Source organism: Podarcis pityusensis (assembly GCF_964106645.2).
Source record: "Podarcis pityusensis genome assembly, chromosome: 2".
NCBI lineage: Eukaryota > Metazoa > Chordata > Lepidosauria > Squamata > Lacertidae > Podarcis > Podarcis pityusensis.
The window spans coordinates 3453959-3596754 of record NC_138029.1 but is presented as its reverse complement, the minus strand read 5'-3'; the positions used below and the strand labels follow the sequence as shown (position 1 = coordinate 3596754).

The 142796-nt window shown below is 45.9% G+C and overlaps 4 protein-coding genes across 8 annotated transcripts; 1 reads left to right on the top strand and 3 right to left on the bottom strand.

Moving 5' to 3' along the window:
* Window positions 1-33435: 33435 nt before the first annotated feature.
* ENDOU (endonuclease, poly(U) specific) lies at window positions 33436-64279 on the bottom strand. The gene is made up of 9 exons (XM_080990421.1): window positions 64120-64279; window positions 53249-53383; window positions 52727-52765; window positions 50087-50252; window positions 40634-40836; window positions 38756-38869; window positions 37987-38093; window positions 35993-36135; window positions 33436-34623 (listed from the first exon to the last, which is right to left on the bottom strand). The coding sequence occupies exons 1-9, from the start codon at window positions 64175-64177 to the stop codon at window positions 34509-34511; spliced, it is 1080 nt and encodes a 359-aa protein (XP_080846547.1). The 5' UTR covers window positions 64178-64279; the 3' UTR covers window positions 33436-34508.
* LOC308468534 (ankyrin repeat and SOCS box protein 6-like) lies at window positions 44471-45660 on the top strand. The gene is made up of 2 exons (XM_080990849.1): window positions 44471-44699; window positions 45290-45660. Exons 1-2 carry the CDS (start codon window positions 44569-44571, stop codon window positions 45423-45425), a joined length of 267 nt encoding a protein of 88 aa, XP_080846975.1. The 5' UTR covers window positions 44471-44568; the 3' UTR covers window positions 45426-45660.
* A 5900-nt stretch (window positions 64280-70179) lies between the features above and the next one.
* On the bottom strand, window positions 70180-82304 carry LOC308468129 (E3 ubiquitin-protein ligase TRIM58-like). Of its 2 annotated transcripts, XM_080990119.1 has the most exons (6): window positions 81368-82302; window positions 79429-79524; window positions 75498-75728; window positions 75334-75356; window positions 73543-73643; window positions 70180-71438 (listed from the first exon to the last, which is right to left on the bottom strand). In XM_080990119.1, exons 1-6 carry the CDS (start codon window positions 81884-81886, stop codon window positions 70867-70869), a joined length of 1542 nt encoding a protein of 513 aa, XP_080846245.1. In that variant the 5' UTR covers window positions 81887-82302; the 3' UTR covers window positions 70180-70866. The 2 variants fall into 2 exon arrangements, with proteins under 2 accessions (XP_080846245.1, XP_080846246.1); XM_080990120.1 differs by lacking the exon at window positions 75498-75728 and having other exon boundaries at window positions 81368-82304.
* Window positions 82305-84388: 2084 nt separating this feature from the next.
* Window positions 84389-142358, bottom strand: RAPGEF3 (Rap guanine nucleotide exchange factor 3). Of its 4 annotated transcripts, none has more exons than XM_080989985.1 (29): window positions 141953-142358; window positions 141041-141259; window positions 123257-123337; window positions 121919-121972; window positions 118333-118439; window positions 117258-117379; window positions 116389-116551; window positions 115537-115621; window positions 114205-114265; window positions 112393-112469; window positions 111033-111179; window positions 109413-109528; window positions 108628-108716; window positions 108235-108313; window positions 107506-107656; window positions 107223-107305; window positions 104097-104136; window positions 103109-103190; window positions 102574-102720; window positions 100715-100812; window positions 97793-97918; window positions 91852-92033; window positions 90686-90776; window positions 89970-90020; window positions 88955-89042; window positions 88075-88139; window positions 87751-87805; window positions 86271-86342; window positions 84389-84879 (listed from the first exon to the last, which is right to left on the bottom strand). In XM_080989985.1, the coding sequence occupies exons 1-29, from the start codon at window positions 141956-141958 to the stop codon at window positions 84761-84763; spliced, it is 2856 nt and encodes a 951-aa protein (XP_080846111.1). In that variant the 5' UTR covers window positions 141959-142358; the 3' UTR covers window positions 84389-84760. The 4 variants fall into 4 exon arrangements, with proteins under 4 accessions (XP_080846111.1, XP_080846113.1, XP_080846112.1 ...); XM_080989987.1 differs by lacking the exon at window positions 141953-142358 and adding an exon at window positions 136159-136313 and having other exon boundaries at window positions 123301-123337; window positions 141041-141165; XM_080989986.1 differs by lacking the exon at window positions 123257-123337 and having other exon boundaries at window positions 141953-142355.
* Window positions 142359-142796: the final 438 nt, after the last annotated feature.

Below are 142796 nucleotides of genomic sequence, written 5' to 3'. Positions count from 1 at the left end.
GTGTGTGCAATGTGGCATTGCTAATTCATGACTTCAGTATAGCAGCAATAAATGGAAGGCTAGCCTTCTCCAGTCCAGACCAGCTGCATCACTTCCGTTGCAAGATACAATGTAGTCATTCATTCTTTCACAATATTGAACTAAACCTCAATGGGTGGATCTTCAATCTTTCCAGTCAAGCAAGAGACTCACACCCCACCACCATTTTTAAAAAAAACGCTCATTTGCTTGTGCCCAGAAAGGGCTCAGTTCTTGGATCTTCTACCACCCTTTCTTCTTACAATAACCAAGGCATAAACATGCATAAGAATGTGGGGATATAAAAAACTGCTGGACTTCACAAAAGCAAATGAAGCCCATTACCACTGACTGCCATCTTTAACCTGAACACTCAAAAGTCTAAAAACTGGTTGTGAGGATTTGATATACATGCTTCTAGGACCTCTTCTCTCCAGCTAGCCAACAAACAATGGTGTATTTTGTTATGTATCCCAGCTATTGCATGATACATGGACAATTCAGGTTCCAGGGCCCAATCCAATTTGCAGGGCTGCCTCTCTGTATTATTCAGAATGCTGATGCCACATTGCTGTTGACATTATTAATATTCATTTTAGTCCAGCCATTTAAATGCAACGTTTCTCCAATGAAATTGCATGTGCCGTGATCAGTGACTGCAGAACCTACGTTTAATTTAATGTAATTTAAACTCCTGGGTGCCAGCCAGGCAAAGGTCACAAATGAGGTGGAGCCTGTCTTGGGACTCAGGTGGAATCTTGCTTGAGCATGTGTGTGATCCACACTTCCCTTTCTTCCACTCTTTCTAGCATGGTCTATGCTTTAAAACTCTGTGTCTGAGCACCCGGTTTTTTTGCTCCTGAGCTTTCCCCGTGAAAACCTACTCTTTGAAGCACAATTGGCGCAAACAGCAATCTGTGGAAAACCCAAACTGACCTTTGCTCTGGTCAAGTGCTAAAGAGCAGGTTTTTGCAAGGAAAGCTCTGGGACTTTAAAGCGCAGTCCTGTACCCGAAAAGAGTGGAGGAAATGTGTTTGGATAAGTCCAAAGTTAGAAGAAAAACAGGTGTCTGACTTCTTGTCAGAAGACAGAGCTCAAGAAAGACTAGTCAGGAGAGTGGATGGGGAACCCTGACTACCCAATCAAAGCACTCTGCTTTGGCCAACCTTCCCCGCCTGGGTGCTTTCCAGATGTTGTTGGACTCCCATTCCCATCAATGCCAGATGGCATGGTGGCCATTATCGTCCAACAACATATGGAGTGTGGCATGGCCAAGGTATTTTTTTTCAATTTTATTAGCATCACCCTGATTCCCCCCCCCCCCGTTACTAGTGGTTATTAAGCAATATGAATACTGGTATTCATTTTTATTTGTGTGTTACCAAAGTTATATATAACTCAACTGCGGTAAGTACTGCTGTCTGTGAGCATCCTATGTGAACACTGTTCTAGGTAGTTACCTTGGAACTCCAGGGTATCCAACACTAAAAGTTGTCACTGAAATTTGCCTCCTACAAAATGTGAAGATAATATTAGCATCTCTGCTTGGAGCAGTGTGATCAGCTGAAGAAGATTAAAAGGAACCCACAGCCTCATCAAAAGGGACAGGATACCACTGTGCTCCTTTGTGACCCCCTGCTCTAGAAGGCAGCCCGCCAAGTAAAAGCCATGTCTAAAGTGTCCCTATTATTTATTATTAACCCGGATTCTTCTAAGTTATTTCCTTTTTCATTTCACATGAAATGTGAAACATGCTAAATGACCTATGGTTTGTTTGTTTGCTTGTTTGCTTGCTTCATTGAATTGACTTTAAAGTATTTTTAGTTGGAGGTGTAGAATTGTGGGGATAAATGTGTATGTTGGGAGACATCTTTCGATCACTCTTCATTTCATGGTGCCTTTGCTCCATGGATATTTATTAGCTCTTATTTATTTAACTTATTCCTCTCCCCACTTTTTTTTCAGGGGAGGGGGGCCTCCAGCCCACAGTTTCACCAAGTAATTATATACTGTATATGCTGTTTGTGTTCCCTTTGAGAGGTGACTTCTGTGGGGATTGTCACTATTGGCTGCAGGTGCAGCCAAAGATAAGCAATAACAATTGCCAAGGCTATGCAATTCAGTTTAGTTTTCCTTTCAAGTTAAGCCAGAGTTAGAGTTGCCATACATCCAGGAAATCCTGGACATGTCCTCTTTTGGGGGGACTACATACCCATCCGGGGGGATTTTTATATTTTAAAGCAAGTTTCTGGGTTTGAGGGGGTGTATTTTTGGGGGGTGCAGGTGGCTCCTGTTGGCTGACCACACCCTATTCCATCATTGTCTAGCCTCTAGCTAGAGAACTTACGACCAAGTAGGAGCCCTCCATTTCTGTAGAGGAGTTATCTGCAGAGATTAGAATTTCAAGAAAACCATTGTATTCTGAAGGAACTTGTTAATAAACAGCTTCTAGGACAAGAAGGGTGATGATGGTTGGGTTTATTTCATGGGGGTCTTTTTGTACTAAAGTATATATATTTTATCCTTTTGTAAAGAAAACAGAATTGGCTCTTCTGTCCAAATAAAAGTGGTGAATTTTGTTTCAACTAAAAGGCTCATTTGATTTAAGAAGGCTTCTTTCTAGGCCACAGGGGTGGGGCAGTCTGTGATGCCAGGGATTCAGCCTGGACCTTCTGCTGGTAAAATGCATGTTCTACAGCTGTGCCTGTTCCTAAAAGATCTCTCAACATCTGCAATTGCACACCTGCAAAATGGGGCCGGGGGAGGGGGGAGATGGCCATCCATTTCCAGAAGCATCCATCATCTGGGATGCTCAGTGTTCACACGTGAAAGTTAACATTTCCCAATTCTTGGACATTGGCAACATCAATAGAATCAGATATAGACAGAAGGAAAGATTATCCCTCTTTCTTTGACCCATAGAAGAATCCCCTAAAGCCCCCTCTGCCTACAGCTTTCCCTGTTGGGTTATGGCTCCAGCTGGAGTGTTATTAACAGCATTTTTCTCCTCCACTAGTGCCAGCTCCTCCCTTGGCCTCTTCCCTGTTGCCTAATCCCTTGTAAAGTGCAGCTTGACATCCCCCAGGCAGTGGCAACAGCAGCAAGTCCCCCCAGCACTCTCCAGCACATCCAGTCTCTCTGGCGGCACATGTATCCAGCACAGCTGAGTGCCTTCTGCCAGTGCCGTGTGTATGGAGGGAGAGAGGGAGGGGGGGAGAGGGGGGGGCTGTGGCTGCCACTTCCAGTGTGCTGAGCCCAAGGGGAGTCAGGAGAAGCATCTACCTGATCCCCATAAGGGGTGTGTGTGTGTGTGTGTGTGTGAACTCAGGCAGCTTGCTTACCCCAGTGCACATACAAGGGACTCAGGCAGCTAGAAGGGGAGGCAGACCAAGAGCAATGGGGCAGAGAAACAGCAGCCAGGGGCTGACCCTGAGAAAGATCTCAGTTGCATCTCATATGTTCCCACCATTCCAGGCCAGCCTTTTCCCTCTGCACTATTGCAAAGTCAAAAGCATTTACATTTCATATTGTTGCATGCCACCTCAATGTCAGGGCAGTGTGAGATTCAGGTACTTATCCAGAGTTCTGATTCCTTTGGAATGACTGTGGTATCTTTATAATATATGCTTTAAATACACATATATACAACCCTTGCTTCTCCCTCTTCACAGGTGCTGAACCTGGTTACTAGACATTTATTGGCCTGAACCAGATCCAAACTGCAACGACTTCACTTGCAGTTAAACCGGAACCAGGAAAGAAACAAAAATCACAATGCCTTGACTGCCAGACCAGGATAGGGCTATTACGGCAGGTTTCAATGTGCCAAGCAAGGAGATTTCAGTGGGAAGTATCAGGACGCTTGAGAAAGAGGCAGCCCAAAGTTTGTTCTTGGATAGGCCAAGGCCAGGGTGAGCAGATCACCTCGGGCAGCAAGATCCACAGGGGCAGCAGATCCAGCCTCCAAGGAATGCATCGCCCACTGCTGCTGCCACTGCCGCGATGGCAGCAATGGTTGTGGTGTGCTCCTTGAAGGCCAGATCTGCTGCCCCCTCGGTAGCCCCTGCCCCTGCCACCTCTACAACAGCATCTCAGCAAATAGGTGGCGCTGCTGGTCTCCTCTCACCCATAGAGAGGGCATGGCAGGGGCTGCCCTCTGGGATCTCCTGAGCTCTGCACCTGCCCAGCATGATTCCGAGCAAGCCCCTTCCAATACCACCCACTCTATTTTGGAAAGGTGGAGGACTCAGAGGAGGAGGAGTAATTATGGTGTTGATTGTAAATTTGGGCAGGTTTGTGTGGGAGAAAGTGATCCTGAAAGTATCCGGATCCCAAGCCATTAAAGCATATTTACTTATGCCCAGAAATGGATATGCAACCAGTGCAGTAATTTAAGAACTGGCCTAACAAGGTTTCCTGTGACTCATAAAATACACACTGCACTCATTTAATACTTTGAAGTTACCAGGGAATAGACAACTGTGACTCACCATTTTCTGCTCTGACTGGCAGTGACTTTCTGGGACCCCAGACTGAGGTTGTTCCCAGCTCTGCTGGCTGACATCCTTTTCAAGTGAAAGTTATGGAAATTGAACCCTGGATTGTCAGCAATGAAGGCATCAGATCTAGCACAAAGTCAGCCCTTTCTTGGTGTCTGGTGCCCTCTGAAAGTTGTTTGACTCCAATTTCCAGCAGCCCCAGCCAGCATAGCTAGCAGTCAGGGATGATGGGCGTTGTAGTACAACAGCATCAGGGGTGCAGCAGGTTAGAGAAGGCTTCACTAAGCTAGGATCCTCTCAAATGCCCCTTTCTCTAATGAGAAATCAAAAGCACTTATCAATTTTTGTGTGTGGGAGGGTTGCCTGATACGTACTTGATTAACTTGTCCTTTCCCCCAACCTTTAATTTCAGGCAGGGCCAGCAAGATGAGGTGATGGCCTCAAGGTGGCAAGATCCACAAGGGCAGCAGATCCTGGTGTGGCTCTTAATTCCCCCACTCCTTGTTCCTGATGTAGCTCTTCCTTCACCCCTTCTTCCCTGGCAGGAGGGGATACCACTTGGGGGTACACCTCGGGTGTCAAAATGTCTTAGGTCAGCCCTGTTTCCAGGGATGCTAAAGGCCTCTGGTGTGTTGGACACATTCCCTCTCCTTCCTTGACTGAAATGAGCAAAAATCTCTTGCATTCTTTCAGTGGGAATTAATTTCTAACCCTCTTCTTTGCTTGTCTTCTCCATACACTCTGGGGCTGCAAGATTTCTAAGTAGCGACCATCAGCAAAGGTGTGCATTGCTTACGGGTGTGTCTGCTACAGTGGAGTGGGAAGAACAATCTCAAAGCACCAGTGGCATTGACTCCCTCAGCAAGCTGAGCCATAGCACAGCTGGACTCTGGGTTAGGTTGGCTCCCTTCATCCAATATGAAGCAGTGACTGACAATGTGCCAAGTTCCCAGCTTTCCTCACTGTTATGAGACTGTGCCAGCCCCATCATGGTTGAACTCTGATGCTCTAGAAGCTTGGAGCAGCTGCTGGCCCAGCCGGGACTCAGCTTGCAGCTGTGTGAGGCTTTCTGTCTCCCAGAAGAGGAAATGTTTATTAGCCGCCGCCTCCTCCTCCATGTGTGTGTGTGTGTGTGTGTGTGCACTTGTACTCATGCACTTTTAAAAAAATAAGAAATGGAATAATTAAATTACACAGGGCTGTCCTTTATCACTGTTACTTTTTATATTGGTTTTAGAGGTCTTGACAAGAAGAATAAGTAGTAATTTAGATATAAAAGGGCTAACACTGGGACAACAATGCTACAAACTGAACACATCTGCTAATGATGTGGACTAGAGAGGATGGGGCTCATGTAGCGACTCTCCCCCCCCCCCATTCTGGGAACTGTAGTTTCTTAAGGGTGCTAGAAATGGTAGCTCTGTGAGGGATAAACTGCAGTTCCCAGGATTCTTTGTGGGAAGCCATGTGCTTTAAGTGTATGGTGTGTACACAGCCCCATTGTGTGTTTACCAGTGTTTCCCCTGCTTTCGCTGGTGGAATTGTTGGTGACGTTTGAGCTTTTACATGAGGCAAATGCAGAATAATGGTTCTCCACCCCAAATCAGCTGCCCCACTCTTTTTCCCAACTCCAACCTGCTGGTTGGGGAGCATAGAGCCACATAATTACTAAGCCCCTTTAAACCCTGGTTTATAGGCTATAATTCTGATAGTTTGTAATCTGATAACTCCATGAGCCAGTGAGCCTCTAATGTGCCTGTCTGAATGAAGTCTGAGGATTTCATCTATGCTAAGCCCACCTATTGAATTGTCAATTCTTGGATAAATCATCTTTCATTATTCTTCTTTTTAACGGCCCTCCCCATCTCTTCAGTTTCAGATTTTGGCTATCAGCTTCCAAGAAATGAACAATTTAAGAACAGAGGGATAATGAAAGACGCTGGGTTCTTAGAAGGGTATGAATGCCAGGACATCACTTTTCACCTTCAGCTGCCACTCACCCAAATTCAGCCAAAGCCCAATGTTGCAAGAGGAAGCAAAGTAATAAAAGTCCAGGGAAGACTGTGCCACATAATATTTCTTCTTTATGTTTGCATTCAAGTCAAAAAGAGTGTCCCTACAAAGTCTGAAGGTGCGGCAAGCCATGCTGGTTGGGACTGCTTGAGCATGTGGCATTGATACTAGCTGCTGTAAATTCCAGGTGGGGAGAGTGCTGTTGCGCTCAGGTCCTGCTTATGGTCTTACCATAGGCTTCTGGTTGTTCCACTGTGAGAACAGTATATTGGACTAGTTGGACCTTCAGCCTTAGTTGGCAGATTCTTCTTATGTTCCTATGACTAGTTCTAATGGGGTTTAAGTTGACTTTATAAGAAATGTCTGGGTGGTAAGAAGTAGTTTGGCAATGGAACCAATTACCTAGAGCAGGGATGGGGAACCTTTATGGTCTTGTGGGCCATATCTTTCTCTCCCCCATCTGGGTGGGACAACTTTGACAGGTGGACAGGACCACCCACCTGTAAATCATCTGATGTCATATTGACATCAGGTGATTGACAGGTGGGTGGTCCCTCCCATCAGTGAAAGTTGTGTTGGAGTAACTGGACATGAGAAGGGGTTAATTTCCCTAATTAGCTCACCCATGGATGAGCAAATCGAAGGTGCAAGGTCATCCAAGTCAGTTGCTATGCTAATGGTCCAGTGCCACTACTATATCTGTGATTAATGCATGTCAGTTCAGTAGTGTGTCAGTCTGTGAGCCTGCAGTTTGTCTGTCTGCTAGTCAGTTATCTAGTCAGTGTTACTTGCCAGTGTTAAGTCTTTAATTGCTGAACTTATTCAGAGCAACAAAGATACTTTGTACTTGTATGCAGTGCTTTTTCTGGGGGGATGCAGGGGTACGCATACCCCTAAACATTTTGTGAATCTAAGTTTGGCCTCATTAAGGGGCAGTATTTGAATATGAGTAGGAAAATGAGAGTACCCCTAAACATTTTTTTAAGAAAAAAAACACCGCTTGTATGTATCTGTATATATCTGTATCTGCAAAAGCCTACAAGCTGTATACAGTGGTACCTCGGGTTACATACACTTCAGGTTACATATGCTTCAGGTTACAGACTCCACTAACCTAGAAATAGTTTAAGGTTAAGAACCTTAGGTTAAGAACTTTGCTTCAGGATGAGAACAGAAATCGTGCTCCGGTGGCGCGGCAGCAGCAGGAGGCCCCATTAGCTAAAGTGGTGCTTCAGGTTAAGAGCAGTTTCAGGTTAAGTACGGACCTCCGGAACGAATTAAGTACTTAACCCGAGGTACCACTGTATATCTGCATCCAGAACTGTTTTACTGAGCCTTATCTTCTGCAACAGTAAACTATCTGAACCATCTGCTTCTGTGTGGCGACTAATGGGGAGAAACTTCTACTATGTGGTTATCTCATCTGATGGCCTTTGGGATCAGGGGCAGAACAGAACTCCCTATGCATCCTTGTCAAAATCCAGGTTCTAGGTACCAAAATGTCTCTGATATTGTCCTCTTCACATTCCTGGGAATATAATTCATTACAAAGGAACAGAGCAAGGAGCAAAGCCCAGATTGCTTGCACCACAGTTCCAACTGCACCCCTTTGTTCTCAAAACATCAAAAAAACCACATCCAAATACACTCACACCTCAAATGTATCCTTTCTGCTATACGGTCATTGCTAAGACTCCTCAGGGGTGGAGGAAGGCTACCCAGCACCCAGTGCAGGGTGTCAGGGGCAGGGCAAACCGCCCGGCGGGACATGTGCATGCAATGGCACATGTGTGGCACTGCTGCATGTGTGCAGTACATAGCGGTGCCACACATGCGCAGTATGTAGTGCCGGTGTGCATGCGCCATGGGCGGTTTGGCGACGGCGCTGCTTGAGCACCGTACGGATGGTGGTGGGATCCCTCCTCCGCCACTGCAGCCGCGAGCGGAGGATCTTCCATACGCGTTGACGCGATGGCGTCAGCATTTAACTTTGAGATGAAAGGATAGGACAGAATTAAGAGATCTGATGATATTTTAAAACCATTAATAATTATAAGTATAAATGCTTCAAACAGGCATCAACTTACCAGTTGCCAAATACACATGTTGGTGCTGGTGCTTCTTCTTTGTTGTGGTTGTCAGCTTACTAAAACCATGCTTTTAAATACAATATGCATTTTAATTGGGACATTGGAAACTGAAATTTGGTGGCATATATTTTAACTTGCCCTGATTGCTCAAAACACCCTCTCAGCACACCGTGATCAAGCCTCTTCTCTCTCTCTCTCTCTCTCTCTCTCTCTCTCTCTCTCTGTCTCTCTGTCTCTCTCTCTTTCTCTGTTTTCTGCATCTGCCTTATAGGAAGAACAGTTGACAATAAAGAAATTTAGGTAGCAATGGGAGTGAACGATTGGTGGTGCAAGTATTTCCTTTGCAAATTTGAGGCAGCTGCATATTAGAGGGGGATAGTAATTTGCATGAAAGTGGGTCAAGTGATGCTGTCGTGGGACTTCCTGATTCCTGATGCTGTCGTGGACTGCTGTAGCATGTATCATTCACACAATACTGAATCTGGCCATTGGTCTACTCTCATTGCTCTGTTATCTACTCTCATCAGAGGAAACCTACTAAGATTAAATACTGTCCTTTTCATACAGAGATATGAAGAGCTGAACTTGAGACCTTCTGTATCAGGGTTGGGACACTCTGACTCCCATCAGCCCTAGTCAGAATGGCCAATGGTCAGGAATGATGGGAGGTGTAGTTCAAGAACATCTGCAGGCCCATGGGTTCCCCCATCCCTGCTGTCCCTGCAATAGCCTAGGCTTCACTGCCACGTGATGGTCCTTCCACCACCCACCTCCCAGCCAGGCCTTCCCATTTCTTTTAACTGTGTTAACACCAAGCCATGTTCAGATGCAGTATGGAACTGCACAAGCAGAGCTATGCCAAAGCTTTGGCTTTGAAAAAGAACACATTACATTGCAAACAAGCATGATTGCTACACAGTCAAGCTGCTAGGCTATATTTCATTTGAGCTGTTTGTGAAAGTGCAAAACTGGAAATCCCCCAAACTATGCCCCCTGGCTTGGCCTTCACTGTACCAAGTCATAGAAGTTTGTTTCTGATGAAACATGGTCTAGATTTACTGTAAATTCTCTCTCTCTCTCTCTCTTAGCTCCAGAGCAGTGACTCCCACTTCTCCCTCAATGAACAGGAGAAGCAAGCTGGTAATTCGGGTAAATCTGCGATATGCTCAGCAAACCCCCTGTAAGCTCCGGATCAGCCAGCATTTTCAATCTGTTTTCAGAGAGGTACAGAATGTTTGCTTAGCAGTGGCCAAAGGCCAGGAGATTAATCAGTGGGTTTCCTCCCTCTCCCCGCTCCCTTGCATCTGCTCAGACAAGCCACAAACAAGACAGCTAGCAAATCTAACAGCAGGCAGACAGGAGCTCCCATCAATGATCAGGGGCACTGCCTGCCCCTCTATTCTGGGGTGGTTGCTTTTACAAAATATCCTGTTTCCTTCCTCCCTACCCAGGACCCTGTTGCATGCAGAACAGGGTTTGCACACCTGTAAGACCATGTTAGAAGGTGCACATTCCTGAGATTGCGCTTCTGAGATGACAATGAAGAGGACATGCTTGGCTTCCACTGTCTCATATTCCTTGTAATGATGCACAATAAAAATGGAATAAAGGCAGCTGCCTCCTTTTGCTATTTACTATTTGTCCAACTGAGCCAGGTATCATGCTCTAGCCCTCCCCAATCTGGTGCTCTCCAGATGCTGCTGGACTACAACTCCCATCATCCCCAACCAAAACGACCTTGACAGATTAGAGAACTGGGCAAAAACAAACAAGATGAATTTTAACAGGGAGAAATGTAAAGTATTGCACTTGGGCAAAAAAAATGAGAGGCACAAATACAAGATGGGTGACACCTGGCTTGAGAGCAGTACATGTGAAAAGGATCTAGGAGTCTTGGTTGACCACAAACTTGACATGAGCCAACAGTGTGACGCGGCAGCTAAAAAAGCCAATGCAATTCTGGGCTGCATCAATAGGAGTATAGCATCTAGATCAAGAGAAGTAATAGTGCCACTGTATTCTGCTCTGGTCAGACCTCACCTGGAGTACTGTGTCCAGTTCTGGGCACCACAGTTCAAGAAGGACACTGACAAACTGGAACGTGTCCAGAGGAGGGCAACCAAAATGGCCAAAGGCCTGGAAATGATGCCTTATGAGGAACGGCTAAGGGAGCTGGGCATGTTTAGCCTGGAGAAGAGGAGCTTAAGGGGTGATATGATAGCCATGTTCAAATATATAAAAGGATGTCACATAGAGGAGGGAGAAAGGTTGTTTTCTGCTGCTCCAGAGAAGTGGACACGGAGCAATGGATCCAAACTACAAGAAAGAAGATTCCACCTAAACATTAGGAAGAACTTCCTGACAGTAAGAGCTGTTCGACAGTGGAATTTGCTGCCAAGGAGTGTGGTGGAGTCTCCTTCTTTGGAGGTCTTTAAGCAGAGGCTTGACAACCATATGTCAGGAGTGCTCTGATGGTGTTTCCTGCTTGGCAGGGGGTTGGACTCGATGGCCCTTGTGGTCTCTTCCAACTCTATGATTCTATGAACCACCGGCTATGCTGGCTGGAGCTGAGCGGAGTCAGAGTGCAAAACATGTGAAGGGCACCAGATTGTGGAAAGGTAGTCTATTCTGACTGGCACCTCAGAGGTGGTATTGAGGATCCAAAGGTTGATTGACATGGGACATTTCATCATCCCTCTGACTCCTCTGAGTCACTAAGTCTGGAGCAGTTCAGGATTTCAGGATCTCTGTGATGACCATGGGGTGGACCTGTCTCCTGACTACTTTCAGTCCAGCACTTTTGACAGGGCATTCACTGTTTAGAGGGAGGTGAAAGGAACAACATGGGAAGCTACCATGGTCCAGCCAGCCAGTGGCAGAGCCTAGGTTCAGTTCATCTGAGCAATGTTGGAGTGTATGATGTTCTTACGTCATTTTTCTGAAAATATGTATGAAGGATGGTCTTGTTTTTCACACTAATCCCCCCCCCCACACACCTCTCCCAGTTCTCCCAGGTCTCCTCCTCCACTTCCCTTCTTCATCTTTCTTGTTTCCAGGAAGAAGCCAATTTAATTCTTCCTCTCCAGGTCTAGGGAAGAGAAGGTCCTTCGGGGAACAGGGTGACCTGTCTACATCCTAATCTCCACTCACTGTGGGGGTGGCAGCAGCGCTCTCTGCCTCTTTGTCAGCTGGTGTCAGTTTTCACGGCAGATGGTGCTTCCCTCACAGAGGGGCAGAGGCCCCACTCGGGCTATTGTGCTGCCTCAAAAGGCTGGGGTTGGCTGAACTGCCAGTACCGAGGTCAGCAGAAATCCACAGCTCAGGCCTCATGGTGAAACCCACACGCATCCTCAGCCCCCTAGGGAACCAGAAGGAGATCCCTATGTCAGGGGGCGGGGAGATCTGCTTCAGCAAACACTCCAAGTTCAGGGATTCTTAAAAGTGCCACAGATTTAGTGATGGGATAAGTAATTTGAGAGTTATGGAGACTGAAGTCTGCCAGGAAATCATATATTCTGACCTGGATGCCACTGTCCTCCTCATATGAACTGCTAGTAGTTACTCCACATTTCTTTATTTCACTTTTTATTGTCACCATTCCTCTAAGAATCTCAGGATAGCATATGTCTGTATCTCCAACCTTTTCAGACCCAGGACCCTCTTTGAACCCAAACATGCATCCCATCTCTGAATCTTTTACCACATGGTGGTAGTCCTCATGTTGCAACCCACCTTGGATCAGGTCACAACCCACTAGTGGGCATACATAATCTTCTCCCTGCTTTATCCACACAACAACCCTGTGAGTCGGGTTAGGCTGAAAGAGGGAGAGAGAGACTGGTCCATGGTCACCCAGTGAGCTTCATGGGTGATGGGGGCAATGAGCTCACAGATTCCCACATTGCAGGGGGTTGGACTAGATGACCCTCATGGTCTCTTCCACCTCTACAATTCTATGACCTACGACCTGACCTTGTCAAACCATGTTCTGGCAGGTAACCAGCACTGCAAGTTACTGATAACCAGTAAAATACAAAGCTGGCCTGACACCAACTTCTTTGCATTCCCCCCCGCATGCCTGGATGAGGCAATTTGTCCCTGATGTCTCACCAAATTAAATCCTTCTGGTTCTGCTAGAGTCCACAGAGGAAAAGGAGGTGAGGACCCCTTCAGTTTTGTTGATAGAGGAGGACACTTTGGTAAGCAGAATTTCTCACTCCCCTACAGTATCTGCCAAAATTCCTTCCTTTCCTATATCTTGGTGGTAAGAACATGTGCTGTGCAAGCTGCAGGTTCAATCCTCAGCATCTCCAGGGGTGGGGGTGGGGTGGGGTTGGAAAAACCCTGCCTGAAACTCTGAAGAGCCAATACAATACAATACAAAAACACCACATAACACTAACACATTAAACTAACAAAACAAAACAAAAACAATTTAAAACACATCAAACAATTTCAATATCTTATCTTTCATTCACTTATTTCAATGACCTCCTCACACCTCCCTTTTTGTATTCCACTTCTATTAATTGTTTCAGCAGTTCCTTTCCATCTTCCTCTACTTTCTATCCTATAATTATCTTAACACATTCTAACCTTATTTTTCCCTTTAATACTCTATTAATCTATTTATACTTAATTCCTTATAACATTTCTACTAAAGCCATATAACTTCATTCCAACATTTTTCTAACATTCATTAATTTTACAGTATTTCTGTAAATAGTCTTTAAACTTTTTCCAATCTTCTTCCACCGACTCTTCTCCCTGGTCTCGGATTCTGCCAGTCATTTCCGCCAATTCCATATAGTCCATCAACTTCATCTGCCATTCTTCCCGGGTGGGTAAATCTTGTGTCTTCCAATACTTCGCGATGAGTATTCTTGCTGCTGTTGTTGCATACATAAAAAAAGTTCTATCCCTCTTTGACACCAATTGGCCAACCATGCCCAGGAGAAAGGCCTCTGGTTTCTTCAGTATGGTATATTTAAATACCTTTTTCATTTCGTTATAAATCATCTCCCAGAATGTCTTAATCCTTGGGCATGTCCACCAAAAGTGAAAGAATGTACCTTCAGTCTCATTACATTTCCAACATTTATTGTCGGGCAAATGGTAATTTTTTGCAAGCTTGACTGGTGTCATGTACCATCTATAAATCATTTTCATTAAATTTTCTCTAGGGCATTACATGCCATAAATTTCATACCTGTGGTCCATAACTGTTCCCAGTCAGCCATCATTATGTTATGTCCAACATCTTGTGCCCATTTAATCATAGCTGATTTCACCATTTCATCCTGAGTGTTCCATTTCAACAGCAAGTTATACATTCTTGACAAATTCTTGATTTTTGGATCTAACAATTCTGTTTCCAATTTTGATTTTTCCACCTGGAAACCAACTTTTTTGTCCAGATTGTATGCCTCCATTATTTGATAATAATGGAGCCAATCTCGCACTTTGTTTTTCAATTTTTCAAAGCTCTGCAATTTTATTCTGTCCCCATTTTGTTCCAGAATTTCCCAATATTTCGGCCATTTGGCTTCCATATTGAGTTTTTTCTGTGCCTTCGCTTCCATTGGTGACAACCATCTTGGGGTTTTCTTTTCTAACAAATCCTTATATCTTATCCAAACATTAAGCAATGCTTTGCTAACAATATGATTTTTAAACGCTTTGTGTGCTTTTACCTTATTGTACCACAAATATGCATGCCAGCCAAATGCATTATTGAAGCCTTCTAAATCCAACATGTCAGTGCTTTCAAGAAGCAGCCATTCTCTCAGCCAGCAAAAAGCAGCTGATTCATAATAAAGTTTAAGGTCTGGCAGGGCAAATCCACCTCTTTCTTTGGCATCAGTTAATATCTTAAATTTTATTCGAGGCTTCTTGCCCTGCCAAACAAATCTGGAAATATCTTTCTGCCACTTCTAGAAACAGTCCATCTTATCCAAAATTTGCAATGTTTGAAACAGAAACAACATCCTTGGCAACACATTCATTTTTATCACAGCAATTCGGCCTAACAATGATAACTTCAAATTTGTCCATATTTCTAAATCCTTTTTCACTTCAATCCAACATTTTTCATAATTATCCTTAAATAAATTCACAGTTTCCTATGGCTCTCTTGTTGAAAGTACAGATTAAACTGTGTCTGCCATTACACCAGAACACTCTACAGCTCCGAATACTAGATTGTGATGATGGGTCTTGCCTAATTGGCCTTCATACTTAGTAGCAGACCCCATTGCTCCCTATGAGGGTCTCCTCCAGGAAGATTTTAGCTAATTCTGTTTTGGAAGGGGGGGATAGGGCTGTTGCTGAATCTGTAATACAATCTGAGCTTCACTCTAAATTGTTTGAAATGGCACCAAGATATTCACTTAGAGATTCACCTTCAGAACAGTTTCCAGGTTTGGCAGCCCCTCAGGAAATCTGCTCTCAGTCTGTCTGTCCCCTGCAACTTCCCCACCATGCACCAACCTCTCCTTCTGGGCCTAATCACCACACCACTTCCATTCCTTCCAACATGTTGAGTCCTCAAACCAGGGTCTTCCTGTCCGTGCTCCTATGCAAGTCATATGACCCATGTGAGATCACATGCTTTTTAGAACCATGCTCTCACACATGTTTTGGGGTGCCATGTGAGATCATGGGCCCGAAGAAAGCACTCTTTCTTGATGTGAAATCATACAAGAACACAGTGGTTGCCGTTCTCTCACGGGAAAAAGCAGGATGTCCTGGATTTTCCAGGACACTTGTGGGGTATGCACTTCCCAGGAGGAGAGGACAAATAGGCTGCTGTATCTTCTCCTGTCTCATCTCTCACAGCTCACTCATTCGAAGAGGGCAGCTCAACAGGCAGCAAGAGGGAGGGAAGGAGGGGCAGGAGCAGGAGGCGCCAGGCTCTGGCAATGGGCTCCTTGCTAGGACATGGGAATCAGGCAGTTCCTGCTGGTGCCGACCCCTGATGACAACCCTCCTTCAGGGTATCTCTCTGCCTCGCCATAAGACTCTTCCTTCGTGGAAGACACAAGATCTACCCACTCTGGAAGAATGGCAGATGAAGGTGATTGACTACATGGAATTGGCGGAAATGACTGGCAGAATCCGAGACCAGGGAGAAGAGTCGGTGAAAGAAGACTGGAAGAATTTTAAAGACTATGTACAGAAATACTGTAAAATTAATGAATGTTAGAAGGATGTTGGATAGAAACTAAGAGGTTTTTAGCTGTAATGCTTAGCTTAATGGTAAGGATTTGCTGAACTAACAAACTGAATTGGAATACAAAAAAGGGAGGTACGAGGAGGTCCGGGGAAATAAGTGTAGGGAAGATAGGTTATGGAAAATTAATGTGTTTTTTTTAACTGTTTTATTTCATATGTTTCTTTTTATTTTTTACTTTTTTGTTATATTTCAAAAACTTTATTCCTTTTTCTGTATTCTGTATTTCTTGTATTTTGTTGAAACTTTAATAAATATCATTTAAAAAAAAAAAAAAGACTCTTCCTTCGGCTACCGCTTCCCCCAGCCATCCACTTGCATCTGTGCCTTAAGAACATCTTGCCCGATTACAACTTTTCCGGGAGGATTGTTGCGCAGGACGAGTTTAAAGACAGGATTATTCCTGCTCAAACTCTCATTAAACCATCCCCCAAACCCTCATTGTACAAGATTAAAACAGAGCCCTAATCTCGCCGGAGCAGCAAGATTTTGCAAATCATTCCAAATCTCTCCTCTGTTAGTTTTATCTGGTTTTTTTTGGGGGGGGGGGATTAAGCTGGGAGGTCTCCTGAACTGTGCATTATAATAAAGCAGGGCATGTCTGCACATGACAGCTGTCATATCAGGAACGCTGGATGGGAAGGAGCACAATCCCACCTCCTGCCTCCACCAAGAGCTTCATTTCTTCCCTTCAGAACCCCCACCATGCTAGGACTGGCCCCCATGCTTAGTCAAGATTGAGGCTGTAATTCTAAACATTTACAGTGACATTAGCATAGTTTTCCACCCACTTTCTGTAGGGCAGAATTTACATGACATCACTCCCATGTTGGTTTGTGTTCAATGAAGTCCTACTCAGTGTAAACCCATTGAAAGTCGTGAACCTACGTAAATCAGCCAGGTCCATTAATTTAAATGGACCTGTGCTGAGTAGAACTAGTGGAGAATACCACACTCATGGTTATTCTCTAGTGTTTCCATGTGCTCCCTCCATTTTACAAGAATGTGTGCAGTGAGTGTACATGTACACAAGAAAGTGTGCATGATGTGACCACTTTGTGAATTTTTAATAGTACTTTGGAATGTCCTGTGGTTTTGGTTAGAGAACAACAGCATCATTGCATGTGTGAGAGAAAGAAAAGTCCATATTTTGTGATCTCCACAATCAGAGCCAGCAGGACATAGCTAGGTAAGGTAAGCATGAGGTGCTGTGGGGCAGCAGGGGCAGGGACATAGCAATGACAACACTCTCTAATTTTGTGTTACATCATCAGAGGCAGTTTTAAGGTAGTGTGACTGATTCAGCTGCACTGAGCGCCGGCATTGCAGGAGGTGCCACAACAATTATGTAGAATGGAGAGGCAGGGCGCCCAAATTTTAGTGTTCCATTGGGTGGGGATGGAACCTATGAGCTTCTGTACGCAAGGCAGACCCTCTACTATTGAGCTCTGACCCAGAGAAGGCAGGTGTCAATATTTAGATTGTTCACACTATGCATTTTTCTAAAAAAAGCACTCAATAAAGCAACAGGAGCAAGAAATGTCAATTGCCCAAAGTCTTACTGATATCCACTGGAACACATTGCATGCCGTCCATTGTGCAGTGAGGAATTTTTTCACCCGTTAGATTCAATAGTCAGTGTGCACTGTATTGCTTAACACCAGGTTCCATCCATGCCTATGAGAAGTTCTACAAGGTCGTTGAATAGGTCAGCAAGGACAAGCAAAAAGAAAAAAGAGGTCAAGGCTCCCAGACTGGAGGGTCTGAAGGACATGCACTTCTCCTTTCCTGCAGATCCAAAAGTTAAAGTGGCTGGCGGGGAGATGTGTTGGGGTGGGGTAGGGTGGGGAGAGGCGCCTACATGCGTCGCCGTCACCTTTGTCAAGTGCAGTTGCCCTTTCAGGACAACACAAAAGCCACAACGTGGTGGCACAGATGGCCCCTTTCAAAACAGAGCAGGCTTCTGTCCCTGTCTGCCCACAGGCTCCATCCTACATCAAAATCCCTTTTAATTGAATCCACACTTTTATACTTCATTACCTCCCTGATAGATTGGATTAGGATGGAGGCCGCCACCACTGTGGGGAACAGTTGGTTGCTTTCAGTTCAATAAGGAGGCCACGCATGAGGGGGCAAAGAGCACTGTGGAAAGAGCCAGTCACTCATAAAGAGAAGCTCCAGCAAGGAGGAGTGGTATGATGGCAAGATTCCCCTTCCCTGGGCTTCCTCCACCCCCCTGCCTGGAACTAGGGATGGGACAAGGTGTCAATTTCAGTTTCTCCCAGTTTCTCACTTCTCTGGTCTTAAGTTCCATTCTCTGTACTTCCACATCAGTTTGCCCAGGTAAGCATAAAAGTACTCATGAAAATTCACCAGCATTTTTGTATGACTCTTTCTCCTAATATATAGAATTTTGGCTAATCTGCACATTTTTTTGCAAAGCAGTTTTCGCTAATATACTATATAACATATGCTTTCACATGCACAGTTTAAACTAGTATGTGCATTTGTTTACATGTAACTTGGCTGGAGAAGTGCCTTGCAAAAAATGGGCAAGGGAAGATTTTGAAGGATGGCTGCGTTTTGCAAAGTGCAATTTAGGGAAGCTCACCTTTCAATGTGAACTGAAGTGAATTTCTTCCCCACCCCTACCTGGAACCATCACTTGTATTCACCCATGATTGGCAGAGCCCAGCCTTCCACCCACGCTCCTTCGTAATGCAACTTATTCAGGTCTTTAATGTGTATTGACCAGGCTGCAGAAAAATCCTCCTGTTTAAGCCCAACACTGTTTCTTCAAACTAGGATTAGGTTTACTCAATTCACTTTAAAAATTCCCAAAGTGATTTACAACCAAATAAAAGGACAATAATGAAAGGCACATAAAATTATTAAAGTAAAGATTCAGCAATACAGTTATATAAATGGTGTGGACCAAATGCCCTGGAAAACATAAGCGCCTTTGCCTGGCACCCAAAACAATGACAAGAGACTCATTCACCAGTTATACTTACAGAGGTACAAGCATTTGTATGAATAACTGCATACTCACTGATTTCCACAGCTCAACTATTGTGTGCAGAGGTGTACAGACAATACTACGGTCCCTGTTACGTGTTTGTGTGCACAGGTATATAAACTCATTGATTGTAATGTGAGGACACCACTGAGGTTGGTGTCACATGGGCCTTCCAGGGAACAGCATTCCATAAGCATTTGTTCCATAGACCAGCTTGCAACAGCTCTCTATAACTCATGAGGAGAGGCACAGTGGTACCTCGGGTTACATATGCTTCAGGTTACATATGCTTCAGGTTACAGACTCCACTAACCCAGAAATAGTACCTCGGATTAAGAACTTTGCTTCAGTCCGGCAGCAGGAGGTCCCATTAGCTAAAGTGGTGCTTCAGGTTAAGAACAGTTTCAGGTTAAGAACGGACCTCCGGAACGAATTAGGTACTTAACCCGAGGTACCACTGCATTGCCAAACTGTTTGCTCCTCAAAAATCAGACATAACACAAACAGCAGACAAAATGCACACAAAGCATTGTCCTTACCAGAGCAATGTGTGCAGAATCATGCTTTTTGCTCTAGAATAGTTGATCTAGAATAACTAGATTATAGACCATAACCCTCAAGCGGGGAGGGGGGGGGGGATCTTGGACCACCCTCCTTATCAATTTCCTTGAAAACAAACTCTCCCTCCCCTCTGTTGGCTTGCTTATTTGGAACTTCCTGTCAAATGGTCAAGAGAATCAGACCACTTAATGTAGGACATGAAATAGGGTACCTTCAGACTCTTAGTATTTTGTGGGTGCGATTCACGTGCATACCATGACTTTGTGTTTTTGCATTTAAAGGGTATTTAAAGGGGTCTGTCACCTGAGTCCAACAAATCCACTTTTAAAATAGCCACACTTAGGCTTTTTGCAGTTTGAAAAGTGATGGGTAAATGCCATGAAAAGTGTAGGATGAATGAATGACCAACATGAAATCGTATAAACACGCTATGGGCAAATAAGAAAAACGCAATACGAATGCTCACTGCTATCTAACCTCCCTGTAAGCAAGTTAGAACAAATGTTCAATGAAGACCAGGTATAATCTAACTTCTGCATAAGCTTTGTGCAAAAAGATCAGGATGAATGCACAGTAAATAGATTGTCTGCAGGAACCCATAGGAATATCCCTTGCACAAGCTTTCTTTTGAATGGAATTACAGATTTGTGTGTCCTCTGCAAGGTCCTTTCCCAATATCTTTACGTTAAGCATCTTCTCCTCCTGTGTTTGGTTTGTGCCATGTCCTGGGGGAGATTTTCATCCATTCACCCAATGGGTGGTGAATCTGGTATTTTAAAACTACACACACACCCCAGTCTCTTTCCTGGGCGAGAGCTTCCTGCGTCCATATGGGATAACTGCCCCACATTCTTCTGTTCAAAAAGAACACAGTTTCCTCATTAACCTTTGCTCCAAGTTGCTTTGTTTAATGCCCAGCTTTCAACGAGCTGCCAGCCATGCTCAGGAGACCTGCTGCCTGTCCCCTCCCCCCACTCTCTGCACAAACAGCGGGAAAGGGAAATGCACATTGTGCGTGCACTGCACCAAATGGCCTGGACTGAACACTGGGAGAGCTCAGCTGCCTCCCCTTGTCCCTTGTGGTTGGCAAGCTCTGTGGATAGGGTTGCCGTCTTTCAGCAGCACTTTGAGCATGCGCGCACACACACACTTATTTATATTTTTTAAATGAGGGTAAGGTAAAGGGACGTGGGTGGCGCTGTAGGTAAAACCTCAGCGCCTAGGACTTGCCGATCGCATGGTTGGCAGTTCGAATCCCCACGGCGGGGCGAGCTCCCGTCTTTCAGCCCCAGCTCCTGCCCACCTAGCAGTTCGAAAGCACCCCTAAGTGCAAGTAGATAAATAGGTACCGCTTTATAGCGGGAAGGTAAACGGCGTTTCCGTGTGCTGCGCTGGTGCTGGCTCGCCAGAGCAGCTTCGTCACGCTGGCCACGTGACCCGGAAGTGTCTCCGGACAGCGCTGGCCCCCAGCCTCTTAAGTGAGATGGGCGCACAACCCTAGAGTCGGACACGACTGGCCTGTACGGGCATGGGTACCTTTACCTTTTAAGGTAAAGGTAAAGGACCCCTGGATGGTTAAGTCCAGTCAAAGGCAACAATGGGGTTGCAGCGCTCATCTCGCTTTCAGGCTGACGGAGCCAGCGTTTGTCCACAGACAGCTTTCCGGATCATGTGGCCAGCATGACTAAACTGCTTCTGATGCACGGAGGACCATGACTCCACATTCTGTACTAGGAAACCCCAAAACTCTGGGACCAGAATTATTATTGTAAATGATTGTGGTGGTTTCTCTGCAAAGTTCAAAGGAGCTATCTTAGATGCACTAGTTCACAGGGGCAAGGCAAGTTGACATGGAAGTGTCATCTCCTGGCCTCCAGGCTGACTAAGGGAGAGCTGGAACTATGGGATCAATGCTTTCTTCTGCATCCTTCCTCAACTTGCACTGGTATATATAAGCTTTTCATACCTGGGAGACCATAAAGACCTTTCAAGGGAACCAAAGATAACCTGTCACCAGGAAGTATCTTCAGTCTTAACTTTCCTTCTATGGATGGAACAAAAGTCATGCCCACTAAGTGGGGCCTTCCCCACCTCCCTCTTCCCTATGAAAATCTGGAGACATGTAAGAAAGGTGGAGGACATGGTGGGAAGGCAGAAATTCCATCAGCCTCAGCCAGCATGCCCAACATTAACAGATGATGGGAGCTGAAGTACAACTACTTCTGGGGGGCCATAAGTTCCCAAGCCTAGCTACAAGCAAAACAAGAGCTGCTTCAGATCATACCAAGGATCTAGCTAGTCCATCACTCTTTCCAAAAGCCATCAACCAGATCATTCCGGGAAGCCCATAGCACAGAATGAAGGTGGCTGCTTCCCCCATGTTTTTCCCCAAGGCTGATTCATCAGCGCCACCTTTCCCCTTCTTTTCCAGTCTTCAAGGTGGACACCATCTCCCATCCATCCCAGACAGAACTACCAATGGTTAGGAATGATAGGAGTTGGAGTCCAGGAACATCTGGGAAGCCACAGCTTCCCTATCCCTCTCTTAGGCAAGTCAAAGGCTTTGGCCCTGGCCTCTGGCCCTGCCAAAAACTGATAGGTTGTGCCCATGAACCCACCAGAAACCACCAACCTCTTTACTCTGGATCCACACTCTCAGACCAGCCTTGGGCTCTGCCCCCTTTACCTAGGGAAGTGAATTCTGGTCTGCAAATTCTGCAGATTCCCTCTTCAATGTACCTCTATACAAAATCACAGAAGCCTCCTCTCCCATGGCCTCTGATCACCTTGTTTTCCAGTCATTTCAACTGACCACCACCACCACTTTCTCCTTCAGCCACATACTGCAATGTTATGACCAACACATGGTCTTCTCATCCTGTTGGGTAAAACAAATGTAACTGGGCTTTCTTCTCCATGTATTCTGCAACCAGATGTGGCCAGAGTCCCATCAGGGTAGTTAGAGCCATATCGCTTACTGGAAGGGATTAGCGAGCATCCCAAAGGCCTTGGAGATTAGTGTCTAATGCAGTCAGCTTTACTGAAATCAGGCTCAGAGGAGGCTCTAACCCTCTTCATCCTCACTTTGGGGAAGCTGTAATAGTTGGGATTCTCTTTGGACTCAGAGGTAAGAGCCAGCAGCATCTACAAATCCAGAGCTCTGGTTCTCAAACAACAGGCTTGCTGTTCTGGCACCCTGACAGTCTGTGTGACAGACCTGCATGAGCATCATTCAGAGATGCAAGCAAACAGTGTATAAACAATTCCAATGGAAATATGATGAGACCAAATTCCACACCCACTGGAATTTGTTATGAAATCCTGGGTGCTGATTAGGGCAATGCCAGGGGCCAACCCAGCCCAAAATATTTCACTGCCTGAGTAGAAGGACAAGGTGGTGTCTCTTCCCAACCCATGCTCCCCAAAATCTGTGCCTAATGCAGGCCGGGGGACTTCCAGCCTGGTAGCGAAAGGGCCTCTCCACGTGGCCCTTAGGATTCTCCCCTTCCCCAGGCACTTCCTCTTACCAGCCTTGCTTCACACCCTCCCTGAGTGTTTTTGCCTGACTGGAATGTGTCCTTGAACTCTGATCATGACTCTTGATTGCCTGGGAGAAGGATAGAGAGCAGTGTGCGAGTATGTGTGTACAAAGGTAAAAATTTTATTCATTGCTCCATCCACATTCATCTATGGTTCCCCCCCCCCGGCATGTGACACCCCCCACCCCTGGAAGTTGCCCAGAGGGAAATGCTGCTTCCTTTTCCTATATCCTTTAGAACTTCCTCTCATTACGTATCAGCCAGACACTGTCTTATCTTCCCGGCAGCTGCTGAAGATATTCCATTTCCAGGAAGACTTTTACATGAAGAAATTCTCTATTCTTATTGGACTAGAAGTTGTATTTACATGTTCTTAGTACTGATTATTCTATTGTTAATCACTTTGCTATGGTTCTTAGGATGCAAATTGTATGTGAAATAAATTAAAGTTGTAGGTTTTTTAAAAAGAAATCCTACATGTCTTTGCAACAACAAAACTCAAGACCTTTTCAGAGCTCTGCAGGCAGCACTCTAGACAACCTCACATTGTGAGTCCTGACAGGAGGGCCGGCCCACTCCTGAGGCAAGGTGAGGTGACTGCCTGTGGCAGCAGGATCAACAGGGGCAACAGATCCAGCCTCCAAGGAATGTGTTACCTGCAGCTGCTGCTGCTGCCGCCATGATGGCAGTGATGGCTGCAGCATGCTTCTTGCAAGTAGGATCTGCCACCTCTTCAGCAGCCCCACGCCCCACTCCCACCCCAGTACTGCCTCTAGAGTGGTGTCTCAACAAATAAGGAGGCACTGCTGGTCTCCTGCTACCCACAAAGAAGAAATGGCGGAGGCTGCTCTCTACACCCAGCCAGCGTGAGTCAGAGAGGGCCCCTTCCCTCCACCTCTGTGATAGCCTTTGATGCCTTCTTTAGCCATCAGATAAAGTTGATTTGATCCCTCCCCCACCAGAGAACAAGGTGTGAGGGAAAGGAGGGGAGAGGAGACCATATTATGGTTTGCCTCAGGTGTCAAAATGCCTTGAGCCCACCCTACCTACCAAAGACCTATTAAAGTCCAGGCTGGTAAGGCCTATGTGGAGACAGAAACAACCAACAGAAAAAAGGTCAGTGTGAAACTAACTGCAAAGAGTTTCTTAAAAAAAAAATGTACAAGCAAGAATGCACACCACTCATCTACCTCTTAATTATTTTGCAGCAAGAAAGAGATGAACTCCCTCTCTCCTTTCATAACAGATTATGAAGGAAAGTGAATCCCCTTTTTATTCACCTATAAAAGTCCCTGGGACCTATTTGTCTGCAATTTGACAGAATTAATTCACAGCAGCAGGGCAGAGGGTGCTCCTGTGGCCGCAAATTTCATGCACTTTGTCCAAAACAGGAACAAGTTACAGCCATTTTTAGTTTCCCTGTTACAATGAGTTGGGGAACAGAGAACTTTATACAAAGTGGCTTAGAACCTAAAATGCAGATTATAGCAGAGGGACTGCAGAGCTACTCAGAAACAGATTTATTTATTTTTAATTCACAGATATAAATGCAAGGTAAATCCTCACCCACACAAGCACAATCTCATATGCTCTGTTTTAGTGCTTATGATCTTTGCTTCTAATATTAGGAAATAAAAGGTTCTTGGCCCAGATCATCCAATGAGGCTGTTACTTAGACTGGCTGCTATTAGCATCGTTGCTGGAACTCTTCACTAATCTGGGTTTTGCATCAGTGCACAGGGAAAAATCAAGTCCCTCACACTTCTCTGTCAGGGGTCATTCATTCTGGGAAAGCTGCAGTTCCTGAGCTCAGAGTTCCTGTCGGGGTTTTCTGCTTCACATCCCGCTCTTTGGATGACTCAAATCCCATGCCAAGGCCAAAGAGCTCTTTCTCCTTTTAAAGGCCTGCTCTTTGGAGGCCTTAAAACAGAAGAGAGAGGCTTTGGGGTCACCCCAAGCTTTTCTGTGGCCAGAGGCAATCAAAATGGGGACCTCTTGCAGTAGCCAAGCAGGTGCCATGCAGATGCTATTGGACTCCAACTCCCATCAGCCCCAGAGGTGATGGGAATTGTAGGCCAACCATATCTAGAAGGCACTGTAATGACTACCCCTGTCCTACACTGTGAACATATAATAGCAGAAAACTGACAGTCCGTCATCCTTTAATGGCATGCAGAATCCATAGCTTCAAGCAGCCGCTTTGTAGTAATGCCTCATGGGGATGCCCTAAGCTACACTTAAGGGATTTTAATGGTTTTTCTTTTTTATAAAAAAATATTGATTTAGAGAGGCTCCCTGCAACAAATTAGGAGACTGTCTGCCTTAAGGCACCTTTCAGCTATGACAACTCCCTCTCCTGGGGATGGCACCAGCATCAGGAGGGCCACTTAAGGAAACGCAAAGGTGGTGAAGGTGCCTCTCAGATGAAATAACTTGAGGAGAATTGCTTCTCTTGCACTGAGCCATTGTCTCATTAGCAGCCCCTTCTGCTGTTTTGGAGCTTGAGCGGGGAGGAGCCCACGGGGACCACTGGCCAACCGTCACCCAGATGCTCCCTTGCACAGTCATTAACCGAACAAAACGAAAAGGGGACCCCACGGGGCCCTCGTGGGAGGGGCTGGCGTCACCATCTTAAATTCCCTGACTTTGCTGTGCTCAGGTGGGGCTCGAGGCTCTGGCAGCCCCTCTGAGATATAATGCTCCCCCTGTCAGATGCAGGCCTGGGGGAGCCCCACGTCATCTCTCCAGCTCTCCGTTGGCAACAGATGTCTGACAATCGGCTCGCTGGCCTCTGCACCTCCCTTTCTTCCCAGGCCGTTGCACAGGCCTTTGTTACACCGAAGTTTTGTTTTGTATTCCAACACCCACCACTGAATTGGATTTCCCCAAGGCCCCCCCCTCTCTCTCTGTCCTTCAGCCCAGAATATGTTAACACCTAGTAGATGAATGGAAAATCAGAGTGAATGATAAGACAGAGCTGAGCTTTTTCTCTCCTGCTCTCAGGGAACACTGTAAAACAGAGCTTTCCAAACTGTGTGTCGTGACACATTAGTGTGTCGGCTGCAGTGTGTAAGTGTGTCGCGTGAACACTCCCTACACTGGAAAGGGGCTAGTTTAACCTCTAGTTTGCTAGTAAAACTGAATTATTGTGTTGTGAGAAGATGCATGTCTAAAAAGTGTGTCACCAACATGGAAAGTTTGGAAAGGATCTGTATAATGCTATAATCTTCAGGCCGAGGCCCAAAGAAATTGGCAAAGGAAAAAAACCACCTGAAACAGCCATAAAATCTCCAACATTTGTCAGGGGAAAATAAGGATGTTTGCCATAGAGATTGCTGGGTGATGGGGGGGGGGGGGGGAGAGATTGTTGAGCTCATCTGCTGGTGTGGAACATAGAAAACTCTCTTACCCTGAACCAGACCATTTGCCCCACCTGGCTCACTCTTGTCTAAACTGACCAACAGCATCTCTCGAGGGTTTTACACAGGGGTTATTCCTAGCCCTACCTGAAGATGCTGGGGATTTAACATGGGGCCTTCTGCATGCAAAGCAGGTGCTCCGACCCTGAGCTCCACAGCCCTGCCCCATGGGCTTGCCAGCCCAACTGGAGGCTGTAGTGCACCAGGCTCTCTTATTCAGCCCAGATGCTAAGATGATCCAATGAAGCCCTGCTCCAAGGCTGACAGCGATTTGAGGGATGGCAGGTGACAACACAAAGCAGGGCTTTGATGGTTGCAGAATTCCTTTCCAGCAGAAACTCCCTGCCAAAGGAAGGCTCACAGCAACTTTTCTTTGATGGCTTTCAGATAGCCAGTAAATACAAATCTGCTAAGAAGAGCCTTTTCCCACTGCCTATTCATCACTGGATCACATTCATTCAGTGTTATACCAGCTACACTGGCTCCCGGTGCAGTACAGGATCAGGTTTAAGGTGCTGGTTTTAACCTTTAAAGCCCTATACGGCCTAGGACCCTCGTACTTATGTGACTGCTTCTCCTCGTATGCCCCATGGAGGACCTTACGGTCCGCAAATGATAACACCTTGGAGGTCTGGGCAATAGATTTCCGGTATAATATTGAATATGATGCATGGTTAAAACTGTGGAATGAAAATTTAAAATTTACAGCTTGCATGACGTTAAAAGAAAATGTAATGAAAATGATGTACAGACACCGGTAAAATTGGCTAAAATCTATAGAATGAATAATAGAATGGGTTGGAAATGTAAAGAGAAGGATGGAGATTTTTATCATATATGGTAGACATGTGACAAAATAAGACATTTTTGGGAGCTGATATATAATTAACTTTAAAAGATGTTCAAATATACTTTCCCAAAAAAACCAGAAGCATTTCTACTTGGGTTTGATGGGGGAAGAAATTGCAAAAGCAGACCAAAGATAATTTTTGTATGCCACAGTTGCGGCAAGAACTTTATTAGCCGAAAAATGGAAATTACAGTATATACCAACGATTGTGGAATGGCAGACGAAAATGATGGACTATGCTGAACTGGTAAAACTGACTTGCAGAGTCAGGAACCAGGAGGACACAAAATTCCAGAGAGACTGGAGTAAATTTATTGACTACATTAATAAAAAGTAAAAGTTTGAAGACACTATCAGGAATAATTCCTACGATGTGGACTTTATAGTTTAAGTTATAAATGCGATATATATATTGGTAATAGAAAGCTTGTTGGGGGGGGGGGAGTCTTAAGCCTGGCAGAGCGTGGAAAGATTGGATTGGCGATGTAAAGTGAAATTATTGTTTGATGAGAAAATGAATAAAAATTATATATATATATATATATATATATATATATATATATATATATATATTAAAAAAGATAACACCTTGGAGGTCCCGGGCCTCAAGGAGGTTAGACTGGCCTTGACCAGGGCCAGGGCACTTAATGTTCCCAACCCTTATAGTTATAATATTTATTATTATTCAAAACAAAAAAATTCCTTCCAGTAGCACCTTAAAGACCAACTAAGTTAGTTCTTGGTATGAGCTTTCGTGTGCAAGCACACTTCTTCAGATACACTGTGTATCTGAAGAAGTGTGCTTGCACACGAAAGCTCATACCAAGAACTAACTTAGTTGGTCTTTAAGGTGCTACTGGAAGGAATTTTTTTGTTTTGACTATGGCAGACCAACACGGCTACCTATCTGTAACTGGAACTATTATTATTCAGTTAGTGGAAGTTCAGTTCAGTTGATATATAACTGTGATAAATCAGCACTGATACCCAGGATGAAGGAATTTGCCTGAATTAATAAATCCTCAAGACGCAGAGAATAATTCTATTGCTAGGTCCATTATTGGCCTGAATCCAGCCATGTTCCCATCATTTGCTTATTTCTCAAATGGAGCAGTACTGCAATTGCTATGAACTCAGTCCTTAGATATTGCCCCTGAATGGCTTAAGTGTGCCTCTGGATGCCAGATGCTGGAAACTGTAAGCGGCGAGACCTCTGTTGCGCTCAGGTCATGCTTTCAGGACTCCCATTGGCATCTTGTGGGCCACTGTGAGATCAAGAACCTGGACTAGAACTAGATGGGTAACTGCACTGATTCTGCAGGCTCTTCTCATCTTATGTTCTACACATACATTTTGGCTCATGGGCACATTGCACCATAGATTCTATGAACAACTTTTTTATCCAGTGTCACACTGAATTGGGAATGGTAACCTTAAACTTGTGCAAATGCAAAGTCATTTTCAAGTACACATATATGACCTTGGTGCAAAAAGGTGGTATTTCAGGAACTGATGAGATTATGGGATAGGGTTAAGCACATAAAGGATTATAACATCATAAGAAAGTACCTGATACCTAGATATAGACGATATATATAGATAGAGATAGAGATAGAGATAGAGATAGAGATAGAGATAGAGATAGAGATAGAGATAGAGATAGAGATAGAGATAGAGATAGAGATAGAGATAGACAGAGACAGAGACAGAGAGAGAGATAGAGAGAGAGAGAGATAGAGATAGAGATAGAGATAGAGATAGAGATAGAGATAGAGATAGAGATAGAGATAGAGATGAGATTGCTTGAGACAACACTGAAAATTCCCTAGTCTTCAACTAATGTTCAGTGGATTTACTGAAAGAATGGTAGGTTTCAATAAAATGGCCAGATTTCTTTGAGCATGTCTTTTTATTATCTGGAACTACATTTGATTTTGATTTAAAAATAAATAACATTTGAAAATAGTTCTTTAAAATGAATTTTGGCAGCAGCAGGTCCTTTCTTAAGCCACCCAGTCAGCTTCTAAGAGGTACAACAGCACAAACAAGCTACTCCTTGGTCCTTTCACTGCGCTGGGAAGCCCCCAACCTTGAATAAATTGAGGTTCCTATTAGATGGAGATGTTCAGCAGAGGCCAAATCCCACAAGGTAAACAGCAGTGGGGAGCAATCCAAATAAAAACTGGCCAACTGTGCTATGTGTGGAGTGCTGTGTCCCTTTTGGCCAGTTCACCCCCACCCCCTTCATAGCAGCTCAAGTGCTGTTGGCCGGGGGGGGGGGTCCATGGCCCTCCCCTTCTCACTCCACTAGGGAAGCCTATGCAGGCCACAGCTGTAAACTGGCTGCAGAGTCACTTGGAATAAACAAACTCTCCTGCCGAAGCCCTGTGGAGCCAGCCATAGGCTTCAATAAGCAAATGCCTTTCTATAAATCAAGCCCTGGCATCTCTCTCTCTCTCTCTCTCTCTCTCTCTCTCTCTCTCTCGTCTGCAACTTCTCTCCTCCATCCCCCACCCCGCCCACCACAATGTTTGGGTGTCACCTGTGACCCCCTGGCAGATGGTGGAGGGAGGCCCGCCCCTTTGCTCAGAAACTGTTGCAGCTGAGCCATCTGTCAGGCCACGGATGTCCCAGCTCCCAGCGGCTCCCGCTTGAAGCTCAGCATTCACTAGGCCCCTGTTCAAGCTGCATCTCCGCCCTGGGACCTGGGGTTGCTGCTGCTGCCGCCGCTCCTGAAACTACTGCTCCTTCTCACACTGGCTGAGGAAGGGGCAACAGGCAAAAGAGCTGATGCAGAGCTGGCAACACTTTGGACTGGTAGGTGGGTTTGTCACCCTGAGCAACAGGTCTCAAGAATGCTGTTGCAGATCACTGTGTCTGCACCAATCCTCTGGCATGGTTAGTGTGTATTAACATGGAGGAAAGAGTTTCATAACTTAACAGCAACTGGAGGTTCAGTGTGGTGGCTAGCCCCCAGCTACAATGGGTTCTGCCATTCAAGGGATCATACAGACTGTTGTGCATTCATTTGGAGGTAAGCTCCCATTGAATGTGGTGATCAAGTTCAGTTGTAATGCTAAGCCATGGGGGGTGAGCTGCAATGAATCTTGGATTCGTGCACTCCCACTTTCTCCCCTCTGCATGTGATGGGAGAACACTGAAATCTTTAAACGAACTACCATTTCCTATTACATCTGAACTTGGGGAAACTGTGGTTTAAAGTAACAGCTTAATGCAGACAAGTTAGGTTCAAACCAATTTCATGTGAAGACTGGTAGCCTGGTTCATGGGCATGGTGGAATACACTAGAGACCATTTGCTTGCAAAAAATCTATCTGCTGGGATCAACTAACCATAAACATCTGGCTTCTATCTCCAACACAGGGTTGGAGACCACCTCTTTCCAGTCATTGGACAATATTGGTGAGTTACAGAGGGAGGAGGTGTCCATCCACTTTCCTCCAAGTTTTAGTCCTATTTCACATCTGGCCAAGAGCCATTAGAGGTAAAGGTAAAGGGACCCCTGACCATTAGGTCCAGTCGTGACCGACTCTGGGATGCTTTATTCCTGCCTGCTCCCTTCTCCCTGCAAAAATAAGGGTTGTGCACAGTGCTGTTCTTTTAGAAAAAGAGGTGCTGGAACTCGCCATGAACGCCTACCTTGTTCTCTTATAATGGCAATGGCACCCACCTGAGAGGTGCTAGAACTGAGTTCCAGCAAGTTCTGGCTGAAACAAAGCCCTGGTTTCTTCTCCTTTAAAGGGTTATAGAAAGATGTATAAAATCCATTCCTTGTGATTCTCTTTCTCTTTCTCTTTCTCTTTCTTTCTCTCTCGTAAAATTCTGTGACACTATCTTAGCAGGTCAGGAAATGCCAGTGTTGGAACCAGGAACTTTTGGCTCTCTGTAAAGTTGCCCCTTGGCTGAGCAACCTGATTGGAGCATCTTCCTGGCAGTCAAGTACTCAGGGGTGTTTCATCGGTCCTTTCCATCCAGGCTGGCCATTGGGCTCTCTTGGACAGGCTTCCTTGTTTGCACTGGGAGACCATGCCTGAGCAAGAATAGTCTTGCTGGCTCTGGTGTGTTTCTAAGCCTAACTTTGAGATTAGCTTGACTGTGACAGCCTTGACATAGCAGCACAGCCAAGAAGCTAGATGGACTCAGCTGTGCACATGGAGGACAGCTTAGTTCTCCCGTTGCCCCCATTGGTCAATGGACTGGGCAGTGTGGCTACTTATGTTCTGGCAAAAAAGGAAAAGAATGCATCAAAAGAGGACATTATGTTGCAGAAAAAATCCATCTCCTAATACAGATGCAAATTTAGAAAAATATTAGTGTAACTTCAATAGAAACGCAGCACATCTTGGCATAGTGGGGAAGACTGTGACCAGGTAACCTGTGGGCTTGGTCCACCTGCTGCCCAAGTTCTAAATGTTGATTGCTGGCTTCAAGACCCCTCCTGCTCCCACTTACCCTCACATTAAGGTTCTTCATCTTAATCTGGACATGGACTGCACAACCCTTCAAACAAAGCAGATTTGGGGGACCTGCAGCCTCCATAATATTGTTGGAGTTACAACTCCCATCATCATCCCTGACCATTGACAATGGTGATGGGAGTTGATGGGAGTCGGGAGTCCCGCAACATCTGTAAGGCCACAGATGTTCTCCATCCCTTAAAAAAAGGATGCCTTGAGACAGTGGACTGTCCTCTGCAATGTTGTACACATGGCTACCCACAGTATGGGGGAGCATTCAAATAAGGAGTCAAGCAGTTTGGGAAGACAGCGGGCAGGGCTGGGTTTGGAAAAATGGCTTTGCCACTTGGTCCACGTTGGGCGAAAGACTGGTGCATTCTCCCCCACAGGTCCCACTAGACACTAGCTACCACATGGAATAGAAATGGGATCTCAGGCAATGAGAAGGAGTCCAGTATGACAGGAATTGATGGACAACATCGTTGTCTTTGGGACTCAGGACTTAAGGGGCGTTGGAGAGAGCAAATGGCAGGAAGTGTGACTCCTCTCCTACTGAAACATGGATGGAGAACCATGGCTCTCCAGATGTTGTTGGACTCCATCTCCCATCAGCCCTAGCCAGCATGGCCAATGATCAGGGATGACAGTCCAGCAAGTTCTGAAGTGCCACATGTTGACTTTTCCTGGCCATGGGCAATTGCCTCAGTGATGGTGGGGAGAGCGGACAGTGAAGGAGCTGAATTCAGGAACCAGGGGTGAGAGCGGGACTGTGGGAAAGGAACTTCCCACATTTTTGCCTTTCTACACCCATCAAACTTGTCAGGCATTTTGCTCGTGGATACAGAACACCTTGAATGTGGAGTCCTTCAGCCAAGGTCCATAGCAGGAGACAGTGTGCCTCAAGCGCCCCCAAGTGGCTGCAGGTCAGCCTGCTTTCATTAAGGCTATCTCCAAAGAACAAACAGCTTGCTGACGGACTGCAATGCTCACAAGTTTGGATATTTTCAGCTTAAGGGTATGTAATGGGAGTATTTGATATTATATCTGATTTCTTCATTTAAGATGTGACAGCTTTTGGTTAGTTAACATGCTGTGGCATTTAATATGGGACCATTGGGAGAGTTTGAGATCTCAGATTTGATACCTACCAAAGTCAAATCAAACAGGCAATGACTACATCTCTAAAGTGCTCACATTTTGATTTGCCAGTGATGACTTGAAAGGGATGCCTTTCTGATGGAATACTGCTGGGCAGGCAAGATGGAGCAGAAGGTACTTGACTCCTTAGGCCAGAGGTGACTAACCCCCAGTATGACCTCACTGGAAGCCCATTTATCAGAGGGGAAGAGGTCCAAACCAGTCAATTTTGGTGGCAATGGCAGAATAAAAATAAAATAAAATAGATACAGTGTTGGGGGGGGGGAAGGGTGTGGAGCTGGTTGCCAGAGCTTGCTCAAAGTGTGACACTTTGGAAGCAAAACCCCTTTGGCCCGGCTGCATCTTTAACTGCCTCACACCTGATGTCTAGGGCAGGAGGATGTGGCTTGGCCAAAATATCCTAATGGGCCTAATGGGGAGGCCTGATGGGCCTAATTCAGCCTCTGTGTTTGGAGGTTCCCTACTCTCCTCCGGAGCATTGCGGAAAATTTAATACATGATTACACCCAGCAACCCTAAGGGGGTAATTTATGCATCACCAGGAAAGGAAGACCACAAAATTTGCAGGCACTTGTTTATATGTAAAGTTGCAATTTTGGAAAGAACTACTAACAAAAATACAATACATCACACCATAATAGGAAAGGCTGTGACCAGGGGACCTGTGTGTCTGCCTCTTTGTTTCGCTCTCCAGATAGTAACTATTGATCGTCACCTTGAAGGTCCCTACTCACCCTTTTTAGGGTTATTGGACCAGACAACCTCCTTCAAATAGTGGAATGTCTTCTGTCAACCTTTCAAATATTGTCTTTAAAGGAGGATACTTAACCACCCTAAGCTGCTCAGTGTTGCTTAGAGTGTTCCCACAATAGCTAGATCAGCCTTTGAGGACCCAGTGACAGATCAGGGGGCTCACTAGAGTACTATTTGCCTGGAGGACACCATCAACCCTGGACCCACCCTTGCTGAGAAATGTTGCTAGCATTCTTGACTCTAGTTTGGCTGCCTGTGAAATTTCTTGGGGGAACCTCCATTTTATACCAAATTTTGCCTTAGATAGAAGGATACGACTACCAGTGGTTCCTAGAGATGGTGGTGGTGTCCTGCCTTCAGTGTCTCAAGTGGCATGCCTTTAAATACCAGTTGCTGGGGATCAAAAATGTGGAGGGTGCACCAGTGCATGTCCTCCTTGAGGGCTTCCCATGGGCATCTGGTTGGCAATGGTGAGAACAGGAGACTGGACGAGATGGACCTCCAGGAAGGCTCCTCTTATGTTCTTACGTTGGTGGGATAGAAAAATTTGTTTTCCCCCAGTTGTTGATGATGATCGTTTCACTTTTCATTTACATTCTCCAGGTGTTTTTTGTGAATCCACCTTGGACTGTGCTTTAGGCAAAATGTGGAGTCACTTCTGGCAGAGTATTACTTGGAGCATTAATGGTGCTCACTGCCACAGATGAGTTCCAGTCACAAGACCTGTTGCACACTCCATATGACTTAGGCAAACAAACAGACAAAAATGTGCAATCGAAAGATGAAAGGCTATGTAGAGCAGCTCCCATACAAATGCGGTTGCATCATGCAGACTGCATCTGGACATTCAGGATGTTTTCATACTCAGGATCTTGTAGCATCATGGGGAAACCACATAAGCTGTGGCTATGTACTTTTTCCCATTTCCATAGGTGGATTTATCCCAGGTATAAGTCTGAATCCCCAGGTCGTGGCCCCCAATTTTCAGTTGACACCTGAAGAACAGAAGATTGACATTTAATAATCTTGCTACTCAAACCTTCAGCTCTTTCCTTTGAACCAGACCACAGTTCCAATCAGAAGTTCCACACTGGGAGAAAACTAGTTCTTATTCAAGTCAGCTTTGCATTGCCACCAACACACTTCTTTCCCCTTTCCCCCCTTTCCCACTTTCCCCCTTTTCCCCCCTTCCCTCTTCCTCAGACTGGTGCATGTGGAATCATCAGCCTTACAAAAAAACATCCAGATCACAACTCAACATATTTCCAAGACACGGATTGTCCTGGACTGTGTGACCTGAACATGAGCAGAAGACAGCTGCAACATCTACAAACAGTAAGTCAACTTACTGTGTTTGGGTGAACCTGTTCCATACCACTTTGAGGCTTTTCTTTTCCTTTCTCTATTTTTTACAATCAAGCGGCATATACATCTTATGAAATAAAATACTGTTCCTGAGCCACCTGCCTTGTCCTCTCTCTTAAATTTTATCTGCACCCTCCTCTTGACCATTTGTCATCTGAACTAACAAAGTATTTGACTCTCCATTCCAAAGGCAGTAGACAAACTCCATGCTTGCTTTGCAAGGGACTAGATGCCACAGATACATTAGTGCAGCTGTGCAATTAGTACAGCTGTGCAAAGGACCCCCAATGCAGTTCAGACTTTGATCAGTGATCCAATTAGGAACTGATTTGGGCCTTGAACTGAATTGGGGTATTTGCACAGTCCTAATGTCTAATTAAGGGTTTTAAACTGTAATAAAATGTCGTTGGTGCTAAGGAGTGCAGGAAGAGGAAGAATAATAGCATTGTAGAGTTGGAAGGGACCTACCCCCTGCATTGCAGGAATCTTTCACCCAACATGAGTCTTGAACCCACAACCCTGAGATTAAGAGTCTCATGCTTTACTGACTGAGGTATCAGTCTGGGCAGAAGACATGAGGCAGAGGCTCTTGCTTGCATCTTCTCCTTCTCCCCTCTTGCAGTCTATCTACCTTTCTATATTGTTAAAACCAAAGAAACAGAACTGAAATTGGAAAGCAACATCCACTGAGCCTCAAAACAAATCTCCCCTTCTCACTTTTCAAAAAATCATACATTGCTGATTTAGGAACTGTATCTTTAAGAACTTATTTTGCATTTATAGTAATGAATTAGGAACTGCAGCTTTAAGAGCTTGAGCTTGCTCTCCCCTCCTCCTTCCCTTTCCCTTTTCCTTGCATACTATGGCGGGTTTTGGGGGGCACTTATTGTACTTCATGGTGAGTACCGGCACCCTTTTTTCTAAAAAGAACACAACACACTGGAGAGGTCTATAGACACAATAGTTATGTAAATGTCCTGTAAATGTCATCATACTCACACTTTTCCAGGCCTAGCAATGAAACACAGTGAATAGAGTCCAAATTCTAATTCAGGGCTGCTTCCAATAAAGGCTGTTCCAACCTCCTTGTAAAATCCATCCCAGTTGAACTGCAGCCCCAACACATCTGGGTATGAGGTCCACTAAACCGGAAAACGAAAGCACCAGAAATTATTAAGGAGGATATTTAAAAACATTGGGGGGGGGGGAGAGAATTAAGGAGGATATTTAAAGACATTGGTGGGGGGGGGGGAGAGAATTTTGCAATGTTAAGCTGTGAAAACTCCCCAGTCCTGAGGATATGAGTATTTGTGTCGATGGTGGTACATAAGTGGTCAAGCATGCCGCACCTCCAATGTTTGGAAGAATACAGGTATACTTTTTTGGGGAGAGTTGAGGGGTTCATCTTATGGGTAAATGAGGCTAGATGATTGCAATGTGCTCTGCATGAGGTGCAGATAAAGTGAGTGGACGGACTGCTTTTAAAGGTAATTTGGAAATCACTTGGATGCTTGTGGGGGCACATGGTCTGAGCAGATAACATCTGTAATGTGCTAAAAAAACTAAAAAAAAAATATGAGGCATTACACTTACTTCTGTAAAACAAGAAAATCTTTAATAATAAAAAACATCCGTAATGTTCCAGCTGCATTGGTTACCTGTTTGTTTCCAGCCTTAAAAGCCCTAAACTATTTGGAACCAGGTTATTTGAAGGACCTGGCACCGCCAGGTAGGGCTGGGATTGTCCCCTGCCTGAAACCCTGTTGAGCCACAGCCAGTTGATGTAGACAATACTGAGCTAAATGGACCAACTAAATGGACTCATGAGAAGGCTGCTTTCTCTGTTCCTATGGCCAATTGTACCCAGGTAAACCTGCCCAGGCCTTGAGATTGCCCTCAGAGGTCTTATGCACAGGCTGGCCATAGACAAGAGAGAGACAGCCTTTTTGGTGCTGATGGATCTACATTTTACTGTTCTGAGGTAAGCTGCCTTGAGATGCAAAGCAGCCATATAATACTTTGGAAAAACTAAGTTTTTCCCTGTGCTCTGTTCCTCTTTACCCTCTCTTGGTGATCAGAACATAACAGATTGTGACCTTTCAAAGGGGAGGCACCCTCTGAAATAGGTGTTCTAAGAACAGATGTCCCCAACCTTTGGGGACTCAGGAACACATTGTAAATCTAGGGAATTGCCATGGGCACCACAACATGCCCATTTCACAGAAGAAAATTGCCAGTGCTCAGGACTCCCTCCTCGCAAAACACCTAACACTTTCCCCAAAAGAGTGTTATGAAGGCTTTTGTTTTAATTAACATAATAGGCTCGGACCTTGGTGGTCACTAGAGGAGATGCCTGAGGATATCCTGTTGCCCACAGGTGCGAAATTCAGGACCACAGCCTAAGAGAGTTCAGTTAAACGGCAGAATGCAGTTTACTTAATAGAGTGGTTTGAGCTTTGCTATAGGCAGCAGGCGAGTCTGGCATCCAGCATTTTCATTTCCCCTGAAAAATATGCTTCTTAGGGATCATCTCATTCTGTCACCCAACCCTAGGTGGCAGTGTAGGGCAGTATTTTGTGGAGAGGCACCTCCAAATGAAGCCCTTTGTTGTTTATTGCTATATATCAGGCACATGGCTGTTAGAGCAGGGAGACTAGGAACAGGCAGCAGAGGCTGGTTTACTGGGGCAAAGGGGCACTGCCCCACCAACATTTGCTCCTTTCTGTGGCACTAAAATAAATTTTCTAAAATGCTTGATCGATGTGTGCTTCTGTTATTGTTTACATGGCTATGTGTTAATTTGTACATAACTTATGACAAAGTAATAAAAAGTAGTAAAAAAACCCCAATGTTTGCAGTCATTGAGGTAAGAGTCTGTGTCTCATTTTAGCTGTTATGCAAAATTTCTGGATTTTTTTTTTTAATGGAACTTTCATTCTCCAAGATGCCTTCAAAGAGTCTGGAAGACTGTAGCCATTTCCAGTGATACTCACCGGACCATCATAGTTGTAGCTGAAATAGTTAATTATACCCTGCTTCTCCAGCAGATAAAAACGAATCCAGTTGTGGAATCCAGATACTTTTCCTTTCTTGACTTCCCCTAAAAAGTAAAGAACATTTCCCATTAATGGTTAGTAAATCCTACTGCCACTAAATATGGGCATTTTAAGTTTACTTTTGGGTGATGAGAACAACAAAAGGAAAATGTGTGTGTGTGTGTGTGTGTGTGTGTGTGTGTGTGTGTGTGTATGCAGCAACAGATGTTGTGGTCGGGCTGCACCGTTCAGCCAACCTGGTTGCAGAGGTGTGAAGTGGCAATGAAGTCAGTGCAGTGCAAATGTGCCAGCACACTGCCACTGCCACTGCCTTGCCCCTCTTCTTCTCCATGCCAGTAAGCAGCAGCAGTGGAGCTGGAGGGAACCCAGGGGAGTGGTGCAAGCTGCCCTGCGGTCTAGTACTGTATATATTAATGCCAGTTTGAGTCTTCCTGTGCAAATGTTCATGTAGCCAAAACCACAGAGAAGGCTAGTAGATTCAAGCTAATGGTGCTACCCTGTTTCTAGACCTGACTGGCTACATGCTGTTGTGACATCATCAAGTGCTTCTTAATTGTTTAGATAATTCAAAATAGAAACTTCCTCAAGTTTAAAAAATGGTGTCAAAACAGAAGCAGATGGGGCAAACAACGGTTGCAAATAAGTGGAGGCGGGTGATTGCATGAAACTGTGGAAGGTGGAGGTTTGTTGGTTTTTATGAGTGTACCTATAAACACATGTTCAAAACCACTGGAGTCATGCTCATCCTTGCCCCTGGAATAAAGGCCAAACCATATCTCCTTTAGGTCAGCAACAAACTCTGCCTCTGTGCCATAACGATCTAGGAAAGAGATGGGGAGGGGAAGACAAAAGGCATTAATTTCTCACTCAAAAGAACAAAAATAAAATATCCCAAAGAAATCCCATATCTCCTCTTTAATGTTCTGCATAGCTTGGGTGAAGCAATGGGTACCAACTGTGTTTACTAATGATGTGACACTCGCAGAAAAAGTCGTGTTTGAATGAAAGCCAGACTTTGCACTAAAATGTTTAAACTGTCATGACTTCCACCCCAAGAATCTTGGGGTTCCCAGCACTAGAGACATTTCCTTTAAAACAACAACAGCACAAGGAAGAAAAACTACAAAAACAAGACTTAACACGGACACTGGCACCAGAGCCTGCAATAAACCCAGATGCCAACTTTGCTGCCACATACACCCGGACAACACCATTACTGGCCCCAACAACATCACACATACCATCTCGGGACTATTCAATTGCTCATCATCTAACATTGTGTATGGCATCAAATGCCAACAGTGTCCTTCAGCTCTCTATATTGGACAAACAGGCCAAACCTTACGCCAAAGAATAAATGGACATAAATCTGACATCAAGAATCACAAAACAGAGAAACCAGTAGGAGAACACTTCAATCTCCCAGGACATTCTATACAAGATCTCAAAGTAGCTGTTTTACTACAAAGGAATTTCAGAAATAGACTGGAAAGAGAAGCTGCTGAATTGCAACTCATTACTAAACTTAAAACCATGGAGACACCTGGTTTGAACAAAGACATTGGATTCTTATCCCATTATACATGACTAAGCCATTTCTCACCTTCTCACCCCTTGCCTTTTCCTGTAAGACCCATTACAGTCGTTAAGAGTCGTCAACAGGCTCATCTCAGCTATCTGCCAATCTCCGATTCCCACCACCCTTCTGAGTAATACCCCTCCCCACCTTCTCACTATATAGAAGGATCTGGCAACTTCTGTTTCAGTGTATCTGAAGAAGTGTGCTTGCACACGAAAGCTCATACCAAGAACTAACTTAGTTGGTCTTAAAGGTGCTACTGGAAGGATTTTTTTATTACAATATCAAGGAAAGAGAGGGATATACAAATGAGAGAATAGGTACAGGAGGGTTTTGGGCAATGATGTTGCACTCATCATCCAACAGGCACTGCCACTACCCACCCTAGCACACAAACACACCTTAGACAAAAACAGCAGCCACATAAAATAGCAGGAAAAAGCTCTCCAAAATATATTAAGAATTATTTATTTATTTTTATTTATTTATTTTTTATATCTCCCTTCATCCATAGACCTTGGGGCAGTTCACAACATAGAAATACAAGATAAAAACACAAAATATGTAATAAAAACAATTGCAACCAACAAATCTCCCTCCCCTCCCACCTCCTCCCACAAACACATTTAAAAGGATGTCAATCAGCCAAAGGCCTGGTTGAAGAGGAACATTTGTGCCTGATGCCTAAAGGTGTATAACAAAGGAGCAAGGTGAGCCTCCCTGGGGAGAACATTCCACAAATTTAAAAGGCCTTGGAAAAACGTCTTTACCTGGAAAGGGCCTCTCTGGGAAGGGAACCCCATAACTCAGGTGCCACTACCAAAAAGACCCTTAAGTTCAGTTGCATAGGTCAGGCGTATCCAACTCCAGAAATTTGGACTATAATACCCATAAGCCCCAGGTAGCATGGGCCATGGTCTGGGCTGATGGGAGTGGTAGTCAACAACCCCTGGAGGGACCATAGAGGCTATGCTGGCAGAGACCTTATTATGAAGAAAGACTTACGTTTGCTGTGCAGGAATTTGTAAAGCAGTTTCATCACCTCAGTCTTCATGACCTCACTCAGGAAGTTATCCTGCTCCTTCAGTTGCTCAGCAGTGAATTCTTCCCCTGTCCCTACACTTTTGTGATAATTATCCAGCAGCTTAATGAAACTGGCATAAGTAGGCTTGGAGAAGAGCTTCTCCTGGTTGACGTAGCTGAAGAGCCTGCACACACACAAACAGAAATACCTGCTATGAAGATGGTCTTCTTTGTTCTTAGGGGTCCCCAGCTAAACACTCTGCTGAGGTTAGGAGCCAAAGCACACAGAAATGGAATGTTTCCTATTAAAATGCCCTCTGCCTGGACTGTACTACTTCAGGGAACACACAACTGAACGCTGCCTTGTATTAAAAAGAAACAACTTTGTAATCATACAAATCTAGCATGCGGGGAGTGTCACGGACTGGCTGGACATGGAGGAATGGCGGGAGAAACCAGCTGGGGAATCCCAAAGTGAAGAAGGCTGAGAGCCCAGGTGGTGGTGCGACAAGGACGAGTGGGCAGATGGAGAAGAGGGAGGAGACTGGGAAGAGGACAAGCACCATGTACTGCTTCTATTCATTGGAAAGAATCCTAGAAGAGAAATGAAAATTATCATGGGTGTGCATTTGAGGCATCTGTCTAATTTAAAAGGAAATGAGAATTTCCCTCTTGCAGTATAGTTCAGCAATAACATTGGAAGTAACTTAATGTCTCCAGTCACTGAGGTCTGTCACTCAATCATTAGGAAATGAAATTGAAGATGAAATTTCAGATAGATATGAACTTTGGTGAAATATTAAAATCTAAATGCAAAATTTCGCATTTATGGTGAAATATTTTTATTGCAGGAAGTAAATCTTAAAGTCTTGTTGGTTTAACCGTGTATTTTGCACAGTTCTTTTGTGCCCCTTAAGACTTTCTCCCAGGAAAGTCAGCAGAGGATTGCAGCTTAAGGGTTCCATCCTCTGCTTGAGATCTGATAGGATGCAGATTCAGGGAGAACTCCTTTGATACAGGTGGAATTTGAGATATGCAACCAAAATGAAATTTGTCATTTTGCAATCCCATGTATGCTGATCCGGGATAATGCCTCAATGAACACTGTGGCACTTCCAGGTAAAAATGAATAGGATTAAGCTGCATGCTAGGAAAATTTGCTTGAGATTTCCCACCTTTGTTTCAGTAATCAGTATTACTCATGTGTACGTTATAGCATTAAAGAAAATAGGAAACCTGATACCCGACATTCAAAAAAGTATAGTTGTTTTTTGGCTGTAACTCAAGTCTTGCTTCCAAAGTACTGGTGCACAAAAGCCCAGTAAAAGGAATATTTTCCTCTTAAAAATTGTAAATTGAATATCCACTTGCAATTAATGAACTGAAATTTTTAGATTTTGGATGTCCACATGCAAATTTTAAAGTTGAGAATCTCAATGAGTATTCCCACCTTTGTTTTAAGCGCTAGAATGTTAAATAGGTAGATTCCACCGCCCTCCTTTAAAACCTGTTTCCTGTAGCTGAGATGCAACCAGTTGAGCATCATCTACATTTACTGTGCTGTGTTTCTGCTTGGCAGGGCAGGAGGCCACTCAGGGCACTTAGATGAAAACTGTGGGGAGAGCGAGCAACCAGGAGAGAGAGAGCTGCAGCTGTGGGATGCAACTGTTTAAAAGTGCAACTCTAGAGCTCAGCATCTTTCCACCTCCTGCTAACCCGGAGGCACACTGTGCAGGTAGGAGACGTGGGTCCAATAGGATGGGATGGAAGTTGGGAATCTGCAGAGAGGAAGGTGGCTGAAATAAATGTTTGAATGGGCTACTTTGATGTGGGTTTTTGGTATTGTTTTTTCCTGGTTTTAGCAAAAAGCTTTAATTATTAAGTTACTTAAAAAGACAGAATTTAATAATCTTGCTAATTGTTAAACTGTAAGGCTCTTAAATAAAAAGTACATTGCAAACTAGGGTTGTTGGAATTGCAGACTGGGGGTTTCGGACACTCAAAGGGATTCTTCCAGTGTGGTGTGTGGTGGGGAGGGAAGGCTGCTCTGGTTATCCAAACTGAACATAGTAATAATTTGGTTGCATTTTACAAAGCACTTCAGGGCGGTTCAGACACTTCCTTCCAGAAAGCTCCCCTGCCTGTGAAATCTTCCTAACAGCCTTGTGAGGGGGGCTCCTTCCTATGTTTGTAGCAAATGGTTTCGGAAGCAGGTGGCAGTTTACTAAGATGCTGGCTTTGTTTGATAATTTGTATTTTGCTGCCTATAAACCTTACGTGGTCTGCGTTAATTTTCTTGCCCTTACTGGCAGTGGCGGCAGCAGCAGCGGGGGGGTGGGCAGTGGATTTACGTATTTCTTTGGGGGAAAGATAAATTCATTTAGTGACGATGACAAAGCAGGCTTGAAAATAAATATTAGCTTGGCAGGTTCAAACTTTTTAGCTTTGTTTACTAAGTGCAAGAAAAATATGCAGGTGAAATTGGATAGCTCATTACTGCAGGGATGGAGAATCTTTCATCAGCCCTTCCCAGCATGGCTAGGAATGGCTGGAGTTGTGTTGTAGTTCTGTAACATTCAGGGGGCAGGGGGCACAGCATTCCCCACACCTGCTCTTGGTCATTAGAATGTTTGCCCCATTCAAAATTTTACCCCATGGTTAGCATTAATTGCAGCTGTAGTTGGTTTTTTTACTGGAAGTGAAAAACGAAAGTGCCTTTTCTTGGGGAAACTCTGTTTTTTATGTCAGAAGGGTTGCCTTTCCCTTTTAACATTTCCCACGGACTTCCTCTTAGTCTACTCATGGAGTTAACAAGCAACAGCTGCAGTGGCAATTTGGGGCGGGGCCAACCCTTCAAAGAAAGAAATGGTCAGCATTCCCTGCTTTTGGGGAAAGATTTGCGTGAGTGCTCCTGCACCATTTACAGGGAAGTGCTTTCCTTGACAGAAATGAAAACATCAGAACTTTGAAAATAATCACATTATGTGGGCATGAATGGACTAGAGTGAGGCAGTGTCCCTTCACCAGCAGCAGTACCTATCTCAGAAGCTGTGACTTTGCAAAGTGAAAAAGGTTTGCCCCCAGTGCGAGCAGTGTGATGTAGTGGTTAGAGTCTGTAGGTCTAGGACTGGGGAGACCCAGGTTCAAATCCACACTCAGCCATGATGTTCATTGGGTTTTACTGTCCTATACATGCCTCAACTTAAGTCCCACTGTGCTGTCTGTACAACCTGTTTTTCTGTCGCTGGTTACAACCTTCCAAATGCCACAAATTGCAAAAATAGCCAAATAAATTCTCTACAAAAAATTATAATAGAAAGTGCTGCTGCATACGGGGTGAGGAGTGGGGGATAGCCATTCTGGTTTTGCACCCATAACCCCAGGTTCCATGAGCCATGTGGCAAATAGCTTTTCTATCCTACAGTGGACCCACTGCAGTCATGGGGCCTTGCAACTTGCCTCGGGAAATGTGGTAGCTTAAAAAAAGTCTCTTGACTCCTGGGTGGGGTGGCCCCAGTTCCATCCTGCCCTAGCAAGCTGAGAGCAGGAGCCCTGCATGCCCCTGGTCTCCCAGGACATCAAGTTGTTTTGTTGCTGTGGCATCTTAAGGATGGACCCTGGCTCTTTTAAGATGGCGCTTTTTCAAAAGCAGGAGTAGGGAATCTTATGCCTGGGACAGTGGGGGTACAGATCTGGCCCTTGAGGCCTCTCTGTGTGGCCCTTGGGACTTCCTCCAGGCCACACCCTCCATGAATGATTGTGCCTGGCTGCAATTTATCCTTGAAATGTGATAATGCCTCTTGTTTCCTGGATGTGTGTGTGTGTAAGTAGTTTAAAATAATGTGGTGATGATGAAGAATTTATTTTTTGGTAGGCCAAGGAAGAAGCTTAAGATTGGCTCTCAGACCATTTCCTGAATGAATCAACGCAGGGGGTTGAGCAAAATGTCTTTTCTCCATGGCTTCCGCCAGATCATCTTTGAGTACCAGCCGTTGGCCGACGAGATCTTGGAATGTATGGCTCCTGTGCTGCAGGAAATGATGGAAAGGTAACTGGGAAGCTGCTTCCCCATCAATGCAGACAATACTGAGCCGGGTTCTTATTCAATCCAGCCCATTCTTCAAAACTATGAGGACTAGGATGTTTGAGGGTTTTCTACAATCAGGTGGTGTATAAATACCATGAAATGCACAAACGGAACCCCACCTTTCAGGGAAAGGGCCATGGTCAAGGGGAGAGCACCTTATGTACATACAGAAGGCCCCAGGCTCAGTCCCTAATGGCATCTCCCAGTTGGCGCTTATAATATCCCCTGCCTGAAACCCTGCAGAGCTCTTGCTGCTGTCAGTCAGTGCATACAGTACTGAGCTAGATGGACCTGGTGGTCTAATGGTAAAAAAATAAAATAAAAAATCACATTAGTTTCTCCTACCCACTCTGGCCCTGCCCACCACTGGCATGTGGTCCCCAGAATGTAGCCCAGAATGACATGTCTTTTCATTGGCATACCGCTCTTCCCTCTGAGCTGTCTACTGACTGGCTCTTAATTGTTACCAAACCACCACCACCACCACTGCAGAACTTTGCCCTCCTCCTATGGTCATGGTGGTGTTTTATTTGCTTTGTTTTCTTGTGAAGCTCCAGCACCATGGTAGAAGATGACAAATGGATTGAGGTCCTTCATGAGCTGCTGGAGAGGAACGCCAACTCCGTGTACTACCAAGAGGATGTGAACTATGCATTCCTGATGATGGCAGAGTATGGGATGGTCTGAGCTGCAGAAGCCCTCCTGCGTTGTGGGGCATTCGTCCATTGTAGGGCAAAAGGCCAGTCCATGTGTGTGAATGAATATGGTGCAGTAACACCCTATGCAACAATCCCACGAATGTCATCCCATGCGTGACCAACATCCGTGTCCACAACTGACTGGTGCGTGTGGTGTGAAGGCCTCAGAGATTGAATAAACCTCTTGGTAGATCAGTGGTCTTCTTGGTCCACCCTTGAAGTCAGATGGCTGTTCAGGTTGGGAAGCAGGAGGGCCTTGACTTTTTCGTCGATCGGCCAGGGTGTTGCAACCTATCTTAATCCCTAAACTTTTGCTGCTAATATTTTTTTCTTCTTTATATAATTTTTGATAAAATGCTGCAAATTCCTTCCTTATTTCTTTAGAGCTTTGTATAAGTATGTTCCTTTTACTTCTAATAGCCATAGCCTTAACCCTCTGTTTATCCTACCTTTTCCTTAACTATTTTGCTAACCTCTTATTTGATCTTATTAAAGTTCTCTGAAACTCATTTTTAATAATATTATCTCTCTTCCAAACCGTGAACCAATATAATTCATCTAGTTCTTGTTTTAATTTTCTTAATTGCCCCTGTCTACTCCTTTGAGTAATTTGCTGATGCTGTTGTAATATTTCAATTTCTTTAATTTTTTCCTGCCTCCCCGAATACCATGCTTTCTTAATAGTCTTCTCTTTCATTATACATTGACCTCTTATTACAGCTTTAAATGCATCCCACACGATCGGGATCTCCCCCGCACCGTTATTTTCTTTAAAATACCAATTACATTGTTTTCTAATATATTCCCTATCATGGTCTTTAGCCATTACTATATTGTTATACCGCCATCTTCTACTTTGTCCTTCCTCCTCTAATCCCAGCTCTACCAACAGCGGGGCATGATCTGAGATCCATATTCCCAAAGTCTGTGTATCCTTAACAACAAGTTCATTACTATCTTTAATTAACACATAATTTATATATGTGTATGTGTTATATCTATTCGAAAAAAAGGTGGGTTTTATACTAGGGTTCCCCAAATTAAACACATCTTTTAATCCCCATTTCATTAACTTAAATGATTGTTCCATCTTAAACTCCAATTGAAATCGCCAGTCACAATAGTTTCCCCTTCCGTATATGCCTCTAATCTATCTAAAGTTTTCCTTAGAATTTTTTTCTATCCTTTATTTGGGCAATATATTGGCTCATCTCCCCCAACTCCTTCACTGACTTCGCCATTTTGTTACGCCCTTTGAAGATAAGTAGCAATTTTCAAACGCCAAAGAATTATTTCTCCCCTCCGTCAGATTTTGGAGCCAACTCCTAGGCCAATTAACCGCTATGAAGAAAGCTCTACTATCAGTTTGCTTTTCATTAATCTTATTTTACTTTAGCTTTTAATTAGAAAGCTCCAAGAGTGAAGTGAGTATGCATCTATCCTGTCCGACGCATGCGTGGTCTCTCCTATTCCAACTTTCTAACTCCTTTTTTATTTCATTCCAGGCCTTTATATAATTATCCTTCTAGAGGTTGATGTTTTTCATGGTGATCCAAATTCCCAGATATCTGGCTTTGTTAGTCACTTTTAATCCTGTCTCTTTTTCCAACTCTGCTTTTTCTTGTGCATCCAAATTTTTCTCCATAAGTTTTTTTTTCTTTGTTAATTTTAAACCCAGATAGTTGGCCGAATTCATTCATTTTCTCCCATTTTATTAAAATACTTTCTAATGGGTTTTCTGTTGTGATTATCAAGTCATCTGCAAAAGCCTTAACCTTCTAGGCTCTTTCCCCCAGTTTTATCCATTCTATTTTTGGATCATTCCTATCACCTTTAGATGTGTTTCTGTTATGAAGAGAAGGGGCGACAGTGGGCATCCCTGCCTTGTTCCTTTAGAGATGTTGAAGGAATCTGACAATTTATTATTTATAATCAGTTGCCCTTTGGGATTTATATATCGCTTGAATTCCACTACATATTTTCTCTCCTAATCTCATTGTTTAAATGGTTTTTAGCATGTACTTCCAAGATACATTGTCGAAAGCTTTTTCAGCATCAACCAGCATCAGGGCTGCCTTTTAGTCCAGCCTCATTTCTAAATATTCAATTACCGTATATCTATTACCATTCTCATATTGTCTTTAATTTGTCTCCCCACTAAAAAAAACCAGATTGGTCCTCATTAATTATTCTTCCCCAAAATTTGTTTAATCTATTAGCCAAAAATTTTGCAAATATTTTGTAATCCATATTTAATAGAGAGATTGGTCTATAATTCCTAGTTTCAGACAGATTTGAACCTTGTTTTGGTATTAATATTAATAACGCCTCCTGCCAAGATTTTGGAACCTTCCCTTCTAATATTTTGTTCATCATGCCTTCCAGTACTGGTAGTAATATCTCTTTGATTTTCCTATAATACATTACTATAAACATTGATGGGCTGCATCAATAGGAGTATAGCATCTAGATCAAAGGAAGTAATAGTGCCACTGTATTCTGCTCTGGTCAGACCTCACCTGGAGTACTGTGTCCAGTTCTGGGCACCACAGTTCAAGAAGGACACTGACAAACTGGAACGTGTCCAGAGGAGGGCAACCAAAATGGTCAAAGGCCTGGAAACGATGCCTTATGAGGAACGGCTAAGGGAGCTGGGCATGTTTAGCCTGGAGAAGAGGAGGTTAAGGGGTGATATGATAGCCATATTCAAATATATAAAAGGATGTCACATAGAGGAGGGAGAAAGGTTGTTTTCTGCTGCTCCAGAGAAGCGGACACGGATCAATGGATCCAAACTATAAGAAAGAAGATTCCACCTAAACATTAGGAAGAACTTCCTGACAGTAAGAGCTGTTTGACAGTGGAATTGACTGCCAAGGAGTGTGGTGGAGTCTCCTTCTTTGGAGGTCTTTATGCAGAGGCTTGACAACCATATGTCAGGAGTGCTCTGATGGTGTTTCCTGCTTGGCAGGGGGTTGGACTCGATGGCCCTTGTGGTCTCTTCCAACTCTATGATTCTATGATTACAGAGATTCTGTCTGGCCCTGGATTTTGACTTTAGATTTTGCAATCGCGTCCTTTATTTCATTAATGTTCATGGGGGCATTTAAATATTTTTGTTGTTCTTCTGTTATCAATGGTAATCTATTCTTGGTCAGGAATTCTTCTATTTTATTTTCAACCTCTTCTGCTTTATATAATTTTTTATAGTAATTTATGAAACACTCATTTTTTTCTGGATTGTTTAACATTTCTAATTTATTTTCAAGTGGCATCTGCTTTGTCATTGTCACTAAATGAATTTATGACATTTATCTTTTCCCCGTAGAAATACGTAAATCCCCTACCCACCCCCACTGCTGCTGCCGCCACTGCCAGTAAGGGCAAGAAAATTAACGCAGACCACGTAAGGTTTATAGGCAGCAAAATACAAATTATCAAACAAAGCCAGCATCTTAGTAAACTGCCACCTGCTTCCGAAACCATTTGCTACAAACATAGGAAGGAGCCCCCCTCACAAGGCTGTTAGGAAGATTTCACAGGCAGGGGAGCTTTCTGGAAGGAAGTGTCTGAACCGCCCTGAAGTGCTTTGTAAAATGCAACCAAATTATTACTACGTTCAGTTTGGATAACCAGAGCAGCCTTCCCTCCCCACCACACACCACACTGGAAGAATCCCTTTGCGTGTCCGAAAGCCCCAGTCTGCAATTCCAACAGCCCTAGTTTGCAATGTACTTTTTTTAAAAAGTGCCTTACAGTTTAACAAATTAGCAAGATTATTAAATTCTGTCTTTTTAAGTAACTTAATAATTAAAGCCTTTTTGCTAAAACCAGCAAAAAACAACAAACACCCGCATCAAAGTAGCCCATTCAAACATTTATTTCAACCACCTTCCTCTCTGCAGATTCCCAACTTCCATCCCATCCTATTGGACCCACGTCTCCTACCTGCAGGGCGTGCCTCCAGGTTAGCAGGAGGTGGAAAGATGCTGAGCTCTAGAGTTGCACTTTTAAACAGTTGCATCCCACAGCTGCAGCTCTCTCTCTCCTGATTGCTCTCTCTCTCTCTCTCTCTCTCTCTCTCTCTCTCTCTTTTCATCCATCTGCAGGCTGGAGGCTTTGATTTAAACCGCTGCAGGATCAAGCGGCCACCAGGGGGCAGACTTCCCCAGTGGAAGACAAGATACATCCACTCAATTGAGCGAGAATAATTATTTTTAATCTGCTCTTTACAAACATTAAATGCATGCAGGCTTCAGCTCCATTGCTGGAGTTGCAGCTGCTTAAGTCTAGATTGATAGGGTTTTATCAGAGCTCCCGCCGCAAGTTATTTCAGTGCCAGCCTTGCAAATGTGTAACACTAACATTGACTGGTCTTGGGGCACCTGCAGAGTGCTTTTTGTGGTCTGGGAAAGGGTGGACATGGCAGACAAGAACAGTCTACCTTTGAATACCAAATAATGAGCTGCAACTGGAGAATACAGCTGTGCTCAGGTCCTGCTTGGGGTTTTCTCTTTGGGGGCATCTGGTTGACCACTGTGAGAACAGGATACTGGAGCGGAGGCGGGCCACTGGCCTGATCCAGTAGCCAGAGACTTAATGCTCTTAAAAACAGGGCACCGTCATGTATCAAGTCTGTGTGGAACTCACGGTTCTGGGGATTGGTCCTTGTTCTCCTGATTCTTTGAAGCTAAGTGTTGCTTGTTAAGGGTTATATCAGCCTCCCCAGCTCTGTTAATGTCGCTTTGGTAAAGCTGCTCAGATGTTTGTTGCAATTCTTCATTGGTGATTGCATCATCACTACTGGAGAATTCCCCTGTGGGAGAGGCAGACATTGGAGTGTAAGGACAACCTTCTGGATCAGCCCAATGACCCATCTATTTTTATTTTTTTAAAAAAATATATATATTTATTAGTAGTTTCAGAATTATAAGAAAAATAAAAAATAAAAAACAACACTATAATACATGAAAAGGAAACAAAAACACAAAAACCAATACAACAATACAGCAAAAAAAGAAAAAGAAAAAAGAAAACAACACAAATCCCAAATTACATATCTATAACTTCCATTTGCTTGTTTCATTGACCTCCTCACACCTCCCTTTTTGTATTCTAGTTTAATTAGTTGTTTCAGCAAATTCTTTCCATCTTTCTCAATTTTTGTTAAAAAATTTATCCTAACAATTTAACCTAATAATTAGCTCAACAAATCCTTTCCATCTTTCCCCATATTCTATTATTCAAATTACCTTAATTTATTTAACCTTATCTTACCCTAAAATACCTTAAAGCTTGAATCTTAGTTTTCAAATATACATAACACCTGGTATCATTTCTGCTAGAGTCATATAGTTACATTCCAACATTTTCCCTAATATTCATAAATTTTTAGCCAATTCCCTAAATAAAAAGTTTTCTTTATAAATTTTCTTCCAATCTCCATCCAACGTCTCTTCTTCCTGGTCTCGGATCGTGTCAGTCCTTACTGTCCATTCCATCTAGTCCATCAACCTGGAAGCCTTATGTCCGAGGCCCTTAAGTCTCTTCCATGTCCCTTCTGCAGTTCTTCTTCTTGTTGTTTATACTTGCCCTTTTCCTTGTCTTTTGTTGGTCTCTTTCTTAATTTCTTTCCTTTCTCATTGAGGAGTAGGCCTCTGGGGGATTCCAAGCCAAAATTATCTCCATCTCCCTTCATCAAACCCGCCCATTCCCCACAGTCCCACTCCCCACAGTCCTCGATATAATCCAAAAAATATTTAAAAGCGTATTCCAAGGTCTCTCCAAAGTTAGGAACCTCCTCAGCTCCGACTCCCCCTGGCTCACTCCAACTTTAATCTTCAATGACAGCGGCTCATGCTCCTGTAGGGCCTCGGGTCTCTCCATTTGTATTATTTGGGGTGCAACCGCATCCTCCTCCATTATCTTCTGCACTTGCCCAGTCAGTGCAGATTCATGAGTTGGTCCCTAAATAATTTCTGTATCAATGTTCCCTGTTTGTCCACAGTTATTAACCACAACAGTCCATTTTCTCATGCATCTGTTCCAGCAAGGCACTTGTCTTGCATAAGGCAAGCACCCAATCTTCCTCCCAGCTCATCTTTAATCAAGGTCAGAAAAGACTGTTCCCACGGTCTTAATCTCACAGCTGTTTGGTCCTCAAGTATACTGCAGCAACAATTTAACAAGCTCCCTCTAGAGGAGGCAATTTCTATTTGTATCCATTTTTTTTTTTTAAGGCAAGTCCCACAATGGAAAAGTACTTTCATTTTTCAGATATTTTCCAGATATTTTGTTTCTTTAGGATGCAAAAGGCAACATTGGAAACAACTTGTTTCTCTTCTTTAGCTGTCTGTCAAAATATTCCATTCACAGTCAATAAACCTCTCCAACGATTTCTGTCTCTGACACCCTGCTCCCAGGTTAGAGACAGTGGAAACTTATCCTTCTTCACTCCCTCTCCTGCTAGGGTTGAACAAAGCCCCCCCCCTTTTCTCCTGCTTCCAAGGGGGTTTCAGTAATTCTGAATGAAGGAAGTTTAGACTTTTTTGACAGCTTTCCAGGCTTTAGCTTGCAAAGTTTTTGCTTTAGTCTATATACAAAAAGCGGAAGGCGGACTTCCTGTTTTGAACCTTCCCGCTTCGATGCTAAATTAAGATATTTCTTAATCCAATTTTCCGTTTCTACTCATGGGTACTTGTTTTAAATCCAATTGTCCACAGGAAATGATGGGCGACTTCCGGGTCAGCGCCATCGGTGAATGGCGGAGTTCCTCTGATCGGAGGAACGGGCTCCGTGGAAACTGGGTCTTCCCGCCGCGGCGAAGGTGGGGACCCGCTAGAAATCCCAGGCGGAGGAAGCCTGGGAACGTGGGGTTTGGCAGGGCACCAGGAGCACCCCCCCTACTCACCGGGAACCCCATTTCGGGGTGCCGGAGTGAAGTGGGGTGAGCGGGGCGGTGCTGCGAACTGATTGCTATTTTCACGGAGTGAAGCCGCACAGCCATTGCCGGAGAGCGCAGACTTTTTCCAATGACCCATCTAGTCCAGAACCCTGTTCTCACTGTGGCCCACCAGGTGCCTGTGGGAAGCTTGCATTCAGGACCTGAGCAAGACAGCACTTTCCCCTCCTGTGGTTCCCAGCAACTGGTGTTCAGAAGCATGCTGCCACCTCAGTTCCTTCACAGTAGCAACCAACAACTCTCGCCAGCGAACCAACTCACCACCTGCTCCTGGTTTGTTATTCTACATGTCACAAACAACTCATCTAAAAAGCAATTCAAGTACTCACCATCAAATACTGTGCCCGTTTCTTTGCCATCTGCATTAGCTGATAAAAGAAAGGAGAAATGATTGTACGCAAACCATATCAAGGCCCCGTGACCAGTGCAAAATGAAACTTTTTGAGAAGTGTCTTGACTCTTAAGGGCATCTTGGTGATAGTGATATATTTTTAAAAGAAAATATTGTATTTTAACTGTTGCAACACACCCTTAGGGTGAAGGGTGGATAATCAATTGTCAGGATGGTAGTGATGATGATAGGCTAGCATCAAGAACCAAAACCCATTAGTCAAGTGTTTTTGTTGTTGTTTTATACCCCACCTTTCCCCCTGACCAGACAGGTATAAACCTTTTCCATTTATTTATATGGATGTTTCTGTCATATCAAACTGGACCAGACCTAAGGCCTACCTAGTTCACCATCTGTTTCCCACAGAGGAGGTCAACCAGATGGCTTTAGGAAGACAACTTAAGCAGGGAATGACCACAGGAGAACTTTAGTAACATTAGCGTCCAGAGTTTTCACTCACCTTGATGGCAATGGCTATGGTAGTCTTCACAACAGTTCTGGTGTTGTTCACATTTGCTGTTGCAGTGGCAAACATCTTTTGGATTGTATTTTTCATTACATCGCCCTTTGCAGGAATCAGGGGGGCCATACAAAGCTGAAATTAAGGTTGGAATCTGTGGATTAGCAGATTGCCGTCAAAGTGAAGGTGGGCATATGCAGAAAGGGGTGTAGTACCCTGTATAGGTTAGGAGGGCTAGTAGAGTACAACCTTAAACTGTTTCAGAAACATTTGTTTGTGTTATCAGAATGCTGCAAGAAGTGATGAGTCCCTTAGAATATACAGGGGATGCTACTGGCTAGCTTAATCCATGCAAAAAGGAAGCTGCCAGATTGTCTACTCTGATGGCTCTCCAGTATCTCAGGTGTGGGTACATTTCAAATCACCTGCAGCCTCACATTTTTAACCTGGAGATGCCAGAGATTGAACCCAGAGCATTCAGAATACAAACATATGCTGCAGCCTTGAGCTATCATCCCTTCTCAGCTCCTTAATTATGCTGGGACTGGCTAAAGTTGTGAGTATGAGGGAAGGGCACTCTGTACTTAAAGACACTTTTAACAATAACATAACAGCATTGCATTACTGTTTCCTTCAAGAAGCTGGGAGAAGCAAGGTCACCAAATAGATACATTTTTGAGTGAGTGCCATGAACTCCACTCATTATGGTCCCTCCCACCTTCCTTGGGGGTGTGGGTGGAGGTGTTTGGTTTGTTCTTGTTGTTTTTATTATGTATTTTGTGTTTTTATCTTGCATTTTTATGCTGTGAACCACCCTGAGAGCTACGGATGAAAGACGGTATACAAATGTAATAAATGATACATAATTAAGATGCCTCTGAATCCAATGCTGTGCTGCTGGGAAAGGACAAGCACTTCTTGAGATGTAAATACTGTGAACTCTTTCTCCATAAAACTCAGGTGTAACTATGTATGAATAAACCATATTTCATAAAAACACTAGCCAAGGAAACACAAAACCTGGTTATGTGCCAAGACCCCTGGAATCTCTTGCTACTTCTCAGCAGAGATTGGTGAGTAGCAATACTTTAGCAGCATCTATGAATTGTGTCAACCTCACTTTACCTGTTTCCCTCCTACAAGCTGACTCACCTCTATTTTATCCTATGCCAGGCACCACTTATTCCCAGGGTTACCTCCTTTTCTTCACCAGCTCTGCTCTTGTGCCTTAACATCATGCAGACCCCCGGAGACAAAAGCAGAGCACCCAGGAGAGCTAGATCAGAAAAGAAGCGGGCAACCCTCCCCCCTCCTTTGTTCCTATTCCCTGTCCATCTAAAGTAGATTATAAATATTATAGGCAAAGAACCACAGTACCACCAGTAATAGCACAGAGGTAGGGAACATGGATAGCTGTTTTGGACCACAACTTGCATCAGCCCTGGCCAGCAGGACCAATGGTCAGGGGAGATGGGAAAGAGAATCCAAAATTTCTGGAGGGCACCACACTGACTATCCACCTTGAGGCTTTTTAAAAACTGCTTTGATATTTTTTATTTATTTACAATCAGAAGCATATTTTTTAAATGAAATCTGCATCCTTTTAGTGCACAAAAATATGGAATCTTAGGACATGAATTGAAGGCAAGTGATGCAGACACTCTGATGGAGCTAATATATAATGGTGTGTGTGTTCATTATGCTTCGTCTTTCAATGTGCAGTTGCCTAATTTGCATGAACTGAAACATGAGTATCCTTCAAAATATGCACTTGTCCAGATTTTGTGATGCACTTCTCCAAACCCAAAGAATGTATTTAAAAATGTGCATGTTAGGGGAGTGTCCATAAACACATATATAAATAACAAAGAAATGCACTTATATGGAGAAATTGCTTGCAAAAATGTGTATATTAGGGGAAATTAAATTTAAAATGTGTATATTATTGCACAATAAAATGTTGGTTTTTGTGATTACAAAAGTGATCCAAAGGGGCAAAGTGAAATTATGAAAAAATGAGAAGCAGAGAGAATCCAAATTGACAGATCCACACATCCCTGGAAGCTGTGCAACTCTTTGAATGTGACCCTGATTTCCATCACTCTGTAGAATATAAATCAAATGATTTCACATGCAGCTCCACAAACTAAATATGTGCGAGCGTTCTCTTGTTCTCAGGAGCACAAGAGTTCCGCAATGCATGTTATCTGCCGAAGGCAAATGGCTGTAATCATGCTTGTTTATATAATGAAGCTTGTAAGCTTGAGCAGAGTAGACACCAGTGAGACTTTTTGCCATCTCCTGATCATGGTAAGAGATTCAATCTACAGGGGGTCAGCAAAATTCCCCGAAACCTGCTGTTAATGACTGGGGAAATAAAAAGCACATTTTGATTGCCAGTGGAAACCTCAGTGATTTTCAAAGTGCAAATCTGCCTCAGAACATCAGTGGAAATTGGAAGCGGACATTTCGGCATACTATATTGTGTCACGGTTTTTGAAGTTCAAAGTAGTTTGAGAAAGCGTCTGTTTCCATGGAACACACTACTTTTTAAAACTCACTCTTGCTTCTAATAAAATTGGTTTTGTAAATTTTTGAAACAATTCATAAACCTGCAACACATGTTTACCAGAGATGAAAGTATGATGCAGTGACCCCTCTTTTAACTGCCTTCAGTTTTGGGGGTGGGGAGCGAGATTATCTCCACATGAAGATCACCACTTGTACTCAGTGAATGAATGAATGAATGAGACTTTGATTGCATCAACCATTGCAGCCATTGCAACAAAAGAACATTGCAGTATATACAGAACAAAATAAAAAGTCGATTATATAAAACACAGTTTAGAGTCCTGAATCAGCAGTCAAATAGTGAACCTTATTCTGATTGCTTGTACTCAGTACATTTGAGGGTCTGATCTTTTTCCCTAGCAGAGACTCAAGGCAGCTTACAGATAAAAAGAACAGCTAAAAACAATAATTAAACATAGAATTTAAACTATATCTACACACAGACACACACACACACCCTATCAAAACTATAAAAATAATTACAATAATAACCATATGGCACTAGCTGTTTTGTTAAAAGCAGTCAATTTCCCAAAACTTGTTGGAACAAGAAGCTCTTCACCTTCCGGCGGAAGGACAGGAGCCGGTCTAGCTTCTCTAGGGAGGGACTTCCAAAGTCTGGGAGCAGCCACCACTGAGAAGGCTCTGCACTACTTCCCTTCCAAGAATGCCAGTGTGCCTGTGGGGCTGGCGGGACTGAGAGAAGAGCTTCCTCTCCTGAGGATCTCAGAACCCAGGCAGGTTCGTATGAGTGAATAGGGTCTTTCAGATAAGCCATACATTAGCTCCCCTTTTCAATTTTCAACACAAAAGTTAAAAAGTCAAAAACAAATTTTATTTAGAGATGAATAAATGTGATTCATGGTGTTACATTTCATATTTCAGTCCCTGAGTTGCTTGCTCTCTTTATTATTCATCATCACCTTGGTAGTAGCTTTTTGTTACTTCATTCAGGTTAATTAATCATCAGTTCATCATAATGTGTGACAGATTGAGGAGCTTGCTAAATGTGGCAACTCTTACCATCCATTAAGTAACTGTTCCAAGCAACTGTGCAATAGAGCAAGTATCAAGAAAGAGCGGTTAAACCAGAACATATTTATTAACTTCATAAAATATGCATTTTAAAATGACGTCAACCCTCCCCATAGATTTGCCTCTACAAAGTTCATTAAACTGATGGGATTTTTTGCACAGGATTGCAGGCATTTCAAGAAATATATGATGATGATTCAGTTCTTTGTTCTACACTATGTGCAACCCAACATTACAGCAAGAAGACCTTTTCATTCCTCTTCTGTGTCCAGGGTGGCTGTCTACCAGCTCCATCTAGTATGCTGGCTGAGACCCTACCTGCCTGCACGCCATCCCAGCAGAGTGGTACATGCTCTGGTTATCTCCCACTTGGACTACGACAATGCACTCTGCTTGGGGCTACCTTTGAAGGTGGCTCAGAAACTCTAATCCATAATAAAGCAGCTAGACTGGTGACTGGGAGTGGCCACGAGGACCATATAACAGTGGTCCTAAATTATCTTCACCGGCTCCCAGTACATTTCCAAACACAAGTCAGAGTGTTGGTGCTGACTTTTAAAACGCTAATCGCCCTTGGCCCTGGATACCTGAAGGAGTGTCTCCACCCACATCGTTCAGCCTGGACACTGAGGTCCTCCTCCGAGGGTCTTCTGGCGGTTCCCTCACTGTGAGAAGTGACGTTACAGGCAACCAGGTAGAGGGCCTTCTCAGTAGTGGTGCCCTCCTTGTAGAACACCCTCCCCAGTGGCGTCTCAAGGGAGTGGAGGGGGCGGCGGTGCGCCCCGGGTGCCATGTCTGGGAGGGTGACAAGAACGCACCCCATGGGGTGCTCGCCCCGCCACCCCAGTTGCATCGGCGTGAGCAGCCATCGTGCCGCCGCAGCCACATGTGGAGGATCCTCTGCGGCTGCAGCCACAAGCAGAGGATCCCGCCACTGTTTGTATGGCTCTCGGGTGGCGCCGGTGGCAAACCGCTATGTAGCGACGCCACACATGCACTGTACATAGTGGTTTGCCACCGGCGCGGCTGGAGTGTTGTACGGATGGTGGTGGGATCCCTCCACCACCAGCAGGAGCCGCTTATGGCCAGGCGGGGGCCCCTCCGAGTCTCCCTCCCTCCCCGGCTCACCATAAGAGGCTCCCCCTCCCTCCCTCCCTGGCTCGCCGTAAAGCGGCAAAGCAGGAGCCACTTACGGTGATCCGGGGGTCCCCCTCCCAACCTCCCTCACTCCCTGGCTCGGTGTAAGTGGCTCCCACTTTGCCTCTGTACAGCAAGCCGGGGAGGGAGGGAGGGGGACAGATGGGAGCCATGTATCCCAAGAGGACGAGCTGAGCAGCTTTGCCAGCTCCCCCACAAAGCAGCATAGCTCCCCCCCTTTCCCAATGGCTCAAGGTACTTGGGAGTCACAGAGGCATAGGAAGGAGGGCGGACCTCCCCAGGTGTCATCGCTCAGGGGGTGACATTTGGCACCCGCCCATGACTCCCAAGCCTACCCCGAGCTGTCAATGTGTGTGTGGGGGGGGGGGTTGACAAAAAAATTCTTCACTGGGTACCACCTGGGCTTGCTATGCCTCTGACCCTCCCTTCAGATGTCAAGGAGATAATGAGCTACACAACTTTTAGAAAACATCTGAAGGGAGCCCTGTATTGGGATGTTTTTAAAGTCTGACATATTATTATCTTTTTATGTGTGTTGGAAGCTGTCCAGAGTGGCTGGGGTAACCCATCCAGATGGATGGGGTATAAATAATAAAATTGCTGTTGTTGTTGTACCCTCCCCCTCCCTCACCACCGCAAAGATGAGGATTTTTCTGACACTAGGTCAACACCTCCAACCCAGGAATAAGAGAACTCTTCAGATACCTTATGGGTTGCCATTTAGATGTGGACAGAGCCTTGCTCTCTGCTGCCCTAAAGGGCAGAGCATTTAGTGTAAGGTTACCAGACATCCCTGTTTCCTGGGGACATTCCCCGGATTTACAAATCAGTTCCCATACAAAATCCATTGAAGTTGAAAAGTGTCCTGGATTTATTGAAAAAAATCTGGTAACCTTAATTTAGTGGGTTTGAGTTACAGGATGGTAGATATTGGCTGAACATCAGGAGAGGAGAACATCTTGCCCGTCATGTAGAAAACACCCTTAGAATGAGTCATGCCATTGGTCCATCTAGCCCAGTATTGTCACACGCAACATATGGAGACAGTGGCTCTGAGGATGGAAGAGCTATTTATCCAGAAAAGTAAGAGTACAGACTCAGCAACAGACACCATGATCAAGAGTCAGGAGGTCAGGAGTTCAGGAGCAGGACAGGAAGTTCAGAACTGGTCAGAAGTGACAAAGCTTTCCCAACAAGTTTCCCAGCCCCTCCCACTGAGCTTCTAAAGATTAAGTACAGGGCATTCACTCGCCTTGTGAGAACATCAGGATTGCAGGTAGATCTGATCCCATCTGTGAAGGCAATGATTCTAAGTGACAGGACTGCATACTCCTGCTCAGGCTCCTGTTGAGCCATTGCCACATCCTGTCAGGGAAGGACTTTGGTAATATGGTGCCCTGAATAAAAATAAAATTTGGCACCTCCTCCTAAATATTTTTTCCATTCTGCTCCCCTCGGCACAGCACCTTGTGCAGGGAAACTGCCCCCACCACCATGAATCCAGCGTTGTTCCTGCTCAACCTTCCCTCTCCCTTACCTGATCCACAGGAAGGTCAGAGAGGAGACCTTCACCACCTTTGCCACCACCCCCTGAGGTGGCCCAGGAAAGTCCTCGTGTGCTGAAGGTTGTTGTGGTGGGGAGAAAATGGAGGCTGGAAAGGAGCAGGCGGGGGGTGCAGAGGAGGAGCATGACAAGCACAGGAGACAAGGAGCAGCATGCTCGGGGGGGGGGCATGGCAGATCTGCCACCCCTCCCAGCTGTTCTGACTAGTGACTAGTGGGGTGCCACAGGGTTATGTCTTGGGCCGGTCTTATTCAACATCTTTATCAACGACTTGGATGATGGACTCAAGGGCATCCTGATCAAATTTGCAGATGACACCAAACTGGGAGGGGTGGCTAACACCCCAGAGGACAGGATCACACTTCAAAACGACCTTGACAGATTAGAGAACTGGGCAAAAACAAACAAGATGAATTTTAAGAGGGAGAAATGTAAAGTATTGCACTTGGGCAAAAAAAATGAGAGGCACAAATACAAGATGGGTGACACCTGGCTTGAGAGCAGTACATGTGAAAAGGATCTAGGAGTCTTGGTTGACCACAAACTTGACATGAGCCAACAGTGTGACGCGGCAGCTAAAAAAGCCAATGCAATTCTGGGCTGCATCAATAGGAGTATAGCATCTAGATCAAGGGAAGTAATAGTGCCACTGTATTCTGCTCTGGTCAGACCTCACCTGGAGTACTGTGTCCAGTTCTGGGCACCACAGTTCAAGAAGGACACTGACAAAGGGAGAAAGGTTGTTTTCTGCTGCTCCAGAGAAGCGGACACGGAGCAATGGATCCAAACTACAAGAAAGAAGATTCCACCTAAACATTAGGAAGAACTTCCTGACAGTAAGAGCTGTTCGACAGTGGAATTTGCTGCCAAGGAGTGTGGTGGAGTCTCCTTCTTTGGAGGTCTTTAAGCAGAGGCTTGACAACCATATGTCAGGAGTGCTCTGATGGTGTTTCCTGCTTGGCAGGGGGTTGGACTGGATGGCCCTTGTGGTCTCTTCCAACTCTATGATTCTATGATTCTATGTTCTCACCAAGCCTCACAGACTGACTGGCACAGGGATGGCTGAACAGGGATTTGAACCCAAATCTCTTGGGTCAAAGCATAGGTGTCAACTCCCTGGGGCCCTGAGTGCCTGAGCACCCACAAAATTCCCCATGAAGGAGTCGGGCACCCACAAATTTCAGTGCCAGGGCCATGCATGCTGCATGCCACCCACAGTCGCAGAGCCAAGCTGGCATTAAAGGGAAGGTGCCATAACTTAATGAACAGCTCATGCCCCCAGGCAGGAAGAAGATGGTGCAAACAGCTGCAGGGAAAGCAATGTGTCAGGCAACAGCCCAGAACCATTCTATGGCTGATCTCGTTGCTAAAGTTCTGCTGGGCCTGTACCACTTCTTAATTCAGGTAGGAAAAATCTCATGTTTCAATGCTCTGGCGCATGAAAAGAACTTCAATGAGAGTAGAAAGTAGAAAACTAGTAAAACAGTGTTTCTATTATTTTAAAAACAGCATTCACGAACAATCCCTCCCAGCAGCATTCTGAAGTGTTACAGACTCAGGAGGACATCTTCTCAAGAAATCAATCAGCTCTAATTAGCTGTAGATATTGGATGTTCCTCCCAGCCCATAAGTCTTTGGCAAAACCACCTGTCTGCTTCTCCTGGTTCTGGATTGAAGGACAAAACACACGAGTAGTCAGCCTTGATACTGAGAGAGTACTATAGTGCACCACCAGAAGCATGAACAGTGTTCTAGAGGAAGGTTAGTGTGCCCTTGCAATCAGTGAAGCATTTAATATATGCAAAACTGGCATGCACAATTCTGTTTTAGTACTGTTTGCTTTGAGTAGCATTTCAAAGGGGGTGGGGCAGAAAATTCACCGTGGTGGAAAAATTTAGGTCATCTTGGGCTGTGCTGTTCTTGGTAAATTTCTCTCTTCAGTCAAAGGCCCAGATATCATCAGGCTTGGGTTTTATAGTCTCGTGGCTACATACCCCCCCCCCCCCCAGTTTTGCAGGACATTTGCTTAAGATGACTTGGCACAAAAAGATAGAACTATGCTGTGAATCTGAGTATTTTGAGAATAAGAAACAGCCTGGTGTGGGCACAGCATAGACACGGCATGGGAGTGTCAGATTGGCTTTGCCACGGCAGCCACAGCTCACCAGACTCCCCTTCTTTGCCCCTCCTCGCTCCATATGTGGCAGTGCCATGTTCTTAGAAGACCGAAGAGGAATACAAGTCTGATCCTTGGGCTGTTTCTCTCATTATTGTCCACTCTGCTCTGACTGGCAGCAGCTCTCCTGACATCCAGGGTTTCCCAACTCTACCAAGAGATGCCAGAGATTAAGGCTGGAACATTTTGCATGCCAAGCACGTGCTCTCCTGCTGAGCCACAACCCTTCCCCAAAGGCAAGGACCTTCCCTATAGTGTCACGGTGCTTTTCTATTACAAGATGATGCAATTTAAAAATGACAGATTTTGGAAAAGCCCAAAGAACTTGGGAAGTGGCTCTACTTCATTCAGTCCATTCCCCCCTAATTATGGCAGCAACTCTGTGACAATAACCACCCATACTGCACATGCACCAGCCTTTTCTAGCTATGTGGAATGACAAGCAGTGGTGCAGGCTGAATAACTCTTTGGGGCTGGACTGCAGGGACTAGAAGCAATGGAATATTTTTGTGTTCCCCTCAGTGAGAGAAACTTGAAAATGCACTACTGGAACCATGATCAAGGATAGTATTTTCACAGTACTCTTTCTCTAATATCAACAGGGCCTGCACACAATAACAGCCATATTTACCAAATCATAGAAATGCATAACCTTTTTTAATATTCTTTCTTGTATTTCCTCATAGTGTTTAAGACAGCTTCTTGTTTAGTGGCAAACTTGACCACTGGCAAATCATCTCTCCCGAACAGTAATACTATAGCTTTGTGCTACTACCAGAACTGTCACTATGCTCCCTTTTATCCTGCTTGGCTAATGAGTACTACAATTGAGCAGGTATTTGTCAATGCTCATAAATATAATAATTTTTTATTTTTTAAAAACTGTCTGGAGAATGAATTTGGCATGAATCCAGCTTATACTAAAGCTACAATCCAATTTAGCTGTATGTCCAGATGGGAAAGAGAAGGGCACACCATAAAATATGTTGCAGATGTTTTTTCAGAAGCCCAGAGGTGGGAAACTTTTTTCAATGAGCCACTTCATCCACAAACATGCTGTGCAGTGGTTAGAGCCAAAGGCAAAATAGGCAGTGCAATGGATGTGACTCTTACCTCTGTACAGTAGGCTACATCTCAGTCATGCACAAGTCAAAAGTTTCTGTGCACACACAGACATTTCTCCATCCAGGCAAGCAAACAAGGGGCATTCTCACAGATCAGGAAGAGCCCATTGTTGCCAGGCAAAAGCACTCAAGAGGGAGAAGGCAGGTGAAAGGGCAGCAGGGACCAAAGGAAGGAGATGAACCCACTCCAGGAAGGAAGCCCACTGAGGACATCTGGCCCAATAAACTCCCAGCACCACCCAAACCCCCCCACTGGAATCAGCATTGTTTATTCCGTGTGTGTGTGTGCGCGCGCGCGCGCGCTCATTTCAAGTAGCACACATTCAATGGCCACTTTTCAGTGGAGTGCTACCCAGTGCTTTTTTTCTGGGGGGACACAGAGGTATGCATACTCCCAAACATTTTGTGAATCTTTGTACTTTTGTCCATTTACTGTATTTATTTTTCCCAAATTGAACTATAAAATGGTGATTTTCTTGAGTCAAAATGAGTACCTAAACATTTTTTTAAAGAAAAAAAGCACTGGGATTTGTGGAACAGCTCTAGTTCACACATTCCCTTGATGACTGCAATATAAAGTGATAAGTTGCTTGCATGTGCTGCTCACCCAACCTCACAGATGGAATATTCCTGTCATCTGCTGTCACCTTAAGTGCAATGCCTGGCAAAAGAATCAGCTTGAGACCCACCTTATAGCAATCAAATGCAGAGTAATCAACCATCTCTTTTCATTGCAACCTTAGGCATATTTACTTGGAAGTAAGTCCTGCTCTCTTGGAGTTGTTTGCTAGTAAATGTGTTTAGGATTGGAGCCTCTCAGTTTTGGACTTACTTAGAGGTGGCTCTGCAGTTGCAAGGGGAAGGACCATAACTCAGTGGCACAGGCAGGACACATGTTTTGCATGTAGAATGTCCCAGGTTCAATCCCCAGCATTTCAAGGTAAAGCCCTGTGTGAAACCCCTGATAGTCAGTGCAGACTATTGGTCATGGTGGGAGGAACACGTGGCCTGCTGGGCTCCACCTCCTATAGTCCCTGACCGTTGGCCATGGTGGTTGGGGCTGATGGGAGCTGAAGTCCAACAGCACCTGGAGGTGGACAATACAATAGTTTCTTAAGCAGTTCTTCCTCAGCACCATGCAGCATCAAACCATAAAGCATCTCTCTGGGTACAGATAATCTAAACACCCAATTTTTAAAAAACTACTACTACTGCTGCTGCTACTACTACTACTACTACTTACATCCAGATGCCAGGCTGCAGAAAGCTCCTGCCAGGAGAAGACATGCCCAGGTTTTCATGGTCCCAGTGGCAGAGATGGTGATGAAGGTGAAGTTTCAAGGAGGCACAGGGAAGAGAATCAACCAACTGAAGCTGTCTTTCATCGCAGCATGGTTCTATATATATAGCTATGGGTGGTTCATGCAAAGCAAATGAGGAGGAGCTTTGAGGGTTGGAGAGAGATAGCATGGCATCACACAGGGTGAGAAGAGGTGCATGTGAGTGTCAGTCAGCAATGCTCTTGCCATAGGTATGAGTCTGTGCATCACCTTGTGTGATATCAATCAAATTAACACAGCCATCAGGCAGGAAATTCCTGTTTGTAGCTTCTGTGGCAATATGTATTCAGCTCTACAACAGAGGTGTTTCAAGATATAGTTACTAGCAGTGGGTTTATTTTGGGGAACTTTATAAGCCTAGATCCCCAACTGTTGCTTTAGCACCATGATTCTGAAACTGTAGCAATTAAGAAGTGGAGTCATGCTCCAGAAAGCCCTTGGTTAAAATCTGATTGTTCAGCCTCAAATTCTGTAAGTGGCCTTCGACAAATTATCTTCAGCATCACCCACAATCTGCAATATGGGGAAGAGAATAATAGCGATCTACCTTACAGGATTGTTGTAAGGACACAAATGTCAAATAAAACATCAGCTCTACATCCTTCTGATGCAGATAGGGATGGGGTGAAATTAGAAGTAACTCGCATTTAAAGGCAAACTTACTTAATTTTTAATTTTTGAACTTTTTCTGAACTTTGCAACTGTACAAGCAAACATTAAAAATTTCTGTGCCAGATATTGCAGAGGAATGTTAATCTGAAAAGTGTGTGTTGAGAATTTACAGATGCTTTCATTTCTTTTCCAGCTCTAACTGGAGGAGCATAGATAGATAAATGCTGTGGTTGTTGGCAATCTGTCTTGAGAAACAATGGAGTGCACCTTCAGGGGTGAAGTCAAACTGTTGTGTTAGAAACCACCTTCTTGGCCATTGGACCCAATATTCGTCTCACCAGCTCAATCTGCCAGCGCTTGTCTTCACATGTAGGGGAAGTCCCTAACTCACTGAGGGGTTTGAAACCCATCAGCTCCCCTCACCTGATTTAGCTGACCAGTCAAAACCGTTCCTTGGGTTTGCCCACTGTCGTATGCTGACAGCTTCTAGGAGCCATGTGAGTGCTGCTGAGTACAGAGTGGGGACTAAAGGTGGACAAACTACCCCAGAAGAAGCTTGACATGTCCCCCACCAGAGGTACTATCCCTCCCCTAACATCCCGTGTGCATGCGTGCTGATCCCTCAGATTTGAACCAAACCAAAAAAGCTGCACCAGCTAGCCAAGTTAAAGAAAATTGTGTGCTGAGAATTTACAATTGCCTGACTGTGTGCTTCTGCACATTTCCTAAAAGCTGCTCTCTGCATTTATGTCCTGTCTGTACTTAATTGTCATAATATAATCAACAAATTAGAAGTCAGGGACAAACACAAAAGAGAATGCCTGCTCTTATGACTGGGCAAAACCAAAGTTGCTCCTCAAATACAAATTCACATAAATGCGGGTGTGGACTGCTCTGGTCCAATTCAGAAAAGGGGTGGAATGGATTAACAGCTAAATAATGCTCAACTGTAGAAAAGCCTGTTTCCAGCAAAAAAAAAAAAAAAAAAAAAAAAAAAGTTGACAGGCAGTGAGTGAAGACATCCTGGAGAGACAGCTGTGGAGTCCCCTGGTTAAACGTCTTCTCAATCAAGTCAGCGATTAGCAATTTAATTTGGTTATCATCGTGATTTGTAAGTCTGAACCATTCAAGAAGCTATGAGAACAGTCCTCATCTTTGCACAGGACAGTCAGAAAATCCAAATGTAAGCATAAAAGGGGATATGTATATATATTCCACACATATCTGTGAAGATCCATTTAAAATGCCACACCCTTCACAATCCAACATGAAAAGAGTTACAATGGCAAAATGTCAGCCACTGGAAAAAGCACATGGTATCTCCCTTTGTCTAGATTAAAATTGCAAGCTTCTCGAGGACAGGAAATGTCTTTTGTTTGTGCACTGATGGAACTATTTAATTAAAAGCCGTCATCACTGATGAAAGGGCAGAAAAAAGGTCACAGAATGAAGACATAACAAGGGAACACACAATAAAACCATCTGGTGCAGGAGATCCTGGCTTTTCCCCTGCTTCACAACTGGAATTGTGGATGTATGTACCAAATAAAAAATGATTGCTAATGCAGCTTTCAATGTACCCCTTTGCCAATGCTTCAGGTAGGTGCTAATCTTTTATGCTATTTCTTAAAGTGCAGATTTATCCATTTCTCCTCTAACTGCTCATTAACTTTGTTTGCCTTTTTTCCCTTAATTGACACTTTTCCTAAAAGTGCAAACTGCTCTGGGAATTTGGGGGAGAGTGTTATTTGGTAACAAGTAGCATATAGCATATAGGGATGCGGGTGGCGCTGTGGGTTAAACCACAGAGCCTAGGACTTGTTGATCAGAAGGTCAGCAGTTCGAATCCCCACAACAGGGTGAGCTCCCGTTGCTCGGTCCCTGCTCCTGCCAACCTAGCAGTTTGAAAGCACATCAAACTGCAAGTAGATAAATAGGTACCGCTCTGGTGGGAAGGTAAACCAGAAGCAGCTTAGTCTTGCTAGCCACATGACCTGGAAGCTGTACGCCGGCTCCCTCGGCCAGTAAAGTGAGATGAGCGCTGCAACCCCAGAGTCGGTCACAACTGGACCTAATGGTCAGGGGTCCCTTTACCTTTACCTTTACCACACAGCAAAGCATCCTCAAAATTTGGCAAATATCAGAAACAGAGTGAATTATGATACCCGTGACTGAAGTTTCCTGGACCAAAGTTTCATCATATTCACTTTCTAACAAATGTTATCAAACCCACACCATCTACTGGGATAATAATGCATTACTCTAGGCTACGAGTATCATTTGCATCACTGGTTGATTGTGCTGTACAACTGTACACCTCTGCGCCAAAACTATGCTCCTTACAAATGTTTAAGTAGATTTGATTCCATATGCCTCCTCATATAAACCCTAGGCAGCTTGCAAGCTCGTTTCTTTTTGCTGTTAATGCAAGAACTCCTAGAATCATAGAATCATAGAATCATAGAGCTGGAGGAGACCACAAGGGCCATCGAGTCCAACCCCCTGCCAAGCAGGAAACACCATCAGAGCACTCCTGACATATGGTTGTCAAGCCTCTGCTTAAAGACCTCCAAAGAAGGAGACTCCACCACACTCCTTGGCAGCAAATTCCACTGTCAAACAGCTCTTACTGTCAGGAAGTTCTTCCTAATGTTTAGGTGGAATCTTCTTTCTTGTAGTTTGGATCCATTGCTCCGTGTCCGCTTCTCTGGAGCAGCAGAAAACAACCTTTCTCCCTCCTCTATGTGACATCCTTTTATATATTTGAACATGGCTATCATATCACCCCTTAACCTCCCCTTCTCCAGTCTAAACATGCCCAGCTCCCTTAGCCGTTCCTCATAAGGCATCGTTTCCAGGCCTTTGACCATTTTGGTTGCCCTCCTCTGGACACGTTCCAGTTTGTCAGTGTCCTTCTTGACCTGTGGTGCCCAGAAGTGGACACAGTACTCCAGGTGAGGTCTGACCAGGGCAGAATACAGTGGCACTATTACTTCCCTTGATCTAGATGCTATACTCCTATTGATGCAGCCCAGAATTGCATTGGCTTTTTTAGCTGCCGCGTCACACTGTTGGCTCATGTCAAGTTTGTGGTCAACCAAGACTCCTAGATCCTTTTCACATGTACTGCTCTCAAGCCAGGTGTCCCCCATCTTGTATTTGTGCTTCTCATTTTTTTTGCCCAAGTGCAATACTTTACATTTCTCCCTCTTAAAATTCATCTTGTTTGTTTTGGCCCAGTTCTCTAATCTGTCAAGGTCGTTTTGAAGTGTGATCCTGTCCTCTGGGGTGTTAGCCACCCCTCCCAGTTTGGTGTCATCTGCAAATTTGATCAGGATGCCCTTGAGTCCATCATCCAAGTCGTTGATAAAGATGTTGAATAAGACCGGGCCCAAGACAGAACCCTGTGGCACCCCACTAGTCACTCTTCTCCAGGATGAAGAGGAACCATTGATGAGCACCCTTTGGGTTCGGTCAGTCAGCCCTACTACAGAGTAGGGATTCTCCTACAGAGAATCCTCCTTGATACAGGATGGTTTGAACCCAAGGTGTCTTAGGGACTTATGATGCCAACATCACATTATGACGTCAACAGTGAGCTCATCAGCAGTTTCCTAGCAACAGGTAAAAGCTAACAATCAGTGGTAGGGACAGGCTACCACTGGCGAGGCGGAAAATGAAACGCCGCCCCAGAAGAAGTGAGATGCGAAGCGGCTGCAAGGGAACAAAAGTACTGCCCAAAGTTTTCAGAGGTGCAGACAGGAGGGAGGTCCCGAAGTCACTCTTTGCTCTTCGTGTCCCAGAGCGAGACACTCCCACTTGCGCCATGCCAAGAAAGCAGGGGTCCGAGCGCTTTCCCCCTTCCCCTTCCAAGGGAACCCCCCCCCCCCCGTTCTTTAGTAACCGATCAGAATAGCAATCTTTGGGAGCGCTAGAGAGCGGCTTTCCAGCAGAGGCGTGGGAGCAGCTTGACACGAAGTGTGGATAAGCCCTGGGAAATGTTTCCCAGGATTGGGCGTTTTGTCAGGAAGTAGCTGCGAAAAATGATAAGAAATGCTTGGCAGTGACTCTCTCCTCTCTTTAAAGGAGGGTTGGCTACACTTTTGAGAGCTGAAACTATAGTGGTACCTCGGGTTACAGACGCTTCAGGTTACAGATTCTGCTAACCCAGAAATAGTACCTCAGGTTAAGATCTTTGCTTCAGGATAAGAACAGAAATTGTGCAGTGGCAGCAGGAGGCCCCATTAGCTAAAGTGGTGCTTCAGGTCAAGATCAGTTTCAGGTTAAGAATGGACCTCCGGAACGAATTAAGTACTTAACCCGAGGTACCACTGTAATGGCCAGGCTGAATTTAGCAGTCTGAATTTGTGGGCGAGGGGGAGAGATTAGATAAAGTCAAAAGCGTACATAGCCTCTTTCTTTCAGGACTTGGGCTAGTGGTTGTTCTCTCCTGCACCTTTTTGGGATTTCCCAGAAGTTCCTGCTCTGAGGGTCATGTTAGTGAGAAATCACCATGAGAAAAATAATATTTGCCTACCTGATGGTGTTTTTTAAGAATTCCATTAAGCTCTGTCAAGCTTCCTCCCAGCCCCAAGAAATGAGTTGCCTTCCTCATTTTGCAGCAAGTGGGGCTATAAAACTGAGGTTTGCAGCAGATTTTTGCCTAGACAGCCTTAGCTGAAAAAGAGATAGTTCTGAATTCTAAACTGTTTCATTCTTACAACCAAAAATACTCCTTTTTAGAGTATGTAACATGGTTTTAATGTATGGTTGATGTAATGTGATCTGATTGCATTTTAATATTGTCTTGTGAAACACCCAGATGACTTTGCTATTTAAACAGCTAAAGGAAAAAAATGAATGGCTCACTTTCTGAGGAGTATTTAATTACTGAATTTATATCCTACCTTTCCTCCAAGGAGCTCCAGGTGGTGTCCATTGCCTAATTTAACCCCCCCCCACCCTGCAAGGTAGGTTAGGCTGCGAGGCAGCAACTGACCAAAGGGCACCCAGGGGAGTTTCATGGCTGTGTGAGGATCAGGCCCTCGTAAAGTATTAGTTCAAAGTCCATTGTAATGAGATGGTTCACCTTTATTTATCTTGGGTTAGATTTAGCTGTCCACAGTCGCCCTTTCAGCTCCTCCATACCCTACAAGCGGCTGCCAACCTCTAGTGATGTCACCAAAGTTCATAATTACGGGGGTTCATAATTTGCCTCATCATGCCTGGATGTATTCAGATTGGAGGCATGCTCCCTTGGCATTAAATTCTTGCTCCTTTTTTGGGGGGGGGGGAAGCATGCAGAAGTTGTGTTTGCACTTTACTGAAATGGGGGGCGGCTTTTCCACGAATTTGAAATTCAGTATCATTTACTTTATTTTTATTTATTTAAAACATCTGTATACCACTTAATTATTAACATTTCTAAGCAGTGTACATAGAAGCAATCCACAGAAAATGGGGCAATATAAACAATAAATTTTAGCACCAAGTGAGCCTTAAAATACTTGCTGGAATAAGAAAGTCTTAGTTTTGCATTTGACGTTCTGCAAGGAATCCTGTTTAATCTCAGGTCTGGGGCTTTTTTTTTTTTTTTTTTTTTTGAGCAATGAATCTGACTGTGGGGAATGGGAGCGAACTCTGCTGGATCAGACTAGAGAACTGTCTACCCAACTGCTTCCCATGAACCTCAACCCTTTATCCACCAGATCTACACATAGCAGATCACATTGTGCTACATCTGCAGGATTAGGAAAGCATTTTTATTCCACATGTGATGAGATGTGGAGCAGAAAGGCACTTAATACAGCAAACAACATCAAAGGACTCAAGAAAGTGAGCCAAGCCACCTGCTTCAGGAAAGGCAACATCTAATTCTGGAAGAAAATTATTTCTGGGCCTTGTGTCTGGAAAATTAGGTGGATCTTTCCCAGACAAAAACTGCAGCTTCCAAATCTTCCTTGCTGGGCTGTATATCTAATACTTTGGCACATATAACTTTGTCTCTATCTCCTGGCAGTGAGTTCCACAGTTAGCACTCATTGGAGGGAAGAGCAAGATTTCCCTGATGTCTTGCTGGATGCTGGTCGGATGATGAGGGGAGCATTGTTGAGCCCCCCTGCCCAGACCCCAGGGTAGAAGTACGGCCGGAGGGGTCCAGAGAAGGAGTCTGCAAAGGCAAAGATGTGCGACCCATTATCAGCATTATAGAAGGAAACCTCCCCTGCATCATAGTCCAGGAAGATGCCTATTGCCCCAGGCCTGGCTCTCAGAGCTAGTTCCGTGAGAGGCGAGGTGAGGGCTGCGTACTCATTGCCATTCCTCAGCCACACAGTCCAGAAGCCAGTTGCTGGGGAGGGAGTGAAGATTCCTTGGCGGCTCACAGATTCTCTGCACACCCCCAGCGTCCAGCTGGTCTTGCTCTCCACACACACTTCCCAGTAGTGTCTCCCAGTTGTGAACTGCTGACAACCCAGCAGGCAAGTGCATGTCTCAAAGCGGGACAAGCTCTTGGGCAGGTCTTGCTTTTGATCCCCTACTTGCACACAGAGCAGGTTGTCAGAGAGGAGCAGGTAGGGATTCGCTGTGTCCGGGTCGAAGGTCACCGGTACTGCAGGCAGAAAGAGACACGTTCAGCCCTGATGTGATGTTACTGCACCAATACAGAACATGTGACATTATAGTAGGATGCTGAATGATAACTACCCTGCCAGGGATTCCCTGCTTGTTGTTCTGTCTGGGCTGACAGCAAAGTATAAAGGGGCCTTCTCAGTGGTGGTCTCCCTGGTTACAGAACTCCCTTCCAAATGGCATTATGATGTCCCCCACATTAGCCACATTCAGGTAACCTTTTTCATTTGCCCAGGCCTTTGGGGTGTAAGTGGTATTTTTGGATGATTTTACGATCTTTGCTCTCTAATGTTTTTATTCTGATTTCATATCTGGTTCTGATGTAACTGATTACAAGTGTACTGCTGCGTATGTGATTTTGTATGGTTAGCTGCTTTGTGCTCCCATTGGGAGCAGGGGCAGGATAGTAGAACAAGGTAGACCAGGTCAGACTATTGGACACCTAGTCAGAGATTTTCTCCACTGGTGTTGGCTCTTTAAGGGATGCACAGCCTAAATAGATGCTACTAGACCACAGCTCCCATCAGCCCCAGCCAGCATCAGAGTGATGGCAGTTCTAGTCCAGGAGTAGCTGGAGGGCATTGCACTGGCTTCTCCTCCTCTAGGTTGTCAACCAGGCAAGGGTCTTTCCTTTCCCCTGCTGAGAATCCATTTAACTCCAGGTGTCAGGGACTGAACCCAAGATCTTCTGCATGCAAAACCTGTGCTCTACTACCAAGTCATACATGATTCTCTCCCAAGTTTTGTGCATGTGTTTGTGCTTGGGGCTCCAACTTGAAGTGAAGAAGGTGCTCAGGCAAATGAGTACAAGAGCAACTGCGCTCCCTCCAGCTGCCGTTTGCTTCCATATTGTCGTGCTGACTTGCCATAGCCAAGTTCACCTAACTCAGAGCTTTCCAAACTTTTCATGTTGGTGACACACTTTTTAGACATGCATCATCTTGTGACACAGTAATTCAGTTTTACTAGCAAACTGGAGGTTAAACTAACCCCTTTCCAGTCCCAGGAGGAACGTCGGGAGCATTCGCGTGACACACATACACACTGCAACAGCCACACGAACGTGTCGCAACACACAACTGAGTTAGCTCTAACCTAACTCAATAGAGCTGGGGGGGGGGGCTGTCAATGAAGGATGAATGCTCATTGTCATATAACCAGTCCAAAAGCAAATTGGAACAAATGATTAAAGCTGGGTACAGGCTGACCACTTGGTATGTTTTGTGCAAGCAGAATGAATGCTCAGTAAACAGGTTACCTGGAGAAGCCCAAATAAAATCAGCATCCTGTCTGTTGATAGACCTTTCTCTGGTCTTTTATTGCTTAAGAAGGCTACTTGCCATATCTGTCTATACATCACTCAAATCTGGAAGTAGCTTTTGGCTGCAAAGTGCCCTACCTAGAAGTAACCTAGGTCACTTTAATCATGATGGTAATAAGTCTTAGCCTGCCAAGTGTGTTCAGGAAATTTATTCACCTCTACCCAAGACAATTATGACAAGGGGCTTATGAATGGTAGATGGCAGAAGCGCTGCTCATGGAACCACACCTTTACCCTGATACCAGTTTTGGTGTGACGCAGTTGGGTGAGCAGCTGACTGATTCCTGTTATTCCGGCAAGTGCTGAGCTGATGCATAGGCACATCAGGTTTGAAAGATGTGTTGCTGGCACTCAAAGTTGCAGTTGCTTGTGGTTCTTTATGGTTAGAAAGATCAAAGCAACTGGTGAGTCATTCTGAAAGGGGAAACGAGCTTTGGCTGCAGGCTTGAATGAAAAGCATATTTTATGGTTTTGTTTCAATAAACCCAGATGCAAGGAGGGAAGGGCCAGTACAGCTGAAGTAACAGTCATTCAAGAGTCCATAAGTCTTTAGCTGTCACCAGTCTCATCAGTAAATAGATTGGAGAAGCTCATTTTAATTTGTGATTAAAGCTTTAGTTGAGTAATCCCACCCAGTTGAAGTTCAGAGGCCCCCAAACTAAAAGCTACAAATTGTGTATGACAACCACATGCTGAGAAGAAACCTTTCTCTTTGCTGCCAAGCTCACATGACTAACACAGCTCTGCACCATTGCTCGCTTACCTGAGTATCTCTGGAGTGACTCCATCAGCCCAGGAACATCATATAAGTCCTGTAGATCCATTGAGATGGGCTGGGGTTCCTGCAGTGATACATCCTCACTCCTAAGGAGAACATGTCAGTACTTATCCCCCAAAGCCAAAGGCACCATTTTATGACCCCACAGTGTCATGAATGAGACCAAGTCACAATCCAATGCTCATACAGTGGTGCCTCGCAAGACGAAATTAATTCGTTCCGCAAGTTTTTTCTTCTTGCGAGTTTTTCGTCTTGCGAAGCACGGTTTCCCATAGGAATGCATTGAAAATCAATTAATGCGTTCCTAGGGAAACCGCCTTCAGACCAGGTCCGGGGACAGTCTGTCCCACGACCTCTTCTGAAGGCTGGGGGGGGGGGGGACAAGGGCTTTTCTTCCCACTGCCAGCCTTCAGAAGGCTGTTCTGAAGGCTGGCGGTGGGAAGAAAAGCCCTTCTTCCCACCTCCCGCCCCGCAAGCTCCGGGGACAGGAGGGCTTTGCTGCCGACCGCCAGCATTTTAAAAGCCCCTGCTGTCCCGGGGCGATTTTAAAATGCTGGGGGTCGGCAGCGAACGCTTCGCTCCCGCCCGCCAGCATTTTAAAATCTCCCCGGGACAGCAGAGAAGTCTCCGCTGCCCCGGGCGATCTTAAAATGCTGGCGGACGGGAGCGAAGCGTTCGCTGCCGACCCCCAGCATTTTAAAATCTCCCCGGGACAGCAGAGACTTCGCTCCCGCCCGCCAGCATTTTAAGATCGCCCGGGGCAGCGGAGACTTCTCTGCTGTCCCGGGGAGATTTTAAAATGCTGGGGGTCGGCAGCGAACGCTTCGCTCCCGCCCGCCAGCATTTTAAGATCACCCGGGGCAGCGGAGACTTCTCTGCTGTCCCGGGGAGATTTTAAAATGCTGGGGGTCGGCAGCGAACGCTTCGCTCCCGCCCGCCAGCATTTTAAGATCGCCCGGGGCAGCGGAGACTTCTCTGCTGTCCAGGGGAGATTTTAAAATGCTGGGGGTCGGCAGCGAATGCTTCGCTCCCGCCTGCCAGCATTTTAAGATCGCCCGGGGCAGCGGAGACTTCTCTGCTGTCCCGGGGAGATTTTAAAATGCTGGGGGTCGGCAGCGAACGCTTCGCTCCCGCCCGCCAGCATTTTAAGATCGCCCGGGGCAGTGGAGAAGTCTCCGCTGTCCCGGGAAGGCAGGCGGGGGGGAGCAAAGACTTTTGCCCCCCGCCGGCCTTCAGAAGAGGTCCAGGACCTCTTCTGAAGGCCGGCTGTGGGCGAAAGTCTTTGCTCCCGACCGCCAGCAATTTAAAACAGGTCCCCGGAGATTTCCCTATGGGTTTTCGTCTTGCGAAGCAAGCCCATAGGGAAATTCGTCTTGCGAAGCGCCTCCAAAACAGAAAACCCTTTCGTCTTGCGGGTTTTCCGTCTTGCGAGGCATTCGTCTTGCGGGGTACCACTGTATTCTTGGGAGTAAGCCCCAATTAACACAACAAGTCTTATTTCTAAGTAAGTGGGCTGCAATATAAGTTATAGTTATAATGAGAAGAGAAGACTCCCTGGAAAAGACCCTGATGTTGGGAAAGATTGAGGGCACAAGGAGAAGGGGACGACTGAGGACGAGATGGCTGGACAGTGTTCTCGAAGCTACCAGCATGAGTTTGACCAAACTGAGGGAGGCAGTGGAAGACAGGAGTGCCTGGTGTGCTCTGGTCCATGGGGTCACAGAGTCGGACACGACTAAACGACTAAACAACAACAACAAATTATAGGGTACTGACCTGGTCAAGGCTACCTTAACATCCTAGAGGAGAGAAAAGAGAAGCCTGTAAATGTCCAGGGACTAAAACTGACTTATGAACATTGCTTAAGAAAGCCAGAAGTACCAGAACTGTGTCTGCTTTATCAAGGTCATGTTAGGAGATGCCATTCTGTAGAGTCTCACCTTCAGCAGGGAGGCAGCTGGCTGCTGGCATTTCTGCTCCATCTCTGAGATCAGATCCCGTAGTCGTGTGCACTGCCCAAGCAGGAAGGCCCAGTTCACCTGCAGCTTCTTCAGTGTCTCCTGCGCCTCATCCTGAAGCTGCCTCAAAAGCAGCTGCTCCTCTTCGGCCATTGCCTGGCGGCGTCTTTCATACCCTGACACAATGAGCGCTCTGCGTTCCTCCACTTTCTCCTGCCAGGGACATACACAGAAAGCAGAACTGGCCATTGGATCAGACCAGAGAGAGACCCATCCAGTTCTGCATTCTCCTCCCACCTAGTCAACCGATACCTGTGGGAAGCCCATATGAGAGCAAGAGCATTCTCCCACTCCTGTTCCCAGTGACTGCAGACAGACAAATCTGGCAGTTTCAATTTCTCTGTCTCTTTCTCATTTTTCCAGTCCTAAACTCAGTTCTCCACATTTATGTATTAGTCTGTGATTATAAATGTTTTTCTTAAGGAAATTCATCAGTATTTTAGTGTACATTTCTACAAATGCATTTTTATCTATTAGTTCCATGAATACATACATTTTTAATGCGCATTTCCCCCCTAACGTTTGTGCAGATTATTTAGTTGGAGAACTAAGTCACAAAATTAGGAGAATTATGAATTTCAAAGGTTAGCTGCATTGCAATTTCCATATACTTTCAAGAAGCGCAGATCAGGAAGGTGCACCAAACTGAGTTTCTTCCCCCATTCCTAGCAGAGACTGGTATGCTTCCTCTGATACTGGAGCTAATATGGAGCCTGCGCTGAATATTATTCTTTAGCTAACTGTTTAAAAATAAGTCACCTGTCCCACCTAAAAAGGAAACAATCCATTAAATAATACATATATAATCCCATCCATATTCTTATTAAGGTCCACCAAACACCTAATAAAACTCCCCTGTCATATCTATGGCCTTGTTGCATGATCCTGGCTGATATTTAGGCTGGTAATAGTATTTCATGTCTTTTGTCTGTGCTATTTGGCTGGAAGATTATTGGTGTTTTGTAATTTCTGTGCATATTTATAGCTGGAGGAGAGAAAGTCTGTCCACTTTTTAATGAGGTTTTCTTATTCAGAACATCCCTCAAAATGGTTCTGTATGAAGAAGCAATTCCCTATTTAGTTCCCATGGCAACATATCGCCTGCGTTTGCTTGACAAAGAGATGTTCCAGGCCAGCTTTCTCCAGCCCCCTAACCTCATAAAAACCATATTGTATCTTGTGGTACCCCTTCATGGATCACTGCCTTGCCGTGGCGAAGGGGCCTGAATAACTCAGAGAAGCTACGAACTATGCCGAGCAGGGCACCCAAGATGGACAGGTCATAGTGGAGAGTTTAGACCAAACGTGATCCACCTGGAGGAGGAACCGGCAAGCCACTCCAGTATCCCTGCCAAGAAAACTCCATGACAGAGGACGAGATGGCTGGACAGTGTTCTCGAAGCTACCAGCATGAGTTTGACCAAACTGCGGGAGGCAGTGGAAGACAGGAGTGCCTGGCGTGCTCTGGTCAGGGGGTCACGAAGAGTCGGACACGACTAAACGACTAAACAAATCTTGTGGCACAAAGGTCAGTGCACCTGGCTGTTAACCAGAAGGTTGATGATTTGAGCCTACCAAGGGGTGACTGGACAGGATTCCTGCATTGCAGAGCATTCATTCGACTAGAGAATCCTTGAGGTCCCATCCAACTCTACCACGATTCAATGTTCACTTACATTCCAAGGCCTGAATATTAAACTGCTGTTAACAACAAAACTACAGAGGTCTATTCAAAAGCTGGAATTTCTAAACTTGCCCATACAAGTCGCTTACACTTTTCCTGTCCTGCATGGCTAAGGCATTTCCTACCTCTAATCCATTTGGTTATAGCAATGCAGTGTGGTTTTGTTTTTCAACATAAACAGTATTTCTCAGAGCTGACTTCTCAAACACCTTCTTTCGCCATGCAGTTGCATAACCACATTCCTCAGTGACTGAGAAAGCATAGGGCGCATCTGAGTAGGGCCTTTGTAAAAGTTACCTGAGCTGCTTAGAAGCTGTCCTCACCTTACAACGCCACCGCCATCACCCTGTGCTGATTCCTTGTACAACTTGGGTTACATACTGTATACTTGATCCAATGACATGCATGAGGGTCAAGTGCCTCTGAGGAAGTGCAGAGTACCTTCTCATTCCCCCTGAAGTAACCACAACCAGCTCCTCCTCACACACGCAGGACCAAAGGTGAAGATTCTCAGGAAGACTCTCAGCTCATTGTATTCTATTTTAGAGAGAGAACTTTAGCAACAGATTGGCCAATTATGGGTCTTTCCCACCCCAGGAACAGAAGAGCTTCCTGCTGATTCACATTCCGGGTTGTGAAAGACACGGGGGGCGGGGAGAGAGAACGGGCAAACCCATGCACAGAAAATGATGCTTGTGCCCTTTACATCCTTCAGAAGCAGGAAACAATCATGGCACACACATGCATCACAGCTTTGTCACCTATAGTTAAAGCTGCAGCAAAACACAGAGAAAATTAAATAGTGGAGCTTTCCCCAGTACTTCTCTCCACATGCATGCCAGGGCCAGTAACAGAAAAACCAGCCCACAGACCTATTTAAAAAAGTTGTTGAGCAGGCAGTGGTCTAACCCAGCCACAGGATGACAGTAGAAGCCAAGGAGCTGCCAGAAAGTCCTTCACATCTGGTGCTCGAGGAATGCAGAATGTTTCCTTGGTCCAGCCTGCCTAGCACCAACTGGCAGTGTCTCCCCAGAGTGAGCCTGTCCTATGTGATGCTCTCCATCCATATGTTGTTGGACGACAACTCTATCATCACCCACCATTGGTTATGCTGCCTGGGGCTGATGGGATTTGTAGTCCAACAACATTTGTATCACATTAGCTACCTCTGCTCTAGCGTTTCAGATGGGTGATTTCCCCAGCTGTGCTTGGAGATGCCAGGAGGCTTCTGTGTGTCAAATATTTGTTCTGCCACTGGGCTAAGTTTCCTTGAGGGAAAATCCCACGTTGTCCCTTATTTTCATGATACAGGTGTCTGTAGCAGCACCAGTCTACCCGTTTTCCTGCATCCCACCTTGAGCCACAAAGCAAAACATCCCTGAAGAGCACAGATCTCTGTAATTCCAGGCTACTGAAAAATGCACTATGGATGCCTGGTCCATGTTGTGTCCATCACAAGTACAAGGAACTGGAATGCAGGTGGCACAAATGTATCAGCTGCTTTTTGAAGGTGCCACAAACACAAGTTTCCTTCGCCATTCATGAATGTTGAGCCATGTGGCATATTGACCCCACCAGCCACCCACAACATTGCTCTGACCTGCAAAAATCTGGATGAATTGAGGGATTTGATCTTTGCAAATTTCTGTTTAACAACCAACCCCTTTATTATTTGGACATGATAAACTACATCCTCCCCCCCCCCCCCCAGGCTTGTGCACAGCTGCAAGGAAAAGATCAAAAGCCTGCACTTCTGATGAGCATTCTTTCTGATCCCTCAACCATGGCTAGTCTTAACTATGGTTTGTTGAAACAAGGCTGCTCTATAAGCCATGGTTTGAAATTGGCTTGTTTTAAGCAAACCATACTTAAAGATCAGCTGCAGCTGGGCCATGTGGGGAAGGGGAATACATCAGCCTGAGACGCATTCACATTACAATAAGCAAGGCTATATCGTCATGTGTGAATGCAACCATGGCACATGAAGAAGCACAGATGCTTCAGCTGGGCAGGTTGTATTTTAAAATACCTTTTTGAGGAGAATTATGCTTTACTGTCCTGGATCGCCAGATGCTCACTGTTTTAAATAGTCTTCCTATTTCAACACCCAACAGACTAGCTGCTATGACTCCATGGCATCGCTTAATGAAGCTTTGATTAGGTACTTACCTTCCACTGAGCTGTTTTCTCTGCCTCTTGGGCTTCCAGTTTTGATGCTTCCCCCAGAACCTTCCTGAGAACATCCACAGCTTCCCTGAGCTTAATCTAGGGGAGGAAGCACAAACAACTGTGGTGGCTCTCAGGAGTTTCGCTCCAAGACACTACACTTGGAAGGTGGCAATGTCTCTGGGGGACAACAAGTGTTCTGATAGAGCAGGAGCAGCCTATGGGCAGGATGGGGCCTCCCTACCTGGACTACAGTATCCCCTAGGGAGGGGAGTCTTCAACTGCTGCTGCAGATAAAGCAAGAAGAATATACAAGAGGCAAAGCACTGAATGGGTGTGAAAGCCATTTTAGCGAAGGGACTTAATAGAGTTGCCACCTTTCTTCTCCCCCCAGCCCTTCTCTGCTGAATTTAACAGCAACTGACAGCAATTAAGCAAGTGACTCTTTCCCTCTCTTGACTCTCCCTACCAGGAAAACCTCACTTGCTGAGTCTGGGCACAACAGATTGGAACAAACCGTGGAACAGACTCCCCCGAAAGGTGGTGGACTCTCATCCCTTAGAGGTTTTTAACCAGGGCTTGGATGGGCATCTCTCATGTATGACCTAGTTGAGATCCTGCATTGCATTGGGTTGGACTAGATGAACCTTGGGGGTCCCTTCCAACTGTACAATTCTGTGATTCTATGAAAGGAAAAGGGAGCAGGGACAACTGGAAAAAGAGTGTGCTGGCAACTCTCATGCCCAAACTGACTCCCACCAGTCAAACCACAAGGTTTGTGGGAAGTTGCTGAAGGGCTGCATACCCAAAAATGCTGCAGTCAATTGCAGTATTCAATTCATAAAGGAACCCTTGTCTATGAGCTTGTTTAAAACAATGGTTTAAAACCACAGAAGCACTGGCTTGCTCATTCAGAGTATTATTTTAATGTCCTACAGAACTTGCCTTCCAGCTGGATGTTAAGCAAAAGAAGAAATTGGTTTGAGGTAGGAAGAAAAGCTATCCGATCTCCCTGGCTCCTGTGCTTAAATCCCAGGGGCTAGAGGAGGTCTTGTGTCTCACTTGTTTTTAAAAGGGTATGGCAAGGCAGGGGCTTGGTTAAAACTGGAGAGAGTGGAGGTGGCTTTCCATAAGGGCCTCTGCTTCCAGGCACCCCATAAGTCAAGCACAGGCCATGCAAGATTTAAGAAAAAACCCAGTCTATATTTTGTAATAGCCATAAGGTGGAGAGGTGTTGCGCAGACTCAAATTAGGCAAGTCCTTGTCCATAACAAAAGAATCTCAGGTTGTAGCAAAACCTATTATTGCTATTATTACCAATTTGGGGGGGATCTTTGAGGTGGGGGTCAGAAAACTGAGTTTAGAGGGACACAACAAGCCCCCAAGTCTGTGTGCGTGCATTTGTGTGTGTCTACACCTACATTACAGGTATGTCAGGTGCTGAAGTTATTGTTTTTATGCCAAATAAAGACATTCCCATTTTACTCAGGTTTTTTATGGTTTTGATGAACAACTCTTGTGGCCTCTTCCTTTGCTCAGCTGTTTGTAGTCGTATTTCAAAAATACAATTTGGTTTTGGTGTTGTTGTTTTTACTTATGCACTGGATATATTTGTTCTCCCTCAGCCTGCGGCTGTGCACAAGCCATACCTTTAAAGCACATTCGGAGCACATCTTTCCTCTCAGAGAATTCTGGGCACTGTTGTTTCTAGCAACCCTTAACAAACTACAGTGCCCAGAACACCCTGAGGGAGGGGAATGTGCTCCAAATGTGCTTTAAAGGTATAAGCATGTGCACAGCCCAGCAAAGCTCAGCATAGACCCCTAATACTCCCCACAACATTCATGACTGGTGCAGCAGACACATGGACAAAACAGAAGGTCTGCTTGCCCCAACTCATTTCTAGCTAAGCTCACGGTTACAAATCCGGACACAGGCTCACCTTGTAGTCATGAGCAGCCTCTTCAATGGGCAGGACCGTGTGCGCCCGATGCTCTCGGGATTTGTCACACACCAGGCAGATGGGCTCGCCGTCGTCTTGGCAGAAAAGCCGCAGCTTCTTGCCGTGCCTCTCGCACAAGACCTCGCCGGGGCCTCTGCTTGGCCACAGAGCCAGCTGCTCGATGCCCTCCACGATGTTGGCCAGCTGCTTGTTGGGCCGCGAGCTGCTCAGCAAGAAACCAGCCCGGCACTGCGGGCAGAGAGCCACCTGGGCCACAGACCCCGCTCCCCGCTCACAGTAGTTGGAGATGCAAGCCTGGCAGAAGTTGTGGCCACACTCGATGGTCACTGGGTCCCTGAGGTACTCCAAGCAGATGGAGCACGAGACCTCCTCCTGAAGCCTCTCCACGGGGTCTCCCACCGAGAAGGCCATGCCTGCCCAAGAAGCCTCCCTCAGTTCTTCCGATGCTCTCCTGAAGCGAGGTCCAGAACTTTTGGCCGTGGTGGGTGTGGCCACCATAGGGAGGGAGATCTGGTTGACAATTTCCTCCTTGGAACCCCTCCATGGGTTTTTCTGCGGCTGGCAGTTTTCATTCCAGACTGCTCAAAAAAACACAACAGCCTCCGAAACGGAGAAAAAACTGGGAACCAAGCCAAGAGATGACGCCACCACCGTGGAGGATCTCACAAACAAGGCCAAGGATCATGTGACCTTTGCTTGTCCTGCACTGTAATGGGCTGCAGGCATCTTTGAAAGAGATCCCACACAGTATTTCCACTAGGATATCTCCCTCTGCCTCTAGATTATTTCGAAGCAGTGCCAGCCAGTCTCCTCTGTTCAGGGAGGAGCCTTTTTATGCTTTCCCACCACATCTTTGCAACAGCCCACACTGTAGATAGTTCTTGAGAAACACACCCACATTCTTTCTGCTGGTTTAGATTGCATTCACTCCCCAAAAAAATGCATAGAAACCCCCCGCTGCCGCCCGCTGCCACCCTCAAGCAGGGATTAGTTGTAGGTGGTGCCTGTCTGTCACTTATTCTGCTAGCAAACTCAGGTAAGGAGGGTTGACAAGAGGGGGCCAGTGTGAAACAACATGTCTGGGAGAGTGCCAATAGAAAATATTTTAAGACATCAGCCTGAGGAAGACTGAGCATGCTCAGTGACTGCTGGAAAAGACACATGGAACATGACTTGGAAGGAATGGCATGCTGGAACCCTAAAGAGGAGCCCTCCTTTTGTGAGGAAGGAGTCATTGAAACATCAAGTTGCAGATGCCACGTGTCTGTGGCTGAGTACACAGCACATTCAAAGTACATTCCCCACCCCATCCTGGAAATTGTGGTTTAACCCTCACAAAGCAACAGGTCCCAGCACCTTCAAAGAAACTACAGTTCCCAGGATGCTTTAGAGGGTGCTTTGAGGGTATGGTGTGGATGCAGCCTCAGGGAATTAGGAAGCTGCAAACACAAAGAGGTGAAACAAAAGTGGCTCTGCAGGCTTGCTGAAAAGATTGAAGAGGGTTGGGAGAGAAGCTCTGGCTCCTCCTCAGACCATCCCTAATGAAGTTTGCATGCTTCCCTCTCGACACATGATAACACGAGAGCAGGCCTTTTCTGCAGTGTCGTCCTGTCTATGGAGTGCTTTCCCCAGGGAAGCTCGTGTGGCACCTGCATTACATACAGTGGTGCCCCGCAAGACGAATGCCTCGCAAGATGAAAAACTCGCTAGACAAAAGAGTTTTCTGTTTTTTGAGTCGTTCCGCAAGACGAATTTCCATATGGGCTTGCTTCGCAAGACGAAACGTCTTGCGAGTTCTTGCGAGTTTGTTTCCTTTTTCTTAAAGCCGCTAAGCCATTAATAGCCGCTAAGCCGCTAATAGTTGCTAAGCCGCTAATAGCTGTGCTTCACAAGACGAAAAAACCGCAAGACGAAGAGACTCGCGGAACGGATTAATTTTGTCTTGCGAGGCACCACTGTACTGTGTTGTTATGAGTCTGTGGGTGCCAGACCACTCTTATCCCTGGATCCAGCTAGTCTTAAAAGCCAATCAAGCCAGGCTAGCTTCCTGGGTGATGAGCCTCTAAGGGGGATGAAGGGGCTCCGTAGGAGACAGAAAGTGGGTGGGGTGGGGCCCTCCCTCAACTCACAGGTAGTGAGAAGGACATAAGGCAGAGTTGAGAGTTGAGATGGGGGGGGGGGTATGCAACAATATTTTTGGTGCCAGGCAAAAATGCTTATTTTCATTCAGGCATTTGGCTGACTAAACCATCTGTGGCCTTCTAAATGTGTCAAATGGGAGGTTTTGTTAGTTTGTTTGTTGCTATTATGTATTTTGCTGTCCACACAAGTCCATCACATCCCTCTGGCACAAGGACTGAACGCAGTCCTCAGGGCCCCTCAATATGGCCCTCCAAATTCTCCATAGGCCACACCCATCACAGGACCTGCTTCAAACCCCTTGTCTGGATAGAGAACGTAAAAGGGTGTGTACGTGTGTCTAAAAACCAGTCTACTGCACAAAAGTAACATTTACCATTGTTCCTCTGCTTACTTTTGACCCTAGCCTGACCCACGACTGACAGGTGGCCTTCAGAAGGCTGTCCAGAAAAGAATGTGTCCCTTTGTGAGGTTTGAATGCTGCTCCTGGCATCAGACTCTGCATGCACGGCCCATAGGCTGATATCCCAAGATCCTTTGCAACACTGCAAAGAAAGATTTATGAAAATCAATATGTTCCCAGGGTGCAAGTAAGAAAATGCCGTTGTGTGGTGAATCAGTTTCCTTGAATTTTGGTCCATTCATGTGTGCTAAGACAGTAGTAGGCCAAAGCATCATTGGAATGAGCTCTCAGAGACGGAGCACAATTGTGATCGGGTCTCTATCCAGCCTTAGAACCATGGCCCCTTAAATGTCTTTTGACACCTCAGCTACAGTGCTATAGTCAGTAGAAAGAACAAGGATAAAAGGTGGGAAAGCTATTCACAAAGTCACAGTCCACCAGAAATACACAAGCAAATCTTACTGTATGCCTTTTTAATAGAAAAAAACCACATTTCCATTGAACACTGATAAGTGATATATGGGAGCTTTTGCTCCTTTCTCCTTAAGGCAGCAACATGTGGTCCATAAAGCAGTCTTTCTTCAGATCAGGAACCTTGCAGCCTACAAAAGCATCATCGGTAGCAGCTGACATGTCCTTTCTCTGGCCTGGACATTGCTGGCACCTACATCCTGATTGCAGAACAGAGAGCAGGGGAACCACCAAGAGAATGAAGAGCTCTCCCATCTGCTTGGTATCTCCCCATCTTGAAAGTAGGGCTAACTCAGTAGTCCTTTGCCCAGGTCGGACAATATGCACATCCCGGGTCCTGGCCTCGGCTTCTGGCAGCATCAGGATTCGAGGTCTCGTGAGAGCCGCAAAAGTTCCTTCTGGCTGTCGATCACTCTCAGGTGCTGGGTGTAGGCCCAGGTGGCAGCTGGGCTTCGTGTGCTGAGAGACTGCTCTGAACCTGAAAGGAAAAGATCCCGATATCAAGGAAGGATTTTGAAAGAATTCACAGATCATTTTAGGGACATAAATTTTAACAAGGTAAAATTCAGGATCTTGCGATTGACAGAGATTTCTAATTGCCGGGGGGGGGGGCAGGGGGTTCAGTGATCTGTATGGCTTCTGAATGCTCCTCATGGTTAGAAATTAAAATCTTCAAAACTAAAAATAAGTTTTATTTGGATCATTTCCTTACCCGGAATCTTACCTAACCCAGTCCTTAGTTTGGAGAGATCCTTTTGTAGTTGGATTGGGTCCTTGAGACATGGGGACTGAGGGTTTTGACAGTTTATTCTGCAAAGTACATGTTTGATGAGGGGATATTGAATGTAGCTCTGCACACATCACACAGGAAATGAACTATTCAGGATGGTATCCTGAATTGTTCAGGCACCTGCCATATTATCCAGCTAATCAAACTGCACAATCAGGAGTGTGAAAAAGTCAATCAAATGGTAGACTCCAAAGGGAGACTGAGATGGGCTGGGAAATTGCAGATGTGTAAGGAAGTGTAAATGTAAGGCACATTGGGTCAGAAATACTACATCATATAGCATTCATATAGGAAATGGCTTGTGGCTGCCCCACAATTGCAATATTGGGGTTGTGGCTAGGCAGCTTAATGAATACATCAGCTCAGCAAGCAAGGGTAGTGAAAAAGCAAATTCCACCTAAGAGATTATTATGAAAGGGACTAAATATAAACATGGATGGTGTCACAATGTCTTCATTAATAACTATCCCTTTAAAGCAAAATATTGCAATCTCAGTTTAATGGAAAGAAAAGAGGACAAAAATTGGAAAAACTAGTAATCTCTCTCTCTCTCTCTCTCTCTCTCTCTCTCTCTCTCTTTCACACACACACACACACACACACACACACACACACACACTTCAGGCAAGCAATAAAATAGGCAAAACCTGCAAAAAAAGGAAGTTTTCTATTTAGAGCTAGGAGATTCCTTATGCCAAGTCCATCTAGCACACTACTGTCCACACTGACTGGCAGCCGACTCAGACAGGAGTCTTTTCCAAGCTCTACCGAGATGGAACCTGGGACCTTTTGCATGAGCTCTTGCAATTTATAAAAGGGATCCCCTAGAAGTTCTAACAGTGCTGTGACTGTTACTGAACCTGGGTTTTGTAGCCCTCTTGCCTCCCCCAAACCTCACCGCCACTAATGGTTTTTTTTTGGGGGGGGGGCCTCAAGACAATACCGAAACACTGGAATGTAATTATTTCGATGGTGTTGTGTGCCTTCCCCATAAAAAGTGTGTGAACAAAGGAGGGCAGAATCAGAGAAAAGGGGTTGGTGTGGAAGCACTCTGTGTACAAAACCCCTCCCTTGCTTACAGGTAGAGGCACGCAGTGCCCGGGCTTCTTCCAGGAGGTGCTGAGGACGACTCCGCAAAGGGGAGAGTGGAACTGGAGTGGGGAAGAAGAGGAGAAGGGTTAAAAAAAAGTCTGCTTAAAATCCGTTTTGCTTATTATCATTTAATTTTTTGTCATCCTTTCAGTCTGTTTGATCTATGACTCACCTGCCTGCCTTTGGCTAGTGGCCTTATTTCAATACTAGAGCCCTCACAACATTTCAATTCAATTTCATGGCCTCTCCCCTTCCCTTCCCTTCCCTTCCCTTCCCTTCCGTCCCCACCCCACCCCTACTTTTTCTGTCTTCTGACCTGTATCAACCCTGAAATAAACCCCCAATAAGCCCCAAGACTTTAGAATTATATAATCATAGAATTGTAGAGTTGGAAGGAACCCCAAGAGTCACCTAATCCAACCTGTCCAGGTGAGCTGGAAAGTTTAATCAATTCTGAAAAGAATTCAACTTAGCGCAAAAGAAGCAGTAGGGCACAATGGTTTGCCTCTGAGAGAGGAGGCCATTCTAGCTGCTCCAACACTTGTATCTGTTTAAATGCATTGACCTGAGCGTCCACCCTTAGGGATGGAGGAGGAATTTGCTTGGTCCACTTTATGCAGAAGACCAGCCCAATTTGACGGTCCAAAACTTTTGGGTTGGAATGCAATGTTTCAAGATTTTGCAATGCAACATCAGTGCACAAAAATATCTATCTTGTGAGTCCTGGAAGACCTGTCTGCAGCCTTGCTGGCCTTTTCCCACCTGGCCTGGGAGGGCAAGGCGCTGACTGACTCCAGCTACAAAAGCTGAGGCTCCTGAAACCATATTGGCTGTGGGTCCTGGAAGTTCTTCTCCCTCCATTGCTGGCCTTTCCCCACCTGGCTTGGGAGGGAGGGGCCCTGGCAGACTGATTGACTGCTGTGGTCTTGTTTAGGTTGTTTCATTGGGGTTTTTCATTGCTATTGATTTTTGTATCTTTGGTTTTAGATCTTGTTAGGATTTATGTGGAAATTGTTTCAATACTTTTTGATGTGTTTCCTTTATTGTTTGGGACTTTTGCCATGTTTGTGATGCTGTAAATCTTGTCATGTTGCCTGCTGCCTTGAGCATGGTTTTAACAATGGAAAGGTGGCATACAAATAAAATGATGATGATGATTAAATGAAGATTAAAATGTGCATTTTATGGAAAAGCCCACTGAAGAGTATCCAAACTGTATTTGGAGAGAAATGCATACAGTGCCGTGCATGATAATGTGTATAACAATACTGCATACAACCCTTCTTAAAAAAATTCCACATAAAACAAGACAGGGCAGACCTATAATTGTGCGCCAGTAAAAATGGCAGGGGGTGAGGTTAGGCTGATCTGTCCATCCAGCTCCCATTCTGGAATGTTAGGTGCACTTTGCTTCCGCTTATCCCTACTGACACCCGCCTTGTGCCCCTGCTCCCCTGCCCCACTCACGGTTGGGGTGACTCCGACAACGATGCACGAGACGCACTGCCTTGGCCATCATGCGCTGCAAGGAACAGACAGGTTTAATGTTAGGCTCAATCGTTTCATCCTCATCTCACCCCTAAGTGAGTTATTTGCAGACAAAGAGGACAAGAGAGCATGTTCAAAGTGTCCTTATGCACAACTGAAATTTCTCAACACCTAAAAGGGAACTGTAGCTTCTTCTCTCCAGCAGGGGAATGATAACTTTCTCTAACTGATACTGGCTCCTCCTGCCATTACCATGCCACAGTAAGACTACCCCAGTTTCCCCAGCCATGTCTCTCCACTCACCAGCTTCTCAAAGTTGACAAGATTCTCCACCAATGTGCAGTTACCCTCATGGATGAATGTCAGGTCTGCAAAAGGAGAGAAGGATCTGAGTCTGTTCATCACACAGTAGCTCAGGCACCAGGCTGCCCACAAGACTGAAGGGGCCTGGCACACACACGTGACGTCAAACATGTGCCCCCAACATCACGCAGGCTGGTGCAGTCTTCCACTAGCTGCAGGTAGGTCTGATGGGGCCTGATGGGCCACGGAATATTGAAATGGGGGGCCTTCCCCCCCTCCGATGGTGCCCCTGCACAGTATGTACAGACAATGAAGTTCAGCAGATGAGCTGATGGGCTTATATATTTAGTATATTCTGCCTTTCTTACATGATGCAACTCAAGGTGACATACATGGGACTATCATGCAGTCTCCCATCCAGGCACTTGCCAGATCTTCCCAACTTCAGCAGGCTGGCTGCATCATGTACCCTCAAGCTGGGCCCTGAATCTAGTCTTGTGCCCCACCTTTGCAAAGTAATACAACGAGCAAGAGCAGAACTCCTCCCAAGGCAGCAAAGGTTATTAGAGGATACCTCCACATTACCCAACACATTCATTCAGGAGAGGAGCCATAGCTCAGGGGTCAAGTACTGTTACTGAGACAGGCTTGAAAACACAAAGCTTGCTTCTGACCATGTGTGAGAATCCCCTGAGCCAGATGGGATGGCAAGCCTGAGTTCCCATGGCCAAACCCCAGTCTCAGATGCTTTTTCTTAATTATTTCAAATTTCATATGTTTTGTGAGTTTAGATCCCTAAGGTCTCAAGATACAAAGAGCATTTATGCATGCAAACCAACAGCCAAGGTAAATTTAGTAAGGAGCATGCAGCTTATTATACCTTTAAGCAGGAGGGGCATAAAGGGAATCAAGGGGGGAGTCAGTTTCGCCATGGCCAGCCTGTAGACCCGGTGATTCCAAGAAGGGTCCTGGAAAGAAGGAAGAAAGATTAGCGTTGGGACTGTTTGCAACTGCGTGTGCATCAGGCGCACGGCGCCTCACCCCAAAGCTACACTTTAATGGTGTTCCTTTGCTTGTCCAGGACAGTAGAGTCTAGTTCTCACCAACAGCAGATTAAGTTAGTAAGTCTGTTTCTGGACTATACCATTTCAGGTGAAGGCTTAGAAGATAGCATGCTTCCCCGCCCCTGCCCCCCCCCCCAAAAGAGAGACCTATGCACACAGAACTCTTCTCCCAGATTTGTGGCACTGGAGCATATAGTTATGTGAGTCCCCAGCTGCATCCACACTAAGGGCTGGTTTCACCTAACCCAGTGTGTTGGCTGATGCCTGTGCACTAGCCTAACGGGGCTTTCCACCACCTCCCCCCATGCCCTCTGTGCCACCCACCACCAGTAGGTCAGGAGAACCCCCAGAACAGCACACAGGGAACAGAGAGGGGAAATTGTTCCATTTCGTAAGCAGAAAAAAGACCTCAGAATAAACAAGAATGGACTTTTCATCCCTTCTCAAAAGAGCCTGACTCTTTAGCTAAAGGTAGAAGGACAACTGGGCACCAGCTTGAAGGGCTGGTTGGTATCCTTCTTGGGATTCTTTTGGGAAGCCTGTCTCCTGCTGGATGAGCCAACAGCCACAGAGGACTGTTCAAAAAGCCCCAAGGGAGAAATCTGGGCTCACATCCACATCTCAGCCATAGACTTTATAAGGCAACTGTGCAGAGCACTCTTTCAGCCCCAGTTCCCCATCTGTGAAATGGGAAGAGCAGCGATTTAGCTCGCAGACTGAACACAGTAAAGAATAGCAAAGCACTTTGCACATGGGGAATGGTGCAGAGATGAGAGAGACACAGTGACAAGGCTCCAGCACCGTCCAAAGATAAACAGGACCACCACTCACCAGCATGCGCTCCATGGTGCCGAACAGCTTTCGCGTCTTGTGTGGGAGCTTCTGTGGAGAGGAGAGAGACAGAGGCAGGAGGGTGTTCAGAAATGGCCAACAAAGTCAGGGCAAGTTCACGCATGCACCGTTTGTACTTTGATTAGAAGGGATTTGCATGGGGGGGGGGACAGAATTGACACATCTAATGCCACAGATAAAACTTTAGTATTTTCCTGCAATATCTCAAACAGAATACATACAGTTAATCTATGCAAGTGATGTGCTATCAGGCTAGGAGATACAGGCAATATCCAGGCATGTGTGATGTGACCATGATGAGGCCGGGCTCCTTCTCACATAATCACATTCCCCCTTTCAACAGCTGTTTTGCAGCCCTGCCTTCGCTTCAGCCTTCACCTGCATCCCCCAAAAGGAATGCTAGATCCATGGTGGCACCTTACAAAATGGTGGCAAGGACTGGCAATTGAAAAGGCAGCAAATCACTTCTCATTGTTGCTGCTGTTATGACCTTTCTCAACCTGGTGCTTTCCAAATGTTTTGGATAACAACTCCCACCAGCTTCATCAGCCTTGTGGCCAATGGTCGGGGGCGATGGGAATTGTGGTCCAAAGCATCTGAAGTGTACCAGGTTGGAGAAGGCAGGTATATAAGCAGTTTCAAAGCATGCATGGTTAGTTCAGTTTGTTTCCCTTCCCTCTGTGGCAGAAATGTACCTCCCAGGTCCTAGAGAGGCGGCTGATGGTGGAATGGCTCAGGCCAAACATCACTGCAAAGAACGAGTTCAAGTTCTTTTGGTCCTTCAGGCTGAAAACAAAGACACAAGAGGCACTCAGCTCAAAGCGGAAGTGAGTGTGAGCCCCCAGACGCTTCTCATGTGAAAGCCAGGCTTTCCTGCTCCCACAGTGCTCAAAGCCATGGTCTCGCCTAGAAAAAGGAGGTGACCTACATACATGAGTGGCCAGAAGCTAGTTCAAGCCTACAGGTAGATCTTTGGATCAGTAGATCAGCAAGGATTCCTGCTTTCCAATAGTTTAACAATAGTGATAACATTAAGACCTCTCTCTCTCATACCCTTTCAATATATTTGACTGTGTCGGGATCTGGCGCTGGTTTTGCTATTTTTCATTCTTGTGACTTTACCCCAGCCTGGTGTCATATTGTGGTAAAGGGTGGCTCAGAAATCTTTTTCAAAAATCAATGAAATAAGGCTGCTGAAACCCAGAGATCTTGGGAGAAAATCAGGAATGGCACTTTCCAAAGGTGACAACTCTATGGGGCCATGGTACCTCCGCCCCTCCCCCGCAATAAAATATTTAGGGGGGCAGCCCCCCAATGTTTTATGCCAGTTGCTGCCTTCCTCCCTCCTTTCCTCCCTCTCTCCAAACTGAGCACTGCCCTCTTTCCCATCTTGACTCCTGGCTTTTGGTGCCATTTCCAGGTGTGTCTATGCCAGGGCAGCTGGGGAGAGGCAGGACCGTAAGAGAGGTGAGTGGGTGATGGGTGGGAGACAGGTAAGCAAGCAGAAACTTCTTGCATGCAGGTGGGGAGTGAGAGGCAAGTGGGGGGAGGCCTGTGCCCAGCTGTGCATGGCTGAGGAAGGTGCACTCTGCAGAAGTACTGGGAGGTGCCCATATAAGTGCCCATGTTTTGTTCAAGTTGGCACCCATGGCATTTTCAGAGAACAGAGTGTAAAAGTTACCGAGAACAAATTTCTGGGCCAAGCATGTCTGTCCCACAAATAACTTATTCCCCTGAGCCACTATTTTGCTCTCAGCTCCGGACCTTGGGGTTCTAGTGAAAACAAAACACAGCCTCAAATTTGCAAGCCTGATGCCTGCTCATTCCTGGCCAACTGCTTTTCTTTGGCTGAAACTCTTACTGTGCAGCCAGCTTGATGAATTTTCGGAGCAGCTGGGCTCTCTTGATAACATCAGGACAGAGGCAGAGCTCGGTGGTGACCCAGAACTGCAGCTCATTGAAACGGCACAGAAAACGCTCCAGGTTCGCCGTGGTTGCACTGGGAAACTTTTGCGGTCCAAATATGTAGTAGATCAGCTCCACCTTAAAAAACACAACAGCCAGGAGAGTCTCCGCTGAAATCCAACCTTAAAAATATAATGCTTTGGCTCATGTCAGGGAACTGCCATCGGAAGGAAGGGAGGTGGAAGGGCTCACACAGGTTGGGAGAGACTCAGCAGCTGAAGAGGGAACCAGTAGGGGGAGAAGAGCTGAGCTGAGGGAAAGGGAGCTGGAGGGATGGCTCCGAGACACTTCCAGCGAAAACAGTGGGGAGGTTTCAGGACCTCCTGTAGGGACACCCACTCCTCGCCGGAAACTGTCACGCAGAGAGTCCAGAAGACGTGTTTCCGTTAAGGAGCTTTTATGTTGGAAGCGATTCCGAAAGCAACCACTGTCGGAATCTGCAAGCGACTGACAGAGCCATGTTTAAGGAGCTCCGTTACAGACAGAGGTTTGCAAACTTGACCAAACTCTGAGGGACTTGGATTTTACGCACAAGCAGCTCATCGTCCCATCACAGCATTCCGACAGTCTCTGTGAGCAGTTTGTGCAGGAGAAGGCATCATGAGCAACCCAGCCGGAACCGGAGAAGCAGGAGCTGGAGCGGGTCCAAGCCTGGAGGAAAGGTACCGGGCGTTGGAGGTCCAGCTAGCGCTGCAGACGGCGAGGCTCGAGGAGAGGAGGGCTCAAGATGCAGAGAAGGGGAAAACCACCCCGCTCGCCAGAAAGTTGCCAGGATTGGTGCAGAAGTTTGGGGGGGGGAGGCCAAGGACTATCATGCCTTTAGGACAGAGATGCAATATGCCCTTAATCTGCAGTTTGATGACTTTCCCGATGAGGAATCGCGGGTGGCTTTTGTGATTGGGCATCTCGAAAAGGGGGCGAAAGACTGGGTGAGGCCCCTGATGGCAACAAACAATGACATCCTGAAGGATACGAGGAAGTTTTTTCGTGCCATGGATCTGATGTTTTCCAGCGATATTGAGCAGGGAGTGGTACGCAGACAGTTAATGGCGTGCAAACAGGGGAGCCGATCTGTTCGTGAGTACTGGACTGAGTTTACCATGTTGATCCATAAATTGGGGTGGGATCTATCGGCGGAACCCATTCAAATGCTCTTTGAAGAAGGGCTTTCTTCGGCTGTGAAAGACGAACTTTCCCGGGCGCCCAGGGCGGAGTCTATGGACCAGCTGACCAAATCAGCGCTGACCATAGGAGCGCGCCAAGAGGCGAGAGCCTTGGAGAGGCGGGAAGGGAAGGGGGAACGTTGGAGGGAGCTTCGCATTCCAGAGATTCCAGAGCCACCGTTCCCGCCGGGAGAGCCGATGGAAATTGGAACAGCGCGCGCGCGCGCGCAGTTTCAAAGCCCAGTGAAGAGCGGAAGAAGGAGGGAAAGGGCGCCAAGAAATGTTATCTCTGCCAACAGCCAGGTCATTTTGCCAGAGTCTGCCCCCAAAGAAAGGAATGGCAAGGAATGGCGGGAGCTGTTGGGGAGAGGGAGGAAAAGGTACCGGAGCAAGTAAAAGCCAACGCCTGGCTGCCACCGTCGGGGCACAGCAGCCAGGCCAAAGAGCAGTGAAAGTGCCCACGCCGGAACCTCCTAAACCCGCCCTAGTGATAGAGGTGTTACTAGAGCTGCCTAACGGACACCCACTAAAGATAAAGGCGCTATTGGACTCAGGCAGCTCCTGCAATTTCATGAGTAAGGAGTTTGCTGCTGAGCACCAGATACAGACTATCCCTTTAAGTAACCCTTTGCAGGTGACCACGTCGATGGAAGGGAGCTGCTGGGAGGAGAAGTCAGCCAGCAGACCGTCCCAATGATAATGAGGGTAGCAAGACACACTGAGCTAATAGCGTTTAATGTGGCTACCTTGGGAGGAGCTCCCATTATTTTGGGGATGAGCTGGCTAGCGTTACATGATCCGCTAGTGGGCTGGCATCAGAGAGTGGTCTCCTTTGGGTCAGCACATTGTCTAGAACACTGCAAAGAGCGGGAGGCTCAAGGAGGGGCCAGAGCCACTCTAGCAGGGATGGAAGTAACGGAGAAGGGGAAGGTTCCCCAACAATACGCCGACCTGAGCAACGTCTTCAGCGAGAGGGAGGCAGACAAACTACCCCCACATAGGCCCTTTGACTGTCAAATCAATTTACTCCCTGGGGCACAGCTCCCTGTAGGCAAGCTGTACGCCATGTCAGACAGAGAGATGCAGGAGCTAAGGGAGTTCATTGACAAGAACCTGAAGAGAGGGGTCATCAGAGAGTCCAGGGCGGTGGGGGGCAGCCCAGTGTTTTTTGTGGACAAAGAAAACACGGACAAACCCAGGCTTGTAGTGGACTTCAGGGCCTTAAATGCAGTGTCAGAACCAGTGACTTTCCCGATGCCCAGAATTGATGACATTTTGACAAGGGTCAGGAAGGGAAAGATTTTTACTAAACTGGACCTGAGGGGGGCGTACAACCTGATACGAATAAGGAAGGGGGATGAATGGAAAACCACCATGTTCACCCCTTTGGGGGCATTTGAATATTTAGTTATGCCCTTCGGCCTACAAGGAGGCTCCGCGTGCTTTCAATCGTTTATGAACCACGTCCTGGGGCCTTTGCTTTACAAGAATTGTGTGGCCTTCTTAGATGACGTGTTAGTATATTCAGAGACTGAGGAGCAGCATGTAAAAGACGTCAGGGAAGTGTTGGGCAGACTGCAAGCCAATCAGCTGTGGGTGAAGCTAGAGAAGTGTCAGTTTCATGCCAAGGAGGTGGAATTCCTGGGGTACCGCTTGTCGGACAAGGGATTGGCCATAGATCCTGGCAAGGTCCAAGCGGTACTGGAATGGAAAACACCGAAAACAAGGAAGGATGTGCAAAGATTCCTTGGATTTGGAAACTTCTATCGGAAGTTCATCAGAAATTTTGCCCACTTGACGGCTCCCATTACGGACTGTCTCAGCAGTAAGAGGAAATTCGTTTGGACGGCGGAGGCGGAGCGAGCTTTTGAGGAACTGAAAAGGGCGTTCGCTTCGGAAGAACAGCTCCTGCATGTGGATTTACAAAAACCGATGCGAGTGGAGACGGACGCATCAGACCGGGCTGTGGGGGCGGTGCTTCTGCAGCCTGGGAAGGAGGAGTCAGAGTGGAGACCGTGTGCCTTTTTTTCGCGAAAGCTGAACAAATCTGAGAGGAACTACACGGTGTATGACCGAGAACTACTTGCCATTCATGAAGCGTTCAGGAGATGGAGGCATTTATTAATTGGGGCACAACATAAGGTGCAAGTGTGCACGGACCACAAGAACTTAGAGTATTGGAGAACGGCACGAGTGCTCAACCAACGGCAAGTGCGATGGGCCCAGGAGTTCTCCAAATTTCACTTTGAAATTTGTTATGTGCCAGGTCCAGAAAATGTTAGGGCGGACGCTCTCTCACGCAAACCTGAATATTTGGAAGGGGAGGGGGGACCCGAAGAGAGACATGTCATCCCAGAGGACCGCTGGGTGTGTGGGGCGGCATTGGTGGGGCAAAGAGAACTGGTAGAGGAAACAGAGAATGATGAATATGCCCAGAATAAGCTCAGAGGTCTTAGGGGTGAGGGAGAGGAACCAGGGGGTTTTGAGGAAAGAAATGGAGCGTTGTATTACAAAGGGGCACTGTATATCCCCGAAGGAGACTTAAGGGGGAGGGTACTCAAGCAGTTGCACGACAGCCCCACGGCGGGGCATTTTGGACAACACAAAACCATGTGGTTGGTCACCAGGGAATTTTGGTGGCCTAAGGTGAGGGAAGATGTACGGGAGTATGTAAGAGGGTGTGAGCAATGCCAGCGAGCCAAAGGGGAGAGGCGGGCGCCGGCGGGGCTATTAGAACCCTTACCAACCCCAGAACGACCTTGGGAGGCAGTGTCGATAGATTTTATGACTGATCTGCCGAAGTCCAAGGGGAAAACAGCCATCATGGTGGTGGTAGACCTACTAACAAAGATGTGCCACTTTGTAGCCTGTTCACATGCAGTCACGGCGGAAGAGACAGCGAAGTTATTTGTAGAACACATTTTTAGGTTGCACGGGATGCCATTGAGGGTGGTCTCAGACAGGGGAAAACAATTTACTTCCAGGTTCTGGAGGAAGCTCATGGGCTTACTGCAGGTGGAGGTCAACTTTTCGACTGCCCGGCACCCTGAAACCAACGGGCAGGCGGAAAGAGCAAACGGTGTCCTCCAGCAATACCTGAGGTGTTATGTCAATGACAGAGAGAATGACTGGGTAGAGAAGTTGGCGCTGGCGGAATTTGCCTACAACAATGCAGAGAATGTGTCCACAGGGATGAGCCCCTTCTTGGCTAATTATGGGTGTCATCCCAGGGCATTCCCAGGGGGAGGAGGGGAGAGATGGAGCGTCCCGGCAGCCGAGCATTTTGTAGAAGAAATGGAAGCAATCCATCGTCAGCTCCAACTCAACTTAGAAAGGGCGAAGGAAGAATACAAGAGGCAGGCAGACAAGAACCGAAGGGAAGGTGAAACCATAAGGGTGGGAGATCGGGTGTGGCTGTCAACCCAAGGGTTGCCGTTCAAAGGAGGTTGTAAGAAATTAAGACCCAGGAGGTTGGGTCCCTTTGAGGTCATTCAACAAGTCAACCCAGTGGCTTTCAGGCTCCGGTTACCCAACCACATGAAACTGCACCCAGTATTTCACAGGTCGTTACTGTCACCGTATGAGGGGGGACAAGAAGGGATGTCCACTCGGGGACCGATCATAGAAGAAAGGGAATGCAGCAGCCATGTGGCAGAAATCCTCGACGCCAGGTGGAAGGGGGATCAGGTGGAGTATTTGGTAGCGTGGGAAGGAGAACCGGAGTCAGAAAACACTTGGGTAATGGCAGAAGATATCAATGACGAGGTATTGATAGAAACGTTCCATCAAAGGTTCCCAAGGAAACCTCAGCCTGTGGAGAGGTTCCGGAGGGAATACTTTGGGACCACCGATGAGGAGGAGGAGTTGGAAGGATTCACGGATTCGGAAGGGGAAGGGGAGATGGACTCTGAGGAGGAGGAGTACTTCGAGACCAGGAACCGCAACAGGTGGAGAGAAGTGTTCGAGACATCGGAAGGTGAAGGAAGTTCCTTCCGGGGTTTTGCCTCCTCACCGCCCGTAGAGGAGGGGGCGGGAGGGGGTGAAGGGGGCCCTGGAGGGGAGGTGGATGTCAGGGAACTGCCATCGGAAGGAAGGGAGGTGGAAGGGCTCACACAGGTTGGGAGAGACTCAGCAGCTGAAGAGGGAACCAGTAGGGGGAGAAGAGCTGAGCTGAGGGAAAGTGAGCAGGAGGGATGGCTCCGAGACACTTCCAGCGAAAACAGTGGGGAGGTTTCAGGACCTCCTGTAGGGACACCCACTCCTCGCCGGAAACTGTCACGCAGAGAGTCCAGAAGACGTGTTTCCGTTAAGGAGCTTTTATGTTGGAAGCGATTCCGAAAGCAACCACTGTCGGAATCTGCAAGCGACTGACAGAGCCATGTTTAAGGGGCTCCGTTACAGACAGAGGTTTGCAAACTTGACCAAACTCTGAGGGACTTGGATTTTACGCACAAGCAGCTCATCGTCCCATCACAGCTCAGCTCCACTTGAAGACATGCAACCCACTCTCCTCCACCTTAGACATGCAGGGCAGCTGTCAAAATCTCTGCACAATGCCATGGACATGAGGGTGAGGAATGGCAGGTTGCAGTGTGTGTGCACAGCAAGATCTCCTCAGTCCCAGGGTCTGGTGCCTCACTGCAACAGATTTCATCTGGGAACAGATCTCCTTACTTGATGGATGCTTTTGAAGAGGTTCCAGTCATGCTCAGTGAACTGGTTGGCCAGGTCCTTGGAGCTGATGAAATCCAGGTTTTCTGAAGAACCCGCCGTGGGGCCTTGCTGCTCAGGGTGAGGGGCCTGTGCAAATGGGAGGAGAAATAAGTGCAAGCCACTCTGCAGGGGCACCTGTGCGCATGCAGGCCTGTGTGCATGCAATTTGGCCTATAAGGCATTCCCCCAAAACTGTGCCCAACTGTCGATAGGCTGGTATGTTTATTTATTTATTGAATTTGTATACCACCCTTCATCCAAAGATCCCAGGGTGATTCACACAAGCAAAAATACAAAATGAAAACACAAAATACATAAAACAAAAACAAGCGAATAGCCCTGCTCCCACAGAAACGTTTAAAAGGCCATAGAATGTTAATCAGCCCAAGGCCTGGTTGAAGAGAAACCTCTTCTCCTGGCACCTAAAGATGTGTAACGAAGGCGCCAGGCGAGCTTCCCTGGTGAATCCATTCCACAAATGGGGAGCCACAACAAAAAAGGCCTGCTCTCAAATATACACAACTTCTGGACCTGTCGTGGAGAAGGCATACACAAAAAGGCCTCCAATGACGATCACAAGGTCCAGGTTGGTTAACATGGCGAGAGGGGGTCCAAGAGGTATTATGGTCCTGACCTAGGGGTTAACATGACTGCTAAGAATGTGAATCTGTTTAAGGATAACTATGAAAAATGTTGGATGGAAGTGAAAAAGGATCTAGAAATATGGTCAAATCTGAAGTTATCATTGCTAGGCCGAATTGCTGTGATAAAGATGAATGTATTGCCAAGGATGTTGTTTTTGTTTCAAACATTGCAAATATTGGATAAAATGGAGTGTTTCAAGAAGTGGCAGAGAGATATCTCTAGATTTGTCTGGCAGGGCAAGAAACCTTGAATAAAATTTAAGATATTAACTGACGCTAAGGAAAGAGGTGGATTTGCCCTGCCAGACTTAAAACTTTATTATGAATCAGCCGCTTTTTGCTGGCTGAGAGAATGGATGCTTCTTGAGAACACTGATGTGTTGGACTTAGAAGGTTTTAATAATGTTTTTGGGTGGCATGCATATCTGTGGTATGATAAGGTCAAAGCACATAAAGCGTTTAAAAACCATATTGTCAGAAAAGCACTGTTTAATGTTTGGATAAGATATAAGGATTTGCTTGAGAATAAAACCCCAAGGTGGTTGTCACCAATGGAAGCGAAGGCTCAGAAAAAGCTCAATATGGAGGCTAAATGGCCAAAATATTGGGAAATTTTGGAACAAGAGGGAGACAGATTAAAACTGCAGAGTTTTGAAAAATTGAAAAATAGAGTGCGAGACTGGCTTCATTATTATCAGATAATGGAGGCATATAATTTGGATAAAAAAATCGGCTTCCAGGTGGAAAAATCAACATTGGAAACAGAACTGTTAGACTCCAAAACTAAGAATTTGTCAAGAATGTATAACTTGCTGTTGAAATGGAATACTCAGGATGAAACGGTGAAATCAACTATGATTAAATGGGCACAAGATGTAGGATATAACATTATGATGGCTGACTGGGAACAGTTATGGACCACAGGTATGAAGTTCACGGCATGTAATGCCTTAAAAGAGAATTTAATGAAAATGATATACAGGTGGTACATGACACCAGTCAAGCTTGCGAAAATTTATTACTTGCCCGATAATAAATGTTGGAAATGTAAAGAGATGGAAGGTACATTCTTTCACCTTTGGTGGACATGCCCAAGGATTAAGGCTTTCTGGGAGATGATCTATAACGAAATGAAAAAGGTATTTAAATATACCTTTCTGAAGAAACCAGAGGCCTTTCTCCTGGGCATGGTCGGCCAATTGGTGCCAAAGAAGGACAGAACTTTCTTTATGTATGCCACAACAGCAGCAAGAATACTTATTGCAAAGTATTGGAAGACACAAGATCTACCCACTCTGGAAGAATGGCAGATGAAGGTGATAGACTATATGGAACTGGCGGAAATGACTGGCAGACCAGGGAGAAGAGTTGGTGGAGGAAGATTGGAAGAAATTTAAAGACTATTTACAGAAACATTGTAAAATTAATGAATGTTAGAATGATGTTGGAATGAATCTATGTGATTTTAGCAAAAATGTATCAAAGATTTAAGAAAAACAGACTGTTAATTGGTGAAAAGAGGGAAAGTAAACTTATATTAAGATCAAGATAAATTTTCAGGATAAAAATTTTGAAGAGAGGGAAAGGATTTGCTGAAATGGATAATTGACTTAGAATACAAAAAAAGGGAGGTGTGAGGAGGTCAGGGAAACAAGCAAATGAAAGATAAGTTATGGGAAGGCTAGATTTGTTGTTTTTTTTTCTTTTGTCTTTTTTCTTTGGTTTTAATTGTTTCTATTTTTCTGTTTTTTATTGTGATGTGTTGTTTTGTTATTGTTTAATTTGGTGTTTTCTCTTTTGTTTTTTTGTAAACGTAAAACCTTAATAAATACTATTAAAAAAAAACAAAACAAGAGGTATTATGTTCCTGAGTCGTTTGAAGTTTAGCTGATGCCACTCTGGTGGGTGAGTGGCATCAGCTGGTGAGTGCACCAAGTCTGCAGCAGTGGCACCCACCTCCTTCCCACAGGAAACCGATGTGCTGAGCCCAAGCAGAAGGATTTAACCTCCTTACTGCTCAGTTTGTCTATGAGTACCAGTTCCCCTGCTGCAAACAGGGGTGCACAGCCAAAAAAGCAGGATTTAACCTACCATTCACCAGCTGATGAGCAGCAGAGAATTCAAGCGTGCTTCCTTTTGGGGATTGTGCAGAAGATAATTTTACCACTTGTGTCCAGGGGGTTGAGCCAGAGAATCAAAGTGAGAGCTTTGCGAGAATCTGCAGGGAAAACACACTCACCAATCTGTGAAGCTCCTGGACAGTGGCAGCAAAGAGTCTCTCGTTCAGCCCCAGGGATGTAAACACACCAAAGGCCTCCAAGGGCAAGACCTCTTTATCTGCCAGAAAGAAAGAACAAGAGACATGGCAGTGCCCCAAATTGCCACAAGGGAGCAGTATTGCTCAAGGTACCCTTATTTCCAAGCCAAACTGACAAATCTAGGTGTGAGCAGAAGAAAAAATAAACAAACATACATACATACCAGTACATACATACGTACATACATACATACATACATACCCTGCCCATCTGGCTGGGTTCCCCCAGCCACTGTGGGCGGCTCCCAACAGAATATTAAAAACACGATAGAACATCAAACATTAAAAACTTCCCTAAACAGTTTATTGGTCCTGAGCCATTACGCGTAAACCTCAGAGTGATTTGTAACATATCAGCCATGAGTTCCAACTCCCAATTCAACAATGCAAGAACAAAACACCTAAACTGATGCAGAAAGCTAACCGGGGTGGACTTTGCATGGCAGGACTATTAGCTCAGCTTATTTCTGGCACTGCAAAGAAATTCCAAGGCTCAGAATGTAGTCAGAAGCACCCTGTTCTTTAATTCCAGCTACATGTCTTTTGCACCTGGCTCTGGCTGGTTGATCTTGGGGTTCTAGTAAAAAAGCAATCAATAACCCTGAAATCAGTCCACGAGGGGAGGCCAGTCACTAAGGCAAGACAGGGCAGTTTTCTGCATCCCCAAATCCAAAGCTAGACCACAGCAGTCCTGTGCCCCCGTAGAGTCACATTCATAAAAATCCTATCATTCAGTACTTCCCTGGAGTCTTTTCTCTCTGAGTATAAGCAGAACTTAAAAGAGGTACAGAAATTAATCATGTCTGGAGGGATACACACACACACACACAAACCCCCCTATGGTGTGGGCTGGCAAGGTGTGTCATTTTAGGAGGTGAAGCTTAATTTTTGCAAATTTCTTCAGTGAGGGATCTTAAAAACATGTTTTTGGGTGTGACGGATTCAAATATGCTATTATTTTTGTGATTGGTAAGTCTATGTTTGATGAAAAAGCATATAGGCTGTTTTCAGAAAAGCAAAGAATTTTAAATTTCACCTTCTGAAAATATCAGGTAATGCTAAGTAATAACAATAATAAATAAATAATATTAATATATAATATAACTACAAGTAGTTGGCAATCATTTTTAATGATTTCTAGGCAATTTCACACACATTTTACTTAGCAGGTCAAACTAAATTATGTTAATTTAACCAAAATATCTTGAACGCCCAAGTCACGTTACAAGTTCTTAGCCCTCTTCATTTTGGGAATTTGAAAGCTGATAAATTCAGCATGGCCTCCCAGTGGGCTGGCTGCTTCTTTGCCTGCTCAATTAAACAGGGCTCTTTCCCCATCTCTGGCGCTTCTGGAAAAGGTGAGAAGGTGGTGAAGTGGAGACAGCCAATCAACCCAGACCAGCAACAGGTAAGCACAGGGGCAGCAGCTCGGAATGGGGGCAGCAGCCCTCCACAATCTGCAGCCTGAATCAGCTGCCTCACCCTGCCTAATGACAGAGCTGGCCCCTTCTATGCACACAGTTCTGCTGTAAGCCTGAATAACCACTTTCTTCACAGTTCAACATGGGACACAAAAGCACCTCTGGATTAAACACAGCAAGAATTCTTTCCCAGGGCTGCAAAACAGTTTACGTCTGTTTCATCCTTGAGAAAGGGCTGCTGAAATCATGCACATTGTGGGGGCTGCAAGTGGATCCATATCACCTGCATCACCATGCAATACTGGGCTGCCACCAGAGACCATGTATGTTCTCAGAGGGAATCATGAGAGGCTCACTCACCTCCCACGGAATTGATCTTGACCAGGACCCATTCTTTGCTCCAACCAGGACAGTCTGCCAGGGATGTGAGCACTTCCTGGACTGAAGCATTCACCCGAAGCACCGTCGTGAGGCAGGAGTAGTCTGGCCTGTATATGTCATACGGGACTATATAGGAGAAGCGAGGAAAGAGACGAAAAAGGAGGGGACCTTAGCACAGCAGCTTTAATGCAGGAGCTAAAGCTTTGTACACTTTGCTCACAGAAGCTTTCAAGTTCAATCATCAGTAATGCCAATTATAGCAGGACTGCATCACCTATGTGGACATATGTGATGAAGGGCAGAATATAAACTTAATAAATAAAAATAAAATAAATCCAGCCAATTGGAACTCTCCAGCCATGTTACTGTAGCCACCTTGGGGGCTGGATATACGTACCTCCCATGTTGGCTGGGGCATCCTGGCATTCTGAGAATTGTCCAGACGAAAGGGCAAAGCAAAGGGCAGGCTGGCTTGGCGAGCGACCGAGTGAGCGAGGAAGCAACGCTAAATTACCTTTGTCCTGGGCTCGGATAGTATAGCTGCTGTTCAGAAAGGGTTCCTCCTGGCTGGCAAACCAGTCCACTGCACTTCGCACCTGGGGGTGACGGAAAGACAGAAGGATGCATGAAGGTGCAATGGGATTCTCTTCCACCCAGAGGCATCTTCAGGCCCAGGCCTGTAAATAAGGCTAAAACCTAACAGCAATAACCTGGAGAGTAGGAAATCTTTTTCCGTCAGAGAGTCGCTTGCCCTGAATGAGCAATGCTTGAAGGGAGGGGCACATTCCCCTGGTGAAGGGGGCAGAATCAAAAGTGGGCAGCACATGGGATGTGGCGCTTGCCTTTGTACAGGAGGCTCCATTCCAGCCACAGAACAGCCAGAGGTCTCTGCCCTCTCCGTCTTGGCAAGATGCCTTGGTGAAGAAATTTGGGGTTATATGTGCTTGCCTCAAACACAAACTCAGAGATGTGACGAACTGTCACTCCTTGGGTGTGGCACATGCTTACCAACTACGGAGCTAGCCCAAACCTTGAGGGTGAAGCAAACAGGCCCTATTTCATGGCTACATAGAGACCAGAATCCATCTGACATGCAAGGCTGTGAATTTTTGGATCTTGCTTTTTATTCTGCAGGGGAAATGAGATGGCTCCATCCTAGATTTTATTTTCACATTTCTAGACCGCATTATTTTGAGAAATACATAACCAAGCAAGTTGCCTAAAATGGAAAAGAGGAGAGTTTTGGATAATTCCTCTGCTCCTGCCCCTGGTGCCATGGAATGGAATAACATGATTCTTGTCTGTCCACTGTCTTTTCTTGAGTGTCGCCTAACTTGAGTTCTGCTTTATTTCTGACAAAAATATTTCAAATTAGTGGAGGGAAGGGAGCCGCCTTTTCAAATGAAAATAATTAAGCATGTTTGTCTGCTGTGCATTGTTTGCAACTGCAGCTCCCTTTAGCGAAGAACTGTTGATTCTCTGGCAAAGGACTTGTACTTTACCTGAAGCTTCGGAGATGCACAGTTGTTGCCATTTTCTAACCTGTCCAAAGAGGAAAAAGGGACCCCGTCACCATTACTGTTTATTCTAGGTTTGGAAACCCTGGCGAGATGTATAAGATCAGATGAAGGAATAAAGGGTATAATGACAGCTGGGTGCAAAGCATATAAACTGAAAGCATTTGCGGATGACCTTGTGATAACAGTAGCAGACCCGATGGTAAGTACACCAAGGGTCTTAGATAGAATTTCTGAGTTTCGCCAAGTTGCAGGTTTTAAGTTAAATAAAAACAAAATGAAAATGTTGGTAAAAAATGTGACAGAACAATACAAAAAAGATTTACAACAAAAAACAGAACTGTTAATTTAAAAAATGTAAAATATTTAGGTGTATGGTTGATGACAAATACAGTGGTACCTCGGGATGCGAACGGGATCCGTTCCGGAGCCCCATTCGCATCCTGAACAGAACGCAAGATGCGACGGCACATCTGCGCATGCACGGGTCACGTTTCGCCACTTCCACACAAGCGCGTGACGTCATTTTGAGCGTCTGCGCAAGCGGTGAAACCCGGAAGTAACGCACTCCGTTACTTCTGGGTTGCCGCGGAGCGCAACTCAAACGCACTCAACCCGAAGCGCATTCAACTCGAGGTATGACTGTAATATAAATATTTTCAATGACAACTATACATCCACTTGGAAAGAAATAAAGAAAAATTTGGGGGTATGGGGAAGGTTATCAGTAATAAAAATGCATGTATTGCCAAGAGTGCTATTTTTATTTCAATCAGTTCCCGTAATCAGTGGAGCAGGACACTTCAAGCAATGGCAAAAAGATATTTCTAAATTTATTTGGCAGGGGAAGAAACCAAGGATTAAATATAATTTGCTAACTGGTACTAAGGAAAGACGTGGCTTCTCCCTGAGATTATATTATGAGGTGTCCTGTCTTTGCTGGCTTCAGGAGTGGATAATTTAAAAGAATGTGGATATTCTAGATTTAGAAGGCCATGATAAAGATTTGGTTGGCATGCATATCTATGGTATGAAAAGACAAAAGTGCATAAAGGTTTCCTAAACCACTTGGTAAGAAAATCGATTTATGTAGTATGGGAGGAATACAAAAACCTATTGGAACAGAAAACACCTTGGTGGCTCTCCCCACTAGAAGCAATATCCTTGAAAAAAGTAAATGCAAGAAGTGAATGGGCAACTTATAAAGAGCTGTTAATGGAAGTAGAAGATCACTTTAAAATGAGAAAAATTGAGGATATAAGACTTTTAGTAACTGGTTGCAGTATCACCAATTAAATGTATTTATGAAGGGTAAAAGAAATGGTTTTAGTAAGGAAATTTCAACGTTTGAAAAAGACTTACTGGAAAACAATGAGAAATTACTTTCAAAAATGTATAAACTGTTGTTAGAATGGCATACTAAAGATGAAGAAGTTAAATCAGTAATGATACAATGGGCAAAGGATACTGGACATAATATACAATTTTCATCATGGGAAAAGTTATGGAGGGGAGATCTAAAATTTACAGCATGTTGTATGTTGAAGGAAAATTATAGGAAAATGATGTACCATTAGCACCTAACTCCTACTAAATTAGCAAAAATGTATAGAATTGCTACAAATATTTGTTGGAAGTATAAAGAGAAAGAAGGCACATTCTACCATATGTCGTAGATGTGCAAAATGACAAAAGCATACTGGGAAATGATTTCTAATGAGTTGAAAAAAATGTTTTAAATAACTTTTGTGAAAAAGCTTTTTTCACCAGGAATTTTAGGTCCAGAAATACCAAAGGAGCAGAAAAGACTATTTATGTACGCTACGACAGCTGCGCGGATACTGCTGGCCCAGAGATGGAAGGAAGATAAAGTACCTAGCAGAGAAGAATGGCTAACAAAGATGATGGACTGTGCAAAAATGACTGGGAAGATCAGAAACCAGGAAGATAATAAATTTAATAAAAATAACACTGTAAACAATTAAAAACATTGGCAGGATTTTAAAAACACTTGAAATGTAACAAGAACTATGGTAACAGCTGAGTTTTAAGGAGATACATTATGCGATGCAGTTGGAAAAGAATAACTATGGAACCCATGAGGGGGAGGGAAGTCTAGGGATTCAGAGAATCCTATTTGAACATGTGAATGCAAACGTTAAATGTAAAATCGAATAAAAATATTTTTTTTAAAAACAAAGAGGGAATATTATCAGATCTCAACAGCTATTCATGTTGGCTCAGCTCTTGGAGACTGCATTTGCAGGAAGTGCGAGAAACAGACTCTGTAGCAAAGCAGCAACCGCTCAATTTCAGCAATGAAAGAGACCAGTAAGATATTGAGGCCCCCCAGGTGCAACCAAACATCAGACCTTCCCCACCCATTTAAAATAACTCACCTAGTGTAAAGAAGGAATGACCGCGGGGCGGGGTGGGGGTTAAGGAACACATTTTGTCCATATTTTATCTGACCTTGCTTCTCCCCTTCACCTCTCAGAACAAAAGACACCTGCTGGGTCAGACCAAAGGCTCATCTAGTCCAGCCTCCAGTTCTCAAAGTGGCCACACAGATGCTGCTGAGAAGCCCACAAGCAGGACTCGAACACAATACGCCTCTCCTGCTTCTTGTTCCCAGAGGCTGGCACTGAGTTGTACTGGAGGTCAAACATAGCCATCGTTGTGATTAGTAGACCTCTCCCCACATGAGATGGAAGGGCAAAGTGTCTGCAGAAGTGAGCCTCTCAGAAGGTCAGAGTTCCCTTCAGATGTGTTCGTGTCATCACAGAGTCTTCCGAAACCACCATCAATCACCTGATGGGGTGAGCACCTACCAGGTAAGAAGAGCTCTTACAGACCAACTTTGGTCTGATTGACTGAGTAGCTGCACATCTGAAGGCTGCTCTAATATGCTTCCTAAATCAGGAAATAGGGTAACCCTGCAATCATCCACATGTGTATTTTGATACACATATCATAACATATCAAATCACATTACAGACATTAAGACTTGCCCTGAGGAAACCAGGTATTTTGCCATTCTTTTTTGCCTCATCTTCCCCGCACATACCCAGATCCTCGCAAACACAAACTGGGGCAGAGTAGAAGACTCACACTCGGTTCCTCCGGCGATCCTGCATCTGTTCCCTAAGCAGGGGGCCCAGACGAGCATCCTGGGCTGCACACTCAGACAGGCTCTGCAAGAGAACGGCCAGAGCTGATGAGCAGAAGCAGCCAGGCTGGTTGCTACAGAGCAAGAAGGAGCAGACCAGCCTCCTGCAGATGCAATCTCATGCCAAGCAAGCAACAGCCTCCCACCAACCCAAGTCGACTTTTATCCTCTCATCCTCTCTTTGTGTTGCACCTCTAGTACTGCTCCCTGCACCCATCCTGTTACCTGCAAGAAGGCCACAGAGCTGGATTCTGCCTGCAGCAGGCGCCCATAGAGCAACACCCACTGGTTCACCAGCCACAGGATCTTCTGCCTTTTGCCCAGGATGTAGGCAGCTTTGTCCTGTTCGGTGCCCTCCGACGGTTCCGAATGAAAGGTGAGCAGTAGTCAAGGAGACACAGAAACACAGCCGTATGCAAGGTGGACCAGGCCCGGCTCTAGGTTTTAGGGGGTCTTAGGCTAAGTCCCTCTGGTCGGAGTTCTAAAAATGGCAGCTAAACCCAGCTGCTGCTTAAAGCTTAAATCAATGAGGCAAATTAGTCATGATTTACAACTTTTGCTCCCTTAATCTGAGATGCCCTTTTAGTCAAACTAAAGTTTATTAATTGGTTAACCTAGCCAATTAATCAACTAGAATTTACAGCCCTGATTAAAATGTATGCTGTTCAGACGAAGCCACTTTCATTCTTAACCTGGGACACTAGAGATGTATGGAGCATACATCTGGGATCTCTCTAGTGCAAGGATGAGCAGCTAGCAGACCCTGGGCCAAATCTGGTCCCCAAAGTCTCCTCCCCAACACTGCTATTTAGCATCCCAGAGGCAAGGCAGGCATGCACAGGGAACAGCTTGCCAGCAGCCCACCAAACTAGGCCTCTAAAGTGGCCTTCCAAACAGAACTGCTTGGTGACTAGGGCTGTAGGATCCAGCAGAGAAACAAACCACAAAGGATATTGTTGGAGCAGAGCTCTGCACAGCTGTGGTGTTGGCATGAACACATTATGTGTCAGAAGGAAATCTCCAAGGAAGGTGTCTATAGAGATGGCAGAGAAGCATGGTGAAACATTATTACAAGGGCTAGATGATCTCCTAGATGATCTGCATTTAAACTCCTGTAACCTGACAAATCGTCCCATGCGCATTCTTCCAGTGTACACACATTGCCCTGTACACTTCAAGGGAGACGACAACTCCACAAATACAAAGGAATGTGCCTGTGTAGATGCCCCTCTGTTCAAACTTCTTTCCCCAGTTCTTAGCGCTAAAGTGGCCCATGAACCAAGGACTGGCATGGGGTTTTCTCCGGTGTATTAACTAACCCTTCTCTTTAAGTGGCCCTCGACTTACCTATGGGGTCAGAGAGCGTAGAGTCTGGACGCATGGTTTCCAGCAGATAATCAAGTATTTTTTCAGGGGTCCCAGACATCACTGAGTACCTGAACAGGAGAGGAAAGCATGAACTTCTCAGAAAGCATGACAATGAGGTGGAAACCAGAAGCAAGTGATGCACCTAAGCAGTAAATGCCCCCCCCCTTCCCATATCATTAGCTGATTTGGGGGGAAAGCAACAACCCAGGTTTGGCATATGAATATTTTTCTCACAAACACATTACATAATAGGTTTTGTAGTCTAGAGTTGCCACACAAACAATGAGTGATGATCTCCTGTCCATATTTTGTGCCCACAGTTGTACAGTATCGTATATTTTGTAGTCTTAAGGTTGCACATGAGCAAAGAAGCATGCAGAAGAACTACACTATCGACAACTACCATACTTGCCCAGTGGACCTTACAGAAGCAGATGGAAATTTAAATACATCTTCCTGTGGGGGGAGTGGGGAGCCCCGATGTTTTGGCATCAGGAAAACTCCAAATGTTCTCTCTGATTCTATTTCATGTGGAATCCAACAGCAATGCTACATTAAGATCCCCTAGAAAAAGCACCATGGCAGTCGGATGAGCTGCTTCTGCAGCTGCCTGCAAAGCACTTCCAAGAGCAGGAAGTACACCCAGCCCTGTTTTGTGGGGAAGGCAAGAAAAACAAGCAGAAAGAGCCTGTGGGTGCATCAGACAGAAGCTATTTCTGCCTCTAGGAGGGAGCAGGGAAGTGAAGGGGGCCAGACCGCAGTACCTACTGCTCCCTGGAGTCCCAGGAAGGTGACTGGAGCTGCTGCCTTGCAAATTCTTCTCCAGAACAAGCACCACCTTCCCATGTTCCTTCAGCCGCAGAGTGTTGGCTTCAACATCCTAGACAGGAAAGCATAAGCTAGTGAACTGGGTTGCCTTACCATGCTTCGGGCACGTCTACACTGGAGCTGAATAACAGCCATTGGCCCTAGGCCAATGACATCCTCAGATGCTATCCTAATGGGCCTCCTTTAGGGCAGAAAATCAGTGAGTTGTACACTTCTGAATTCCATGTTGGGTATCACATCAAGATACTAGCCTCGTGCAGCTCCTCCACTTGAAGTCAAAGTGCTCAGCCCAGTCTGCTCACTCTGCCACACAACTAATTTCATAATGGTGTAAAGCAGGGAAAGAGGCCTAGGATTCTAGTTCTATGCTATATCTGCTGTGAGAGATTGCAGTCAAATACAACAATGCATATTCTTGCTAGTTAGTAAGTTGAGGGGCAAATAACCACAGAGCTGTATTGCTGATAGGCAAAGACTCAGACCATGGAAATGTAATGGGTAGAGGGGGCTCTGTGTGATGTTATTTCCCCCTCCTCTCCTGGGGGACAAGGAACATACAGAATTTCCTCTTTCCTCCTCTCTCTCTCTTCCTTTGTCAAGCCATGAGGGCAGACATGCCCTCTGCTTGTTCCAGTAACAGGCATACGTCTGAAACTGTTTTTACTGTAAATATACCGTATTTTTCACTCTATAAGACGCACCAGACCACAAGACACACCTAGTTTTTGGAGGAGGAAAAAAAGAAAAAAAATATTCTGAATCTCAGAAGCCAGAACAGCAAGAGGGATTGCTGCGCAGTGAAAGCAGCAATCCCTCTTGCTGTTCTGGCTTCTGGGATAGCTGCGCAGCCTGCATTCGCTCCATAAGACGCAAACACATTTCCCCTTACTTTTTAGGAGGGAAAAAGTGAGTCTTATAGAGCAAAAAATACGGTAAGTATTTTACCTGCATAGTTTTTACTGCTGCTGTAGCTGAGAACCAATGCAAGACCTCGTGTAAGTAAATCATATCTGAAGCTTACTTTTCAGTCTAGGTGAATGAATAGGGGGAGTCAGCTTGCTTCACAGCTGGACACAATTAAAAGAAGGCTTTGCAGACTATTCCTATATGCATACATTTTGCATTACACTGATAAAATGGAAGCATGCAGAGGAAGACCAGCCAGGAATGGGCAAACGCCCAGTTGAAACAGAGTGACTGGTCATTTGCAACCTGCCCTTCACAATGGATCCCTGCTCAGGTGCCTAAGGGAAAGCAAGGCTGCTTCTGGAAAGGACAGGATAATAAACAACCAGGCTTTGCAGGTGGGATGGAGGGACTTCAAAGCAAGGAGCTTAGTGTACAGAGGAAAGGAGAACATTCAGGCACAGACGTGTGGCAGAAGTCCTGGAGAAACTGCTGGTAACTTCATTTATTGCTGCCTCCTGATCCCTTAATGCCCTCAAATTCCTTACATTTGAGACAAAATTCCTTCCCAGGGCAAACTATTGAGCGCTGAAAACTGTCAGAGAATGGAAGGACCCCAGCCTCCATGTGTGACCCAACTCCTGGCCCACCTTGAGGATGCGATTGAAGTCCCGTTTGTCCACACGTAGAAAGTGGCAGCTGTCTTCACGGAGGATGATGGTGGCTGCACGGGGGGCATCATTCACCAGCGCCAGCTGCCCAAAGTCATCACCCTCGTGCAGAGTGGATACTAAGCCCTGAAAAGTGAGTGCACCACATCCGTTACTGCTCCAAGGGACATTTCCATGGCAAATACGGGGGACCCTGCTGAGGGCAACTGAATACCAAGGCCACTCACCAATTCTCCTTTATTTTCCCTCCCCTCGCTGCTGTCACCACCACCCCTCGCAATAGGCTTATTTTTGTTCTCTGACTGGCAAAGCATCTACGTCTCAGGGCAGCCACTCCTGGTGGGCAGGGGCTCTTCAGGGTTTCATGCAGGTGTCCTTTCCAGACTCAACTCGGGGCTTTTTGGGTGCAACACATGCACTCTTGCTAAACCTGAGGCTGCTGACTCATAGGCTGGGCATTGTTTGCGGGTTTGGGCAGTGGGGGGGGATGGGGATTGTTGCTGTTACTGATATTTTTAATTTTAGATCTTACGATTTATGTGGAATTCATTTCTACTTGGCTGTGTACTTTTGGATGTTTTATTTGTTGTTTATGATCATTTTTGATATGTTTGTGATTACATATTTTTCTCCATGTTTCAAGCTGCCTTGAGAATGGTTTCAACCATGGAAAGGTGGCATACAAATAAAATTATGTGACTTTGTAACTTGTAAAGTAGCACTCTCTGCGTTGGCAGCTAAGAAGATCAGGAGGAAGGAACTAGATAAAATAGCAGTCAACTGCAAAGGGGATTCGGATATTTAATTTGGCACATTTTACTAGAGAATCTTCTGCTATTCCATTTTATGCAACAAATAATCATGGTAGTTGTGACCGTGGTTTATATTGTATGTGTAGTGCCTGATGATTTTATGGTTATTGCTGTTTTTCCTTTTGTTATTTTTCTGAATGATGCCATGGCCTATGGCTAGCCCAATAAAAGTCTATGATGATGATGATGATGAAATAAAATTATGTATGTATATATGTAGATATATGAATCACAGTCCTCCCCCAAAGGTATGTTGACTGACTGAGTTATTTTTCAAAAGAACACCAGAGGGAGAGCCGGATCAGCATATTAAATATGACAAGCAAGGTGTTCATACTACCGTGAAACTTTGGGACAAACAAGTATTATATTGTATATAAATGTAATCTGACCTAAAAGCATCAATATATGACAAGAAACATCTACGTAAATAGATTTCTCTTAGTCCAGATGTGGATATAAAATTTCCTACACACACACCGAACTTAACCCCAAGCTGACCCTTTCCAGAGATTAAACATACAAACCTTGTCATGTGTGACAACGTTGACTGATCCCTTCCAGATGATGTACCAGGAGGTGCCCTTGTCCCCTTGGCTGAACACTGGAGGGGGGAAATCCTTCGCATCAGTGCTATGGGACTTATGCTTTGAGACACATGCAAAATGAGTGCCCAAGGGCACAGACCAGCCTTCCCCAATGTGTTTGGGACTACAACTCCTATCTGCCCCAGCCAGAATGGCCATGCTGACTGGAGCCAATGGGAATTATAGTCTGAAACATCTGGCGGTCACAGCAGAGCAGGGAAAGCAGCACAGGCAACATGTTAGAGGCAAAGGAGGAAATGATCAGCTTGGACTAGGGTGGGGTGGGGGGCACAGGAACAAGTGGGCAAAGCAAGAAGAACAGGTTCTCAAGGGAGCCTTCAAAAGAGCTGCCACAGGGAATTGGAAATGAGGATAAATAGATAGGAAGTTTTCCTTCTGAATTGCACAGGGTAGAAGATTGCTGTGTGTCACATTTGACCCTCTCAAAAGTCACTGGGATGATGGCACAGCAACAACACACAAGACCCATCCCCATTCCAAAGACTACTGCAATGCACTCTTCTTTCCTTGCGCCTGATCTGGATATAAAACTTCTGCTCAGAGACCTGCCCTGGTTGCTGATTTGCTACCAGGCCAAGTTCAAAGTGTTATTATTACTATAAAAAAGGTAATGGTACCCCTGCCCGTACGGGCCAGTCGTGTCCGACTCTAGGGTTGTGCGCCCATCTCACTTAAGAGGCCGGGGGCCAGCGCTGTCTGAAGACACTTCCGGATCACGTGGCCAGCGTGATGAAGCTGCATCTGGCGAGCCAGCGCAGCACACGGAAACGCCGTTTACCTTCCCGCTAGTAAGCAGTCCCTAATTATCTACTTGCACCCGGGGGTGCTTTCGAACTGCTAGGTTGGCAGGAGCTGGGACCGAGCAATGGGAGTGCACCCTGCCGCAGGGATTTGAACCGCCGACCTGACGATCGGCAAGTCCTAGGCGCTGAGGTTTTACGCACAGCGCCACCCGCATCCCACTATTATTACTATATAAAGCCCTTAACAGCTTGGACCAGTTTACCTATGCGATCGTCTTACCCCCCTGAACACCCACCCGACTGCTTCCATCTACAGAACTGGTACTGTTACAGGTGCCACATAATTAATACTCAATCCACATTTGTAAGGAATTGATGCCTTAGTGTGGCAGCATCCCAATTTTGAACTCCCTGCCTAATGACAGCAGGCAGGAGCCTTCACTGGACTCTTTTTCAGTGCCTTGACAGGCAAGCCTATCAAGACAGGTAGAATGCTGACATATCTTAATCTGGTATTTAGCTTATCGTTGGTTTTAATTATTTTTTTGAGGTTTTAAATTGTTGCTTTTCACTGATAATTTTATTGTTTTGCTCTTTTTTGTAAACTGTGCTGAGGTTTAACTACAATCAAGAAGTGTATAAATATTGTGAAATAAATAAACAAGCCAACTTATAGTGGCTGCAAGATACTGCTCCTTGATAGTGTTTGGCTGGTTGAAATGTGTCCTTCAACTCTGATGATACACGTTGATAGCTGGGTGGAAGGGAGAAAAGTGTGTGTGTAGAAATAGCTCTTTGCACAAAGGTAAATTTGACATTCCTTGCTCTGACCACTTTTGCCTCGGGCACCACCCACCCCTGCCATGTGGCCCCAAGAAGGTCGCTGAGATGAGACATGGCCCTCAGACTGAGCTATGGGAATGCTTGCAGGAAGTCAAGAGAAGAGCTAGGCTGAAAGTGACTAAACCATTGCCAGCCAGTTACTCACACACAGTTCCAGCCTTTGCATGGGATTCGAACAGCAGGACAGCAGCCAGTTCCCTCTTCACCTGTGGCAGGAGGGAGACAAGCAATGAGATTGCCCTAGAAAACCACTTGCACAAACAGCCGAGGCAGAACATAACTTTGGTGATTAAAGGTGATGGCCACACTGGCAGAGGAAGAGGGGGGCGGGGGGGAGTGCACCACCCCCGGCAGCGTGATCCTGGTGGGGTGCCATTGCGGCTGCTCCCCCCACCCATGCTGGACGCCATGCCCCCGCAGACAGTGTGCCATGCCCCCAGGATGCACGCCAGCCACGCCCCCGCCTGCTCTCCGCCCCCAATGCCAGAGCATGAAGCTCCACCACTGGTTGGCCAAGCAGGAAGCAAGTTCATGGAAGGTACACATGCATAAAGGCTTCTAGGGAGGAAACATCCACACTTGGGTCAGCACAGTTCTGATTACTACATACTATTCATACTAGTCAATAGCTATACTTCTCTGTAATCTTGGTGGTTCTTAAAGAGAAGTCCACCTAGAAGCTCATTTATGTGTACTAAATTATAGTCAACAAAAAAAATGTAGTGATACATATTTCTTAACATCAACATACGGTGCTATATTTGTCAAATTTTGCTAATAATGCTGGATGACAAAGTTCTGGTTACCAGATGCCCCTGGTGGTGATGAACTGCTCACCACCTAATCTTATTTGTGGACTTAACAGCCAGCTGCCATTCTTTCATTTTTGATTTCTGGACTGTGCTTAGACTGCTTTGCATGTTCAAATTGACACAGCTCCCCTCCTCTGATTCACCCATCAAATACAGTCCATTAAGTCACTGAAGCATACTGAGTTCAGAACTGAAGAAAAAGGGACTCTTGATGCAATGGCTCTGTGTGTGTGTGTGTGTGTGTGTGTGTGTTGGAAGTATGTGAGCAGAGAAAATAAGCAAACTGAAATATTTAGAAAACTTGACAGGTGCCAATTCTAAAAGTAGCATCATAAATTCTTTACATCTAGTGTCACAGCAACCCCCCCCCCTCCTAACGTGCATGTATTTTCACCCCCTACATCTGTATAGGAGATGGATCCAGTCTGACGCAGGCTCAGGCAGCAGGTGGGCAGGTTTGAAGTGACTGACAAATGAAAGGAAGCAACCAGGTGGAAATTGGACAAATCTGCTAGATAGGTTCATCCTATCAAATGGAATAGCTAATGGCGGGGGTGGGTGGGATTTGTTTGGCCATCCCATTGGTTTCCATTCCTAGCCATCCATTACTCATGGCATTCAAATTAAAGATGGGCCAAATGAGGCAGAATCTGACCGTTACTTACAGAACTGGAGAGATGGGCGACAGCTTTGATGTGCAGCAGCTCCTCAAAGATCAGTGCAAGCTCCTCATCTGTGCGCTGGCCAGGGCTGGAGGAGAGTGTACAGGTAAGGCACACATATGTCAGGTTCTCCTGTCACTTTACAGCACTCACCACCACCGCATCCTCATCCCCAAGACCGTGTGCATTACCCTGACTCCTTCAAAGCAAAGGATGTAAATTCATGGCATAAACCTCCTTGCTTCTTCTGATCATGGGGAAGGACAAGGAAGAGAGCAAACTACCAATGCAGCAACAGGACGTCCTTAACCTCCATCATATCCTCTGGCACGAGGGCCAGACGCCAGGTAGCTTGGCTACAATCATGAGGGCGAGAAATTCACTTTTAAAGTTAGGAAAAGCCTACTAGAACAGGCCAGTGGGCTATGTAATCCAGGATCCTGTTCTCACAGGGGCCAATCACTTGCTGAATCAGATCTTATCAGATGTGCATAAAATCCAAAGAGAGATTTTCCTTAACCCTGCGTCAATTCAGCACGTAATATCAGATTTTTGTAAAGCATAACTGCGAACAATGAGAAAAGCTCTCAGACCCAGGGGAATTAATCAGCAAAGAACAGCATCAAAATACAGGTCAAGCAAAAGTGTGGATGAGTCCCTAGAAAGGCAGGATTTAAATAAAGCGAATGAATGAAATAATCAAGGAAACAATATATACATTTCTTTCTATCTATCCACCTGCACTTTCGTTCACTAATAAACAGAAATGGCTTTGCTGTTCTATCAGCAGCAAAGCCTTAAACCTTCCACATTTCCTCCCTGCCTGCCACACTATAGCTCAGTCCTCACACTCACAGTTTGTGCAAGATGGTGGTGAGCAAGGCGGTAGGGCCCAGCTGGGTGAGCAATGCCAGTGCCTCCAGGAGCTCCTCCCCATCCCGGTCTTCAGCGCTTGGCTCCAGGGCCACGAAGCGGAAGAACTGGGTGTCGCGGTCCTGGAAATAGCTCTCCTGCCGCACTGCACAGGGAAGGCGGGTGAAAGCAGGATGAGAATAAGAGAGCACAAGGGGATGGGGAGGGAACCTGTGGTCCTCCGGGAACTATTGGACAACACCTCCCATCACCCCTGATTGCTGGCTATGTTGGCTGGGGCTGATGGGAGCTGTAGTCATCAGCTACTGGAAGGTCACAGCTTCCCTGCCCTTAGAACAAGCCAACAGAAGATATGAAGAGCCCCCTGCCAGCATATCTGCTCCCAGTTGCGTTGCCTCTTATAGCTTTCTCTTTCTCCCTGTGACAGGCAGCTATCTGGACAGTGAAGGAGTGCAAAGTGGCATTACAGCTGCTGGGTAAGACCAGTGGGCACACAAAGAAACAGAGGGTGAGGGGTCCTTGGAGAGCACCCAATCCAGCCCCCTTCTCCAGTGGCAGACCTTGGGGTTTCAAATATCAGCAGTGCCCTGCGCAATGCCAAAATTCGGTGCCCCCCAAGGCTTTCCCTGTGGAAACCTGCTCTCTTCTGCTGAATCGGAGCAAAGAGCAATCTGCAGAAAACCCAAACTGCTGCTTGTGTCGATTCAGCAGTTCAGATTGGGTTTTGCTGGGGGAAACAGCAGGGCAAAAAACAAAAGTGCTCTGACGTGGACCGGCTTGGTTAGGTAGCACCGTGAGCAGCGGGATCCTGAGACTGTCATGGCCCCCCTTCTTTCCTCTGGTTGTCTCACCATGAGCCAAGACTCCTTCGTCCACCAGCACCTGGCAGAGTCCAAGGGCCTGACTGCGCGTCTGTACAGAAAACTCTGCGCTGAGAAGCACATCCACCAGCTCCTTCCCAGAACAGCACTGCCTGGAAGGGAGACACCAAACAGAGTTCATGGGAAGAATTCCCACAATCTACAGCAGAGCTAGATGGGCAAGTTCTGAACTTCAGATTGGATTTCCAGTTTTAAAGCTCTAGATCTCCCCTCCGCTCCCCCTCCCCCTTTCCTTGGTTTTGGGGGTTTCATCTTTTGGTTGTCTGGAAAGGACAAGACAAGACATAGTTAATTTCTGGAACTCATTGCCATAAGATGCGGCATTGGCCACTGTCTTTAAGGACAATTCATGGGGGGGAGGAGGGGCTTTCCAGTGGCAATTTAGTCATGTATAGCCTCCAAGTTCAGAGGCAGAATGCCCTCCTTACCTACCTGTAACTATTGCCATCACGTCCTATTTATGGTTTCCCAAAGTTGGTCACTCTGGGAATGGGTTGCTCGACTAACTCAGGGATGGGGGACCTGCAGGCCTCCAGATGTTGTCGGACTCCAACTCCCATCAACCCCAGCCAGCATGATCAATGGTTAGGGATGACCAGAGTTGTGGTCCAGCAATATCTGAAAGGCCAAGTTCCCTATCCCAGGACCAGCTGGGCTTTCAGTACAGGATGAATAGGGACATTAGGTTGGTCCAGCCAGCATGGTGTTGTCTACTCTGACTGGCAGAGGCTCTCCAGGGTCTCAGGCAGAGAAAGGTAACTGGCAGAGTAGGCAGAGAAAGTTAACTCTTGTTAACTGATCCTTTTAGAAGCTGCAACCTTCTGCTGTAGAAGGCAGAACTGCAGCAATAGCTTCCCAGCCGCAGAGTCACTACCATTTACTGGGGGTGAGGGAACACTGACACTGACTTTGGGAAAAATTTCAGGGGCAGCTAGTTGGTTCACTCGCAAGAGCCCCCCGCCCCTAAAGGAAGCAGCATGCCCACATACCCTGCAGCTCACTAGCTGCCCCTGACTCCTTCTACGAGGGACAGGTATATGCACACCTGTAAAGCCGGAGGTGGTGCTTGTGATCGCGGATTAGGTCCGGGTACAAGATGACCAGATGTGCACAGAGGAGCCTCCCTGCTCTCTGAATTTTGTTCGATGAAGCCTGTGAAAGAATATGGCAAGAGCTTGCTTGCTTGCTACATTTGTACCAGACAGCCATTCCACCAACCAGTGTTCCAGGTTGGCAAATGTGACCATTTCAAACACAACAAAACAAATGCAGGAACAATTAAATACAAGTATTTATGCACCTATTTATTTGCAGCATGGGTGGGGAACCTCTCTATTGCATGAAGGGGGGGAATCACATTAATTGCTCTGCCCACTTTGCTTCTGGCTCTGTGCACCATTGGCATGTGGCCCTTGGAAGGTTGCCCAGAAGGGAATGTGGCCCTTGGCATGAAAAGGTCCCCTGCCCCTTATTCATGGCATTTCTACGCTGCTCCACAACACAGAGCACCCGTGTGGCATAGCGGTTGGTTGGTTTGTTTTTGCTCAACACACAACAAAAAGGACAAAATAAACCATAGTGAGAATACAATCAGTCGCACCTTACATAGAGAATTAATATAAATTACATAATCCATAAACTGTAATGGTCTCTTCTTTTAAACCCGACTTCCCATCTACTCCATAAATCAAATTACCATTCTTTGCTGCCAATACATGTTATTACTGTCATCTCAAATCACTTCAAAATATGTTAAATCATATAACTAGTGAACAATACTGCTGGAATTATTCAAATGCTGCTACAGATTTTAAGTCAGTATTATTAATTTTCAAATATATTTTAAATACTTCCCATTTTGAAATGAATTCTTTCCTTTGTTTTTTAATTTTTCAGATAGGCTATCTAATTCAGCATAGTCAATCATTTTTTGGACCCACTCTTGTCTTGAGAGAACTTTTTCACTTTTCCACATTGTAGCTACAAGAACCCTCGCTGCCACTGTTGCGTAGAGAAAAATATCATTAATTTTTTTAGGGAAGTCCATATCAATAATACCCAGTAAGTATACCTCTGGCTTGAAGTTAAAATCATGAGGACTACAAGTGGCGTAGTGGTTACTGTGCAGGAGAAGGACCTGGGAGACCAGGGTTCAAATCCCCACCCAGCCATGAAGCTCACTGGGTGACCTTGGGCCAGTCACTGTATCTCAGCCTAACCCACCTCACAGGGTTGTTGTGAGGATGAGATGGGGAGGAGAAGTATGTCTGCCACCTTCAGCTTTTTGGAAGGATGGTGGGATAGGATAGGATAGGATAGGATAGGATAGGATAGGATAGGAAGCAATCATAGTAGCTTTCAGAAAATAAGACAAAACTTCCAAAACCACCAAAGTTAAAGCACCAATTTTAAAATGGAGAGACCTGTGCCATATAGTTATTTAAAAGGCCTGGGTGAAGAGAAAGGCTTTCATCTGGCACTGAAAAGACCACAAAGATGGAGCCAGTGAGCCTCCCTGGGAAGGCTGCTCCATAACTGGGGTGCCACTACTAAAAAGGCCCTCTCCCTGGTGATTATGGCCTTTGCTTCATTTGGGGAAGCACTCAAGAGTAAGAAAAATATTGAAAAGACAGATAAAACAATAAAAAACACTGAATGCAACCAGTTAAAACCAATTACACTATATTCATAAGGCAACCTGTGAGTCAAAGCTTTGCATAAATGGGAATGTATTTGCTTGGCAGCAGAAGATGAGAGACAGGGCTAGCCAGGCTTCCCTGCTCAGGGTCCCACCAAAGGCACTGGGATAACGAACCTTCTGGCTCAGTCTCCAGATACTCAATATCTGGAAAGCCCAAAACTAATTTTGGATTTGGGGGAAAGCAGGGAGGAGAGGAAAGGGATGTTATGCATAGTTGAACAAGTTGTCGTTTGCAGAATAATAAATATGCATGAACAATTGTGTCATATTTATAAACACTTGACCTCCAAAGTCAGATATTTTTGTCTCTGGTTCTTTTCAGCCTTCCACTCACTGTTTCATAGAAGCTCAAAGGTTCAGTCCTAAGATATCATCAGTATGGGCCTGTTCTTGTTTCCATTGAATACAGAACTTCCTTTTAAAAGCTGATTATTTTGAAGGGAGAATACATGGGAACAGGTTCATTTTAAACTCCTCTGTCAATTTGGTTTTAAAATCTGATTTTCTTCCAACTTGCATCCTGGCTACGATGATTGGCTCTCAGCCAGACACGGATCACAGGCTTCCGATATATATCCCCTTTGACTGCCCCCAGCACTTCACAAACATTGCCTTGTTTCAATAATCACAACCACCTTCTGAAGTAGGTGAGTGTTAGCCTCCCTCATATGGGGGAACAGGGTGGGGCCAGGACTGAGTCTGAGAGAGTGGTTTGCCTAGGGACACGTGGCAGATCCTTGTCAAGAACTGAGATTTGAAGAAAGCGCTTTCTGATTTCGCAGTCATAAGAACATAAGAATAGCCTGCTGGCCCATCTTGTCCAGCATCCTGTTCTCACAGAGGCCAGCTAGATGCCTGTTGGAGGCCAGGGAGCAGAAGATGAGCCCCAGAGCCCTCTCACCCCCTGTGCTTTCCAGCAACTGGAACTGGCAGTTGTGATCTTCACAATCATGAGGACTAGGAACTTTTTTAAATATAAAAAAATGCAAATAGAGTTTTGTAGCTTCAAATCCCATGGGATAGACAAGCCTTTTCTACAGCTACACCTACATCATGTGTAGGTGGGGCTACCTTTGAAGGTGACCCGGAAACTACAACTAATCCAGAATGCAGCAGCCAGACTGGTGACTGGGAACGGCCGCCGAGACCATATAACACCGGTCTTGAAAGACCTACATTGGCTCCCAGTACGTTTCCGAGCACAATTCAAAGTGTTGGTGCTGACCTTTAAAGCCCTAAACGGCCTCGGTCCAGTATACCTGAAGGAGCGTCTCCACCTCCATCGTTCTACCCGGACACTGAGGTCCAGCACCGAGGGCCTTCTGGCGGTTCCCTCACTACGAGAAGCCAAGTTACAGGGAACCAGGCAGAGGGCCTTCTCGGTAGTGGCGCCCTCCCTGTGGAACGCCCTCCCACCAGATGTCAAAGAGAACAACAACTACCAGACTTTTAGAAGACATCTGAAGGCAGCCCTGTTTAGGGAAGCTTTTAATGTTTGATGTATCATTGTATTTTAATATTCTTTTGGAAGCCGCCCAGAGTGGCTGGGGAAACCCAGCCAGATGGGCGGGGTATAAATAATAAATTATTATTATTATTATTATTATTATTATGTAACACCTTGTCCCTTGAGGTTCTTATACTTTTCAGGCTTTTGCTGCACCACCGTGTACTAATGTGATTTTAGTGTGCAAAAGCTCCCATGAATGTGGCATAAGCCTCAGAAAGGTGGGATGGAAATCTATAATAATAATAATAATAATAATAATAATAATAAATGCTTGCACACATCCCTGAAATACATAGACAGACCTGTGTGAAAGGACACATATCATACCACAAGCCTGTTAGCCCTTGGGGGGGGAGTAACTGCCCCCACTTTTAGGCTGTGCTTCCTTTGTCCCTGTCAAGACGGCTGTTTGATATTTACCTGCTTTAGGTTGTGGCCAGGCACTAAGGCTGATTCGGTGTCTGGAAGAGGGGTCTGGAAAACAAAAAGATCAAGGACATTTCCTTAGTCCATTTACAAAGTGAGGAAGGGGCTGTTGGTTGCGTGTGTTAGCCCAGTACGCAGCCCAGTGCAGAAGAAGGCAGGCATCCTCCCTTGCAAAGGAAGTGGTTCCTCATCCCTGCAAGAGAGAACCTGTGTGCGGGGGGGGGGGGGACAGTTACCAGGCTGACCAGATGTCACATGTTAGGCACCCACAGAGCCACAGTACATCTGAAGGGAAGAAACGCCATGCCGTGCCACAACCCCAAGCCTTCGAGAAAGGAAAACAGGTCTCTTTGTCTGACCTTCATTGGGCAAAAAGCGGCAGAGTTTGGTAGCCAAGTCAACTGTGGCCAGAATGCTAATGGGAGTTGGCTCTGGGGTGGGAAACATGTGGCTCTCCAGATATTGCTGGACCACATCTCGCACCATCTCTGACCATTACCCATGCTGGTTGGGGCTGTTGGGAGTGGGAGTCCAGCAACATCTGGAGGTGCCACAGGTTAGCTACTCCTGAGCTAGGAAGTCTGTTCACACAATGTTGAGTAGGACTTCCAACATGAATTTGAGCCCCATCACATGATTACACCTGATGTGGAATTGGGAGAAGTAACATAACGGCACGATGGTTGAGATTCACTAAAGGAGAACTGCTCAGAATGATGATTGTGTGTAAACTGATAACTTAAGATGCCTGAGGCAAAGGTAGCAGATGAGTATCACACCTGAATATGCAACCTGTCTCCATTAACAATAAATAAATTAAAGGTCCAAAGGGATACAAAAGTTTTGCCTATTTTGATCTGTTTGAGCTGTGATACATACATACATACATACGCATCAGTTGATAGGCATCATGTGATACTGCTCTCGTCATGTGATGAGCATGCAGGTGCAAACTCATCCTGAGACCCACAGCAAAGTTTGCCCCACCCAAGGAGCAGCGGAAGGCAAGGGAGCTCCACCCCTTTCTGAAAATCAGCATGCAGCAGAAACTCACACAGAGTAAGAAAATAGTTGTCAGATGTTGGCCTTGTGACAAATGGTTGGCTGGAGATTAGCTGTGCTCTGGGTGTGGTTGGTGGGAATGAGTTTTATATGTAAAAGATTAATAAGGATGCCTTTGGGAGACGTTACTGTGGTGGAAAAGTGTTGTCTCAGAAATTTCATTTAGTTGCCAATGATGCTTTATATGTGGATTTTTTTACTGCATTTTAGCATTTGATTCTTACTTGTAACCAGTGCTATTTTTCTAGAAAAAGAGGTGCTGGAACTCACCATGAAGACCTCCCTTGTTCTCTTAGAATGGCAACAGTGCTCACCTGAGAGATGGTGGAGCTGAGGTCCAGCAAGTTCCAGCTGAAAAAAAGGCCTGCTTGTAACTCTTTTGTTAAGAGAATATTTTGTTTACTTGCTAATCATGCTGCTTTAAATGGGAATCTTATTGCATTTGATTTTCTTCTGAAATTTTATATTTTTCCATTTTGTCATGTTCTATTTGATGTTTTAAGATAGGCTGTAAAACCACTTGGATATTTTTTAGAACCGTGTAGAGGTAGAGAAATGATTTAAATAAGTACATAAATAAAGATTATACTTTTAAATAAACATATCTGAAGCTTTATGCAGAATCTACAGAGATTCCCCCCCCCCGAAATGTAAATCAGTATAAAAATGATTTAAATAAATGGTTTATTTTCTACTTACTTTAATAGACATATTTGCAGGGACCAGCCTTAAGCACAGCCAGTCCTACAATGAGGTAATGTGAGGCAGCTAGCCCAAGAAGCGGATTCTGTGTTCCATTACAGATGGAACTTCCTACAAATGAACCAGATTTCCTACAGAACACAAACACAACTCTAGTTCAAGTGTTTGCTTGGCCAGAAAGCTCTGGAATTTGGAGTGGTATCATGATAGAGCCCACAGAAATATTTCAGCCTTTGAGTGGTTTGCCAAGTTACCAATAGTTTCTTGAGAAACTGCCCAGCACAGAGAATACAACGCAAGTCCCAAGAAGCATCTCTCCTGGCCTGAGATAGAGTAACCACTAAACAATATTCAAAATGGAGGGAAACATCCAGAGAGACAGAGGCAGGACTCTCAGAGCTCATTTCTGATGAGAATACAGGCACAGGAAAAGGTACTCTGCCCCTAAATGCAACCAGATAAGCCCCAAATGCACGACCTACTTGTCCGTATCTCATTCAGTTACAGAACAATCCTCACTGTGTCTCCTGAATTTCAACTGTGACAAGGGGAGACACCAGAAGCACATCTTCAGCATCCCAAAGGCACATTTCATGAGCATGTGGCCACCCTGTTGGAAAGCCTGCCGAGCTCCTCCTGCAAAGCAAGGTTCCACTGGAGTGGGGCTGATAGTGGGAGGTGCCTCACTATTCTGCTGTGACACCCACCCAGGGGCATATGGGCTGTTACCTCCCTGTCCTTATGCGCTGCCTCTTGTAGCTTTAGGAATGTGTGTGCATGCCCTTCTCCCTGCCCCACAACCAGTGGGAAAGAAGTTTGGGTCTGTGTGTTTCTAGGCTTGGGGTGGCACATCCCTGTGGTGAGACTTCTGGCACTCAGGAGCTGCGCACTGCTTGCCCACTTACCATCCTCCCTGGGGCTGCGCTGATCCCCACCCCCAGCCAGTATCAGGGAATATCTGAACCACCGTCCTTGAGAGCACATGTGCATCTGTGCAGCTGTACTGACCATCCCCTTCTCAGTCAGTGATAGCTAGTAGGAAAGGATAAACAAGCATGACAGGGTAGATTTGAACCAGTGACCTCTCTGGTATGTTTGTGCCTACTTTGCAAACTGCACCACAGAATCCCTTTGCCTGTTGCAGCTTCCTACTTTTGGATCCTTTCCTGCAGGGGGGGAAGGGAAAATGTTCTGTGCGATGGAGATTTCACCCTGCGACTCCTGAGCATGCGAGTGGAAGATCCCTTGGCCACTGCCTGGTCCTCTGCTTTGTTTGTGCTCTGCGGGGCATGGCAATGTGATACGACGCTCCTCCAGCTCAGCCTCCAGAGGTCAGCTCCCTCCAAGCACACACTGCTGTCCTTGGATTGGTTGGCATAGGTGATATTTCCAGGGACACTGGAAGAATGTCTGCTACTTTTATGTAATTTCTCCGCCCCCAGGTTGACATCAGACACAGCAACTGTGATTCACTTAGCTGAGATTCTTGCATTGCAACAGCAATTCTGGCATTGCAGAGGGTTGGACTAGATGACCGTAGGGTGCTTTCCCAACTCTACAATTCTGATTCTACAAACTGCTCTGCCAGTATAGCACCAGAGTACCTCTCTCCTCATCTGCAAAACTCACCTGTCAAGTATGATGCTTACTGCAGTAGGAGCACTTCCAGATACTGTAACCTCAGGGGTGATGGGAAGGTGCTCTGCACATGCTCTCAAGACAAGGACAGAGAACCTCAGCCTGAGGGCTACCGGAGCCCTCCATGCCCTTTTCCCAGCCTTCAGGAGTCTGCCCAGGCCACAGAGAGAGACAGACTCTGCTCTATGTCCTTCTTGATTGCTGCAGCACAGCTGCAGTGTGGTCTTAACAGGGATGGAGAAAGGTATGCTGAGAGGATGTGTGTCTGCAAAAACCTCTAGGTTTTGCGTGGCAGGAATTTGGCCTATTGCACAAAGGTCAAAAACACATCCTTTTCTCCTCCCATTTTTACCTCTGATCCAGCCTACAACCAGCATGCGGCCCCCAGGAAGCTTTCCATAAAGGAATATGGCCCCTAGGCTGAAAAGCCCCCCTCCCCTGCTGCAAAACATTCTTTTATTTCCCTGCGTTTATTCTAGGCTAAGCCTGCCACACAGGGCCAGACTGAGGTTTGATGAGGCCCTGAGCTCCTGAAGGTAATGGGGCCCTTGATATGTCCAGCTGTCCTTTGTCAACAACAAATTGTCACTGTTTTTTGTGTTGAATATATGCTATATGGTAATCTATGGACCTAATAGGTATCTAAAGCCATTTGCACATAGCAAAATATGTATTTTATCAAAGTAATTTCTTTTTTATCTTATATTTTGGAAATGTACATCCACCTTTTTTCCCCTTTAATTTTTTGGGGGAGCCCCAAGAGAGTGGGGCCCTAAGCTATAGCTTGTTTGGCTTACACATAAATCCAGCACTGCCGCCACAGCACCAACGGGCCCTATTTTAGCACCTTTCTAAAATCAAGGCATTTGAGATCAGAGGGAGTGGGCAGGCCATGCGGCAGAAATGCCCGGAGTCTCAGGAAGGCAGCCTCCCTTCCCAAGGTCTCTTGCCAGTTCTCCAGGACTCCTCATTTCCCCAGCTGTGGAGTACAAACAGCACCCCGCCCCTTGGCGTGTTTACACGGCAAATATCACAAGGGCTGCCATCTGTCAGGAGCTGGAGAAATGCCTCCAGACTCAGCAGGTAAGGGAAGAAACACCGGAGAGGCTTCAGCAACCGAGCCCAGCAGGCAGGCAGCCAGGGAGGCCCCAAATTCTGCCGAAGCCTCATCACATTGCCTCGTTTGCAACCCAGAGATCAGAAGAGCTTGCCGATGCCAAAGTGAGACACCCAGAAGTCACCCTGCCTTTCCCTGAAGCAATATCCTCACGCATCAAAAAGCATGCAGAAAAATAAATGGGTTCGTCCCTAAGAGCTTAGCTAATTCATGCTGATATCTTTCACCTGCCCAATAACAATTTAATAATAACAATTTAAACACAGGAAAGTAGTGCGTAAAGCAGAGTGCCTTGTGATGACCCCCAAACTTTGGAACTGGTTGCCCCTTGATGTACACCTGGCCCCCATCACTGGGGGTTTCCAAAAAACACACAAAGGTGTACCTTTTCACCAAGGCTTCTATGAATCTGCAATGATGGTCTCCTTTCTGCAAATGTTGTTATTGGTTGGTTTGTCATTCTAATTGTTTATCTACTGCATTTTATTGTGTTCATGCCATTGTAATCTACTGGTCTTCAACTGGTGGGTCAGGGCCTGATCCAAGGTGGATTGTCACAGCAGCAGCAGTATGCAGATGTGACGTAAAAACTTAATTAATGGGTTCCAAATGCATGTTTGGGCTAAAGGTGAATCCCAGGTCTGAAAAGGTTGACTACTGTTGTACTCAACCCTGACATCTTTGGTGAAGGGCTAGTAATACATATGCTAAATATATGCAAAGCTCCTCCCCATAGGTTCCGATTCCCACCTGCTCCCCTTAGCCCTCTTTTATCTTCCCTACACCTTTAGACAGCCAGAGGTCAGCTTGGTTGTCCACAGACCCACCCAGCACCTGAAAAAGGCCCATCCTGCTGAGATCTCATCAGGACAGGTGCTTTGGCAGCCACACATATTACCCCCAAAAGAGGAAATACATCTCCCTCTTGAAAAAGGACACATATTCCCAACTCATATTCACATAATCTTTGCATAGAATAATATATGGGCGCAGAGGCAAGTTTTCACATACCGTATTGGCCTGAATATAAGCCGCATCCACAAATAATATGTGACTATAAGCCACACTTTTCACGGTCAGAATTTGGGAGAAAAAAATAGTGCAGCTTATATTCGGGCCGATACAGTAATTGCTGTCTTTTTTTCTTTTCTTTTTAATGCATCTTGCCATAGTGAAGAAGGCTGTGGCCAGGTGGCCTGTCCGCCTGCTCTGTTAGATGTTCGGAATGGAGTTAGCTGTTGATGGGCAACTTTCTCCCCTAGTGCACCTGCTCCCCTGCACTCCACTTTCTGTTGCATCTCTCCTCATTCCTTAGGTAGGGCCAGCTCCAGGTTTGAAGAGACTAGTGCACTAGCTGACGGGTCTCCTCTGTTGGTGGGTGAATCTCTGGAAGCAACAGTGCTCCAAGTAGCACAGTCTAACCTCAAGTTCACTTTCTCACAATGGCCTTGATGTAATGTTGCTTTGGGGGGATTGTGGGAAATTAAAACAGAAGCTAGAGCCAGCCTCCTTGCTCTGCTTGGTGCATCAGAAAAAGGGGGTGGGGACTAAGGTGGCCCAAAGATGCCACATTGTCCTGTTGATGTTTCTATCCCAGGCGAGGGCCTGGTTTGGAATGAAATCTTAGCCTGTGCTTTTCCACTGACCTCCAATCTTCCCTTCAATACTCCAAATAATCAAAATCCTACCATTTATTACTTTCTAGGGTTTAGGGGGGGTCCCCCCAAATCTATAATGTATTTGACACTCTCGAGTGACCACAAACTTGACATGAGCCAACAGTGTGACGCGGCAGCTAAAAAAGCCAATGCAATTCTGGGCTGCATCAATAGGAGTATAGCATCTAGATCAAGGGAAGTAATAGTGCCACTGTATTCTGCTCTGGTCAGACCTCACCTGGAGTACTGTGTCCAGTTCTGGGCACCACAGTGCAAGAAGGACACTGACAAACTGGAACATGTCCAGAGGAGGGCAACCAAAATGGTCAAAGGCCTGGAAACGATGGCTAAGGGAGCTAGGCATGTTTAGCCTGGAGGAGAAGAGGTTAAGGGGTGATATGATAGCCATGTTCAAATATATAAAAGGATGTCACATAGAGGCGGGAGAAAGGTTGTTTTCTGCTGCTCCAGAGAAGCGGACACGGAGCAATGGATCCAAACTACAAGAAAGAAGATTCCACCTAAACATTAGGAAGAACTTCCTGACAGTAAGAGCTGTTTGACAGTGGAATTTGCTGCCAAGGAGTGTGGTGGAGTCTCCTTCTTTGGAGGTCTTTAAGCAGAGGCTTGACAACCATATGTCAGGAGTGCTCTGATGGTGTTTCCTGCTTGGCAGGGGTTGGACTCGATGGCCCTTGTGGTCTCTTCCAACTCTATGATTCGATGATTCTATGAAACATGGATCCCAACTCTGAAAAGGGTGAAGACGGCTGATTGCTGTAATCACTGCAACTCCTTCTAATCACTGTAGCTCTGTTAAAGAAGCCTGCCTAATCTGCAATCTCAGAAGCTGTTACATCAGCAGGGCAGGCGTGCCAAGCATTCGTGCCAGGGGCCTTGTGCCGCCTTTTGCTTTGCCAAGATAATGTTGAAAAGGTGAGCGGATTAGGCCCAGAAGCACAGGTGAGTCAACCTCCCAACTGATGTGCAGCTGGACCAGCCCTTTCCAAAGCTTGTGAGCACCTTCACATTGGCCCATGCCACATATCTACCTGATAAATTAATCCACCCATGCACATGCTAGTGCTTATGTTAGTCCTCAGCATCTAGCGGGGCAACATCTGCACTGCAGAGGAACTAACTCCTGTTTGAGGCTGAGATGATCAAAATTATTTACAGCATGTGGGACCTTCAACATAAGATTGCAGCGTAGCCTCACCATCTTGTGGAGTGCTCCTGTGCAAGGTTCCTGCCAACCAGACTGGCCCTTCTCTGCAACACTATTAGTTGTAAGGTGCTCAAGCAATGTATTCCATTCTATTCCCCAACAACGCTCCTTGCCAGGTTTTACATCCCCCCCCAAAAAAAATATAAACTGGGTGTTCTGTGGTTAGTGGGTACTGAGCCTGCTCAGTCCTCACTGGGCCGTTTGTTGGCCCCTTAGCTTGTTTTCCCTGAAAAGCTTGGGGTTTGTTTTCTTTCTTATTACTGCAAGCCTTGGGCTGCTCAGGACATGCTAATAAATTCCTCTTGTTTCTCAAAAACCCTGCTTTGGCTCCATTTTCGTCACCACTCACTACCTGAGTTTGCTATTAGAAGAAATAATATATTTTGGAGGCATGGAATAGACCTTAGCCACAAACAAAGTGTCAGGAGCTGGAGTCGGGAGCAGGTCAGAAATAAAACACTCAGTGTCAACTAAGTTAACTCTTTATTCAAACAAAACAGCTCAGGCCCAGTGATCCCAGCAACTCTTCCCAGTAGGTCTTGTCCCAGTAAAGCAGTTGCAAGGACTGAAGTCCTTCCCACTGCTCTCTAAGGCTCCTCTCCTGGGTCCTTTCCGAGCAACCTGAGGCTCCTTCATCTTGTCTCTCTTTGCTCTGCCCTCTTCATTCCTCTCTGTGTTCTGGGAGACCAGGGGGGATAAGACCTGGTCACAGCAGGAAGGGAAGACTCCCTGGCTTCTTCAGCAGCCTGCCTCATCTCTGTCCCTTCTCTCCAGCCTCCACTTCTGCCTCTAACTCTGGACCGCTCTCTGCCACCGCCTCTTCCTGCTCACTAAACCCTGTTACCAACACCTCCTCCTCCTCCCAGTCTTCTTCCTCTTCTTCTGACCACACATTGTCATTCCACCACCAGTCCCCTGGCTCTGAGCCTACTTCCCCTGGGGGTTCCCTAGCTGTGGCCTCTCACCATTTCTCTGCATCCAGCAGGTCCATGACACAAAGCTGCTTTCCAGCAAGTTTTGTTGCCACAGAAGCTACTTTCTGCTGCCATAAGTGAGCCAGTTTTGGTACAGGGAGTTCCATGTGATAAGACACCTAAGCTGCCCAGTCCTGTGGGCTCATAATGGGTAACAACAATTATAAAGCCTAAATATAAATCACTAATGAAAACCAGCTTTTTCTCAGTTATAATGCTAGCTGTTGAAAGCTTGCCACCCCAAAAAGTTCAGAATTAAAAGGGCAATTTTTGCACAGCTGAAATCAACCTAAAGGGAGGACACCTTAATCAGGCAATGGTATATTTCAAGTTTGATAACCCTTGTGTTCACTTTAGTTTATATATTATTTCCTGTGTTTTCTCCAAGGACCTTATTATTATTATTATTATTTATATCCTTTCCTCCCTGACCAAAGCTGGGCTCAGAGTGGCTAACAACAGTAAAAATAGCACAATTTACATAAAATCACAGTCAATTAATTAAAATAAATTATAAAGTCAATTCAGAATCAAATTAATGGCAAGCATTGGGCTAGAGTTCTATGAGGATTACAGAAGGAGGGGGTCAGACTGTGCCTTGACCAAAGGTCTGGTGGAACAGCTCCGTCTTGCAGGCCCTGTGGAAAGATGTCAAATCCTGCAGGGCCCTAGTCTCTTGGGACAGAGCGTTCCACCAGATCGGGGCCACGGCATATAGTGCTGTCAGCCCCACATTTTATGAGAATTTGAACCTGGTCTTCTTGGTCTAATTCCACAAACAAACCACTACACCACAGTGCTAAAGAAGCATTTCACTTCTATGAGGCTCACACTGGATTTTCAGGGGGGATTAAGTCACATTTCATTACCACGCTAGAAAGAAAAGCCAGCATCTGCCCCCTTAATCATTTGCCATGAGGATGGAGCTGTGAAGGTCATCTGACAATGGCCTGTGGCCCAACCGTGTTTGCTCTAGAACCACTGCAGTCACCAACACCCAGCAGGGGAAACCATGGTAAACTGCAAGATAAGCCAACACTGATTTATTTCCAAACCATTATTGATCAGGTGTGATGAGGTGGCAGAGGAACTTTCACAAGTAATTCCGCAGCAAAACAAAAGTAGCCAGTAATTATCAATGCACCATCAGTTACCCACTTTTTCCCCAGCTGTGCCTTTAGGCCAAATCACCTGGAGGTATTTCTTTCCAAGGAAATAGCCGGATTTTAAATAGATATTTAGAATTCCAAGGGAGACAGAGAACGGCACCATTTTCCCTCTCCTTACCTCGGGGTCAGGCAGGTGAATGCCTACTGAGACCATTGGAGCTGCAGAAAGGGGTCCAAGCTTCATAAAAGATGACGCAGGCTCTGCTATTTTGGAAGCAGCAGATCCTTCTTCACTGCCATATCCTGGAGATGTAGCATTTTACTCTGTAGCCACACATGCCAAACACCCTAGGGGCAAAGCTTGGCCAGAAGAGGACCAGTCTGACCTGTTTCTTAGCCAGACTGTTAGAAAAGCCTGGGATGAAGCTTCAGCAATTAACTCCATCAGTCCTGTTTCCAAGCAGGAGGCGACTGCTTGCCAAGGAATTAAGAATCAGATCACTCTGTTTGGACATGTGGCCAAATTTAGTTGGCTACTGATTCAAAAATACACAAAAACCAGGCTCCCCACTCCTGGCTTACTAACAGTACATGTGAAAAGGATCTTGGGGTCTTGCTTAACATGAGTCAACAGTGTGATGAAACAGCAAAAAAACCCTAATGCTATCATAGGCTGCATCAGCAGAAATATAGTGTCCAGATCAAGGGAAGTAATAGTCCCACTCTCTTCTGCCTTGGTCAGACCACACCTGGAATATGGTGGCCAATTTTGGGCACCACAATATAAGGAGGATATTGACAAGCTGGAACATGTTCAGAGGAAGGTAACCAAGATGTTCAAGGGTCTAGAAACCAAGCCTTATGAGAAGCAGTTGGGAATGTTTAGCCTGGAAAAGAAGAGACCGAGAGGCGATAAGACAGCCATCTTCAAAGGGCTGTCACGTGGAAGATGATCCCAGTACATACCGAGGGCATGAGTTTGCTTCCCTTGGAATAAATGTCACAGGAGACTTATTGTATTTCTGTGATAAAAGGTTTTGTTTGCATATGTATACAGGCTGGGCATAAGATAGAACAGGGCCAGCCCAGAACATTTTGTCGGGAGAGACAAAACAGAAATGCTGCCCCCTCTGCTGCCTCACCTTCTATCACATGCCCACCCATCATGCACGTCCACCCACCGCAACCCAGAGGCAGTGGCAGTAGCACAGTGGCTGGAGGGTGTGCAGTGGGGGAGGCAGGAAGGTGCCAAGTGTGCAACAAAGGAGGAGAAGGAGGAGTTTGGATTTGATATTCCGCTTTATCACTACCCGAAGGAGTCTCAAAGCGGCTAACAATCTCCTTTCCCTTCCTCCCCCACAACAAACACTCTGTGAGGTGAGTAGGGCTGAGAGACTTCAGAGAAGTGTGAGTAGCCCAAGGTCACCCAGCAGCTGCATGTGGAAGAGCGGAGACCCAAACCCAGTTGAGAGTCTACCACTCTTAATCACTATCACACTGGCTCTCAAAGGGCAGGAGGTGGTGAGCTCCTCAAAAGCCTGATCTGCAACCCCTTCCAGGTACTCAGAGGCCACTGCCTCGCCTCACCTCGAAATGGAAGGTTCACAACACTAACACTCCATCAGACCCTGCTCCCCAACAATGGGGGGGGGGGGCATTTTAGCCATAGCTTCTCTCTATCACTTTCAGAACCAGCTTTGAGACAGCCAGTCTGTTGTTTTTTACACACACACACACACACACACACACACACAGGCAGAGGAAGGGGAGAAGAATGGCATCACCCTTTTGAGAAAGATGTATGGTACGGCTATTTAGTTTCTGGGACAACACATCACCTGTACTTGGCCATCTTTTTAGTTATGGAAAGACCCACTTTTTCCAACCAGAGGTTTCTCCCAAGCTAATGTTGTCCACCTGATTTGACCTTTTTAGCAATATCTTTTTACAACCATAGTCACAGCCCAAATGTCACTGCAACATGTTTCCTTAATTCCCACCACTATAGGACACATCTAGTCCTTTCCCCAGTCTAACCAAAGTGCTGCTTCCCTTGAAGCAACTACACTGATCTTTATCTTTCCACCACAGACCCTTCCTCCTCAGAGTATCTGTAAACATTTTGGAGCAAATTTGGCACCAGCCAGGAATGTGGACTCAAAGAGGCAAGAGAGGAGCCATTTTTAGCACACAGAATCACTTACGTCAGCACATTTATGAAGTGTGAGAAAAGCAGAACAAAAGGCTGTTGTAAAAGATACGACATGGTGAATGGGCCGATCCCAGCTGTGCCACTACAATGGCTGAGACTGTGTAGGTTGAAATGCAAAGCCCACATGAGATGCACATTGGTTTCATATGCAACAATGGTCAATACCAAATGGGCACTTTAAAGGTGCTTTAATTATCACTCTGTAATCTCTCCCCCCCCCCTTTCAGTTTACAAGTATTACCACCATTCACAAATAAAGCTTTTCGAGCTTCAAATGTCACCATGCTTGTCTCAAATAGTGAGGTCCAAGGCACTCCCCAATTTGCCTCCCTAGATGATGGTTCATAATATATTGAAGCCTCACTCAGATACAATTCCATCATGACATGTTTTGTGACATTCTGGACAGTGTGTGACCTTCACCCCTCTCCATTTTCTGCATTACCTGCCTACCAGGTGACCTCTCTGACTAAACGGACCAGATTGGGGAAATGCCTTCTCAATTTCCCATGGCTTGTTCAAAGACCCTTTCTTTAAAAGGGCAGGGATGTGTACACCAGTAGGCACACACAGGGTAGGAACCCTGCCTCCCTGCAGATATGGTTGGCCTACAATTTCCCATAATCCCTGACCATTGGCTGTGCTGGTTGGAACTGAAGGGAGCTGGAGCCCAGCAACAGTAAACCACTTAGACTGAGGTTGCAGATGATTGAGCTTTATATAAATCCACTTAGTCAAATGAATGACTAATTAAACATCTGGAGGGCACCAGGTCCCCCACTCCTGATGAGCACACAAAACAGATGAGACAGCTACAAAACTGGCAAGCCTTTCCCAGCACTGTCAGTTTCACCACCGACTGGGCAGTGTGGGAGAGAAATGGAAGGGCTGGCCAGGCAGCAGATTCCAATAGTCACGTAAAAAGTAGAGAATGTGAGTCAGGGGGGCTTTGTCCCCAGTGCAGCAGGACCCCTCTTAGTGGTCCTAGTTCTACGCTAGTTTAATCCTTGGCATGCAAGTGTTCTGTGTGCAGCATGCGAGTGGGTGCACATTGAGAAACAAAAGAACCTGTCCCACATGGGCAGTGTAACGGAAGAGGGAGCAGAAGGGTGTTTGACAGCAGGGGAGCGTGATGGAATGTGGGCTGGAGTTAGAGTGAGTGACAGGTGGACCGTGTCTCTCAAGAAGACAGTTGAAGGCTGCTGGGAAAGAGAGAGGCAGAAACAGAGAGGGAAGAAGGGAGGGACAGAGAGAGCTCATCCAAAAGACCTGTTCATTGAGCATTCACCCTCATTCACTTGCACAAAGCTTGCACACAAGGTTAGATGATACCCTGTATTCACTGAGCATTTGGTTTACTTATGTGGTGGTTATGCAACAATGAGCACTCGCTTTGGTTTGCTTGCACGGTAGCTACATGTCTTCCCATTAATCAGTTGTTTATCCCACACTTTTTAGTGCAGTTCGCTGGTCACTTTCCTAACGGCAAGAAAGTCTGTTGTGGGTTTTTGTTGTTGTTTTTAATGTGGATTTGTTGCACCAGAACACTGCAATCCACTTTAATGGCACAAACCTAAATTTCCTCTATGCAGCTGAATGCCTCCCGCAAAGTCAGTACTGGAGGTGACCAGTGAATGAGATGGGAGGGATAATGAAAGCCTAAGTAAAGGTAGCTTTTTCAGGGTTCGTTATGTGAGGTAAGGGCAGCCTTCCTCAAGCCGGTCCCTTCCAGATGTTGTTCGGCTCCAATTCCCATCATCCCTGACCCCCTAGGCCAGGCATCCCCAATCTCGGCCCTCCAGATGTTTTGGGACTACAACTCCCATCATCCCTAGCTAACAGGACCAGCTGTCAGGGATGATGGGAATTGTAGTCCCAAAACATCTGGCGGGCTGAGTTTGGGGATGCCTGCCCCAGGCCATGCTGGCTGGGTCTGATGGGATTTGGAGTCCAACAACATTTGGAAGTCACCAAGCCAGGGAAGGCTGGGTGAAAATATTTGAACTTCTCTTTTAGTATTCTGCATGAAATGGCTACTTGTTCTAGGTACTATATTCTAGAAATAAATACATGTTTACTGTTTTAAAGCCTAGGTTGATTACAAGGTTGGTGTATCCCATCCCACATGTCTAGTCAAACAACAATAGAGAGAAAGAACCCTTTTGCCCGCTATGACTCAGTAGGTGTGGCAGTACTGTATTGCAAGGACCATTAAGGGACCTCTAGACTCAGCAGAGCAGCTGATCTCATCACCCTCTGGGCCTCTAGGGGACCCTGAGAACGTCACAGACCATCTGCAGTAGCAAATTCTAGGGACAGGTTTGCCATAGTGCAGTTCAGGAGCCATAACTCAGTGGCAGAGTACACGCTTGGCTTCAACACCTAACATGACATTCTGTGGCTAAAATTATTTCTGGGAGCAGAGCTGGGGAAGACCTCTGCTTGTGACCCTGTATTGCTGCTGCCAGTCAGGATGACTTGGCATGAAAAAGCTGCCTGTATCCTCACCACACACCTGCCCAACTGTGACTCACCAATCCGAAGGCAGCCCATCATCCACGCACGGGTCCCAACGCAGTGCATGCAGAGAAAGCTGGAAGGGATCATCACCACACATTCAGGCACATTTGGGCTGGTTGCCTTTTTACCATTGCTCATCTTCTTTCTTGGTGACTGCATTCCTAGAATCCTAGAATTGTAGTGTTGGAAGGGAACGTGAGGGTTATGTAGTCCAACCCTCCGCAATGCAGGAATCTGTTGCCCAACATGGTGCTCAAACCCATGTTCATGAGATTAAGAGTCTCACGCTCCACCAAATGAGCTGTCCTATGCACACTTTCTGAATAAACATGCAGAGGATTGCACTGTTAGCTGCTGAGACGGGATATCAATTGAGTGAAGCAGAAAGCGCAAGACACACCGGCTCCTCCTTGCCTACGCATCTGATTGCTATCCAGATTTTTCTCCATGTCAGCAAGAGAGTCTTTAAACTCCCACGAGGCAAAGATGGGAGCCTGTCCAATATAATGTGTATCTCAGCTGCACTGGCCAGGGGCCTCCTGAACCTTTAATATTTGTGTGGAAGAGGAAATTTCAACAGGTGCAGCTTGTCATGCCTGCTACACCTGCTTAAATTCCAGCACAACTATTAAAGGTGCAAGAGCTGTCTCTTTGTTTGTATCTGGATTCCTTAAGCTTGGCTCTTCTTCATCCTCACACAGTAGGCCTGAGAGATGGGCTCCTTTTATCCTCATGGTACTAAAGAGGGCCAGTGGTCACCAACAACAGGTGGGGTGATGACCAGACTGTACCATTTCAGACTCAGGTAATGAGATGAGGTCTCAAAACGACTGAAGGCTCCTTCGTAAACACACCCTAATTCTCTGCATATGAAAATCTAGGTGTCAGCTAGTGGATAAAGATATTTTTGCACCTGGGTTTGCCTCATACAAACCCAGCCACACCATCTGCTGCTTGGGAGGAGTGAAAGTAGCAGGTAGCAGCTGTACCCTCACAACATCCAGAAAACCTTCTGCAGAGCTGAGCCCTGTATCACCTTGTGCAGACTCTAATCACAGCAGCAGTGCTGGTGAATCTTTACAACATTCCTGCAAGGAGGGCTGGTATTATTTTGCATAGAAAGGGGGGCTAAGGCTTTGTGGAACATGGAAAGCTGTTTTACGTCAGGTCAGACTGCAGGTCAGCCCAGTATTGTCCACTCTGACTGGCAGACTGGTCTTTCCCCACACCAGCTACATCAATCCTTTAACTAGATATGGCAGGAGCTGATCCGAGGGCCTTCAAAATGAAAAGCATGTGCTCTTAGGTATGGGCCTTCCAAAGAGCTCGCTGCTGCATTCACTCATGGAAAAGGAAAGAGATGAACCAGGGACTTGGCTCTTAGCTGCTGTAGGAAACAAGCACAATCTGAAGTTGTTTCTACCTTTGGTTCCTATCCCATATGAGTTTGCCTTTAGCCCTTACAAAATAACATTCCCAGATTCCCAGGATTACACAGCTGATAAGTTGCATTTACGCCGTATTCTTTGCTGCTCCCACTTACTGCAGTGAGTGGCCGGATTCTGTCTTCTGAAGGCAGCATCCCCAAGCTCCAGCACCCTGCCTTCCTCACCTCTCTGATTTCCTAATACAAGCAAGTTGCAAGCAAGTTAAAACAGCATCAGCCCCAATTGTGTCCTTGGGGTATCCCACTGTTTACATCCCCACCCTTGGCACGACTCTTCCCCGACGACTGCAGCCCCTGTGTTGTTGATCAGGACAGCTGTTCTTCCGGCAGGCAGCGCCAGCTCTGACCGTCCAAGCAACTTCCTAAGGGGCTGTCACCTCCCCCACTTTCCTGCCCGTGGCCGCAGGGAGAAGAGAGTCTGCCTGTCGCCAGAAATCCGGCCTGCACGGGCAGCCAGCCAAACCTGGGGCCTGCCGTTTTCTTCCTGGCTATGTTTGGCTACTTCTGTCCCCAGAAGGCCATCGCCCTTCCTCAGACCAAAGAGAACAGTCAAGAATTCCCCTGGGGAGCCTCCTTCCTCTGGGTTTGATTGTATGGTGGACTGGGCTGGTGATCAGGCAGGCTTGTGTGGAATGAGGACTGTTTGCTTGGTTTTGGAACAACTTCCTAGAACTCAGGGACTTGAGGATCTGTCTGCTTACATATGTTGACATATGCTGCACAGCTTCATTGACAGCCAGTGTGGTACAGTGCTGGACTAGGACTTGGGAGACCAGGGTTCAAATCCCCACTTGGCCATGAAGCGCACTGGGTGACCTTGGGTCAGACACTGCCTCTCAGCCCTACCTACCTCACAGTGTTGTTGTGGGGATCAAATGAGGAGGGTGGAGAAGCATGTATGGCACTTCAAGTTCCTTGGGAAAAAAGTGAGATATAAATGGAATACATAAATTGAACCACAGTCCACTCCTGGTTGCCTTCATACCAAGGTGAAAACCTTGGTCTGCTAAAACAGCTTTGGAAATAATAACCAAGTGTGGGAGTACTTCTGAGACCAAGTGCTTGTCTTTCACCGCTGAGTATTGACACTCTGCCTTCTCATCTCTTGGATTGCAAAGGAAGACTCGTATTTTCAGAAAGCAAGTTCAAGTGCTCTCACATACTGGTCAGGTGCAAGCTATTGGCTGCATTTATTTTCCTGCTTGTTAGAGATTGGTATCCCACCCTTCCGCCAAGGAAATCAGCTCACCAGTTTTTGCCTTATGGCAATGCTGTGAGAGAGGGGAGGCCAAGCGACAGGCTTTGCCCAAAGTCATCCAGGTCCCTTCCCAGTACATTCCAAGAGGGAGAGGGCATGGGGACAAGATTTTGTCACTGTCCCATTTCTTCTAGAGGTCTATTGTTAACTTCCCAAATTCTAGAGACGAAAGGGTATGTTTAAAAAACAGCAGCAGCATTTAAGCTGGAGTCCTGGGGGCAGGGAGTGGCGTCCTTGCCTGTTAGCACTAAAATAAAAGAGGGAAAATAAAGTGACTTGTGCTTGTTATAACTTGACACCGATTGCTTGCTTCCTCCAGAGAACCAGGAAAGGAATCCATCATCTCAAAGGGGTGGATGGTGGAGTAGACCAGTTAGCAATAAGCGGGAATCTCATTTGGTCCAGATGTACCACGGCAATGAACCAATGAGGACAGTGGTACAACAATTTTAAAAACTGCCACCAAAGCTAAGGGGGTCCGGGATGGCTCCAAATTGAATGGGGGACCATGTGTTGAGAGTCCTGCATTGCAGGAGGCTGGACTAGATGACCCTCGGGGTCCCTTCCAACTCTGTAATTCTATGATCAGAAGCAAAGGACTGCAAGAGGTAAGGCAGTTCATGAACCCCATGACTCATTGATCCATCTCAGATTCCTGGCAATCCCAGCTTTTATTTTATAGTGAAGATTACATTTCAAACTATGTTTTCACACAAACAGATATAAAGAAGCCCAATGGCATTAGATGCAGGCTTTAAAAAACAAAACCATGTGGTATCTCTCTCGTTCAATCCGTGCAACTGACTGCCTGATTTATAGATACTACACTAGTATAAAGCTAGAACTCTAAAAATAAATAAATGAACAATTTCTTTTTAAAGGAATCTAAATTCAGTGGAAGGTACCAGATTTCATATGTGCACACCTGTGGGAGTAAGCAATCTGATCTGTAATTAGATCTTGATGAAGGTAGGGATAAGCACTCTTGATCCACCTCAAAACAGCTAAACTCTAATGATTTTCATTGTGGGTTGGAGATGTTAAGCAGTTTGTGTGAGAATGATCCAGCATGGCTTGTGTGGGCATGCAAGGGATCCCAGGGCTTAAGGACCCAAAGGACACATTTGCTCCCATACCTTCTAAACATTTGTCCTGTTGATGCTTCTGAATAGGTCTGCACGCAGCACAGCTTCTACCCATATGCAGGATTGTCTTATGATCTCCACACGCATTAGCCTGCTCATTCCTAGGCCAGAGCAATCTATGGGTAATACTGGCCTAGTTTATATGGAGGTTTTGAAGATTACTGAGCTGGTATGCAGAGCACTTTGCATACGCAGAAACTCTAAATAAATGCTTAATACATAATAATAATAATAATAATAATAATGTGCTGTCCATGTAGGAATTCTAGAACTCCAAACCCTAAGGGGCAGTAGAAAATAGATCTCAACAGGGCTTACATCTCTGATAAAATTCCTTGGGATGGGCATCTGTTCCTACTTACTTGGGAGCAAGTCCCTTTGAACTCAGTGGGACTTACTTCTGAGTAGACATATACAGACGTGTGCATGTTATTTAATCTCCTGTCAGAGATACAGTGTGGATTAACTGAGCTCCTTGGAAGAAGGCAAGGTACAAATGTGAAAAACAAAGATTGCATGCCTAGTGGCTTTAACCTCTTGCTACATTGCCACGATTAGAAAGGGTGTGTGTGGAAACAGACAAACCGAGCAAAGCCAGTGGCCACACAACTCCTGCAGAGTACAGCACTGAAAACAATTGCGACCAAAGAAGTAAAGTGGTCAGGCTGGGTGCTACGAACGCTGGTCCAGGAGACACTTGAGAGAGTGTTTGTCAGCCCTGTGCTAAAAGGTTATGCACACACACACAGAGAGAGAGAGAGAGAGATTCCGGTTATGGAAAATGGCTTCATGTCTTTTCTGGCGCCAAGAACATGCTGAACCCTGGCCCTGTTTGTGCCAGTGGTTTTGCTATCACATTGACTCACAGCAGCCTGCAAAACCAGCTCTGGGCATAATGACAAACAGGTAGCTTATCCTGACTGGCTCCACATGCTCACTTGGGGTCAGGAGAAGCCTCCCTGTCATTCAGAGCCACCTGCCTACCCAGTCACAACAAAAACCACCTGTTGAGACGCAGCATCCGGCTGCAGAGCATCGGTACTCACCCATCGGATCCCCTGGATCCTGGGGGCGCTGCCCACCTGCCCCTCCAGCTGGATCTGATAGCTGTAGCTGCGGAACAAGTGCATCTTTTTCCAAATCACTTCGAGAAGACTTTCTTCTGGGATGGGATCCATGAGCCCCTTGGGGAGCTGGGGCAAGTCTGAGACGTCACCAGGCAGAAGCCCGACATTCCACCTTCTTCCCTGTCCCCTCCATGCCACCTTGGGGAGCAAAGGGAAGCAGTGAGAAAATAAAAAAAAAGCCTTTTGCTCATGCTGCATTCTGCCTGTGCAATGGGAGGGCTGGGCTTCTTATGAATTCCTCTGCCCCCCCCCCCAACAGCAGTACTGTAATATTGTTGTTATTTATATTTCTGTATTACTGCAATATCACAGCACTCCAGGGTGCTTAAAGCACGTTGCCGACACTGTCTTAATACTCCTAACGACAACCCTGTAAGGTGGGTGAAAATGCTTAACTCCAGGGACTGAAGGTAAGAGCAGTTTTCCTTGCCTAAGGCTACCACTTAAGCGATATTAAGGGTGACATCTGAATTCAGGGCTTCCTGGCTCACAGCCGGCAACTCTAGCATGCCTCCGTTCTCATGGCTCATTCGTCTGCCAGCCAATATAGATGGCGGCTGCGCCGGGTATCTGGCAAAAGTGGTGCCGCTTCGTCGTTCTTCCATGGACTCTGGTCCGCAAAAGCTTCTGGCTATCAAACATCCGTTAGCCTTGGTTGGAGGTGTCACGAGGTGAGTTGTTTTTGCGGCTTCCCCTCTGCTGATGCCGCTTCTCGCAGACTTTTAACTCAGCTGCTTATAGCTCGGCGCCCGCACATCCATCCGAGGCGCTGCCATGCCCGCACCCCACCTGTCGCCAACAGGTAACCTTCCTCGGGCGCCACGCACTCACCTTCATGCCCACTACTCGGCCCGCCTGGAGAAGCCTGTCCAGAGTGGGGGCGCTCTCTTGGGGGGCCCGGATGGATGACCTTACGGGGAAAAGAGGCGAGCCGAACCATCCTCGGGCAGGAGAAGCCCCGAGGAATCCAACGCGGAACCCATTGGAAGCGACGGTTTTTCGGAGCCGGTACGCGCTTTACGCAAACAGCCCTGGCCGGCTGGCCCGTTTAGACACGCGCGCGCCCCCGCCCGCTGGCGCTGGAGCAGAAGCCGCCACCAGGATCTTGCTCTGGGCTTCCTGGTCCCACACTCGCCCGCCCGCCGTGCCCAGGACGGAGAGCGAGGGCTCCGGCAGCGCCTTCCCTCTCCGCCAGCCCGGCGAGCAAGAGCGCGACAACGCGCCGCCGGGGCTGCAGGCAGGCAGGCAGGCAGGCAGGAGAGCGCCTGGCGCGCCGCCCGGAAGCTCTGGGCTGCAAAAGGCGCTCGCGGAGGCCGGGAGCGCCACGCCCCACCACCCGCGCCACCCCACCCGGGGCTGGGGAAGGGACCTGGCAGGCAGCGACGTTTCGGGTGAAGCGAGTCTGGAGGAGCTCGAAGCAGCCGGACCAGCGCCTCGGCAGCCTTCAGAAAGCAGCAAAGAAACGGGCCCCAACGCCCTCCTACAAGGGCCGGCCCAAGATATTTTGGCCCCCCAGGCAGACCGCAAAATGTGCCCCCTCTCCGGGCCAAAGAAGAAGGGGCGAATGAAGAGCTACTACATCACAAACAAGGAGGCGGGGAAGAGCTATATCGGTCACAAGGGGTGGGAGGGGGAATTGGTTTGTTTTATGTTTATTTTTTATTTATAAAATTTG

Excerpts from the sequence above, each read along its gene's own strand:
- LOC308468129 (XM_080990119.1), bottom strand. The coding sequence starts at position 81,886 with ATGGTGGCCACACCCACCACGGCCAAAAGTTCTGGACCTCGCTTCAGG. Across the intron at positions 79,525-81,367 it reads AGGCTGCTCATGACTACAAG|ATTAAGCTCAGGGAAGCTGT; the intron begins GTGAGCCTGTGT and ends TTCCTCCCCTAG. Across the intron at positions 73,644-75,333 it reads GTTAAGGTAGCCTTGACCAG|GAGTGAGGATGTATCACTGC; the intron begins GTCAGTACCCTA and ends TGTTCTCCTTAG.
- ENDOU (XM_080990421.1), bottom strand. The coding sequence starts at position 64,177 with ATGAAAACCTGGGCATGTCTTCTCCTGGCAGGAGCTTTCTGCAGCCTG. Across the intron at positions 50,253-52,726 it reads AACGGGCACAGTATTTGATG|GGGAATTCTCCAGTAGTGAT; the intron begins GTGAGTACTTGA and ends CCTCTCCCACAG. Across the intron at positions 40,837-50,086 it reads AAGGACCAATCCCCAGAACC|GCTCTTCAGCTACGTCAACC; the intron begins GTGAGTTCCACA and ends GTGTGTGTGCAG.
- LOC308468534 (XM_080990849.1), top strand. The coding sequence starts at position 44,569 with ATGAATCAACGCAGGGGGTTGAGCAAAATGTCTTTTCTCCATGGCTTC. Across the intron at positions 44,700-45,289 it reads CTGCAGGAAATGATGGAAAG|CTCCAGCACCATGGTAGAAG; the intron begins GTAACTGGGAAG and ends TTTCTTGTGAAG.
- RAPGEF3 (XM_080989985.1), bottom strand. Across the intron at positions 90,777-91,851 it reads TTCATCAAGCTGGCTGCACA|CCTGAAGGACCAAAAGAACT; the intron begins GTAAGAGTTTCA and ends CTTTGTTTTCAG. Across the intron at positions 87,806-88,074 it reads TTGTCAACTTTGAGAAGCTG|CGCATGATGGCCAAGGCAGT; the intron begins GTGAGTGGAGAG and ends TGTTCCTTGCAG.